At 40.9% G+C, this 144179-nt stretch overlaps 11 protein-coding genes across 14 annotated transcripts; 2 read left to right on the plus strand and 9 right to left on the minus strand.

Moving 5' to 3' along the window:
• Positions 1-4449: 4449 nt before the first annotated feature.
• On the minus strand, positions 4450-7998 carry emx2 (empty spiracles homeobox 2). The gene is made up of 3 exons (XM_083774465.1): positions 7517-7998; positions 6111-6295; positions 4450-4632 (listed from the first exon to the last, which is right to left on the minus strand). The coding sequence occupies exons 1-3, from the start codon at positions 7920-7922 to the stop codon at positions 4462-4464; spliced, it is 762 nt and encodes a 253-aa protein (XP_083630591.1). The 5' UTR covers positions 7923-7998; the 3' UTR covers positions 4450-4461.
• A 5744-nt stretch (positions 7999-13742) lies between these two features.
• On the minus strand, positions 13743-44128 carry eif3s10 (eukaryotic translation initiation factor 3, subunit 10 (theta)). 4 transcript variants are annotated; one of them, XM_083775658.1, is made up of 22 exons: positions 43972-44128; positions 42614-42804; positions 42122-42258; positions 40655-40818; positions 39723-39922; positions 35997-36205; positions 34766-34937; positions 31727-31831; positions 30265-30363; positions 29544-29660; positions 28587-28772; positions 27957-28304; positions 27564-27668; positions 26472-26585; positions 25898-26020; positions 25422-25575; positions 23894-24078; positions 21607-21725; positions 20402-20919; positions 18695-18824; positions 18033-18310; positions 13743-14307 (listed from the first exon to the last, which is right to left on the minus strand). In XM_083775658.1, exons 1-22 carry the CDS (start codon positions 44018-44020, stop codon positions 14105-14107), a joined length of 3906 nt encoding a protein of 1301 aa, XP_083631784.1. In that variant the 5' UTR covers positions 44021-44128; the 3' UTR covers positions 13743-14104. The 4 variants fall into 4 exon arrangements, with proteins under 4 accessions (XP_083631784.1, XP_083631783.1, XP_083631786.1 ...); XM_083775657.1 differs by having other exon boundaries at positions 20399-20919; XM_083775660.1 differs by lacking the exons at positions 42122-42258; positions 42614-42804; positions 43972-44128 and adding an exon at positions 41996-42048 and having other exon boundaries at positions 20399-20919.
• A 1595-nt stretch (positions 44129-45723) lies between these two features.
• On the plus strand, positions 45724-51583 carry dennd10 (DENN domain containing 10). The gene is made up of 10 exons (XM_083774528.1): positions 45724-45861; positions 45965-46019; positions 47073-47269; positions 47478-47557; positions 47735-47883; positions 49169-49280; positions 49988-50088; positions 50276-50383; positions 50494-50588; positions 50912-51583. The coding sequence occupies exons 2-10, from the start codon at positions 45974-45976 to the stop codon at positions 51077-51079; spliced, it is 1056 nt and encodes a 351-aa protein (XP_083630654.1). The 5' UTR covers positions 45724-45861; positions 45965-45973; the 3' UTR covers positions 51080-51583.
• On the minus strand, positions 51582-61664 carry sfxn4 (sideroflexin 4). Its single transcript, XM_083774529.1, has 14 exons — positions 61493-61664; positions 58801-58866; positions 58642-58698; positions 58500-58526; positions 57699-57753; positions 57513-57538; positions 57334-57387; positions 55416-55478; positions 55229-55297; positions 54980-55070; positions 54263-54378; positions 54103-54188; positions 53346-53463; positions 51582-52788 (listed from the first exon to the last, which is right to left on the minus strand). The coding sequence occupies exons 1-14, from the start codon at positions 61529-61531 to the stop codon at positions 52711-52713; spliced, it is 945 nt and encodes a 314-aa protein (XP_083630655.1). The 5' UTR covers positions 61532-61664; the 3' UTR covers positions 51582-52710.
• A 570-nt stretch (positions 61665-62234) lies between these two features.
• On the plus strand, positions 62235-65808 carry prdx3 (peroxiredoxin 3). The gene is made up of 7 exons (XM_083774802.1): positions 62235-62299; positions 62623-62704; positions 63643-63784; positions 64249-64384; positions 64685-64788; positions 64905-65070; positions 65263-65808. Exons 1-7 carry the CDS (start codon positions 62264-62266, stop codon positions 65311-65313), a joined length of 717 nt encoding a protein of 238 aa, XP_083630928.1. The 5' UTR covers positions 62235-62263; the 3' UTR covers positions 65314-65808.
• Positions 65809-66068: 260 nt separating this feature from the next.
• Positions 66069-81664, minus strand: tm9sf3 (transmembrane 9 superfamily member 3). Its single transcript, XM_083775259.1, has 15 exons — positions 81418-81664; positions 80155-80350; positions 79769-79891; positions 77193-77353; positions 76932-77009; positions 76310-76441; positions 75467-75633; positions 74248-74342; positions 73976-74106; positions 72595-72734; positions 71165-71233; positions 70526-70672; positions 68996-69079; positions 68044-68120; positions 66069-67849 (listed from the first exon to the last, which is right to left on the minus strand). The coding sequence occupies exons 1-15, from the start codon at positions 81517-81519 to the stop codon at positions 67782-67784; spliced, it is 1770 nt and encodes a 589-aa protein (XP_083631385.1). The 5' UTR covers positions 81520-81664; the 3' UTR covers positions 66069-67781.
• Positions 81665-83323: 1659 nt separating this feature from the next.
• LOC310865849 (zinc finger protein RFP-like) lies at positions 83324-85143 on the minus strand (the record flags this gene model as incomplete). Its single annotated transcript, XM_083775058.1, has 3 exons — positions 83324-84039; positions 84954-85003; positions 85118-85143. The coding sequence occupies 3 exons, from the start codon at positions 85141-85143 to the stop codon at positions 83324-83326; spliced, it is 792 nt and encodes a 263-aa protein (XP_083631184.1).
• Positions 85144-88884: 3741 nt separating this feature from the next.
• Positions 88885-97923, minus strand: LOC310865851 (uncharacterized protein; the record flags this gene model as incomplete). The annotated part of the gene is given in 3 exon segments (XM_083775060.1): positions 88885-90543; positions 96294-96753; positions 96755-97923. Coding segments are annotated over 3 exon segments (3288 nt in total).
• Positions 97924-104371: 6448 nt separating this feature from the next.
• Positions 104372-106021, minus strand: LOC310866020 (zinc finger protein RFP-like; the record flags this gene model as incomplete). Its single annotated transcript, XM_083775284.1, has 1 exon — positions 104372-106021. The coding sequence occupies one exon, from the start codon at positions 106019-106021 to the stop codon at positions 104372-104374; it is 1650 nt and encodes a 549-aa protein (XP_083631410.1).
• A 2989-nt stretch (positions 106022-109010) lies between these two features.
• LOC310865852 (uncharacterized protein) lies at positions 109011-126069 on the minus strand (the record flags this gene model as incomplete). The annotated part of the gene is given in 5 exon segments (XM_083775061.1): positions 109011-110663; positions 115574-116600; positions 116602-116635; positions 116638-117205; positions 126038-126069. Coding segments are annotated over 4 exon segments (3273 nt in total). The 5' UTR covers positions 117197-117205; positions 126038-126069.
• A 4661-nt stretch (positions 126070-130730) lies between these two features.
• LOC310865853 (uncharacterized protein) lies at positions 130731-140730 on the minus strand (the record flags this gene model as incomplete). The annotated part of the gene is made up of 2 exons (XM_083775062.1): positions 130731-132814; positions 139093-140730. 2 exons carry the CDS (start codon positions 140728-140730, stop codon positions 131162-131164), a joined length of 3291 nt encoding a protein of 1096 aa, XP_083631188.1. The 3' UTR covers positions 130731-131161.
• Positions 140731-144179: the final 3449 nt, after the last annotated feature.

The following is a 144179-nucleotide window of genomic DNA, read 5'->3' on the forward strand; positions in this document are numbered from 1 at the left end:
TACTAATTGCAGATTAGAGGTTTTGGGTCAGTGGGGTCATTTGATAGTACTCTGTTCAATGGCGGATAATCATTTCACGTTGGTAAGCAGCCGGTATGTGCTTTATATATACGGAGAAGGCGCGCATGCCCACATGGATTAAATACAGGGGGGGGGGGGGGGAGAATAAAAACATGATCGTGAACATGGCTATATCGACACTATCAGTTGGGGGAGCGGGGGGGGGGGTATTAAAAGCTATATATAGTCGATAATCAATCCAGAGACTCTGATTGACTGATGCTCTGAAACACGTGTGACCCGGCCCGGACTGCACTGGAAGGCCCATGACAGCTTATAGGTTAGATAAGCGGGTCACAAAAGGTCCTCGACGCACTCCACTGTACAACACACAGCGCCGGAGAAGAGAAGGAATCTGATATATTTGAGGCCCGTCATGCCGGATAACATAACATATAAGTATAACGCCATTAGAAGTGGAATTCAGTCCAATCCAAGTATACAATTCTCTGACATTAGGGTGTCAATTCAGCATATAGTCACGATTATATTGTAAAAGGATATTAATTAATAATAGCCTATACACTTTGTTGTTCCCCCCTTTAAGCCACCGTTATATTTTATATAGTTCCTGCATTGTTTTTTATTTCGATTAGACTGTCTATCGTAGCCAGACCTTTATGACTACATAAAAATGACTGTGATGAACACAACACTGTGCATTTAAAATAGAGTGTATTATAGTTTATAAGCCCTGTAGCCCATGTCTCAGTATAAACTACAGTATAAAATAGAATAGTTTATAAGCCCTGTAGCCCATGTCTCAGTATAAACTACAGTATGAAATAGAATAGTTTATAAGCCCTATAAGTAGCCCATGTCTCAGTATAAACTACAGTATGAAATAGAATGTAGTTTATAAACCCTATAAGTATATCTCAGGATAATCCCTGCACAGCCGGTCAAGAGAGCGACCTCAGATTTTCAATTTGACCAAAAAAAACGAGGGGAAAAAGAATGCCACAACATTATACTAATATACTGACATATGAATTGAATTTTCATGGTGAAAAATACTATTTTATTTTACATGCTGACGCTGCACGCTTATATGGAAGTGTATATTTGTGCAGTGTATATACGTCTCTAAATGTTCTGATGAATTGAAAAGGGTGGACCCTATTATTGTAAAACGAGTGTAATGCTTTATGGTCCACAGTTAATGCAGTTTTTGTGCTTGAAATGTACCTATTCCGCATATACTAATCAATCAATCAATCAACCCTTTTTAATGTAGTCGCCCATGGCTGAATAATAATAATAATAATAATTTGTATTATTATTATTATGGTGGGAGAAAAAAATCAAACTAGTGAAAAACCTCTAATAAAATGAGTCTCCGTCACCAGAGGGCTGTCCTCTCTCCTCTCTCTCTCTCCGTCCGTCCATCGGGGCACCACCACACAGAGCAAAAAGGAGAGAGTGCGCCAACATTTGTTTGCAGCGGATCAAGGCTCACCGCCTCCACGCTGCACTTTCTTTATCTTAATTCCAACTTGAAAAGATATAATTATCTAGTTTGAACAGGACTGCTATCAAATCCTTCTTTAGGCAGGGCAGGGGAAAGCTCGAGTGGATTGGCTCTGAGCCGCGTCGGTGCGGGCCGAGATAGGAGTAATGAAGTTGTGGAGTCCGGAGATACAAAGGGCATTAACCTCATTAGCATGAAACCTTTTATTCCAACTATTGTGGGACCCTTTCAGGCCTCTAATCCTCCTATTTCAAAGCTGGGTTTGTAATAAAGCTTTTAGGTTTTTTTTTCTTTTTTTCTTCTTTCCCCAAAGCTAATGGTATTCTCTAAAGATTTTTATTGCTGTTATAGTCTTATGTATGGGCCGATTAAAGAATTCCCTGTATAGTTTTGCGGGCTGCTATATGCGGGAGCCTCCTCATCCACCCCCACACTGACTGACTGACTGCATCCATTTGAAAAGATGTGAAACAATATTAAACAAACACATATACGCTGCTATTCACACCGCATCATATGTAGATATTTGTTTTCATAAATACTCACAATACAAATCTATAATTTTAACGATCTGGGGTTTTTTATTTGCCTTCTATATATAGGCCTATAAGGGTTGAGAGCTTAAGTTTAAATACATGTTTAAATATGGAGTAATTGTTTAGCAATAAATACATTAGCCTATAGGCTATATATGTAATATGTATGTCATTTTTGCCCACACTGTGCAGGGCAAAAAAAATGAATCCTGCACATGCGGTATTGTTTCTGTTCAATTAAAAACAACAGCTTGCCGAGCAGAGCAACGCAGCCTAAAAAAGACAAGATTTTTAACAAAGATCCCCGTTTTTTTTAACGGCACATTGCAACCTTCCCTTATCGCGTCGCGAGGGGTAGTCAGATTGTGCTAAATTATGTCCAGCAGAGCCCCCTTGGTTCCATGGATTAAGAGATTAAAGTGGACCACTGGGCACTGCAGCCCCCCCTTTCCCCCCTCATATTACCCGCATGATAATTGCCTAAACTGATTTGCACTTTCACAAAAGCTTCGCAGGACTCTTTGTAGCTCGGGCAGAGCTAGACGCCCCTCAAAAACAAAACTCCGTCAGATTGGAAGACCTCAATGCAATATAGAACACTGAGGGGAGAGTCAGTGTATGTTTTAATTAAATATACATTCTAGAATGCCCCAGCGCCACCACCATGACGTGACGTCCGAATAGGTATAGGTTAATATATATATATATAATGCCTAATTTATGCCCCGTCAGTATGACGGTGTCGCACAGCGAAAGATAGCCGATCTACAAGCTCACAGTGCCCTGCATCTGCAACCTTGCGACGCTCTGTAGATCGGCTATTTTCGGTAAATATAATAATGCTTAATCCGAATGATTTAGATTTTTAGTGGCAGCCAAAATGACATGCAGACACAAGGACTACAGTTGACTATATAAAAGCATAATTGTGTCAATCACGGCCTCTTAGACCGATGCCATATGTTATAAAAAATAAATAATAAAAAACCTATACTTTCACTGCGCGCAACATATTGATAAAACTTTATTGACAAAATATTGACAATTACATACTTCTTGGAAGTATACTTTGTGTTAAAATTGTAGCAAACTTAACACAAACACAAAATTATTTACATTCTGTAAAAGAGGGTTTAACAGAAACATTAAATTTTAGTATTTCTGTACATGGAATACGCATCAGTGCTTGAAGTTTTCTCGCCTCGGCTGTCAATTCTTGCAGTTAGTCCTTCGTGGCAACTTTCACGGGAGGGTCAAATCCTGACAGCATATATAGAGCCAGGATAGTGGGTTGTTATAAAGCTTTGGGTTAAAGGAATGTCCCTTTAAACTATACTCTATCTGTGGCATGATAAACTTTTATAAAGTTTATTTTTTATTTTTTTTCTTATTTCCAAAAATGTATTTTTTTGTTATCTTTTCTTTAATAAAAACACTATAACGCAGCATCGCTTTATACTTCATTGTTTTTCACAATCACTTTTACACGAGAATCAATTAATTAAAGACTGCACACTGTGTAAAAAGGAAAGAATCACAACACCTCTCAGTTTGAAAATAGAGTTAAAAGTTGTTTTGAGAAATAATTTTTTGTCAAATTAAAACAGCTAGAAGAAAAAAAGAAGAAGAAAAACTATACCATGCAATTCAAGTTTTACAAAAAAAAAACAGTTTTTGTATTTTGGTATCTTGGGTGGACATGTTTTTTTTTTCTTCCCTTTCTTACTTTTTTTTAACTGCAGAAGTGCAAATGTCCAATGTGAATTGGAGGTGGGGGGGATGTTGGCTGATGGGACGGGCGGGGAGGGAGGGAGGGAGGGAGGGGTATAGTGTAGTGGTGGTACCGTACGGTGGGTTCGGATGGTGCGTGGTGGTGGAAGGTGCTCGGATGCGTATAGGTACCGGTAGGACCGCGACACTGTCAATCACTTTATGCCAGGGAGGGCAGTTTGAAACGGACTGACAGACAGACCGACAGACAGACCGACGGACGGACGGACGGTGTGTGCAGTGTGGCACTGCCACCAACCAACCACCGGATCCCTCTCACCCTCAGCTGCCGATCTATCTCCGTAGATATTTGAAATGTGACATTGGCTTTACCCTCTCTGTGTCTCTCACTGTCCCGTTTCTCCACACACACACACACACACACACACACACACATACACACACACACACACACACACACACACACACACACACACACACACACACACACACACACACACACACACACACACACACACACACACACACACACACACACACACACACACACACACACACACACACACACATCCTTTATCCATGTCATCCTCCTCTCCACGACGCTGCTTGCTGCTTGCTGCTGTCCCCACGTTATGTATAATAGTCTTTTTTCTGTTTTTAATATTAATCGTCTGAAGTGACGTCAATTTCCTCCGGGCTCTGCGACTGTTTCGTCGCCATTCTCCACCGGTTTATGTGATGTGTCCCTTTCTTCTTGCCTTGCGACTCCGAGCCCTCCTCTTCCAACTTCTGCCGTTTGAACTTGGTTCTTCGGTTCTGAAACCACACTTTTACCTGCCGGGGGGGGGGGGGGGGGGGGAACGAACATTGAAGTCAGGAATGGATTCAAGTAAAAAATAAACAAACAAAAAACACGCCCTGCCCGCTGTGCTGTGCGCAAAGCCACGCGTAAAGATTGTATTTGGATAATGTAAATAAATACGGCATAGGTTATTGCCCTATAGAACAAAGAGAACTCAGCTAAGTATAGGCTGTAGGAAGCCCTTGTAAACAAAACAAGTAGACGCGTGTGTGTTTTTGACGCAGTGACAAATGTAGGTCAGATAATGCTACTGTGAATAACCCATTCGAGTATACACATTGATACACGCGGAAATGAATGAATGCGCTTCAGACTTAAATTACCATTTAAAATATATATATTTTTAGACACGTCCCATTGACTGACTTCACTTGGCTCCCTTTGAACAATACCAGGGGGAGTCTATTATAAGATAAACAGCCTAAATCGATAAACTGCCTTTTGCCGCTTTGTTATATACCCCGGCCTCAGCCCCTTTTATACGGGCCTGTATGGCAGCTAAGGTGCATTTAATATGCCTTCACTCATAGCTAATTGAAGTAGGTGATGGTTCATTTATCCCTCCAGCCCCTCCAAAGGCCCCCGTCCGTTCCGACAGAGAGAGAGAGAGAGAGAAAGGCCGACACTGACACGCGGGGACAAAAGACACTGGCCCGTCCACACACAGGGCTGATAGGCTCAAACACGTTCTTAAATATGGCATGCGGGGAATTCATTGAATCAGCTTTTTTTCACCCCCTCCTTTCTTTCTTTGTATCGCCCGTATCCCATAAAAAAAATGCTTAACTTGGTTAATTGCCCTCCATTTTGAATGGCAACATTCCACCCCAAAACAACCCCTCCTGGAATGAGGTTATATAGAGCCATATATATATACACAATGACGGTGGATGTGATCCTCTGCGTTGTTGTGTTCGATTGAATAAACATTCATGTATATGCGCATCGTGCTAAAAAGCACGCACTGTAGTTAATGCCCGTGTTTTTATTCACTTTACATTTATATTCATAATTCAGCACTGCTCTGTGCCGCTGTCTGCCGCCCCGCATGCACCTCCAACTAGATCTAGGCCTAGCTATTTGTGTATAATGTGTATACAAACAAGTAACAACGATGCCTTTCTTGCATCAAGAAATACACACTTAAACAACACGAGTGCTCTCAGCCATGCCTTGAACAATGTATGTAGCTATTATTATTTTTTGTTATATTGATTATTTTTTATAAATACACCGAAATGACAAATGGATTAGGGCCTATATATGCCAGACTTGACAATAATATACGGCGGCACGTTGCATTGTAGTATAGCCTACTATGACCAAAGATCTATTTCACTATGCATTAAAATGTCTAGCCTGTATATAACGTGTGTTATTTGGTGAAAAAAAATAACAAAATGTATATGAAATAATACAGAGAGAGGCCCCAATTAAGGCCGTTTCTTACCTGAGTTTCTGTGAGACTAAGGCTGTGCGCGAGCTGTTTCCGTTCGGCTCCAACCACGTAATGGTTTTTTTCGAAAGCGTGCTCGAGCCGCAGTAGTTGTGACGGTGAAAAGGCTGTCCGAATTCTTTTGGGCTTTCTGGCCAGTGCATTGTGCAAAAGGAAGCTCTCTGGACTTTGTTCATTACCTGTGAATTACCATAAAAAGTGTATATACGTTAGGACCTTATTATAATTATTGTTATGATTTAGATCAAGGTATAATAAGACAATATTTCCATTAACTGGCTGGCCTATATGATAAACACCGTGAGAGGCAGCGCAACTTTTTTTTAAAAGGCCTATTTAGATCAATAAACCTTCGCTGAAGACACATATAAAAGCAAAACAATAAACAATGTCCCCAGATAATGTGCTCTTGCTCTGCTAAATATGCTTAAAATAGGTAATAAGGTGGTTTGTTTTTTTATAGGGGCCCGATGTTGAATACCTTTGCGTAGAAAACACTGACAAAGCCACCTGGATTAAACCCATCGACGCAGCAAACAATAGTCAAGACTTCACAGGTGTATAATTAAATTAGCTCAACTGCTCAAGGATCTATTTTTATTTGATTTTAGCTCAAGGATATCCTCGATAAATGCAGTAAAAAATGTACGCAGCAAATGCAAATACAACTAGCGACTATAGGGGTTTACACAATAATTAGACCAAATGCTTATCATTGGGCTGCAGATAGCAATGGCCGTTCCTTAATTTAGCAGGGCATGTTGGCAAAACATGTCATTATTGGTGACAGAAATACAAAAAAAATGTGCAACCACAAGCAGGAAAAAAAAAAGAAAATAAACGAATGTGACTGCATTTGTTAATGAACATGTAATACTGGATATACTGCTTTGACATAATGACCCAATTAAAATATTAATTTACATTAGACCATTTGTTTAAATTGCCAGAAACGTGAGAATCAAAACAGCACCCAACAAATTTATCTTCCATCAGAACCGTTTCCAAATCTGTGTATTTATTTTAAACACCACATTCTATGGAGGGTTATATGTAAAGTGTTTTTGCTGTTGTTATTATTATTATTATTCGTTCAATAATTCGCCGGTATCACATTTTTTGTGGTTTTGTTGGTTTTAGTTTCGCCACGCATGAAATTAATCAAGTTTGATCAAGAATTAGACCAAAAAGTCTGCACAATTTTTCAATGAAATAACAAAGGTTCGTGTTGAAAAGGCCGGCCTGTCAGCAGGTCAACGGCATGCAGCCAAAAATAAGACACGGGGAAATCTATAAATATAATTCGATAGTTTCAGAGTTCTATATATAGGCCTTTTTCCTGTTTTTTTTTTTTTCATTTTTAGGAAAACATACAATGAAATCAGCACCAAACGACTCACCTTGGAATCTGTGGCCCAAGTACCTATATCTATGTATTAACCAGGGGTAGAATGTCGAGGGGTCCCTTTGCTGATGGCTCGCGAAAAGAGGGTGCGGACTGTGCGACGACGAGAGCGGATGGCCGGCCAGGGCGTGCGCGTGCTGCGGCGGCACCGAGTGCACCGGCACGCCGCCGGAGTTCGTGGGGTGGCCGGAGACCGCCTCGGCGAACACCAAGTCCGGGTTGGAGTAGACGCCCCGGCCGCCGGAGTGGAAGCCGTTCAGGAAGGGGTTCATCTGGCCGGAGTTTGCATAGCTCAGCGCCGCCGGCCGTATGGGCTCCTCGGCCCTCGACAGCGGCAGAGGATTATCCTTCGCTACCAGAGACTCTATCGTGAAACACCGCTTGGGTGTCGGCTGAAACATGGCTTGATAGTCGAGATTCCCCAGCTTAAGTTTGGGAGTGTTGCAGCAGGGCGTTCTCGCTAAAACAATACCAAAAAAAAATGTACTCCACTCCACACTACACACACACACACACACACACCCAAGAAGAAAAGTTTCTCGGCAATAAATAAGTTGCGGAAAAAAGGGCGACGGAGCTTGGAAGGAATGGAAAAACAAAACAAAATAAAGACCCCCAAAACGGCAACGAAAAATCGCGACGAAAAGTGGTCGCCTCTTTTACTCCAGACAATCCATAGATGTGATCGTTTTTCCTCGGCCGGGTTGTGCAAGCGATTTGTTAGTTCATGAGGCTAATTAGCGCCGGAGTCACATAAACAGCTTCCTCTGAAGCCTGTAATGGCATGGTGATTGGTCCACTGCTGCTCAGCCTTAAGGTTGAAGAGGGAAGAGGCTTCAAGTGCGTCAATAGGAATAGGGGAGAGAGAGAGAGAGAGAGAGAGAGAGAGAGAGAGAGAGAGAGAGAGAGAGGCGGACTCGAGCGAAAACGGAACGGATTCGTTCAGAACCCACATCATCATGTTCAGAAACAGTGAAAACACACTCAGCTGAGCCAGTAGAAAAAAAGCATGCTGAAGGTATACTTACGTTTGCATTTCTGTGTGTGTGTGTGTGTGTGTGTGTGTGTGTGTGTGTGTGTGTGTGTGTGTGCGCGCCCCGCCGGCCGCCGATGAGGCCTATACATCATGACAGACATGTTCGACTTCAACTATAGGATATAGGGGGGCATGATGTAGGCCAGGGTTATAGGACTTTAGTGGGCATTTCAAATATATAAGGTGAGGTCTAAATGGATATACATGTACCGTGTGTGTGTGTGTGTGTGTGTGTGTGTGTGTGTGTGTGTGTGTGTGTGTGTGTGTGTGTGTGTGTGTGTGTGTGTGTGTGTGTGTGTGACTGTGTGTGTGTGTGTGTGTGTGTGTGTGTGCGCGCGCGCGTGCGTGCGCGCATGTTGATTAAACATCCAATGAGCTATTTTTTAGGGACAGGCCTATAATTAGCAGATATTAATTAATGGATGCAGAAGCACGATTAGACTATTATTTGCCTTAGTTTCATTTTAACGTTTTATTTTATTGTATTATTAATATTATTTTTTACATGTACCAACCCGGCATATATACTCCGTCCAAATTTTGGCTGCATGGATATTTAGGTCGACATCGGTGCTGTGACCTGCATATAGGGTTGTTATAATAATGTCAAGTGCATGCTATAGTATATATGCAGTCAGTGAATGAATTGCCTGGTAATTGTAATAATGCACATTCGATGTGTTCATCGAATATGGGACTTTTTTTTTTTTAGCACATTCATTCATGCCAAAATGTGCAGGTGTTTGTTGGAGTGCAGGCTATAGCTTCACCTAGGCTATAATCTAGGCTACACATGGCACATATTCTCGAAGGGAGTAATGATTCAGACAACCAACACACGATGGGACTTAAGCTTTTTAGAGACCATTTATACGGTCTAGTGTAAGCCCTATCGTTTTTCACAGACCTCAGTTTAAGGCCTTTATAAATTGATATAGGTGTGGGCTAACGGGGGGGATTTCCCGTCATCAGTTAAGCTATAGGGCTACTGTTGAGAAATCAATAAAGATGTAGGCCTATAACACTAGAGAGTCTGGGATTACAGAATGATCATAGGCGATGTAATGGATTCATGTACAAATGGTGTTGAGCCCAGACCCCAGCGTTCAACTCACTGACTGAGCGATGGTTACTGTTTATAGCCTATATATCCTTAGTGGGAACGTTATATAGGCCTGGAAGATCTGTTGATGATTTCAAGAACACAACATTAATTTTCGTAGATAGCCTACTATTTATTTTAAATTATACAAATAATATATATGTATTAATGTTGTACTTTTAATGAGTATAGGTCTATAACATTAATGGTAAACATACAGGGTATTATTGATATATCGCGGGTGGATCTGTTTTAATGTAGCGAAAATAGAAGTCTAAATTCACAACATCTCCAATTTGTTCCAGTAAGCTGAAAAGCATACATGGATACATGAATGCGCTGAACTTGATACAATTCAATATTTTAGGCTAACGAATAACACTGTAATAATATCATCAAGGTTAAAGTATCTCTTCCTTATATAGGAAAAATATTAAGCTATTAAAAAAAAAATCAAACACGTGGGTCAGTGACAGTGAGTGTATTTTTCGACATAATTTTACAAATATCAAATGCCAGCGTTATAGGTTTGTCTCTTTAGTTATATCCCACCACGCAGTATAGCCTATGGGGAAAACGTCCATAGAATTATTAAAAATACAGTATAGGTCTACTGGCATTACATCTATATTTAAAAATCCGATATACAAATGATTATGACTATTTTTGGAGGCTCATGTCACCTGTCAAATGAGCCTATAATGCTTCCACAGCGCGACACCTGGGCATCATTTCACGGGGAAATGCGTTGAGCAGTTTTTTATTTTCTCCACAGCTTTGATTGATTGAAATATGTATTAACAGTTTGCAGAATTACAGTACATTTCAAGTACAACTCAATAAAAAGACTGTTAACTGTGAGTGGACGACCCAATAAAGCATTACACTTGTTTACAAGAGGGTCCACCTTGTTCAATTCATTACAAAAAAAAACTTAAAAACAAATCAACGGGTTATGCCAAACGTTAGTTAAGTTTAGAGTTAATGAGTTGAGAGGACAGATAATGGGAAGGAATCTAAGGATATTAAAACGCATTATTATGACTTTATGACCTGCTGGCGCCAAGGGCAACGTCACAACTTTCCTTCCTGGAAAGAAAGTGAAGCGCTCTGGTGATCCTGTCCTGTCAACATAGTGCTCTTACGCCATCCAGTGGGCACACGGTGAAAGTGCGATTTGAAGCACATTTAGATTTTTAGTTTTAGTCATAGTCTCTTGAATAGCTTTCATTTAGTTTTAGTCACATTTTAGTCACCTGGAATGTTTTAGTGTTAGTTTAGTTTTAGTCGACTAAATCTGCAGTTGATTTAGTCGACTAAATTTAATTTTGTCGGGCTAATTGATACTAGCAGATCTACAAGCTCACAACGCGTCGCACTGTGACGCGTTGTGAGCTTGTAGATCTGCTATTTTCAGCATGCCACCAAGTGTAAAATGACTTATACTGGATCTCTTGTCCACTAGTCCCTTCCTAACGTTTTAGTCTAGTTTCTAATCTGTTGACGAAATTGTCAGTACATTTAGTCTTAATTTTAGTCATCATAGCTTAGTTTTTTCTTTCTCTTTATATGAAGTTGTAGTCTTTAAATGTTCTGATGAATTGAAAATGGTGGGCCCTGATGTAAACAGGTCATGTGCTTTTCATGGTTTCGTCCACAGAGTAACAGTTTTTTGTATTTACTTCTTGTGCCTTCGATTGAAACGTACCCATTCTATACATACTGTGAAAAATAATAAGAAATAAATCAATACACACATATATACACACACACACACACACAACGGAAGTGGTATAGCTGTGGACGGTGGGACAGACATTTGCAAATCCGTAAGTCTACTGCATGCTGAAGGAACCTGGAGGACCACCAAGGATTACATCACCAATAAACTGAAGACTTGATCAATCAATCTCTGGACAAACTGTATCGATAAGACCTGAGGTCGATTCTAAAAAAAAAATAATCTTCTAAATCCTAAAGGTTTTCTGAAAAAAACCTATGTTTCTATGTCAGTGGTTCTCAACCTTTTTCATGTCAAGGACCCCCAGAATTATGTGTATTTGGCTCTGAAAATATGTTATTCCAGGGACCACTTTTGAATTGGAATCCTGAAAAGTATTTTCTTAATTACATTTCAAATGCATTCAGTTATATTTATGAGAGACATTTTAATACTATAGTCATTAAGCTACTAATTTGGACTGAAGTAAATGAAGCAGGTCATGTTTGCGCGTTTGGAATTGTTAACAGCTGAAATCAATAATATATCAGTGTTGCGATATGAACCTGCATCACGTGACGGTAAGGGTCTAGGTAAAGCCACACCAAAGGGTCACCATACAGAGGCAGCGGTGGCCCAACGGTTTGCGGAGCGGTCTTGATACCGGAAGGTCGCTATAGTTCGTATCCCCGGACCGGCACGTTAAAATTACCACCGCTGAAGTGCCCTTGGACAAGGCATTGAACCCCTACCATGAAATGTTCTATGAGCAGGGCCTGGCTGTAAACAAGTTCTTGAGCTTAGTCCAGTTACCCTGGGTAAACATAGTACCTTTCCTTTCCTTAGTCCAGTTACCCTGGGTAAACATAGTACCTTTCCTTTCCTTAGTCCAGTTACCCTGCAGGGTAAACATATTACCTTTCCTTTCCTTAGTCCAGTTACCCTGGGTAAACATAGTACCTTTCCTTTCCTTAGTCCAGTTACCCTGGGTAAACCTAGTACCTTTCCTTTCCTTTGCTATACAACTCCTTGGGTCCAAACGGTTGCAAGGAGTTAACGCAAAAACCGTCTCCACCCTTTGGTGTGGTTTGGGGCCGTTGAATCACTAGGGTCAACGTGGGTCAGCGTGGGTCAGCGTGCAACAGGACAGATCACACTGCAGGGACAACACTAAAACAGTCTGGACCCTTAGGTGTGGTTAGGGCTTTAACCCATTTAGGCCTGAGGGTAAATGGTAAATGGTGCATTTATATAGCGCCTTTATCCAAGGCGCTTTACAGAGATTGTGCATTACATTCACCCATTCACACACACATTCATACACCGATGGCAGCGGAAACCATGCAAGGCACCAACTAGCACATCGGGAGCAAATTAGGGGTTCAGTGTCTTGCTCAAGGACACTTCGGCAGTAACTCTGGGGGAGCCCGGGTTCGAAATGGCAACCTTACGGTTACCATCCAGGCACTCTACTCCTGAGCCACCGCCACCCCTACAAATGTCTTCTAAAATCGTGACAGTTTTCTGAAAAACCTCATGTTTCTATGGACCTCCATCTGAAAAAATGTTCTTCAGGGACTCCCCCCCCCCAGAAGCAAAGTTTTGAGTTAAAAACGTTCACTCTGAAAGAATATGTTCAAAGATTTGCGCCACATTTTCACGATCTTTAAAAAATAACAGAACTATGAGCTTGTAGTTCTGCTATTTTTAGTTTTACGCCAAAAAGGGTTCCCTTCCGAAATGGGACTGATTAATCGTTAATGTTATCAAAGTCGATTAAAAACCATAACCGAATATTATTACTCTGGACCACTTGGCAGATGTTGTGGTTAGTGTGAACGCTGCGTACCGTTCCCCGGAGCGCAAAACCCAAACCTTCCCGGGACCACATGGAGGTTCAATCGGGACCGATTGAAGTGCACTCCGGATCGATGCAATGTGAAAGCACTGAATACCAGTTGAATGAAGTGTACTCGGATACGGATCGCTGCAATGTGAAAGCATTGAATACAGTTGAATGAAGTGTACTCGGATACGGATCGATGCAATGTGAAAGCATTGAATACAGTTGAATGAAGTGTACTCGGATACGGATCGATGCAATGTGAAAGCACTGAATACAGTTGAATGAAGTGTACTCGGATACGGATCGATGCAATGTGACAGCATTGAATACAATTGAATAAAGAGTACTCGGATACGGATCGCTGCAATGTGAAAGCATTGAATACAATTGAAAGAATTGAATACAATCGTATTCAGGATTGAATCAAACGGTCTCGTGTAAATCTGCCCTAAGATAACCGTCAGTATTAAGCATCATGTTGTCTGTGAAAATATGGACATAAGAGACAAATGCAAAGTGGTGAGCAAATTTGCTTTATTAATAAAGGTCTTTATCTATACACATGCAAACTCTGTGTCATACAGTTGAATGCTGCAAGATAGACGAATGAATGATAGAGAGAAGTTGAATGAAAGAATTTGAATTAAAGATAGACGTTGAATTCAACAAGATATAAGCTGAATGAATGAAAGATAGAAGTTGAATGCTTGCAAGATATATCGCCATTAATTCACCACCGTGGATAACTTTGGTTAATTGGATTCTTTTTTCTTTTTTTTTTTAAACATGAAAGAATTTTTGCCTTTTTTCTTTAAAACCAATTAGTTACCACACAAGCCATTGGTTGGCAGAGATGGAAGATGGGGAGGATTCTAGGACTCAGCGTCGGACAGTAGTCCAGCCATCGTCGTCCACCTCTTCTTCTTTCTTGATGGCGGGATGCTCTTTTTCTTTCTCGTCGCGCCAAGAGCTCTTCTCGCCGTCGGCCTCGGGTTCGGGGTCCTTCTCCCTGGGAGGAGCTGGTCTCTCTTCTCTGTGCTCCTCGCGCTTCTCGTCACCAGCACGACGCCAAGTTGATCCTCCTGTTTGGAGACAGAGACAGGTTTGTTGTCAAGCAGAGATTCACACAACACTACTTCGGTGGACTCGATTGCGAATGGGTGGAGAAGTTGGCATCCTTCTTGCATTTTGTTTTTATTTGATTGCGATTGCGTTCACACTGCGCTGGAGCAAGGGACCGCAGCAGGGAAGCTTATCAATGTGTTCTAGGCATGTAACGATATATCGATTATCGATATATATCAATATTAATCCCGACAATAGATATATATATATTTAATACAAATTGAGGGGGGGCAATATTAAAGCTCAAATAACATGCATTTTAAAACTGCTTTTAATATTTAACATCATATTGTCAATGTCCATCAAAGTTATTTCTAATGGTTTGAGCCTCAATCACCACTCTGACATAACCAGGCCTTGTCATTTTATTTCTGGACTTTGAAAGCCGTTTTAGCTGCAATACCACAATGTCCTGAGGTGGTGGGGGTACTCATATGCAGATTATTTAACATTTGAGTCATTATAATACTGATGCTAGATAAAACCAGGCTTGTTTCCATTCCATGCCAGCTTGGAAAATCAACAATGGTGGACACTCTAAACAAAGTGGAAATGCAAAATTGGAACTGAAGTCTGAAGAAGGAGGAATTATACAAAGTAGGGTGACATTGATGACATCACGATGAGACCAAAATCAGTTGAGCTGTTCCTGAGAGCAATTAAAGCACCATTAAAGCACCTGATATGATATGAAAGCCTGATTGTTGTCTCCACCAGGCCGAAGGCATGTGGGGAGAGTATGTTTTGCACTCCGTCCGTCCGCGTGTGTGTGTGTGTGTGTGTCCGTGTGTGTGTGTGTCCGTGAACAGCTAATCTCGGCCACCGTTAACCCGGTCGATGCCATATTTTGCACACACACTCCCTGGATGCCAACCATGAACCTCTGCCCCAAACTTTCCAGAACGGCCTGTTATAGCGCCACCAGGAGGCCGCTTTGTGCAAAACAAGTTTTTCCATGCCATATTTTGCACACACACTCCCTGGATGCCAACCATGAACCTCTGCCCCAAACTTTCCAGAACGGCCTGTTATAGCACCACCAGGAGGCCGCTTTGTGCAAAACAAGTTTTTGCACAGTACACCTACAGATTTTGTCCAAACATCACGCAAATTGGTACACAGTCTCTCTAGAGCCATTCAACGAAACGGGTCTTTCAGATTTATCAGACTCCATCCTGATTGGTTAAGATTGGCTTCCAAAGTTCACAGGAGTGCTCAGTTTCAAACAAAATGCTGCAAATCATGAACACATCGCGTGATTTCCGTGAAATTGTGCACCCACATTCCCACTAGGCCGAGGACGAAATGCCACATGAACAATTTCAACTCAGCCTCAAGGTGGCGCTATAACTGGCCGAAAAGTGTTTTTACCTCTAACTGCACGGATCTGTGGATAACCTGGTGGAGACCTGTGCCCGGAAGGGCACTTTTTCTAGTTCAAAATTGGTTCTTTGTGGGGATAGAAAACACACACACATGGGAGCCCCAAAAACTAGAGCCCCAAGAAATGGAAAAAGTTGAATTTTATGTTATAGCTCCTTTAAATGTGAGCTTTAATCATATGCTATCATATTCAAGTGCTTCTGGAGAGAAATGAGACAGACTGCAGTCACTTTCAGTAGTAGAAGCCTGCAGAGGGGAGCTGTGTGTCTGTGCCTGTGCCCAGGTGATGGTCGTTGATGCTCATTAATACATCAAGGAAGGAAATTATGTTTCTGCACTGTCAAATAGGTCTACATCTATCCTAGCTCTGGTATAGAAGCATAGGAGCTATGGACCAGAGCTACATCTATCCTAAGATGTCATCAAAGAAAGATATTTTCTTTTTAACCCATTCTGAACGGGCACCCATTTTGGTGTCAGCATCATGTTATGCTTTAGCTATTTAAAAATAGCAGATCTACAAGCTCATATCGCGCCACCGAGTGGCGCGATACGAGCTTGTAGGTCTGCTATTTTTTGAAAAATCGAAGAACGACTGACATTTTTTAGAATCTGATCTCAGGTCAGAATGGGTTCATCAGACCAGTGTGTGTCCGGCGGAAACCTCGTATGAATCTGATCTCAGGTCAGAATGGGTTAACTCGAGCTAAGAAAAGAAAGCATGTTTACAGTTGTTGCACAGGAATTTGGTAGGGAAAAAAACTCTACACTGGTTTATTGATTCAACCTTTTCACTGGGATCTTCTTCAGGAATCTTGAAGAATAAGAAGATCCCAGTGATGGAAACGTTGAATCAATAAACCAGTGGAGCTGAGTTTCTTCTACCAGTGTTGCGGACTATTTCTCAACCACTCCTAAAGAAGTGGTTAAGATAAGTTTTTCAGAAAACTGTCATGATTTGTAGAATCTTGCCTCAGTCCTAAATGGGTTAAAACAGTCAAATATTGATGAACATGGACTTCTCCCTCAGCCATCATATATCTCTCCCCAGAGGCAGGCCACGTAACAACTTAAGTTTGTTTAGAATGGTTTGGTTGGAAATACCACCAAAATGTTCAAACCCTAAATATCCAGCATCCAGGCCAGTATCTTCAGAGTCTACTGAAGAGTAGACATACAAGTAAGTTACTGGTGTAGTAAGTTAGTGGTTTTATTGCAGTATCAGTATAATGTGTGATTCAGCTCTGCTCCAGTGTACAGATTTGACATGAACAAAAATAGTATCTCAGTACAACAGCACTGACAACAATTACAAGGTTATTAGTGACATCTAGTGGCTCTGAGGAGTACTCCACCTTGACCACCAATCTGGAAGGGAGCATTTCAAGACTGAGAGACACGTCTGACAAGGCAGTGGCCTATTTAAGCTTTACATACAGTAGTAACTGCCACAAAATTGTGATCTTTTTTTCAAAGATGTGATTTTAGCTCAATGCTGAAGTTGGACCGTTGAAGCCAACGGCCACACATGTCTTTACTTTGCGCTGGCTGGATCAGACAGCTCTTTCTATTAGAAGCTACAGAAGACATGGCATGACTGGAAAGATTCTTATTTTAATGATGTTTGGGAGACAAGAAACACTTTCCTGTTTCTTTTTTTTATTAATGTGGGTAATGTGTTTCTAGATATTTTAGTATTTCAAAAGTGTCCATGGGCTCCATGTCGTCATGGACACCGGGCTCACTTACTTCCTGGACTACAGTAAGACAGCCCTCCCCCTATCCACAAGGAGGAGCAGTGGACCAAAGCATTTTGGGGATTGTAGTCCATGACATCATGGAGCCCGTGGATACTTTGAAATACTGAAATATCTAAAAACACAAATTGCAGACATAAAAACCCCAGGAAAGTGTTTCTTGACTCCCAAACATCATTAAAATGAACCACAGGGGTAAAAAAAAAAAACCTAGTTTCGGTTTTGGTGGTGGGTGAGAAAGCCTTCATCCAATCAGGATAGAGGGTGCCTTCCTCCAATCAGGATCGAGTGGGGGCGGACCTTGGTGTGTGTGCTGTTGGCATGTTGCGTGTCCCCCCCCACTGTAGAGCGTGTGCACGTGCACATATTGTTACCGGGGCGGACCAGGTTTTTATCCAAATCACTGAATGCTCCTTTAAAGTCTGCAACCGACATCATGCTACATTAAACCACGTTTAACCGGCGAGCACTCGGCACGATACAAGTGCACTTCTGCACACACACACACCGCGAGTGGCAGAGAAGCAGGCTTTAATGCTTACCTTCTTCTGGCTCTTTGGGCGGCGGGGCTCTAGTAATTTCACGCTCCGCCTTCACGGCCTCACGGGGGCGCTCGGCGGGCCGTTCGGCGGGCCGCTCGGCGCGCGGGCGCTCGGGCTCCCGTTCGTCGGCGCGGGGCCGAGGGGGTGCGGCGCGCTCGCGGGGCGCCTCGCGGTCACCGTCGTCACGCTTCAGGTCTCTCCAGCCGCCGGCGTCCTCCGTGCCACCGCCGGCTACGCCTCTCCTCCACACGCTGGGCTTCTCCGCGGGGGGCTCCTCTCTGGGAACAGAGACAACACAACGTTAACACATTTAGACCACGCTGGGCTTCTCCACGGGGGGCTCCTCTCTGGGAACAGACACACAAGGTTCAACACATTTAGACCACACTCCTCCTCTCTGGAAACAGACACATAACAGTCAACACAACACAATCAGCGCCAGGATTTCTTTCAAAATAACAGCTCGGGGTGCCGCGCAGATATGGCCACTTTTACTCTGTAAAAGCGGCCATATCGACCATGTGACATAGCGACCATGTGACATGAAAAGGTTTGGGGGGGGGGGGGGGGGACCCCTGGTTTTTTTTGCACAAGCCCTCAAAGCTGGCCATAGGAAGGGGCTAATTAACACCCCTCAAAAACACAATAAAATAAATAACAACCTTGGCGGCGGGCGGCGCTCTCTGGGTCTCTCGTCGTCATTGTCGTCATCGTCGTCAGCCCCGCCCCCGCGGGGAGGACCCCAGCTCTCCTCGCGGGCCTTCTCCCTTTCACGCCAACCGCCGCCACCACCTGCAGCAGCAACGCACACACATTCACAACACGTTAGAACGCCAACGCACACACATTCACAACACGTTAGAACGCCAACGCACACACATTCACAACACGTTAGAACGCCAACGCACACATTCACAACACGTTAGAACACCAACCACACACATTCACAACACGTTAGAACGCCAACCACACACATTCACACCACGTTAGAACGCCAACCACACACATTCACAACACGTTAGAACGCCAACCACACACATTCACAACACGTTAGAACGCCAACCACACACATTCACACCACGTTAGAACGCCAACCACACACATTCACAACACGTTAGAACGCCAACCACACACATTCACAACACGTTAGAACGCCAACCACACACATTCACACCACGTTAGAACGCCAACCACACACATTCACAACACGTTAGAACGCCAACCACACACATTCACAACACGTTAGAACGCCAACCACACACATTCACAACACGTTAGAACGCCAACCACACACATTCACAACACGTTAGAACGCCAACCACACACATTCACAACACGTTAGAACGCCAACCACCACCACCACCACCTGCAGCAGTGTTGTTTTCGTCGACTAAAACTAAGACGAAAAATGACAAAAACAAATTGAAACTAAATGAAAACTAAGCTATGATGACTAAAACTAAGACTAAATATACTGACAATTTCGTTGACAAATAAAAACTAGACTAAATGTTAGGGAGGGACTAGTGGACAAGAGATCCAGTATAAGTCATTTTACACTTGTTTGCATGCTGAAAATAGCTGATCTACAAGCTCACAACGTTGTGAGCTTGTAGATCGGCTATTTTCAGCAAGTGTAAAATCATTACGACGGCATCAAGACCCGCCAAAATACATTTTAGTCGACTAAATCACCTGTAGATTTAGTCGACTAAAATCTTATGACATTTAGTCGACTAAAACTAGACTAACACTAAGACATTCCAGGTGACTAAAATGTGACTAAAACTAAATTAAGTTTCAGTCCAAAGACTGTGACTAAACTAAAATAGAAATTTGCTGCCAATTATTTGGAAAAAGAGGAACCAAACCACGGAGACAGCAAAACGTGACAATGATTAAAAGGTGCTCAGACGGATCAAACACGGGATCAAGACAAAAGAGAGAAGGATCCGGACACTCATAAAGTTAAAAACAAGGAAAGCCTGTATTGAATTAAAAAAGACAACTAACTGCCAACATGTTTCCACCAACAAGGTCTTCATCAGGGCCCCGATGAAGACCTTGTTGGTCGAAACCAAATGGACCCATACTTGCGTCAAAGATCTATAAAGGGTCCATTTGGTTACCAACTAGCTGGGGACCACCTGGAAACCCCTCAAGGACCACACTGGTGGTCCCCGGACCACCACAGAGAAGAATAACCCTAAAATGTTTTTCCTGTGGTGTTACAGATGCTACTAATTAAAGCCCTGTTCCATTTAGTGGTCCTCAAACTTAAACATTTCAAGGACCCCCATCATAACTCTGTCCAAAATGGCGTGTGAGGAGCATAGAGCCAATCGGTGGTCTTCTCATGTACATACCACCACCACCACCACCACCACCAGCAGCAGGAGCAGGTTTAGCGATCGGCTTCCAGGGCTTGGCGTCATCGGCGCCCCGACGAGGCCCATCGTCGGCTCTCTTCATCACGCGGTCGTCGTCGCCTCCGGTACCTCTCCTGGGACCCCAGGAGTCGTCGTCTGCACCCCCCCGACGAGGCCCATCGTCGGCTCTCTTCATCACGCGGTCATCGTCTCCTCCGGTACCTCTCCTGGGACCCCAGGAGTCGTCGTCGGCCCCACCCCGCCTGGCGGGGGCCGCGTCTCGACGGGGCGCCCTGTCCTCGTCGAAGCGGCGCCGGGGGGGACCGTCGTCGCCGCCGCCGAAGCCGGCGCTGCGTTTGGGACGCTCGTCGGCGTCGCCCGCTCCGCGCCACGTGGGCTTGTCGTCGTCCAGGTCGCGCCGTGGGGGCGGGGCTCTGTCCTCGCCTCCTCCCCGGCGCCTGAAGGGAGGATCTCTGTCGTCTTTGTCGTCCTCGCGGCCTTCCTGTCTCCGAGGCTCCCTGGGGGAGAGCAGCCGGACAGGGTGTTATTAGAGGCCTTTATTCTGGTTACGGAATGTACCTCACTGAATGGAGGGTGGTCAAAAAGGGGACACTTTAGAACACTTTCCTGCGGGTCTTTGTGTGTGTAATATGTGGTTTTAGTGTCTCTGATGTCATGGACACTGGGCTCACTTCCTTCCTGGACTACAGTTCCCATAATGATTTGGTGCACTGCTCCTCCTTGTGGATAGGGGGAGGGCTGTCTTACTGAGACAACATGTAGTCCAAGGACTGTCTAAAGAGGACGGGACGCGAAGACCGTAAGGGCGCCGCCATGTTTCTCACATGGTGCTCCATGGAAGGAAAGAAACATGCGCAGTTGAGACCAAGGAAGCTGAACGCGGAAGTGTTGACTGCATATAGCCCATTGCGCATGTTTCTTTCCTTCCATGTGAGCAACATGGCAGCGCCCTTACGGTCTTCGCGTCCCGTCCTCTTTAGACAGTCCTTGATGTAGTCCAGGAAGTAAGTGATCCCAGTGTCCAAGACATCAGAGACACTGTGCTCACTGCTACAATCTAAAATATCTAAAACCACATATTACACACAAAAAGACCCCCAGGAAAGCCTTCTAAATCTTCTAAACGTCATTAACATATACAAGGGTGAAGTGTCCCTTTAAGGAGAATTCCAGGAGTTCCATACCTGTCACCTCCCACAGGACGACGCCATTCTGAATCGTCATCAGTCTTCTTCCTCCATCCTCCACCTCCTCCTCCTCCTCCTCCTCCACCCTCCTCCTTCTCAGACCTGTCAGACCACTCCTGAATGGGGGAAATAAATAATGCTACAGTCTTAGAGACATTGTATGAGACCCGGGTACTCAGGAAGGGGAAAGCTATTACTAGGGACAACACACACCCGTTACACAGCCAATACCATCTTTTACCATCAGGGCAAGTATAGGACTTATGAACAAGCAGGCCCCGTCTCAGTTCCGTGCATAAAGAGCCTCTTGGAACTATGACTGGTGGCCTTCTGTTGGCACTGTTTCTTTATTGTCTATGTACTGTGTGATCCGTTTGTTTGCATATGTTTTATGTATATCCTGATGACTGCTGTACACAAAACAAATTTCCGAAAGGACAAATAAAGTATATATCCATCTATTGAGGCCCCCATGTGGCAAATTATGTCAAAGTTATTTTGATGCCCGAAAGGGTCCTGGTACAGGCTTTAGTTCCGTCATACTATTGGTCCGACTGTCATTAGACCGACAGCCTACCTCAAACCCTAACCTGACCCTAACCTACCTCAAACCCTAACCTACCTCAAACCCTAACCTGACCCTAACCTACCTCAAACCCTAACCTACCTCAAACCCTAACCTACCTCAAACCCTAACCTGACCCTAACCTACCTCAAACCCTAACCTACCTCAAACCCTAACCTACCTCAAACCCTAACCTGACCCTAACCGCCAAGCACAGGAGCAGCGCATGTTCCACCGTTGTTTCTGCATAAATGGTGCATTTATATAGTGCCTTTATCCAAGGCGCTTTACAGAGATTGTGCATTACATTCACCCATTCATACACACATTCATACACCGATGGCAGTGGAAACCATGCAAGGCACCAACCAGTACATCGGGAGCAATTAGGGGTTCAGTGTCTTGCTCAAGGACACTTCGACAGTAACTCTGGGGGAGCCCACAGGGATCGAACTGGCAACCTTACGGTTACCATCCAGGCACTCTACCCCTGAGCCACCGCCGCCCCATGCATGTCGGTCCGTTGGTGTGTCTAATTGCGTGTGCTGAAAGGCTGTCTATTTTCATGCAATTTTAAGGATTTATTTTAATAACCTGCTAAATGAACGCATTAAATATTAATTTACTTCATTATTGCTATTATTAATTATTATTAGTATTATTACATTATTAAATATAAGAGGCTAAGGTCAAGTTTCGAAATAACCTTTGACCCTCCATATCACATTTACAGTTAATTAACGGCAGAAATCCTGCAATGAAATCTTTCTATTCTGGGCATAATTCTAGAAAAGTAGGCAAGCATTTGATGAAAACAGGAGACATCAAAAGAGCTGATCTACAAGCTCAAATATTATGATATTTGTACATTTAAAAACTGTACAAAAACTATAATCTAGCATTATAGCTGATCTTGATGAGGCCTACAAAAGAAATCACACCCGTGTGAACTGAGTGGTGGAACTCTCTCTCTCTCATTAGCAGGCAACAGTGCAGCAATAAATCTCTCTCTGTTTCTCATCAACTAGTACCAACAAGGTCAACTAGTGGATTCACTAGTGGACTAGTTTACTAGTGGACTGGTTGCTTAACCCATTCTGACCGGGCACCCATTTTGGTGTTAGCATCATGTTATGCTTTATCTATTGAAAAATAGCAGATCTACAAGCTCATAGCGCGCCACCGAGTGGCGCGCTACGAGCTTGTAGGTCTGCTATTTTTGAAAAATCGAAGAACGACTGACATTTTTATAGAATCTGATCTCAGGTCGGAATGGGTTAATCAGACCAGTGTGTGTCCAGTGGAAACCCCGTATGAATCTGATCTCAGGTCAGAATGGGTTAAAGGACAACTTTAGTTTTTTTCAACCAAGGTTCATGTTTTAGGTTGTTATTAGAGAAACTAAAAGAATTTTTTTTTCCATTTGCTGCTTTCTTTTGTTTTAGGGATTTTAGCTGTTTTGTACAGGGGGGCGGGGGCATTCGAGCATGGGGCTAAATATGTATTTTTTTACAAAATATTATGGAGATTAATTTTTATTTTATTTACTATAGCCCTCGAATGCCCCCGCCCCCCTGTCAAAAACAGCTGAAATCCCTAAAACGAAAGAAAGCAGCAAATGAAAAAAAAAGAACACTCATCTTTTAGTTTCTCTAATAACAACCTAAAACATGAACCTTGGTTGAAAGTTGTCCTTTAAAGCCCCACTAACTAACGCACCGGTTTGGCTGACTTCTCCTCCGGGGCCTTCCTCTCCTGTTCGCGGCGGCTCTCTCTCTCCTCTATCTCCTGCTGCCGGGCGCGCTGCTTCCTCTCCTGTTCCTCCAGCTTGGCCAGGCGCTCCTGGTACACCTGCTCCTCGGCCTCGCGCTGCTCCTGCTCCACACGCTCCTTATCCTCTCGCTCTGCAGCGGAACAACAAGTTCATTCAACCCCATTATGTTTATTTAATCCATTACATTATAGAGCGTCGCAGTCCCTCCCCCTTTCAGAACAACGAGTGGCCCAGGAAATGAATCCCAATGCATTTTCCCCCATAGGCATTTCTTTTATTTATTTATTTAAAGACCTTTTAAGCGTTGTACGAAGCCAACTCTTGACGTGACCAATCATGACAACAAACAAAAAAATTCGGGCCAAACAAAGAATTAGAAAGTAGAAAAAAAACGGCAGGTTACAACACTTTTTTTGTTGTTTTTCTTCTTTGTAATTATTTTGTTTGGTCCAAAATATTGTGTGTGTTGTCATGATTTGTCACGACAAGAGTTGGCTTCGTACGACGCTTAAAAGGTCTTTAAATAAATAATTTAAGAAATGCCTATGGGAAAAATGCATTGGGATTCATTTCCTGGGCCACTCGTTGTTCTGAAAGGGGGAGGGACTGCGACGCTCTATAGCGCCCATTCGATTTATAAACACGGACCCCTTTTACCGACGGACCGCATGTTGTTGTGAATGTGTGTGTGTGTGTAGCAGCTAACAATAGCCACACCACTCTAGAGTCGATCGACAACAACGGGAGGTAAGAACAAATCTATCGCGACTAGCGACTGGACCGCCTAACACAGGATCTTTTTTCATAATTAGACGGGACGATTCAGATCGCGAGTTATTAATGTTTTAAGATTTTCGTTTTCATCAGCTAAAGAGGGGAGGGAGTTTTTCGATGACGTCTCACTCTTACACAACACAGAGGATTGCCCAACAGGCGCTCCTAGCTGGTGGAGCCATGCGATCCGTTCTCATATCAATAAGCTTCGTCTTTTGGACAATACTTCGTCCTGGGCGTCGAGCGTTACTAATAGAAAGGACAAAGGACTTCGTCCTGGGTGTTGGGAGTGTTAACCCATTTAGGCCTGACGTCAAAATAAAAAAAAAATCTTCTAAATCAGTTTTCTGAAATCCCCCCCGTTTCTATATCAGTGACAGTGGTGCTCAATATTTCATGTCAAGGACCCAAAAGATTATATGTAATTGGCCGCCGACCCCCATCTGAAAATATATTGTCCCAGAGACCACCTACCCAGAAGCAAAGATTTAAGTTAAAAACGTTCGCTCTGAAAGAATATATATTCAAAGATTTGTGCCACATTTTCAAGATTTTTCTAAAAGAAAATAGATCTACAAGCTCGTGGCACGGCACTTGGTGCCGCGCTACGAGTTTATAGATGTGCTATTTTTCAACAGCTAAAGTATTGTAGTAAAAACACCAAAAGGGGGTTCCCTTCCCGTCCAGAACGGGGCTAACCTTTCTTGAGCGACTCCTCGTGGATGCGCTGGGCGTCGTCCTCTTTCTGGCGGTAGTAGTTGTTACGGCGGTCCTCTTTGCGTTGCTTCTTCCGTTCCTCCAGACGCTTCTTCCTCTCCTCCACCATGCGCTCCTGGAACGTCGCCAGTTTTTCCTTTAAGACGAAAGAGAAGATCGGAAGGATGTTAAAGGGGAGTTTCGCACAAGCCGTTTTCTTACCGTATATGAAGACACGTATCGTTATCGGAAAAAACATAAAAAACATGCCCAGCGTTCCATAACGAATTAGCGGATTTACCGTCCATGTGGGTCAAACGCTAGGACTCCTATTCAATCGCACAATTGTTTTGTCATCTGTTCTAGACGATATGACAGGTTAGTCCATGCATTGTTGACACTGTACTCCTGTTCTACGTGTGCCGACGTTAGACCCCTCCTACGCTTTTCTTAAAGGACTGCCGTTAGCCTGTTATTACCTCATAGATGCAGCTCCGGGCTGCTGTTATCTTGGACACAAAGTTCTCCTTGTCCTCCATCATCCTGGACATGCGTTGCTTGTGCTCCAGGGCCTTCTCACGCTCCACCTTCATGTTGCTGATCTGGAGACAGATCAAAACGGCACAGATGATGATTCAACATGCATCTTCCCTCACCACGAGGCCATCTTTGATGTGTGACATTGTTTATTTCAAAATGTTATTTGCAGTGGTGTAAAGTCACCGTGTAGTACTGTGCTTAACCCATTTAGACGTGACACCAGATTCTACAAATGTCTTCTAAATCCTGAAAGTCTTCTGAAAAACCCATGTTTCTATGTCAGTGGTTCTCAAAAGATTCCATGTCAAGGACCCCAAAAATTATATGAAATTGGCCGCCGACCCCCATCTGAAAATATGTTGTTCCAGGAACCCCCCCCAGGAGCAAAGATTTGAGATAAAAACTGAAAGAATATATATAGTATAACATAATCCTTAAAAACACCAAAAGGGGGTTCTCGCCCCAAAATGGGTAAAAAACGCCCCCCCGTGTTGCTCCGTGGCGCTGCCTCACCCTCTCCTCCTCCTGCAGCTCCCACAGCTCCATGTCCTTGACGCGCTGCTCCTCGTAGGCCTTCTTGATGAGGGGGATCTCCTCCAGGCGCTTGGCTCGCTCAAAGTAGTCAATCTGAAAGGAATTAATAGCCACACAACGCAGACGGTCAGTCCCAAGTCTACATCTAAACCAGAGGTTCCTAAAGGCTACATCTAAACCAGAGGTTCCTAAAGGCTACATCTAAACCAGAGGTTCCTAAAGGCTACATCTAAACCAGACAGTCAGTCCCAAGGCTACATCTAAACCAGAGGTTCCTAAAGGCTACATCTAAACCAGACAGTCAGTCCCAAGGCTACATCTAAACCAGAGGTACCTAAAGGCTACATCTAAACCAGACAGTCAGTCCCAAGGCTACATCTAAACCAGAGGTTCCTAAAGGCTACATCTAAACCAGACAGTCAGTCCCAAGGCTACATCTAAACCAGAGGTACCTAAAGGCTACATCTAAACCAGACAGTCAGTCCCAAGGCTACATCTAAACCAGAGGTTCCTAAAGGCTACATCTAAACCAGACAGTCAGTCCCAAGGCTACATCTAAACCAGAGGTTCCTAAAGGCTACATCTAAACCAGACAGTCAGTCCCAAGGCTACATCTAAACCAGAGGTTCCTAAAGGCTACATCTAAACCAGACAGTCAGTCCCAAGGCTACATCTAAACCAGAGGTTCCTAAAGGCTACATCTAAACCAGACAGTCAGTCCCAAGGCTACATCTAAACCAGAGGTTCCTAAAGGCTACATCTAAACCAGACAGTCAGTCCCAAGGCTACATCTAAACCAGAGGTTCCTAAAGGCTACATCTAAACCAGACAGTCAGTCCCAAGGCTACATCTAAACCAGAGGTTCCTAAAGGCTACATCTAAACCAGAGGTTCCTAAAGGCTACATCTAAACCAGAGGTTCCTAAAGGCTACATCTAAACCAGACAGTCAGTCCCAAGGCTACATCTAAACCAGAGGTTCCTAAAACGTCTTCATGTCAAGGACCCCCACATTGACAAATCGTCAAAAATCAACACTAATCTGAACTGAGAGTAATTTGTCCGAATCATACCTTCTTCTCCTGGTTCTTGAGACGCTCTTGGAGCTCCTTCTTCTCCTTCTCCAGCTGCTCCACCTGTTTGGCCATGATGAAGTCTGGGTCCAGCTCCTCCAAGTCCTGTAGCAAAACAACACATTTAGACCCGAGAACCGTTCTACAAATGTCTTCTAAATCCTGACAGCTTTCTGGAAAAAAAAACCCATGTTTCTACGTCAGTGGTTCTCAAACATTTTCATGTCAAAGACCCCCAAAAATATATGTAATTGGCCGCCGACCCCGGACCCCCATCTGAAAATGTTGTTCCAGGGACTCCCCAGAAGCAAAGACTTGAGTTGAAAACGTTCGCTCTGAAAGAATATATATATATATTCAAAGATTCGTGCCACATCCTCCCAGCCCTTTTACCTCAATGTCGATGTCTTTGAAGGCCTTGGCTCCCAGCTCGGTCTTCTTGATCTGCTCCAGGCGCTCGCGCACCGTCTTCTTCTTGATCTGCTCGTGCTCCTGCATGATGCGCTCCTTCTCGCGCTCCTTGGCCTCCAGGCGCAGGCGGTCCTCCTCCGCCTTGCGGACCTTCTGCAGCTCGGCCTCGCGCTGCTCCAGCTCCTCCTTCTCGCGCGCGATGTTCAGGCTCTCCAGTTTCTCCTTGCGCTCCTCGATGGTCTGCCGGCGGGCCAGGATGCGCTGGTGCTCCTTGCGGCCGTTCTTCAGGTAGGCGGCGATGGCCACCTGGTGCTGCTCCTCGCGTTCTTGCTGGAAAAGCACAGGACAAACAAGGTTTGACGCATGATGAAAAAATAAATGTTTTAGGCCTACCGGCTGAAGAAATCATTTCTGAAACCATTTATGTTCCATTGCTAGTTTGATCACTTCAAATACTCTTTCATCTTAAAATAACTAATGACCAAAAAATAGCCAATCTACAAGCTCACAACATGTCTCAGCTTGTAGATGTGCTATTTTCGGATAGCACAAAAAAGTATAAAGTATCAAAAAGTATAAAAACACACATGAAAAGTAAATACTGTAACTCACCAGGATGGATGCCGGTCTGATGACCACGATGGCCTTGGCCAGAGAAGAGGACATGGCGGTTAGCTGGTTCCTGATCTGCTCCGAGGGCATGTTCTGCAGGAAGGGACCCACCGGGGAGTCCTCCTTAGCCGAGTAGTTCAGGTCCGAACCGAAGCTCAACGTACGAGAGCTGTGGTCAATTCGAACCTTCAGTGGGAAAAATAATTAAGTTTAACTAATGCATGAAAGCTCCATTATACCTAGAGAACAAAAGGAGTCTACCGACGTGCCTCAAGCCTAAAACAGCTACTTTGACAGTTTGGTCCCTATAAAAGTCGATTTTAGCAAAACAATCCTACGGCTGTACACCTTGTACCACACTATAGTCCGGTGCTTCGCAGGAACAAGGACGCTTGATGCAAAAGGAGGCGAGGACACTGCAGCAGCAGACATTTAGAGCCTTTTATTTACCGTAGGTGCTAGTCTACAAACGACTAAAAGGTCTTCATCAGAGTCATGATGACTCTGATGAAGACCTTTTAGGTCTAAACGTTAGTCGTTATTCTGTATACTAGCGCCTAAATAAAAGGCTCTAAATGTCCGTGTTGCTCCAGTGACCTCTCCTCCTTTTGCTCCATTATGCCTTGGAGCAATACCTTGCCAAAAAATAGCGGATCTACAAGTATTTTGGGTGATGCGACCAAGCTTAACCCATTCTGACCGGGCACCCATTTTGGTGTCAGCATCATGTTATGCTTTAGCTATTTAAAAATAGCAGATCTACAAGCTCATATCGCGCCACCGAGTGGCGCGATACGAGCTTGTAGGTCTGCTATTTTTGAAAAATCGAAGAGCGACTGACATTTCTAGAATCTGATCTCAGGTCAGAATGGGTTCATCAGACCAGTGTGTGTCCGGCGGAAACCTCGTATGAATCTGATCTCAGGTCAGAATGGGATAAAGCAGGGCTGGTCTTACCTGCAGATCACAGTGCCGGGCAGCGTCCACGATGGAGCGCTCCAGCTGGAAGGCGTCCACGAACGGAACCAGGGAGGCCAGGCGGCTGAACTCGATGCTCGTGTAGATCTGAGCAACCTGAGAATGGAACCACATCACATACATTTGTTAAATCCTTTTAACCCCATTTAGAACCCCCGAGGATGTCTTCTACAAAATGTCTTCTAAATCCTGACGGTTTTCTGAAGAAAAAAAAAAACATGTTTCTAATGTCAGTCGTTCTCAAAAGATTTGAGAAAATATGTTATTTCAGGGACGGAATAAAACTTTTTATTTTTATTTAACGTTTTATTTACCAACGTTTCCAAACCAAACATTGGTAAATAAAACGTTTTTTCGGGGCTACGAGTTTGTGCGACCTCCACTTTCCATTTTAAACAACTAAATGATGGCCTGGGCCGTGGCTCAGCGGTCCAGGCACCTCGGCTGGTAATCCAGTCTGGCAGTGTGCCGCGGGTTCGACTCCCGATCCCGACGGCCTTTACTGCATGTCACCCCCCCCCCCCCATTTCTTGTCAGCCTACTGTCTGTCCCTCCATAAAAAATATAAAATAAAGGCGAAAGCCACAAAAAAAAATATATTTAAAAGTGGTTAAAAGCTAAGGTCTTAGAATTATTAGCTAAGGTCTTAGAATTATTTCTTACACATATTTATCCCATTTTAAGTGAAAACAAGTCTTACCTGCTGCAGGAGCCTCAGGATGGTGTTACACTGCAGGTTGGGAACGTACTGCTGGAGGTCAGACTCCTTCTCTGCCTGGTCTCTGACCCAGTCCAACACCTGGAGGAGGAGGAGGAGGAGATGATTAGAACATTAGAACATTAGAACTCCTTCTCTGCCTGGTCTCTGACCCAGTCCAACACCTGGAGGAGGAGGAGGAGGAGATGATTAGAACATTAGAACATTAGAACTCCTTCTCTGCCTGGTCTCTGACCCAGTCCAACACCTGGAGGAGGAGGAGGAGGAGATGATTAGAACATTAGAACATTAGAACTCCTTCTCTGCCTGGTCTCTGACCCAGTCCAACACCTGGTAGGAGGAGGACGAGGAGGAGGTGATGATTAGAACATTAGAACGTACTGCTGGAGGTCAGACTCCTTCTCTGCCTGGTCTCTGACCCAGTCCAACACCTGGAGGAGGAGACGATTAGAACATTAGAACTCCTTCTCTGCCTGGTCTCTGACCCAGTCCAACACCTGGTAGGAGGAGGAGGAGACGATTAGAACATTAGAACTCCTTCTCTGCCTGGTCTCTGACCCAGTCCAACACCTGGTAGGAGGAGGAGGAGACGATTAGAACATTAGAACTCCTTCTCTGCCTGGTCTCTGACCCAGTCCAACACCTGGGAGGAGGAGGAGGAGGAGGAGATGATTAGAACATTAGAATTCCTTCTCTGCCTGGTCTCTGGCCCAGTCCAACACCTGGAGGAGGAGGAGACGATTAGAACATTAGAATTCCTTCTCTGCCTGGTCTCTGACCCAGTCCAACACCTGGAGGAGGAGGAGGAGATGATTAGAACATTAGAACTCCTTCTCTGCCTGGTCTCTGACCCAGTCCAACACCTGGGAGGAGGAGGAGGAGGAGGAGGTGACGATTAGAACACGTTGGCTGACAACAGAAAGTGTTGATTTTGTCGACTAAAAACTAAGACGAAAAATGTTCGTCGACTACCTTTTTTCGCTGACGAAAACTAAATGGAAACTAAGCTATGATGACTAAAACTAAGACTAAATATACTGACAATTGTCAACAAATAAAAACTAGACTAAAATGTTAGGTAGGGACTAGTGGACGAGAGATCCAGTATATTCTCAGCAAGTGTCAAATCTGCCATTACGACGGCATCAAGGCCCTCCAAAATAAACTTTAGTCGATCAAATCAACTGTAGATTTAGTCGACTAAAATCTTATGACATTTATTAAACTAAAACTAGACTAAACACTAAAACATTCCAGGTGAAAAATGTGACCTGGAATGTTGAAACTAAATGAAAACATGAAAACTAAATGAAAACTATTGAAGAGACTACGACTAAAACTAAAATCTAAATTTGCTGCCAAAAACAACACTGGCTCTGATTAATACTTATACTTCTGCACCGTACACAGAGTGTTCATTTGAACCCCAGAGTGCTTTGCTCACCTCGGTCACTCTCCCGCTCAGCTTCAGCGGGTGGAATTCCACCTCCAGCCAGTTGTAGAGCTCCTTCACGTCGGGTACGATGTACTGCAGCAGGTTGAATCTCACCTGGAATCGCAAAAAGGATTTCATTTGCAAATTTAAAACATATCTTCTAAATCCTGACAGTTTTCTGAAATACCCATGTTTCTGTATCAGTGGTGCTCAATATTTCCTAAGGACCCCAAAAATTATATGTATTTGGCCGCCGACCCCCCATCTGAAAATATGTTGTTCCAGGGACGCCCCCGGAAGCAAAGATTTGAGTTAAAAACATTCGCTCTGAAATATATTCAAAGATTTGCACCACATTTCCACAATCTTTCTAAAATAGCAGACCTACAAGCTCATAGTGCGGCCCTGCTATGAGCTTGTAGATCTGCTATTTTTCAATAGCTAAAGTATAACACAATGCTTAAAACACCAAAAGGGGTTCCCGTACAGAACGGGTTAACATACCATGTCATTGATGAGACTCTGGCGTGTGGGTGTAGTATGTTAACATACCATGTCATTGATCAGACTCTGGCGTGTGGCTGTAGTATGTTAACATACCATGTCATTGATCAGACTCTGGCGTGTGGCTGTAGTATGTTAACATACCATGTCATTGATCAGACTCTGGCGTGTGGGTGTAGTATGTTAACATACCATGTCATTGATCAGACTCTGGCGTGTGGGTGTAGTATGTTAACATACCATGTCATTGATCAGACTCTGGCGTGTGGGTGTAGTATGTTAACATACCATGTCATTGATGAGACTCTGGCGTGTGGGTGTAGTATGTTAACATACCATGTCATTGATCAGACTCTGGCGTGTGGGTGTAGTATGTTAACATACCATGTCATTGATCAGACTCTGGCGTGTGGCTGTAGTATGTTAACATACCATGTCATTGATCAGACTCTGGCGTGTGGGTGTAGTATGTTAACATACCATGTCATTGATCAGACTCTGGCGTGTGGGTGTAGTATGTTAACATACCATGTCATTGATCAGACTCTGGCGTGTGGCTGTAGTATGTTAACATACCATGTCATTGATCAGACTCTGGCGTGTGGCTGTAGTATGTTAACATACCATGTCATTGATGAGACTCTGGCGTGTGGCTGTAGTATGTTAACATACCATGTCATTGATCAGACTCTGGCGTGTGGCTGTAGTATGTTAACATACCATGTCATTGATCAGACTCTGGCGTGTGGCTGTAGTATGTTAACATACCATGTCATTGATCAGACTCTGGCGTGTGGGTGTAGTATGTTAACATACCATGTCATTGATCAGACTCTGGCGTGTGGCTGTAGTATGTTAACATACCATGTCATTGATCAGACTCTGGCGTGTGGGCGTAGTATGTTAACATACCATGTCATTGATCAGACTCTGGCGTGTGGGTGTAGTATGTTAACATACCATGTCATTGATCAGACTCTGGCGTGTGGCTGTAGTATGTTAACATACCATGTCATTGATCAGACTCTGGCGTGTGGGTGTAGTATGTTAACATACCATGTCATTGATCAGACTCTGGCGTGTGGCTGTAGTATGTTAACATACCATGTCATTGATCAGACTCTGGCGTGTGGGTGTAGTATGTTAACATACCATGTCATTGATCAGACTCTGGCGTGTGGCTGTAGTATGTTAACATACCATGTCATTGATGAGACTCTGGCGTGTGGCTGTAGTATGTTAACATACCATGTCATTGATCAGACTCTGGCGTGTGGCTGTAGTATGTTAACATACCATGTCATTGATCAGACTCTGGCGTGTGGCTGTAGTATGTTAACATACCATGTCATTGATGAGGCTCTGGCGTGTGGGTGTAGTATGTTAACATACCATGTCATTGATCAGACTCTGGCGTGTGGGTGTAGTATGTTAACATACCATGTCATTGATCAGACTCTGGCGTGTGGGTGTAGTATGTTAACATACCATGTCATTGATCAGACTCTGGCGTGTGGGTGTAGTATGTTAACATACCATGTCATTGATCAGACTCTGGCGTGTGGGTGTAGTATGTTAACATACCATGTCATTGATCAGACTCTGGCGTGTGGGTGTAGTATGTTAACATACCATGTCATTGATCAGACTCTGGCGTGTGGGTGTAGTATGTTAACATACCATGTCATTGATCAGACTCTGGCGTGTGGGTGTAGTATGTTAACATACCATGTCATTGATGAGACTCTGGCGTGTGGGTGTAGTATGTTAACATACCATGTCATTGATCAGACTCTGGCGTGTGGGTGTAGTATGTTAACATACCATGTCATTGATCAGACTCTGGTGTGTGGGTGTAGTATGTTAACATACCATGTCATTGATCAGACTCTGGCGTGTGGGTGTAGTATGTTAACATACCATGTCATTGATGAGACTCTGGCGTGTGGCTGTAGTATGTTAACATACCATGTCATTGATGAGACTCTGGCGTGTGGCTGTAGTATGTTAACATACCATGTCATTGATGAGACTCTGGCGTGTGGCTGTAGTATGTTAACATACCGTGTCATTGATCAGACTCTGGCGTGTGGGTGTAGTATGTTAACATACCATGTCATTGATCAGACTCTGGCGTGTGGCTGTAGTATGTTAACATACCATGTCATTGATCAGACTCTGGCGTGTGGCTGTAGTATGTTAACATACCATGTCATTGATGAGACTCTGGCGTGTGGGTGTAGTATGTTAACATACCATGTCATTGATGAGACTCTGGCGTGTGGCTGTAGTATGTTAACATACCATGTCATTGATCAGACTCTGGCGTGTGGGTGTAGTATGTTAACATACCATGTCATTGATCAGACTCTGGCGTGTGGCTGTAGTATGTTAACATACCATGTCATTGATCAGACTCTGGCGTGTGGCTGTAGTATGTTAACATACCATGTCATTGATCAGACTCTGGCGTGTGGCTGTAGTATGTTAACATACCATGTCATTGATCAGACTCTGGCGTGTGGGTGTAGTATGTTAACATACCATGTCATTGATCAGACTCTGGCGTGTGGGAGGAGACTGCAGGCCCAGCAGCGTGGCCAGCCGGCGGTGTTTCTCCACGATGATGCCGTCCATGTCGAGGAGCCGGGCGATGTCGGTGCGCTCCGGGGTGATGGGGATGGACAGCGTGGCCAGCAGGACCCGCGTGGACATCCTGGACAGTGGCACATGGAGGGGGAAGCATTGGACAGTGGCACATGGAGGGGGAAGCATTGGACAGTGGCACATGGAGGGGGAAGCATTGGACAGTGGCACATGGAGGGGGAAGCATTGGACAGTGGCACATGGAGGGGGAAGCGTTCCTTTGTTCAGCACAATGCATAGCAGGGCCGGCAACGGAGATCAGAACATTACATTCTGGACAGTGGCACATGGAGGGGGAAGCGTTCCTTTGTTCAGCACAATGCATAGCAGGGCCGGCAACGGAGCTCAGAACATTACATTCTGGCTCGTCTTAACCCATTCTGACCTGAGATCAGATTCATACGAGGTTTCCACTGGACACACACTGGTCTGATTAAACCCATTCTGACCTGAGATCAGATTCTAAAAATGTCAGTCGCTCTTCGATAAAAAAAAAAATAGCAGACCTACAAGCTCGTATCGCGCCACTCGGTGGCGCGATATGAGCTTGTAGATCTGCTATTTTTCAATAGCTAAAGCATAACATGATGCTGACACCAAAATGGGTGCCCGGTCAGAATGGGTTAAAAAAATTACCAAATTTATATAGTGTTCAATTGACCCATTAAGATCCGACACCAGATTCTACAAAAAGGTCTTCCTGACATTTTTTCTGAAAAAACTGTTATCAGTGGTGCTCAAACTTTTGCTCAAAGATTTGCACGCACTTTTGCTCAAAGATTTGCACGTGTTTGAGATGTTTAAAAAAATTGCAGATCTACAAGCTCATCGAACGGCACATCAGCTTGTAGATCCGCTATTTTTCAACAGCTTAAGTTTTAAATAACAGTTAAAAGCTATGAGGCTATGAGGATGTGTTCTTCACGTCTATATGTTTATTTATTTACTTTTTGTGGCTTTCGCCTTTTTATTTTATTTTTTGTAGAGTGATAGAATCGCAGTAGGCTGACAGGAAATGAGAAGAGAGAGATGGGGGGGGGGTGACATGCAGTAAAGGCCGTCAGGATCGGCAGTCAAACCCGCGGCACAATGCCAGACTGGACTACCAGCCAAGGTGCCTGGACCTCACCTCTGCATCTCCTCCTGGGTCAGGTTCTTGCGCATCTCCCTGGAGAGATGGTAGAGTCGGTGGAGGGTGCAGGCGTGGAAGAGAGCGTTCCCAGACTTCCAGAACACGGTGGACACCTTGTTGTAGTAGTTGGCCATCAGCTGGGGTTTGGGAGGCTTCTTGGAGAGGGCAAACAAGCCATGGATGTCCTCCACGGCCTTGAAGGCTTCCTGGAACAGATGGATTCAAAAGTTATCATCGATTCGGTGATTCTGTGAGATCAATGTCGTGCATATGACAGTGCTTTCTCTGTAGCAGCCGGACACTTATGGTGGAATGTTCTGCCTGATCAGATCAGCTGAGCTCATTGATGCTTTTTCAAACGTTCTGTTGTATATCAGACTTGGGCCTGATTTACACTGGCAGCCAAATCTAGCCTGAATGTAGCCTGAATGTAGCCTGAATGTAGCCTGAATGTAGCCTGAATCTAGCCTGAATCTAGCCTGAATGTAGCCTGAATGTAGCCTGAATGTAGCCTGAATCTAGCCTGAATGTAGCCTGAATGTAGCCTGAATGTAGCCTGAATGTAGCCTGAATGTAGCCTGAATGTAGCCTGAATGTAGCCTGAACCAGATCTGTGTCACTTCAAGATAGAAATCAGATTTGCTTAAATAAATGCAGACGGGTCACATGGTGACCATTGTTTTCAAACGTGACTCGAGTCACACATTCAGAGGTGGTTTCAAATCCGATTTAAAACCGATCTGAGGAGATCTGTCTCAGTGTGAATGCAACGACCAGATTTAGTGACCCGAGTCACATGTCAAACTATCCAAAACGTCACCCGCAGCACGACCCAAGCGCTACTGATGTGACGTCATTACAGAGCGCCAGTATTTTCATTAAAGTAAACAAACGAGAGAGAGAAAAACAACCAAACGAGAGCAAAAGAAAGAAAACAAGCGAGAGGACAGGAAAGGGAGAAAACAACAGTGCAACACACGTTTGTTTTATAGGAATAATGTCACTTCATTATGGCAGCATTACAGCGGACGCCGGACAGACGGTGAAATCTGTACCAACGTCCTGACGTCACTCCCTCATCCCCTGGGCTGGGTCGCAGAAGTTTCATTTTTAAATAGTCTCATATAAGAATTGTTGTACAAAAATAAATAAAACTGTCTCAGTGATATTGTCAGGTATCTCTGAATCGTTACAACAGTCAGTCATATTTGATACAAGGCCTAATGGTACACGGTTAATAAAAAGTCCCCAAATGGCCATCCCTAATTGACTCAACCTTAAACCTTGATCTTAAACTTGACCTTGTATGCATCAATCCATCAATCGTGCTTCAGGCAATGAACCGGGCAGAGCTAGTGAGCTACTGTACCGAGAATATTGAGAGAAATGGGGCTAAACTGGCGGATAAAAGTCGTCAATATGCTGACAATAAAACCACAACATGTTGGTTTTCATTCCCCGCTCAGAACTCGTCTCGCCCGTCATCTCCGCTTGATAACCGTCATCAACAAAACAAGACACTGCAGGATATTAGGCCTAAAAAAAAAAAACTTTGGTTTCCGATTGGCTGTCATTTTTGGGCTGAGTAGGTAGGGAATTTATTTTATTTTATTTTTTTATTTTATTTTTCGTGGGAAAGTTGGGTAGCAAGGAATTTTTTTTATTTTTTTTTATTTTTTCGTGGGAAGGATGGGTAGAGAGGATTTTTTTTAAACTTTTTTTTTTCCTACGGCAATGATGGATAGGCTTCTTTTTTAATAACTTCAATATTTGCCTGAAATACCATATTTTAAATAATGAATGGTTCAAGTACACATAACACTACGTCTACATGCCTACAGCTAAACATTTGAAAACTTTGAATAGAATGTCCACACACTGGTTGAATACTTAATACGCATGTTTCATGATAAATTATTTTTATGTGATGTATTCCCATGCTTTTTGTTCTTGCTTAATGTAAATCGCTCTGGATTAAGAGCGTCTGATAAATGCCTAAATTGTAAATTGTACTGTCTTACAGTAACTAGAAGGCTCTGACAGTAATGAAATGCACAGTCACGTCAAACTGCTGCCCCTCCTCCTGCCTGCAACTCAGTTCATTTGAACTGTGGAATCATGGCAGGTCTAAGACTACATTTGCAAGCCCCCTATTTTATTTAGTTGCGCCTGTGTTTTGGGGTGGCATGAATCTTTCATGCTTGTAAACATTGTGAAATCACGTGTACTTCATTTATTGGCCATCCAGTTTTAGGTAACGGTGGTGTCAGCAACAACCCACCTAACGTAAAACAACCTCTGCTTTCCAGCTCATGTTTTGACATAAAAAGTTAGAACGTGTTGTTGGCATCAACATAGCTATAGTGCTAGTTATTAAAAGACAAAAACATAGCTAACGTTAGCCCCATATATGATATGTGCCCTCTCCTCTCCCTACGCCCATTCATGTTTTGACATAAAAAGTTAGAACGTGTTGCTGGCATCAACATAGCTATAGTGCTAGTTATTAAAAGACAAAAACATAGCTAACGTTAGCCCCATATGTGCCCTCTCCTCTCCCTACGCTCATTCTGTAGCTCCGAGCACATATATGGGGCTAAGCTAACGTTAGCTAACGTTCTGACGGGGTAGAAGCATGAGCCGAATGGGTTTCCTCCTCCTCGCATCTCAGGGCTAGATACCGAAAGTCAAACATGCCCAGCACGCACCCAGCCTGGGCGCCTAGAGGCTCCAGGGTGGGGGGGGGAGAGTATGTCGGCTGAGATGATAGTCCATTTATCCGCTCGGTCGTGTCTCCCTTCTGCGGACTTAAACCGACACCGGCACGGTTTCACCTCCTTAATTATGTCTTCAAATGTTTTTGTACTCAATCGTATGATCTGTGGCGGTGCTTTGCACGGGCAGTGGACAGTCACAGACACCGTGCACAGGTCCATGCTGTATGTTGTCACTGTTGTGTTGTGTTGTGCGTCTCCTCGCGATGACGCATTCCAAAACATTTGCGCACGTGATATTTTAGACGAAAGAAAACTTTATTTTGACTTCGCGCGTCCCAATGGTCTCATCAAAGATAATTTTAATTTTAATAAAGACCTTTTGGGTCTTACTCGGTCGCATTCTGAGCTTCTTTTTTTTTTTTTTTTTTTTCCCACCAAATGCCAATAAAATAATATGAGTCGCGCATATTTAATAGAGTCGGTCGGCAACCGGAAACCAAAGTTTTTTTTTATTAGGCCTTACAGTCAACACCCCGATCGCCCAGGACGAAGTTCACCGTCCTTTCTGTTAGTAACACCCAGCGCCCAAGACGAGGTTTTATCCAAAAGACGAAGCTTATTGATATGAAAACGGATCGCATCGCTCCACAGCCTATAGGAGCACCTGTTGCGCAATACTCGATGTCGCGCAACAGTGAGATGTCATCGAAAATGTCCCCCGTTTAGCCGACGAGAACGAAAATCTTAAAACGTTAATAACTCGCGATCTAAATCATCCCGTCCAATACTAAGAAAAGACTGGCCCCAACTGTCCTGTCGCTAGTCGCGATAGATTTAATACCTTACCTCCCGTTGTCGATCGCATCGAGAATGTTTTGGCTACATTTAGCTGCTACAGCCACATCCGGGATAACATCCGGTCTGTTGGTAAAAGTGCTCCGTTGCTATAAATCGATTGGGCGCTATAATTTAATGGATTAAATAACCCTGTAAAAGACAGACCAACCTGCCAGAGCTCCATGGCTATGGCGCTGTCCAGCTGCACCAGGCGCGTCTCCAGGTGCATGGACTGGCTCTCGGGGTTGTTCAGGTTGATGGCGGTGCTCTGGTTGTGGTGGCGCTGGATCTGACCCAGGTGCATGCGCAGGTTGTCACACAGCTTGCGGAACTCGGCCTTGCGGGTGTACTGGAGGCAGAACTTGAACGCTGCAGAAAACCCAACAAACAGCTGTGTGTCAGGACAGTGACCAATGTATAATGCGTAGAAATGTATAATATAATATAATGAAGTAACATTGGTGTTGTATTGAAATAGTGAAGATCACCGATTGTGACAATTGTGAAAAATAATTAATGTGTGGCTTTTTATGACTTTATTGATAGGTAGACATAACCTGGATTACCGCTAGGCCAGTACAGGCCTAGCCTAGTAAATACATTTGAAATATTATCACTTCTTTTTCCAAGTTATTGTTGCAACTAATTGGCTACTCACTACTCCTGTCCTGAACATAATAGCAAACATTAATTTAACCCATTCTGGGCGGGAACCCCTTTTGGTGTTAGCATCATGTTATGCTTTAGCTATTGAAAAATAGCAGATCTACAAGCTCATAGCGCGCCACCGAGTGGCGCGCTACGAGCTTGTAGGTCTGCTATTTTTTTTAAATCAAATAACGACTGACATAGAAACATAGCTTTTTCAGAAAACTGTCAGGATGTAGAAGACATTTTTAGAATCTGATCTCAGGTCAGAATGGGTTAAACAATAATAATACAATGAATATGGATACTAGCAGTAGAAACGGTATGAAGCATTGTGTGTCCTAGCGGTAGAAACGGTATGAAGCATTGTGTGTCCTAGCGGTAGAAACGGTATGAAGCATTGTGTGTCCTAGCGGTAGAAACGGTCTGAAGCATTGCGTGTCCACTGCGCACCTTGCTGGGCGATGTCATGGTAGAGGCGCTCCACCTTGGAGTTGTTCCTCAGCAGGTCCAGACACTGGCGGTAGGACTCCCACAGGAACTTCACCCAGGGCGTGAGGAGAAGGCGGTCCGTACGGTCCTGAGTGTCCTCTCCGCTCACAGCACTCAGAAGCACACTTCAAAGGAAATGTTCAAAACGGGAAGCTTAATGTCAACGGCCCTCTTTTTTTTTCAGATCATGAGACCGAGCATCTAAGCAGCGTTGACAGCAAAATTTGATTTGTCACATTTTAGTCACCTGGAATGATTTAGTGTTGTCGACTAAATATCATAAGATTTTAGTCGACTAAATGTACAGTTGATTTAGCATAAAATAGCCGATATACAAGCTCGAATTGCGACGCGTTGTGAGCTATTTTCTGCTATCTGCTATTTTCAGCATGTAACCAAGTGCAAAATGACTTGTCTTTTACTTATATAGTCCTTATATGTCAAAGGTAGTTGACAAACATGTTCCGTCATTGTATTAGTCGACAAATTCAACACCGCATCTAGGATCTCTTCTCAAGGGCCTCCCACACCGTCTGCGAACGCCGCGCGTCAAAACAGCCGCCTCCGTTATTTACAATGAACCTATCGCACACCGGCGGCGTCCGACGCGTGTTCACGCCTTGCCTGACGCTCCGATAGAAACCGTTCTGTTTTCCAGGCGTCGCCGCGCGGCAACGCCTGTGCCGCGTCGCTGCACACCCGGTGTGTGCTGGGCTTAAGTTTGCCACACCCAGGGTCACTCAATGCCCATCTACATGATCGATTCTAAACCTACATTTAGTTAACAAGAGATGTGGAAATGTTGTCCGACATATAAAATGAACAAAAATGTTGACATCAATGGTCAATGCGGACAGTCACCTCTCTGGGGTCTGGATGTTGTCCAGATCCTCAATGTCCAGGACCATCTGCTGAGACTCTTACCTCTCTGGGGTCTGGATGTTGTCCAGATCCTCAATGTCCAGGATCATCTGCTGAGACTCTTACCTCTCTGGGGTCTGGATGTTGTCCAGATCCTCAATGTCCAGGACCATCTGCTGAGACTCTTACCTCTCTGGGGTCTGGATGTTGTCCAGATCCTCAATGTCCAGGATCATCTGCTGAGACTCTTACCTCTCTGGGGTCTGGATGTTGTCCAGATCCTCAATGTCCAGGACCATCTGCTGAGACTCTTACCTCTCTGGGGTCTGGATGTTGTCCAGATCCTCAATGTCCAGGACCATCTGCTGAGACTCTTACCTCTCTGGGGTCTGGATGTTGTCCAGATCCTCAATGTCCAGGATCATCTGCTGAGACTCTTACCTCTCTGGGGTCTGGATGTTGTCCAGATCCTCGATGTCCAGGACCATCTGCTGAGACTCTTACCTCTCTGGGGTCTGGATGTTGTCCAGATCCTCGATGTCCAGGATCATCTGCTGAGACTCTTACCTCTCTGGGGTCTGGATGTTGTCCAGATCCTCGATGTCCAGGACCATCTGCTGAGACTCTCCTTTGGCGGTCTCCGTCTTCTCCTCGGCCAGCTTCAGGTACGCCCTGACCACATCCTCAAGGGATTTGATGTTCACCTAATAATTAAGACAAAAGCTTCAAATGTAAACACTGAAAGCAAAGCGCTCTTATCATCATACACAGTGATGTAAATAGGTTTTCAATGTTATGAGTCCCGGGATGCAGGGATGGTCTTTTTTTTTATACTACAAGTAACAAACAAACAATACTACAGTTGGCATGTTGCACAGATGCCCAACATTGCTCTTATTTGCAGCCGCCCTCGTTGAAAACAATTCCATTTCCAACTCCAGCTGGTCTCAGTTCAGGGCAGGCTGCATGAATGAACAGCGCTCCGTTACTGCCCCCTCAATATCACAACTCTTCTATTAGATGGCTCTGGCGCCCCTCAAATAGAAGTCCTTTACGAACCTGCTGGCAGATGTTCTTGTACTGGTAGAGCCCCTCTTTGGCCAGGTGGCTCTTGCGCAGATCCACGCAGAGCTCCAGGTACTTGAGCATGATGGGCTCGTGGATCTTCTGCCATGTTCGATGCTTCTTGCTCTTGATGACATCGTAGAGAACGTCCAAGGCTGGCTGCTTCTTGCCAACCTCCAGGAACTCTGACCAAAACCAACATTGGACGGCGTTACTACTGATTGATTTGAAATAATGTATGAACAGTTTGCAGAATTACAGTACAAGTATTTCAAGCACAACTCACAACTCAACACCAGAGGGAGTGCAACAAACCATGTACAACCCAGATTCGGCACAAAGGGACTAAATTATTTTCGCTCCTATGCCAACAAAATGTGGAACACCCTACCAACAGTCATTAAGGCATGTGAATGCCTTGACTCCTTCAAAACCGCTCTCAAAGGGCACCTACGGACGGCTGCAATTCGAAACTGGCCCCCATAAAATCTGAATCCCCCCCACCCCCCCATTTCCCCTCACTGTATACGTTTCTTTTCCCTTTTTGCTTCCTTTATGATGAATTCCTGTTCTGTAACTATATAGAAGTGTCTATTTGTAAGTCTGTAAATGTTTTGATGAATTGAACATGGTGGACCCACTTGTAAACAAGTGTAATGCTTAATAGGGTCGTCCACTCACAGTTAACAGTCTTTGTAATGTATTGAGTTTGTGCTTGAAATGTACTGTAATTCTGAAAACTGTTAAATATTTCAATCAATCAATTCATCAAAACATTTAGAGACGTACAAAACAAATAAGACACTTCTATATAGCCAAAAGAACAGAACAGGAATATACTAACTACCATGTTATTATTATTATTATTATTAACGCATCCCCTGGTTGAACTTGAACCTGACGCCAGCCCCATTTTCACTACATTGGCCACACACACTTGTCAAGTGCATCCATCCATATGTCCAACTAATCTAGGCCCAGCACCACCACCACCACTGCCAGTACATTCACATGACATAATGACATTATCATGGCAAATAAACATCTTGTGAAGCTTCAACATCTAGCCATCAACACTTTGGACACTTGATAACCGCTTTTCCAACAACCAAAAGACTTGCTAGCGTTCTTTTAACTTTAGGACGCTGGCCCACTAACTAGCTAGCTAACATGAGACCGGCCTAGTGGCCGCAGCAGTGACTGTGTGCAACATGGCCTCCCCGCCATTCCACCGGAGCTGTAGCATTTAGCATGTTAGCAGAGGAGGTACGTCAACTGGGGTGTGGGGGGGCTTTAGTAGTGCGTCTCCATTCCCCGACATCTTGGTGAAATAGTAGACACCCTGTACTCACCGTTAGCTCGTTTGAGAGCATTCTCCGGCCGTTGAAAGTATGCCGGCATGGTGGTTTTACGGGTGTAAAGTGAATGCAGTGAATGCACTCGACCAAGCCGGGCACTGAAGGCAGCGAACACACGGTGCCGACTCTCCGAGAAAAGGATGGAGGAGAAAACCTCGTGAGAATGAGAGAGAGCGGCCCTGTCGGGGTTGCCAGGTTCAGGTTCCTAAGTAACACAGGTTCCTAACACAATAGAGGGTTATGCGAATGCATAAAATGAATGGCAGATCGAGTGGCAAATCGAGTGTCAAAGTGAGTGACAGAGTGAATATTCATGTTGTTTAAAGTCATTTAATGCAATCAAATAAGACTTTTCTGGTTGGATGTAGGGCGCCTCCATACATGGTCACGCCTCATGACATCACGCCTCGTGACAAGTCAATCATGCCTTGTGACTTCACGTGACATGGAGAGCCTTACATCTCCATATATGGATCTGACCTCGTGACATGGAGACCCTTATTCCTTAACGCCTCCATATAATGGTCACGCCTCATGACATCACGCCTTGTGACACGTCACGCCACCATATATGGCCTTCTCCATATATATGAAGATCACGACACTGACCTCACCTCATCTAACCCTGGATAACCATACATGGAGAAGTCTGGATCGTCACCTATAGATCTGCAATATACATGGAGACCCAGGGCCGGTCCTGAGCAATCTGGCGCCCTATAAAGCAGGATCTTTCGCGAAAAAATAATAATTGGGGAGGCACTGGGGGGACACTGGGGAGACAGTGGGGAGGCACTGGGGAGGCACTGGGGGGACACTGGGGAGGCACTGGGGAGGCACTGGGGAGGCACTGGGGGGACACTGGGGAGACACTGGGGAGGCACTGGGGAGGCACTGGGCAGACAGAGTTGGGACCTGGTTGGGACAGTAAAAAAAAGGGGGGCTGCTTCGTCGGCCTGTAGGAAGGGCCTGCCGGCCAGCAACTCTTGTTGATCTGACCTCATCAAACCCTGTACACTCAAGACACGCTCCATTTAATTAAGGCCATTACAGAATTAATTCCATGTTGATCTGCCAAAGCCCCAGGGCCGATTTACATTACTGACAGCTCTCTAGGAATTATCTGTTCCATTCTCCTTATATGGCTTTGGTCAGTCTGTCCCATCTTTTACTATATTTTGTTATTTTGGTTAAATCTTTCACTTAGTGACCGCCGGTTAGTGTGACAGTGTGAGACAGTGTGAGTGACAGTGTGGCACTGCCAATGAATGATTTAGTTGTTAAATAAATATATAGTCTAAATTCATATAGTAGATATAAATCATTGGTGGTGAAATCGAGGTCTCCTCTAAAGGGGATTTTCTACAAACCTGGCAGTTCTATAGGGAACAATCACACAAAAGTTCCCGTATGTGCTCTTCTGAAGGTACGTTCAAAGTCCCGTCTCAACCTGGTAATTATGTTGACTGAGATTATATATTTAAAACAAAATGTGTGGATCAAATTAATATTGGTTTTAATGTTCTCATTTTCTAGGTTTATATATTAGATTTAAATAAGCACTGTCTCTAACTGGTCACGAATACGTGGTTGTGGTGGTGACTTGGGCGAGTTTACGAGTCACAATATCAATGCACCATCACCCGTTATATCTGTACTGCGCATGTGTCGTTCCACATAACGTGAATGGTTGTGACAGTTCTTCTGACTCCGCCTTTCATTTGATTCCTCGTCAAGAAGAAGGAACTACTATGCTGTTGACAGCAGCACTATTTAATTGCTACCAGTCCCTTGGCTACATTTCTATTTACATTTAAGTTCTTTCTTTGTTTGATCTCACCACCAGGCATCGCATATTCAGGCTGGTATAGGCAGGAGTTCAAGGTAACGTTATAGCTGTATTGTTTTATGATGATGATGATGACAAGTTTTTCTTATTTATATTAAACATAGATGTGATTGTCATTGTTTTGTCAACTCTTTTCAGGGATGGAACATGGCAGCAACTGAAACACAGTTTATGCTAAGTGTCGGATTAATTGGTAAGCAAAGTTCTATTTCACAAGCTATAGTAGCTACAGCTGTTTCTTTTCTTTTTTTAAATCTTACTCTTCCACTTATTAGTGTTGTTTTCCTGTGAACTTCGTCCCAGTATCATGGACTGCTGCATCACATGATGATGATAGCAGTGTGATATGAACTACCCTGTCAGGCTGGGCTCTCTATATTACACTGGACCACTCTTGGTCAATTTAAGTAATAATATCTGCATGCTAGGAGTCTAGGACTAATATATAATTGGACAATCCCATTAAATCTAATTTAATTTAATAGGCAACAAGGATCACTTAAGGATTTGGCCTTTTTTAAGCACTGTCAGCAGTGAGCTGAGAAATCCTGAGGGTTGATTTTTAACTCTGAACGTGGTGTACACATGGTCCATTTGTAAGTAAGTAGCCTTGCCGAGCCATGAGGCAGGAGCCTATCTCCTGTTTCTGTAGCATAAGGCAGCTTGATGTACAAGTACACCCCCTGGACATGACGCTAGTATGTCGCAGGGACTTACCCCCAATCCAACCCTTGATGCTGAGTGTCAAGCAGGGAGGCACTGGGTCCCATTTTTACAGTCTTTGGTATGACCCGGCCGGGGATCAAACCCGACCTCCCAGTCTCAGGGCGGACACTCTAACCACAAGGCCACTGAGCTGGTCCATTTGTACACAGTTACAAATGTAACGAACATTAAAACTGAGGATTTTAGGGCGGCTGTGGCTCAGGAGGTAGAGCAGGTTGTCCAATGATCCCTGGGTTGGCGGTTCGAATCCTGGCTCCTCCTGTGTCCACAAGTGTCCTTGGGCAAGACACTGAACCCTACATTGCCTCCAATGAGTCGGTCGGTGTGAGCTCGCCACCATTGGTGTGTGAATGTGGGCAGTGAGGACGCTGGCGTCGACTGTTCACCGCTTCACCTCCCAATGTATGAATGAATGAACCATTGTAAAGTGCTTTGAGCTTTGAATGCTTTGAATGCTGTTTTTCTTTTAGTAGGTTCGAACCTGTGTACACAACAATGTCTTGACTCTCCCCTCCCTCAGAGAAAGATGTGAATGGAGACACCCTGTGGGTGTGGAGCTTTCCCTCCGTCAGTACAGAACTGAGAGAAGTGTTGCTGAGAAAGTGCTGTCTGACGCACGACAGCCGAGGTCTCAACACCTTTGTGTTTGGTCAGTTCTGTCGTACGTGGTTCTACATCTCCACCGTTGAAGTGCAGGAGCCCAGTGCCCTGAATAAGGTATAAGTAGTGCCTTTTAAATAGACACTCCCAATCATTTTATTTAAAATGATCTGAGCAATAATGACTCTGGCATGAGTTGCTATTTTAATGTAATTGCATGTCTATGAAGGTTGACTTCGATTGGGTAATGCTGTGATAATAGTAGACCTAAAAACAAAAAACCCTTAAATGACTTTTGTTTTTTGTATGTCATTTCATTCTGTAGGTCACACATTTTTCAATAGTTGTTACAGCAAAAGACTTCAATCCTGAGAAGTATGCTGCATTCAGTAGAGTACTATGCAGGTACAGTCTGTGTACACAATGAAATAATCCAAATAATGTTTCCAACTCTTCACTCTCGATGTGGTTGTAAAACACAATAATGTGCTATTTCAAGATCAATTATTACAGTGGGATTCAAACAGCACTTAATATTCATGTTGCTGTGGTTGTTTTGTATGTTTTATTATTATTATTCAGAATGTACAACAAACATGGCAGTCCGGTGAAGATGATGGAAGGTTACATCGCTGTCCTCACCAAAGGCATTTGCCAGAGCGATGAAAATGGCTCATTTCTCATCAAGGATTACGATGTCAGGAAGGCATATTTAGCAGGTTCTGTAAAAGGTAAAAGGTTACTGTTGCTAAGAGGCCCTGAGCCATAGCCTGTCAAACTTAATCTCGGTGCACTTGAATTAGGAGTCGACGTTTAGATTGAAACGGACATGTCCTGTGATGAATTACTGTGTGTGTGTGTAACATGTTAGGATCATAATCAGTTATTGTCTTTAGTGGCCACACCACTGGCCTACACACTGGCAATTATGTGAGACCGAAATGGCAAGCAATCTGCATGCCTGGGCCTGAAATACTAGATTTTCAAGCTAACATGTCATGTCGAAGTTCTCTTTAGCGAGTGACACAGCTGCAAGCGACAGTATAGTATACATTAGGCTTTGTTTCGCACTGCATTCAATGTGTTACTTGAGATTAATAATATGGATAGATGGAAGATACCGGTAGATACCTTTTATCATTCCGTTGGGGGAGTTAAGGCTATGTACAGTTACAACAGTATATAGCAACATAACGTTTTTGTAACTTTTGAATAAATATTTTTTTCAGAAACATTTGATCAGGATTAAAGGACAACTTTAGTTTTTTTCAACCAAGGTTCATGTTTTACGTTGTTATTAGAGAAACTAAAAGGTGAGTGTATTTTCTTTTCCATTTGCTGCTTTCTTTAGTTTTAGGGATTTTAGCTGTTTTTAACAGGGGGGCGGGAGCATTCGAGCATGGGGCTAAATAGGTATTTCTTTACAAAATTTTATAGCGATTTATTCTTTTATTATTTACTATAGTCCTACTAGACTCCAAGAAATTACATCTGGCCACAGAAGATCACAGGATCTACTGAATGTGAAGGAGGCCTACTGGGGGGAAGCCACACTGTGTGTCATAGGCTCAATATGCCAGTTTGACACATTCAGTAGATCCCGTGATCTTTTGTGGCCAAATATAATCTCTTGGTGTCTAATAAGACTATAGTAAATAATAAAAAAATAAATCGCTATAAAATTTTGTAAAGAAATACCTATTTAGCCCCATGCTCGAATGCCCCCACCCCCCTGTGAAAAACAGCTAAAATCCCTAAAACGAAAGAAAGCAAATGGAGAAAAAAAATTACACTCACCTTTTACTTTCTCTAATAACAACCTAAAACATGAACCTTGGATGAAAAAACTAAACTAAAGTTGTCCTTTAAGAAGGCGTTTTTAGAATCTGCCTCAGTCCTAAGTAATTTAGACCTTCTCACTGTAACATAATTAAAATTAGTAGAAAGATCACGACACTATTCAGATTACATCAGAGATCTAAAGAGGTCATTGCTGTGCATCATTCTCTCTTTCAGATGTTGTGTCCCAATTTGGAATGGAGACCATCATTCTATATACTGCCCTCATGCTGAAGAAAAGAATTGTTGTCCATCACCCCCGTATTGAAGCACTGCTTGAGTTTACCAGGTGAATATTGAAAGGAGAATGTAAACATCTTGGTTTACAGTTTGATAATCATTGGTAATGGATATTCAGCCATAATGCTATTTGATTGGTTATATATCTTGCGGCTGCTTCAGGTTACAGACTGACGTACTATATACTGAGTTTAAGGTTAGGGTAAGTGTCTGCAGAGGACGTCCAGAGCACATGATGCACATGATGCTCCGAACAGAACTGCAGCCTCACTCCCAATCTTCCACCGTAGTCTGAGAACCCACCTGTTCAGACTCCATCATGGCCCGTAGCACTTACCCTAGCCCCTTAGAAAGAACTTTATGTAGACTTAGATAGCATTTTATACACTTATAGCATGTGATGTAGACTGCACTAGAATTGCATTGTATGTAGTCATAGCACTTTATAGTATATATGTATAGTATAGTATAGTATAGTATAGTTTACATGTATAGTTTGTCTAGTTTCATTATATAGAGATTCCAATGTTACGTTCTTAGCTTACGCATGTTTCATGAAAACTACTTTTCATGTACAGTATGTGATGTATTGCCATGCTTAATGTAACTCTGGAGCGTCTGCTAAATGCCTAAATTGTAAACATGATGGCTTAACGGCATTTTCCTTTACCAGTGCCATGTGGACAGCTAACTATCCACGGCCGTAATCAGTTTTGCCAATCATGTTCATTGGAATTATTTTGGATTTCCTGCCAGAGTTCTACCAGCTCTGACATGGCATAGGAAAGACTGGTCAATTCTCCACCCATATGTGCACCTGACCGACATAGAACTGGATGACCTCAAGAAATGTCCAGGTGAGGAAGACTTCTGCTTCACAGACTCAACTTTATGGGTTTAGTGCTTTCCGATGTGTGCTGTGCTGTCGAAAGAGAAACATTTTTGTGAAGAGGCTCATGTTTAGCGATTAGCCAGTAGCCACCATCTGTATTGACAACCTTACAAATATGAATTCATGAATCTGTGTCTTCATTCTCCCTGTAGGATATGTGGCAGGATTTACAGACCCAGAAGTGAGCAACAAATTGGACTTGTTTGATGTGTACGTGAACCTCCCCGACAACGTCATCACAGTATCACAGAGTGCCAAAGGTGTGATTCAATTCATTGCAACATGAATATGTTTCCAATGACTCTTGGAATCAAATCATGATAAAGCAAGAGAGGGTTTATTTTTCACCGAATACCATTGTGTTTAACAGAGGCCATGGCTATGGGAAAGCTTCACAAAGACATTGGCCAATGTATTGTCCAGTCTGCAGAGGATGCCGACAGAACGGACGGTCAGGTTATCAAGGTGAGGACACACTTTGAACACCAATATGTTTATCAGTGAGACCTTTAGTAGTAATAGACGCATAGTAATATGACACTGTCTGAAACCAGGGATGCATCATGTAGAAAATGAACCGTGTAATTTATACACTGAATATTCTGATTATGAAATGAGTAGTACATATGGACACATTTTGATACATAATAAAATAAATCAGTATACAGTAAATCATTACTTTTTTCTAACACTTAAAAACCGAACAAAACATGTATTTTATATACATTTTTAGGACCATGAGTTTTTGTAATTCTGCACCTTAATGTATTTACTCATTTTGTTCACAGGACATTTCTGTAAAGACGAAAGAGATACTTGCGAACTTGGTTGCACTGGCAGACGAAGGTGAGGACTCTAAAATCACACTGGAGGGTTTAAAGCAGCGTCACTTCCCCCCAGCAACGGAGAACTTCCTGTTTCATTTGGCGGCGGCTGAGCAACTTTTAAGAATATGACGTTGACCTACTTTCACATTGCTTTACTACAGTATGTAAAAAAAATAAGTCATTAAAATGTTTGACATTATTGCTTATAGCAGCTTTAACCTCTTAACAATATTCTTTTTGTTTAAAAAAATATATATTATTTACAGCACCTTTAATGGAATAAACTAGTCACATTCATCCTTTCTTACGCTGGCTGGCACTTAAGACAGCAACAAAGTTTCTCCACTTGCGTCTGTCTTTGGCCATCTTCTCTGTTGGAGGTCCTTCTCTATCATCGTCCTACGCCATGTCATTTTAGGCCTTCCTTTCTTCCTCTTGCCTTCTGGGGTCCAGTGAAAGTCAGTGTAAGTAATGCGACTCTTGGGATTGCGTCGATGTCCATTCTGAGGACATGGCCAATGTCCATCACATTCATTCAGTCGAGATAAAAAATGAATTTCTGTGCCAGCATACAGTACGTGACAGCATGTAGCTAACATTGCCAAGAAGCGCAAGTGTGATATTAGCATGTTGTATATGTTATAAGAGTCAAATATTATATTTGAGGTGATTCAACCAGGGTTTTGGAGTATAAAAGTGTCAGCCTACAGTGCCTGACAATGCAAAGCTACACGTGTTGCTCTGGGTGGACAGAAGTCACAATTCTTATTTTTGTCTTTTGCACCAGTTCCATTCCTCCAGTGAATACAAAATAATGATTGTGCTTTGATGCCAGCTGAAATTATAAGGATGTATTCTTTACTTATAGTTTGTTTTACAATTAGTTATCAGATCATTAAAACGAACATAAAACAAAATATTTTTATTACAAATATTTTAATAAAGTTTAATATACTAACCACAGTTCCAGTCACAACTTTATAATGCAATAGATCAAGTAATTTGTCATGTTGTTTTATATACCATGCGTTCTCATTGTTCCTTTTGGCCATCTACTGGTCAAATTATCATACTGATTGAAGCCTCCCTCTGTTGAGGTCATACTTATATTGTGTACATTTCATCCACATTATGCCTGCAATATTTCAGATTGGTCACGTTTTGTAATATAATTGCTAATTTAATAGATCAAAATTAAAGTATTTTTATGAACCGATTAATATCTTTGAATTACACATGTACTCATTAAAGAAATGTAATATCACAAATGTATATATTTTTTTCAAATAAATAAGAATCTACACATTTATTGCAAGGGGGGGAAAAGAATATATGAAATTCCATGGATTTGATCATAAATTCCATTGCATGCACTAGACATGCAGTACACAAGAGTTAAGTTAACAAACAATTGCATTAATTATTTTGGTATTATGCAAATTACATTTCAACGAGTATTGCAAGTCTAAGGGCCGATTCATACTCCTATTTTACCGCTGTAACGCCGGAATTATTTCGGCTCGTCAGAAATTTTCAGTAGCACCGAAGAGCCGACTTTAGGACGGTACCCGCCCCCCCGAACCTCAAATGACGTCACATTGTAGGATCTACAGAGCCTACAATAGGAGTATGAATCGCGCCTAACACCTGGATGTAGGTTTACGCCCAGGGATTTTATAATGCCACTGTATTCCCTGGACAAGCAGACTTGTTAATGGCTCCTCACAATCCTCTATCCTTCTCCACGTTTTCCTTTTTGATCACAATCCTCTATGATAGAACAGCTGACCGTCTGCAGCCGCAGCCTGCAGATCCTTCTCCACGTTTTCCTTTTTGATCTGCAAGGTTGGATGAGGGTATACGTTGCATTGCAGTCAGATGGAATTAAAGGACAGGACAGAAAATAAACACAAATTCACTTTTAACCCATTCTGAGTGGGAACCCCTGTTGGTGTTTTAAAAGCATTACTGTATGTTCTACTTTAGCTATTGAAAAATAGCAGACCTACAAGCTCGTAAGGCTACGAGCTTGTAGATCTGCTTGTAGGTATTTTTGAAGAATCTGGGGCTCCTTTACATGAAATAGTTTGAGCACAACTGACATACTGTAGAAACATGAGGTTTTTCAGAAAACTGTCATGATTTTAGAAGACATTTTGTAGAATCGTCCTCAGGTCTAGACGGGAACCCCTTTTGGTGTTTTAACTAAGCATTATGTTTTACTTAAAGCTATTGAATAATAGCAGATCTACAAGCTCATAGCGCGCCACCGAGTGGCGCGCTACGAGCTTGTAGGTCTGCTATTTTTGAAAAATCATGATAATACGGCACAAATCTTTGAATATATATTCTTTCAGATGACTTTTTTTTCGTCTAAATGGGCAAACAGCCTTACCGTTCCCAGCTGTGGAAAGAGACTGAAGGAGACCGGGATCATCATGCCCAGGATAAGTACAGTGCTGAAGTGTCGTAGAGGCGTCATTAACATGGGGTTCTTCTGGAAAACTCTGGTCCTGTAAGGAGTGGTTGAAACCTGGGTTACTACCGAACTGTACTTCTATAACAATAAGGGTTTGTTGTGCGATAACAGCTAAAATGACATGTTTGTGCATTAGTGCTGCAGGGGTTGTGCAATAACAAGAAGTCATGTGTGTTTTGTTTTAGCTTGTATGTTGTTTTGTGATATGATGCACTGATTGGTTGGCACTTTTAATTTCGTTGTACACGTTGCAATGACAACTAAAGATCTATCTATCTTCTACCGCTTTCTTCCGTCTACACCAAATAAAAAAAACAGACGACCTATAAGCTCACAGCGTGAGTGTTCACAAGTTAACACACGTGTTGTGAACTTGTAAAGCAGCTATTTTTGGCGAATGTTCCAGCTTGAATAGGCATGCTGGGGTTCAAGTGGTTTGCACGATTGGTGTTATTCACTTAATTCCGAAGCAGGGTGGATTAATATTAATAATAGGACATTTTCAGTTGTCAACCTCTCTACTCTACAATAACATTAATTAATCATACTTAATGATTGAAATCTTCATGTAATTAAGCATCACACATAGAGTGTAATGTTGTCAACTATGCCTGGGAATAGCAATCTGTAACATTGTAGTGAATACACCGGTTGGAAACGGGTAGTTACTCACCTTTTTAAGAGGAACAGCAGGAGATTGGGAAGGGCAGCCGTCGTACCCATCAGTGTTGCTCGTGACAATGCAGTGTCCCTTACAGCCTAAACACAGGAAGGGAAATCAATCAAATGCTGTCATTTATTCATGTCAAAAATACAAATGGTTGGATCCTTACCTTCTCTCCTGCTGCTTTAGAGATACCAACAGCGTTGCCGTTAGAATCAAACACTTGGATTCCATTCAGTGACTCCTCATTTCTGACAACATACACATTGAAGGCGGCCAGAGCAGCTAGGGAGACACACTTAGATTATACCTTTGTCAATTATGAGCACTCGGATGCATACAAATTGTATAGACTGGGTACATTTTAAAAAAGCAATCTTAACTCTGAAGGCAAATTTAAATTATGTTCATTTATGGCATATGGGTTTTAGGGGTAATGAGGTTTGTATTTTCTGTACTGTATGGCCAGCTCAAAAATGGCATACTTTCAGGGAGATCACCCCATACAGTTTATTATGTATGAAAAGGTGATTCAGCCAATGCTGCAGCTGAAGGTGATTTGCATGGAATTGATCCAGTCACACAACAGCGAAAGTGTAGGAAACGTATCTGCCGTAACACTGATGATGACTGGGAATAAGTTCCACCTGTATACAATATGAAAGACAGAAAGATTTGACAGCACATTATGAAAAAAGCCAACCACTTTTGCTCTTTTTATCAAATTTAGTTTATTTCTGGTAATGTATAGATACGCATGTGTGTCTACTTTCTACACCACCTGCCCCAACACCCCTAAAACCCATAAATGAACACGATTTGCCTTCAGCACTTTAAATAAGCACATGTTCTTAAATTCGGCCAAGTTTAGTAATATTTTACTTACCAGAGAGGGGGATTGGCAATATTGACCTAAGGAAAGTATGGAAGGGTGAGCTGATAATTCCAAGTCGATTAATGACTATTTGAGGGATTGCCTGAAACACAAGGAATGGTGATGTGATGTTTGGTTAGAATTATACGTTTTATACCCTTCAACCGCTCTCAGTGTATAGTGTATATTATTTATAGGAAAAATATGAAGCAATAAAATAAACATTGTATAGCACACAATATTCACTACAGTTATACACACCCCAGCACATGTTGCATATGTAACTGATCCAACAACCAATAGAAGCTGCTTAAAAGATGTCTCCATTCCCTGCAGGTGATGTGATGTCGACACGAAAGAGAAACATTAATAAAACAAAACTGCAAAAAAACAAAAAAAAAAAATATATATATATATACACCGGTTGAAAGTGAGAAATTGATAATACCTTCTCTGCAGAAGAATTTCTGTTTGCATAGTTGAATCCAGCACTGTAACTGTGAAGCAAAAACTGCAAGACACATTTCTCCTTTATATAGAGTATAAAAGTATATACAGTATATATATATACACCGGTATATATATATACACACCATGTATTTTGTTAGTTATTTGCTGTGACAGGTTTTAGTATAAGCCACTACATCGAAACAAACCGAGAGCTGTTTTGAAAGTGAGAAACCAGTACAAGTGAGAAAAGGGGGGCGCCCGTTTTTTCCGGTGCGAGAGGCGCCATGGCCTGCCGAAACACGTCATTGGGGGCTGGGGTGGCGTTTGTGAGCCGTCGGTGGGTCAGCCTCTTGTTCACCGTCGTTTTCTTTTCATATAGCGCCTTTATCCAAGGCACTTTACATTCATTACATTCACCCATTCACACACACATTCATACACCGATGGCGGCGGAAACCATGCAAGGCACCAACCTGCACATCAGGAGCAATTAGGCGTTCAGTGTCTTGCTCAAGGACAGTTCGACACTAGCCTGAGCTAACGTGTTAGGTTTCTGGTCTAGAGGGGCGGGTCGCGGCTCAGATTTGCGCACGCCCTGATTGGATCTCATCGATCTGTCCGTCACCCCCGGCCCCTCCTCTCCCCCCTAGTGCAGCGCTACGTCATTTGGAGCGACGCCCACCCGGAAGGGTTGACTCCCACTTTTAGACCAGAGCGGCCAATGCGTTCCTCCAGGCTTTCAATTTTTGCACCAACAAAAATGAAAGCCTGGTACCGAGGCTAGTTCGACACTAACTCTGGGGGAGCCCACAGGGTTCGAGCTGGCGTCCTTGCGGTTACCATCAGGCCACTCTACCCCTGAGCCACCGCCGCCCGCTAATGCCGGGCCACTCACACACTTGCCCCTGCCTTGTTCCTTTCGGTTTGGCACGCTGACCCACCCCCCCGAACCCCCTGGGCCACGGCCCGAAACCGGGTGCTCCTCGCCCCTTTTCTCCCTTGTACTGGTTTCTTTACTTCTTTACTGTAACATATAATACTGCCTGCATTTGCCTATTTGCATTATTGTATTTATTGTAGCTGGGCAGCATTCCTTTTCGGGTTTATGATCCGGTCGGGGGTAGATGAAATCGCTACGTCATGTTGTAGTCATTGTTTTGTAGTCATCAGGATGATATCACTATGCCATGTTGTAGTCATTGTTTTGTAGTCATCAGGATGATATCGCTATGCCATGTTGTAGTCATTGTTTTGTAGTCATCAGGATGATATCGCTATGCCATGTTGTAGTCATTGTTTTGTAGTCATCAGGATGATATCGCTACGCCATGTTGCAGTCATTGTTTTGTAGTCATCAGGATGATATCGCTATGTCATGTTGTAGTCATTGTTTTGTAGTCATCAGGATGATATCGCTATGCCATGTTGTAGTCATTGTTTTGTAGTCATCAGGATGATATCGCTATGCCATGTTGTAGTCATTGTTTTGTAGTCATCAGGATGATATCGCTATGCCATGTTGTAGTCATTGTTTTGTAGTCATCAGGATGATATCGCTATGTCATGTTGTAGTCATTGTTTTAGTAGTCATCAGGATGATATCGCTATGCCATGTTGTAGTCATTGTTTTGTAGTCATCAGGCAGGAACCATCAATCTGGAACTTCCTTTTCCCTCTCTCAATAAAAGCTGCAGGCTACGAGAGCTTTTATTGTGTTATTCTTCCGGTTTGAGGGAAAGGAAGTTTCTGATGATGGTTCCTGCCTGTTGACTACAAAACAATGACTGCAACATGACGTAACGATATCATCCGCTCCAGACCGGTTCACACGGCAATTTTGTAACACAGACCAGGTGTTTCCTCCGAGGTGGAAAGCCTGGTGAATTATGTTTTCAGAAACATAATTCAAGACCTACCTGCCAAAACAATGCTGGATTGACTCCTCTATATGGAAGAAGGCTTGCAACAACCTGAAAAAACAAACAAAAAGGTCAAAACAAAAAGAAACACAGACTTTTCATTAACACATCAAATGCAATGCCCAACATTGTAAAAAGATTTACTGCTGTTATTTCTTTAATACAGTGACACTTACCAAAGGGGCTGATATTGGTAATAAAGCTAGAAAGAAGAATACACAGTAAAAAGGCATATTATCAGCTGCTGTCATTCAACCACACGGTACTATAGTGTGAAATACAATAATACTCGTCACAAAAGGTGCAAAATGTGCACAGCGCCAACATTGCTCTGCATAACATAAAAACAAAATAAACTGTACCCGGAGGACGGAACCCTATGGGGAGCACAGCACCAGAATCAGCATGTACAGAGGACTGTAGAGAAAATAATAAGAGACAATGTTTTATATAGTTTAACCCACTCTGTACGGGAATCCCTTTTGGTGTTCTAAGCATTAAGTTATGCTTTAGCTATTGAAAAATAGCAGATCTACAAGCTCATAGTGCGGCACAGAGTGCCACGCTACGAGCTCGTAGGTCTGCTATTTTTGAAGAATCGTGAAAATGTGGCGAAAATCTTTGAATATATATTATTTTGGAGCGAACGATTTAAACTCAAATATTAGCTTCTGGGGGGTCCCTGGAACAACATATCTTCAGATGGGGTTCTGCAGCCTTGACATGAAAAAGGTTGAGCACCACTGACAACATTCAGAAAACTGAGAACTTAGAATCGGCCTCAGGTCGAAATGGGTTAAATGGCATGATGATGTCTTCATGCGGGCAGATTTGCTGTAATAACTGTTGTTTGTTTTTTGAGTGGTGCAACCACTCCTACAACCAGCTTGCAATGTCCTCGTACGTGTTTGTGTGTGTGTCTGTGTGTGTGTCTGTCTCGTACTTGTTTGTGTGTCCGTGTGAGCATGAGTATGTGACTTAAAAATAGCAGTAGGGGGCGCCAGAAACAGTGAGAGGGGTAGTGACTCTAATGAGAGAGAGTGAGAGAGGTAGTGACTCTAATGAGAGAGAGAGATAGAGAGAGAGAGAGAGGGGGGGGGGGGGGGATTGCACCACTCAGTTCACACGTGTGTGATTTTTTTTTTTATTCTAGTGTTACTTACCATAGAAAGAGCCCATGCATGTTTATCCTGGAAGAGACATAGAGACACACTGGTTTTATGCATCAGGACAGACATCAAAGAAAAACAACTATAAGCTGGTAGGCTACTATAGACTATTTCTATCATTATTTAATAGGCCTACCCTTTCTCTTTGTATTTCTCCATTTATGAAGACAGCACGTGCATTCTGTATTTCAGCCTGAAGAGAACAATCATAATTGCATAGGTTTTTAAATCATAATACAGTGCTGTTGTTATTTATCATTGATACTACTGCATGCATGGAGTGGATGCTACTCACATCCGAGGAGAACAAACAACTAGGATCCAGAATATTAAGACAGATTCGTAGTCGACTGAAGAATGACTGCAATGAAAAGAACATTCATTTAAGTGTGATATCCTCATTCCTTAACCATAATCAATGGGATGGCATGATACCCATACTGTATCAACATCAATGATATAAACTTGAAAATGAATTGAAAATGGTGGGCCCTATTGTAAACAAGTGTAATGCTTTATGGTGTCGTCCATTCACAGTTGTAGAAGCCATCCTCACTGTTTAGTATGTCTATTTATTATTATTATCATCACAATTGTTGTAGTTATTATTTGGCATTATTGGGTATTGGTTTGATGGGTTATGTATTTGAAGCACTGTTTGGACACCAAGGGCACGCCTCCCCAGACCTAATTGATTGATTGAGAGAGCATATGTATGGAGCGGCATGCACCTGGTGGACAAACCAGTTTTACCAGATAGATAGACAGACAGACAGACAACACAGAAGAGACAAATGCTTGTAATGTACCATCACTGCACTTAAAAGGAAAGTAAATACAAACTACAATGACATTGAACCTGTGGACAATCTACTTCTTATATCTGCGTACATCCATAATCCCTAGGTGCATCAGTGGGTTTGTTGGCTATAAGGTTGAAATGTTTGGAACCAACAAAGAGCCACAACATAGTAAAACTGAGTCCTGTTGGATTTAGATGTGTTGGTTTTTCAAAGTAACAAGGAGGACTCGAACCAGGAATTGGAACAAACATAAGGGAATTAACTAACTGGACGCGCAGCTCAAAGCCACAAAGACTCATCAATTAGGAGCCTGGTATGTAGTGGACACTGGAAAGTGGAAACCAAATTTAAAAGCTGTATAGGAAAACGGCAATAACTATTGGAGTTATTTTATTTTCGTGTTTTTCCACTGCTTAACTTTTATTGGTGACTTGTTTGCTGGCCACTTGATGCACTGCCGACGCCGTCCGTTATTATTCTTGTTTTTGTCACTGCCGGACTTTTACTAGTGACACACCTGTTGTCTTGCACTGCCTTTATTTATTTGGGCATTTGCATTTGCGCTGCTGCACTTTCTTGGAAGTTTACACTGCACTGCACTTTTACGTGTGGCAAAAAGGAAATTACAATGTCTGACTCAGATGCCACGAGAGCAGTGAGCGAGGTTGCTCTACAACCTGCAGATGAAGAAGACTGGTGGGAAGACCCTCCAGAGCTCAGTCGAAGGGAGATTGAGATTATCGTGCAGGAGTGGATGGCACGAGAGATGGAGAGGGAGCAGAGGGAGAGCATTTTGGCCACATATGGCGTGGTGGAGGAAGACGCACCCCCGGGAGAGGATGGCAGAGAGACATGGCAGGAAGGAGAGGACAGTGTCTCCGAGCCGAAGATCCCTCAGGAGGAGAACATTCTGCAGCTGAAGGATTTCCAGCGGGAGCAGCTGACTGACCCTGCAGAAGAGGACGGAGCGGAGGACGGTGAGATGGCTGTGGAGACGGGCGGCTCCTCAGCTCTCGGCGTCACATCTGAAGCTGGAGATCACTATGGACAGATGCGTGAGGGAGATGAAAACGGCAAGCAGGATGCCATGATCAACAACGCTAGCTGGGTTGAGTCAGCTGACACAAAGAGGCTGAACAGAGTGGTGAGGGATCCACTAAGTGGAGAGAGGCATCCTTCCCCATCACGGAGGGCCAGTGGTGGAGGGGACCATGGCACCATGGACGGCATGGAGAGGGCTACATCTGACCATGACCAACAAGGTGGTAAGAAAGAGCTGCCTCTGAAGAAGGAAAGAAGCTGGCATAGGAACCGAAAGGAGGACAAAGGGCCTGTCCAGGAGAAGAGAGAGCAGAAGGAGAACGAGGAGAGTGATGTGCCGGAGGAAAGGGACAACCACCTGCTCCGCTTCCTGTGGTGGCTTGAGGGCTACATCAAGCCTTCTCCAGACCACTGAGAGCTTTAACTTTTCTTTTCTACATCTTTCCCTTTCTTTCTTTTTTTGCAGTTTCGACCAAAGAAGATTCAGTCAAGCCTAAATACAACACACATACCACATACCTTTGAATAATGTTTTTTGTGTTTGGCTTCTTTGAAATCTATTTTGTAATTGTGTCCATATACTGTGCACAATTAGGGGGGAGTGTAGAAGCCATCCTCACTGTTTAGTATGTCTATTTATTATTATTATCATCACAATTGTTGTAGTTATTATTTGGCATTATTGGGTATTGGTTTGATGGGTTATGTATTTGAAGCACTGTTTGGACACCAAGGGCACGCCTCCCCAGACCTAATTGATTGATTGAGAGAGCATATGTATGGAGCGGCATGCACCTGGTGGACAAACCAGTTTTACCAGATAGATAGACAGACAACACAGAAGAGACAAATGCTTGTAATGTACCATCACTGCACTTAAAAGGAAAGTAAATACAAACTACAATGACATTGAACCTGTGGACAATCTACTTCTTATATCTGCGTACATCCATAATCCCTAGGTGCATCAGTGGGTTTGTTGGCTATAAGGTTGAAATGTTTGGAACCAACAAAGAGCCACAACAACAGTTTTTGTATTGAGTTCAATGAGTTGTACTTGAAATGTACTGTAATTCTGCAAACTGTTAATAAATCAATCAATAAAAAAAACTAAACATAAACAATGATGCGCAGCAACGTTACCTTTCCCTCATTTTTCCAGTGCAATAAATTAGGATCCATTCGTCTGTTCTGTTATAGACTATGAACTATGGCAAAGATAAGGTGCAAGATAATATTAAATGAGCAGTTATTGATCATGCATTCATTGCATTGATTCGAGGTCATATAATATTCTATTCTTCCACTTCCGCACTGAGAATCTCACACATGGCCATTGTGGGCGTGTTTTCCAGCTTGTGCCGTAGTGGTTCTAAAAGCTGCGCAAAGTATCATTTGCGTCACTGCACTGCAACCATAGAGTATTCTTCTAGTACAGGGCTGGTGCAACTTTGACGATAGAGAGGGCCAATATATTTACACACTCACTCCAGTTCTGTACTGTATATTACTGTAGTAGCAAAAATAGCCGATCTACAAGCTCAAAACGCGTCGCAATGCGACGCGTTTTGAGCTTGTAGATCAGCTATTTTTGCTATATTTGAATGGAAAACCAGAATATCTTTTGTTGCTATTTTTGAATTGGAATCCTGAAAAGTAACCTTTTTATTGAATTTAAAATGCATTTAGTTATAGTTATGTTTGATACTAGTCATTTAGTCATGAAGTAATCAAGTAACTAAAGCGGGTTTGGAATTGTAACAGCTGAAATCAATACTATATCAGTATTCTGATATTGACGTGCGGGCCGCATTAAGTGAAGGTGGGGGCCGCATGTGGCCCCCGGGCCGCCAGTTGCCCACCCCTGAGTACGTCACAGCTCAGCTGCTCCTCGCATTCATATAATAATCCAACATGGCGACCTCCATTGGAAGACTGCTCAGGACCTCTGTGAGTGACATTATGAAGTTATATACTGTCTCTTAAAAGTGTTTATTCGATGTTTTGTAAGTAAAAGTATAGTGTTGATAAAACGGGACGTGACGTTTTAACTATAATAAATACATGTTGTCGTTCATGCATGCGTCACTGAAGTCTTGTCGCGAGCGCGTGAATCATTCATTATACTGGCGTTATGAGTTCTGTTCTGTTTTGAGTAAATAAACAATACATGGACGTTTAAATAAACGCCTTAAAGTACACGTGTATTGCTATAACAATCCCTTATCTTGACCTATATAAAACATTTACATTCTGACTCTTTATTTCTTTAGGCAAGAGTTGCTGCAGGAGGACTGAAAGTTGCATCACTCAGTCCCCTCTGTTCTACTGTCCACAGGGCCTGTCTGTCAACCAGTATGTACTGTAATTATTAACGTATTCACCTATTCTGTCAACCAGTATGTACTGTAATTATTAACATATTCACCTAGTCTGTCAACCAGTATGTACTGTAATTATTAACATATTCACCTAGTCTGTCAACCAGTATGTACTGTAATTATTAACATATTCACCTAGTCTGTCAACCAGTATGTACTGTAATTATTGATTGATAACATGTTCACCTAGTCTGTCAACCAGTATGTACTGTATTTATTGATTGATAACATGTTCACCTAGTCTGTCAACCAGTATGTACTGTATTTATTGATTGATAACATGTTCACCTAGTCTGTCAACCAGTATGTACTGTCATTATTGATTGATAACATGTTCACCTAGTCTGTCATGGGTCGAGCATGTAGAAACTGCCGGATGCTAACTTGCATAATGAGACATTTTCATAATTGGCATAATATCATGTGACCATACCATTAACAACCTATAGAAGGAAAAAGAAATGCAACATTTCATCATGCTTTATGTTGCATGTGACGTGTCAATCTAGGGGGTTTCGAGAGTGTTTTTTGTGCAAAACTAATGCATATTCACCTATTGTGAAGCACCATGTACTGTATAATAATGGCGACGATTATATTCACTTCTGTATATATTGTAATGTTAGCCACAATTTGCAACTCTAGATTTCTTTATAATGGAATGAATACCCTGATGGTGAAGTTGCAATACCCTCCATTGACTCCCCCACTCATCCAAATTGCTTTTGCGATCTGCTTGTCTTAAATTACATTTGAAATGACGAAATGACAGTTATTTATGTCAAAGATCTATTACGTTTAGATTCTACTAAATGTGTCTACATTTCACCAGGTGATAATTCAGGCCAGGGCAAATAAAAAAATATATAATGCAAGCATGCTTAATTAATACATTCTAATTGCCTCTTCCAGGTGCTCTCAGATTGGCCCCAGCTGTCACTCAGCCGGCACCGCATTTTAAAGCTACAGCTGTCCACAATGGAGAGTTCAAGGAGATGACCCTGGACGACTTTAAGGGCAAATATCTGGTCCTGTTCTTCTACCCCCTGGATTTGTGAGTCAAGTGTTCGTTCTCAAACATACACGGTATTAAGGGCCTTGCAAACACAGAGCGATTAAACGCGCCTATAGTTCATTTTCGATGAGACCTGCGTTTTTGCTCGCAAGCGTATTTACGTGAGCGCGGTCCCGTGAATTTGTTGCTCGTTTCGTGCACACGCCCCGACTCACCAGACCTGGATTCGGTTTTTTTTACGCTTGCGTTGTCGCTCCCCTCTTGAGCAGACCTGTAGCAGACCTGTCGTTGATCCAGGCAACAACATGTGCATTCCTCGCTCCCTGTTTGCAAGGCCCTTTACTGTAATATTAACACCATTGTGCTTTGAATGCATTAAAGCACTTCTCTAATTTTGTCTTTCTATCTTACCTTAAATACTTGTGCTTAGCATATTGTTTGTTTTGATCATTTTGCTAGTTTTGAGCTTTGTGAATGGCTCAATTTGTCGTTGTTTTTCGTAGCACATTTGTGTGCCCGACAGAGATCATCTCGTTCAGTGACAAGGCCAGTGAGTTTCATGACATCAACTGTGAGGTGGTGGGGGTGTCTGTGGACTCTCACTTCACCCACCTGGCATGGATTAATACACCACGCAAGGTACACTTCAATTATAAACTCATTGTGCTAAGCATGGTTCTTCTAATATCGAGGGTCTCAGACTGTGTGTGTGTGTGTGTGTGTGTGTGTGTGTGTGTGTGTGTGTGTGTGTGTGTGTGTGTGTGTGGTACACACACACAAGCTCACAGTTCATCACATCGCAACAGGTTGTGAGCTTGTACATCTGCTAGTTTTAAATTGTTTTGAAATGTTCGGCTAAAGCCCTAAGGTTAACTTGTTTCTGGTAGTGGTTGTCGTAACCACTTGACTTCTGAAACTCCTACTAATGTGTCCCGTTAGGCTGGAGGCCTGGGCCACATCAACATCCCCCTGCTAGCTGACCTCACAAAGCAGGTTTCTAAAGACTACGGGGTTCTTCTGGAAGGTCCAGGCATTGCACTGAGGTACAGTATGTTCATCACGTTGCCTAGACATAAGAATGGACATGTCAAACTTTGAGCATTGCTTTGGAGCCCAGTAATATTACATACTAAACCGTTAATTCCATTATTTCCCTCAGAGGGCTGTTTCTCATTGATCCACAAGGTGTGGTTAGGCACATGAGTGTGAATGACCTGCCAGTAGGTCGCTGTGTGGAGGAAACCCTTCGTCTGGTGAAGGCTTTCCAGTTTGTGGAGACCCATGGGGAAGTGTGTCCCGCTAGCTGGACTCCAGACTCTCCTACAGTGAGTTACTTCAGTAAATTGACAGACATAGATATTGCTTAGACTTAGACATTACCAGGACCGTGGCGATGCAAGTATTTATTTTACAGACATAATCTTATGTGTTAAAACTAAAAGCAAATATGAATTAATGCTCTTGAATACTAACATTGCATTAAATGTGCATTCAACCAATACTTTTATTTCTTTTAGATCAAGCCAACCCCTGAAGGTTCAAAGGAGTATTTTGAAACGGTCAACTAATGAAGACATCAACTCACAGCTCTTACTAAAAAAGAAAAGTGAATGTTCTGTTTTGAATGCCACCCTGTTGCTCTCTCTCGTTGAAAAGTTGCTTACCTACTTAATTCAGCATACATCGCACAATGCTGTTGCTTGCTGAAAATGTGTTCTTGTCGGCAAGCGAAATAAACTTACTTCACAGCTAGCTCTCAATATTGTCAGTCCAGATGATCCAAACTATTGCACAAAGCTCCAGCGTACTGATTTAAGCCCTAAGGTCTTTGCAGATAAAGTTAACAGGGAAAGCTGGTTTCTTTAGCTTGTTTAGTGTGTAAAATAGGTATATTCTACTGCTACTGTTTTTTGTTGTTCAGATATTGCATTGTCCAGCAACATGTTTTCTTTGATCTGGTCAATTGTTTGCATTGGTATTCCATTTCAAATACTAGTTCACAATTACAAAAAGTTGCATCTGTTCATACTCAAGTCTGTAATAAATATATTCTTTATAAATTATTTTGCTGTATGAGTTATCTGCACAATGAATGAACATGCATTCTTGAATAAAACAATTACCGATGGGTTACTCCCACTGGTGCAGTTTCAAATTTAGTTTTAATAAATTACCCAATTAGTGGTGCCACCATGTTTAATACCATTTCGAACAGCAACATTTCAATGGAGTTTATCTGAAATCCCTGCATACAGCAGTTTACCTTTGGTTATATTGAAATGTCCATATTTAATCCTCCACATGAAGTGATATTACTTCCAAGCATTTTCTTTTGTACTTTAATAGTAAAATCACATTTACATAACCCCTGTACATAAACATGTTTATTTTGTTTCTTTTTACAGCAAGTTAATATGCAGGTTCAAAATGTCTAATCAGACATTATTATTATTGGTACACAACATGAGGTGCCAAAATCAACTTCAGTGGGGAGAATTCAAATTAGAAAAACAAGGCATTGCCACTTCTCATACATGTAAGGTACATACTGTATTTACACAAAGATGGGGGGGGGGGGGGGGGAAGCATTTGAAATACTCTGTAGCACTGTTGTGGTTATGAAAACATCTAGTTAAGTGTACATAAATTTCACTTTGTACAGTATGTTTGCAGAAACAAAGCTATTGCGTCGTTCCTTCCGACATTCACGATGACGTATCAGGTTAGGCAAAGAAAATACATGAAGGGAAATGGCTTTACCAAGAGTACAGAGAGCCTTTTTAAAGCTTTAAATAATAAATGGGTGTCAAAATAACACAAGATGATCATGAAACAGCAGCTCATTTCCTGAGCGGCTCTCGCTACATGTCACCGAAATATACCTTTATACGCTTTTGAGACCCGACTCCAGATGCTCACAACGGGGGCAGCGCTAAAGTAAACGGATAGCGCCGAACAAAAGTGAATCTGATGAGCGGATGGTTTTAGTGAAAACTTCATGCAATTTCAGGCAAGATGTAACAGCGCCACCAGCCCCACCCCAAGCACCGACAACAAAAAGAGAAAAAACTAAATATAGTTTTTGTTTAGAACTTGTGATTCATTTAAAAAAAACACCCTGTAGTAAATCTGTACAACGAAAATACATTTGGGATCTACATCTAAAGGTACATTTTTTTTAAGGTTATATACACTTTTCCCCCCTATCCATATATTATCTTTACAAGTAGACTTCATTCAAACCCAAACATTAAGAAAACGTAAGACTAAACAGGGATATGGGATCACATTAAACATCCATTTTTAAAACAAACTTTTATTTATACTGTACCTCAACCATTGATCAGTCCCTCTTTTCCCATCTGTACAGTAAGGACTAAAATATTTGGATTGTGGATGGATTTATACTGTAGCAGAGAATAAAATTTGTCAAAATGGCGGGGTGAGGTCTCGAGAGATACTCGAGAGCGCGTACGATCCGTAACTGTAGCTGAAGTAAATTTCAACAATCAACTGTACTCTGATGTCACTTGTTGTAAAGTTATACGGAGACCAAAATACAATAGTAACGATATTTAGATTGACTAATACAAAATAGAATCAAGTCAGAGCACAGACACAAACCCAACTCTCCAATATTCTAATACAATAGAACAAAGGCTTTCAATATACGTAGGCCTCTTCACTGAAGAGAGCGAGACTATTCCATCAGTAAAGATCTAGGTCTAGATCTCAGGTGGGACTGGTTAGGAAACAGAAGCCATGTTATCCTTTTTAACATTTGTTCTGAAAAGCAATTGATAAAAACAGAACAAATGTTTTGATATCTTTTTTTCCCCGCAGATTTGCTCTTGTTCACTCGTGTGTTTTGCGGCGTTCAGACTCATTCAGAAAAATGGAAAACTACATTGTACAAAGTGAGATTCCACAATCTCTTTTTGCAAAAGGTGAAGGAAAAAAATGACTTGTGCCCGTCGCCTCTCATTAGGACGTGCCTGGGTCGATCCATGGATGTCCCTGTGATGTCACTTTGCACTCAGTCGATTTTCACATTTGTGTAGATCTTCCTCACAAAGGCACTTGTTCCCATGTATCCAACAGCACCTATCAAACACATTAGGAAGTGTCTTTACAGTGGGTCAATATCTGCATATGTTGTACTGCAGTACACTATTCTTCAAAGTAAATCACTGGTTTCTTGTTATTAGGGTCTTTGTTAAAAACATATTTGGTGACTTACCCTGGCATGCCCAAAATTGGGATGCCAGGTTTGAGGTGGTTAATGATGCACAACTCACCACACATGATTCCCAGGGAGGTGCTGAACACAGCCATGTAGCCGAAGTAGAAGGAGGTCTGGAACAGCCCATACATCCTTAAACACAGAGGAATGACATGAGGTCAGAGTTTCTGCATAAATTATGATCTCTTCATTTTGCATGACCTCTCACTACTGTAAAATGTATCATTTATGGCAGTGGTTCCCAAAGTGGGGTCCTCACTCTGAGAGTGAGTGTGTACATATTTGTACACTCTCAGAGTTACATTAACATTGATTTTACAATATAAATTGGGTCTCAGAGATAGAAATGCCATTAAATGGGGGCCTGTAACCTAATGCATGTCAAACTGGGGGAACTTGAAATAGAAATTCTTACGGGGGTCCCTGGCATATCTTTTCAAATTGAGGTCCGCAGGCTAATTAGTGTCAATTTGGGGGTCCTTTACTCCTTGACATGAAAAGGTTTGGGAACCCCTGATTTATTCATTCAAACCTTTATTTATTCTCGAAAGACATTGAGGTCACCCTCGTTTGCAGTGTCGTCGAGATGCACATCATACAACATTTCAAAAGCAATAAACAAAACAGAAGAGCAACACTTTGGGGTAAGTCTGCAATCAAAGATTTAAATTGACCGTATCTTATGGGAGAACAGATCATTTAAGCTGTAGGTCATTCCACGTGGTTGGGCCACTACAACAAAAGGCTGTTTTTCCCAACTCTGTGTTTACATTTGGAACCTTTAGTGTGAGCCAGTGACTGGCTATGTGTTACAGGATTCCAATACAGCAGAGCCTTAATATACAACGGTAAAGTTCTATCAATTGCTTTAAAAATAAACCGATAGCAATGTTTATTTCGCCTGTCGGCCAAGGAGGGCCAACCCACTCTGTCATATAGGATGCACTGCAGTGGTGAGTTCTGTAAGGGATGCTATATTGGTACCAGGAAGGACAGCTGAAACTCACTTGGTTTTGAAGAAGTAGTAATAAAAGGAGTACATGTAGACATAGACCGCAGTAGACGCAGCAGAGAGGAAGCTTGTCCATTGCCTGACACAGGAGAAAAACAAACAGAAAAACAACAAGTCAGACCGTTTAGAGGCAAAGAAGTATGTTCAACAACAAGGCACACAAGCAGCCAGCCTCTACTGTGCACCGTCATCACCATTAAAGACTGCATTGTGATTTGTGTGACTTTTCTCAATATTAAAAACTATTCACAAACTGCACTCACAGCAATCTACTATTGATTGGACAGCAAGGCCACACCTGCACTGTATGTGTTGTATGAGCAGCAGTACTAGTATATATTCTGGATTGGTACCAAATCCAATATTTCCAACCTATTCTGAGATTTGTAGGGTTTTCATGTCTATCCAATTTTAGTAAAGTCCACGTCTATCCTATTTTTTTGTGTGTGAGTACTTCTACTCTGCTGCCAACTAATTTATATTAGGAGACGGCCCATATTCGTCATATCGGTATCGGTGAATATGCCAGTCTAACCACCGATCCGTAACAGGGGTAAGGGGTCGACATTATGGCAGGTAAATAAAATGTTGGGGCATGTGGAGTTTGCTTTGGAGTTGCCCAAACTGCAAGTGCATGTTTGAGTGAGGAGTCTGCTATAAACACAACATGAGATATATAGCTAGATAGCTATAAACACAACATGAGATATATAGCTAGATAGCTATAAACACAACATGAGATATATAGCTAGATAGCTATAAACACAACATGAGATATATAGCTAGATAGCTATAAACACAACATGAGATATATAGTTAGATAGCTATAAACACAACATGAGATCACAACACTGGTATCGGTATTTGGTATCGGTATCGGCTAAGACAGAAATTGTGGTATCGGGATCGGAAACCAAAATATGTGTATCGGGACATCCCTAGTTGCCAGTCTATTATTCCAACCGAGAAGTGACAACGAGCACTGGGAACCATTCTGCACAAGTCCCAATGTCCCAGACATATGTGACTAAATTAGACTGAGGGAATGCCATTGGATTTTTTTTAATTTGTTCCTTTCATCCCATATGAAAGCAGGGAATCATAGCTTCAAATTGACATGTTGGTTGTTCAGTTTGACCCACCAGTTTTGGAGATATGGCTTATAGAGTAATGTCTTGCAGAAAACAGTGAGTTGAGAAAACAGACTTGAAAGGTTCACTTCTGTGGTCTCTAACATTACACCTAGCTACATGTTTAAGCATTTATTTCATATTTACGATTTCAGCTCTGACACTTATTTCAGACATGCTAGTAGTATGTGAAGAGTCTGCCTGTGCTATGAACATATTTTGGGGAAATAAAATAAAATAAAATGTTTTTCTCCTCTGGTGAAAAGCTGGAATTTGTGCGACGCTAGTCTCACAGTCAAATCTGGTCACATATGTTGCGATCATTCTGACATTCAAATTGTATATTTTGTCAGACAGAAGAATTAGAACGTTATTAGATCTTTGGTAGTCCTTACCATCTGTAGTCCTCGGCGTTGAGCAGGAAGTAGGTACATACGATGGTGACACACACGGTCACGATGCAGAGGATGACCAACACCAGCATCATGAAGCCGTACACGTAGTAAATTTTATAGGCCCAAAAAGACGTAAAGATGAAGTACCTGAAAGAGAGAAAAGAGATTTTAGTCATAGTCTCTTCAATAGTTTTCATTTAGTTTCAGTCCAGTCACCTGGAATGTTTTAGTGTTAGTCTAGTTTTAGTCGACTAAATATCATAAGATTTGAGTCATAAGATTTTAGATTTAGTCGACTAAAATGTATTTTGGTGGGCCTTGATGCCGTCGTAATGAAAATAGCCGATCTACAAGTTCACAACGTTGTGAGCTTGTAGATCTGCTATTTTCCGCATGCAAACCAAGTGTAAAATGCCTTATAGTGGATCTCTTGTCCACTAGTCCCTTCCTAACATTTTAGTCTAGTTTTTATTTGCTGACAAAATTGTCAGTATATTTAGTCTCAGTTTTAGTCGTCATGACTTAGTTTTCGTCAGTGGAAAAAGGTAGTCGACGAACATTTTTCGTCTTAGTTTTAGTCGACGAAAACAACACTGTCCTGTTGTGCTACATCTACCAGGCCAGATTTTTTTTACTTACATTTCAATGAAAATGGACCCAAAGGGAAGGATCCCTCCAAGGCAGACAATGACAGCTGGCTCCATGAACCTAGAACATCAAAGGTTTGCATCAGTATACCAACCATGAATGATTCTATGGCCTCTAGTTTGAGGTCAGCGATCTGGCACTATGCCTTTTATCAACCACCCAGCGTACCGCTGTCTCTCTCAGTTACATTCTCACAAACTCTCTTCAATAGTTTATTTACTTTCAGTCACATTTTAGTCACCTGGAATGTCTTAGTGGTAGTCTAGTTTTAGTCAACTAAATGTCACAAGATTTTAAGTCGACTAAATCTACAGTTGATTTAGTCGACTAAAATGTGTTTTGGCAGGCCTTGATGCCGACGTAATGACTGTTTTTACACCTGCTGAAAATAGCCAATCTACAAGCTTGCAGATCTACAAGCTCACAAGCTTGACGCGTTGTGAGCTTGTAGATCTGCTATTTTCAGCATGCAACCAAGTGTAAAATGACTGGATCTCTTGTCCACTAGTCCCTTCATAACATTTTAGTCTAGTTTTTATTTGTCAGTATATTTAGTCTTAGTTTTAGTCATCATAGCTTCGTTTTCATTTAGTTTGTCAGTGAAAAAAGTTAGTTGACAAACATTTTTTGTCATAGTTTTAGTCGACGAAAACACTGGTGTGGATGTGGCGATCCTGATGCCAATGGTTTCAATATTCCACAAGCAATCTAACCGGTACAGACCACATTCCACAATTAAAGCTACAGTACAGACACACCCCCCAAGCGTCCCCATTGTGTTTTGAGTGGAAAAATCATATCAATCATCTTATCATCGTACATCGTAGCATGTCGATTTGCTCAGACACATATTACGTAAATGCATCATGCATTGTCAATGGGAATTTAACAAAAGATGACGATTTGCTCAGACACATGACTACACTTTTGTTAAGGCATTTAATGTTTGTGTTAGGACAGAAATCTACACTATAGCTGAATAAATCTACACTATAGCTGAATATAGGAGGCCCTCAAAAACCCAGAAGATAGATGTCTGAAATTCAACCACGGTCTAAAAGTGACTACGGTCTAATTGGTCACAGTGAAGCATCAGCTCAGTATGGAGGTCCGCTCTCCAACGTGTGATTTAGGATTTCTCCATTCTCAGTGTCTCTAGAACCCTGTGGACTTCTGAGCTACTTCATGTCAGAATTCTACCACAGATATATAAATACTTCAATGCCAATCAATGCTCTATTTCAAGAACGTAAACTCAAATTGCAAGAGCTAAATGTATTAATAAATGTATGATTAAGTCAGAAATTAGATACATTGCTGCAAAACTGTCACAAAGACGAAGTTTCTATACTTTGTAGTCTGTTGACGACGACAATGATGAACTACAAATATGATTGTACGGTATGTGAAGTCACACATACCATTTCTTCTCTGGGATTGGCCGTGGCACAGCATTAACCCGGCAGGGAAAGTTTGGTTGGCCAGACAGATTTCTCCCCAAAATGGTTCCCACCAGATTTAGAGGCAGAATGACAAAGAAACAAATACAGCAAACAGCAACCTGTCAGGAGACACAACATAGTTTGACATACTTAAGATTTACATTTAATTTAAAAGGAAATCTCCTTCTTTTTTTTTTACTTGCACCTCTTGGTCCCTGATATCAATGTACAGTATTAATTGCATTAATTGAATATGTGTATAATTGATGTACATCTCTCACATGTTGGAACAAAAACACAAGAGTAATGGTGGGAATCCAGTTGTTTCCATACCACTTTTACACACAGCACTACTTAACACACATAGAACATGTAAAGACTCATATTTCTGGTAGTTAAGCCAGCAAGGTGCCCAATACATAATTCTCCAAATTATTTGGCATAGTACTGATATTACACTTGGTCCGGCGTAGTGTGGAAGGATTTCTTTAACGATAAATGAAACTCCAACTCAATAAAAAAAACACCTTGTTTAAATGTAGTGGTCAATGTTTCTGTATAAACACTTTTCTCAAGAGTGGAGACATTCATTCTCCATAAGAATACCCTAAAATCAATTGGTCTGTAATCTGTATACCTGCACAGTACGCCTGTACTGACACAGATTCAACTACACAGTTGTTAGAATAACTTTGTTTTTTAAATATGATGCTTTGTATGGTCTCCGTTAAAAGATTTTTAAAGCACCATCGGGTGCCATATAGTCTGGATTTTTGGTGGTGGGGTGACCACCGCTCCGGTAGTGAGCTGACCACCGGAGCTGAAATAACGTTGAGCGGTGGCGGTGGTCTGCTCTTCACCGCGGCTCGTGACGTGATGTTGTAGTTCGGTGGTCACCTCACCACCGAAAATCCAGACTATGAATGAGCCTTTAGGGGGCCATTAGCAAAAAAGAAGGTTTACAAGACTTCGTTTGTGCCAACTTCAGTGGACATTAAAAAAAAAAGAAAAAACTTTAAAAAGCTCTACCACCTAATCCCCTCAGCCCATGATCACTGTTGCTGCGTTAATGTATTTTATATAGTATTGTAATGCATTTGTGTATTTTTATTATGTAATTATGTTTTTATTGTTTTATACTGACTGCCAGTGTGCCAAAGGCTAATTTCTATTTCATGTCATACTGACCTGACGAAGATCTGTGAAGATCAAAACGTTGTCGATTCAATAAAGTAATTCTTTATTACTGTGTGGGCCCTACCTCCTTCCATGTCAAATGTAGTGGACAATAACTTTTTTTTTTCTTTATCTTTAGAACACATTAAAACGTTAAAAGTACAGTATGCTGTGCATCTCTTACCATAGTGCCGAATGGGATGGCTCTTGAGGCATGGTAGTAGATCGCAATGAAGTTGATGAAGAAGGCGGTGCCACACACCATGGCTGGGATCAGGAAGGCCCCAATGAACATCTGCTTAATCCATCTTCTGCCTGCGTTAGCAAAAAGTTAAGACAACCAGAGTATAAAAGGCAAATGGGAGTTTTACAACAACGTCCCACCTAAACGATTTAATGAATGCATCGAAGCCATAACCGTACATCCAAGGGAGTTCAGTCACAATGTTATATTACCTCCTTGTTTCGCGTACAAGCTACCTCCAAAGTAGCCGTTAACAGGAGATGTTGCAGCGTACACAAAAATGGCGGTACTGAGCATGGATCCTCTCCTACAGAGAAGAATGATACATCACTAAAGGTTAAACCCCCATAAATCACATACTCCAACACCAGCCCCAAACCCCATGGCACCCTCCCTGCGTTTCACTCACTCACCCTGCATTTACACCAAAAGCCAATGTATTGTGCATCAGTGTCACCTAGTGGCCGTCGGCAAAACCCAAAAAGCACTCACACCAAAAGCAACCTCGTCGACGCTACAGCTTTACGTTTGCCCAAGTGGAGTGTAGAGGAGCATGTGTGGAAGCAATCAATAAGAAATGTCACATTACGCATAAAGTATGGAGGCACATTACAATTTTTCTATTCCACGGTGCCAAAGTAGGCTAAATTACATGTTGACTGACTCCTATGTACATCTATGGTTCTGTCACAAATTCACATGTATGTATGAATAAACTAAATCAACTTTGGTGCTGCTGACAAAACATTTGATGGAAATGGTGACTATATGCCCTAATAAATAATCACCATGAAGAGCCGATAGCACGCATAGTGCAGACCTGTGTGGGTCTCTGGTGAATGTGAAGTGGAATGGCAGTTTTTCACTTCACTTATAAAACCAAAAATAACTTCTGATGGAGCTAGACCTTGCATTTGCTCAATATTGATTCGTGTCACATTTACAACAGCTACAGTTTAATATTTTGTCTATCCTATTTTTTAGCTCATTTGCATAACGTTAAATGCTTTCATATTGTCATTTGTCATGTCGCTGCAAACTTGTGACCAAATGTCTCGTCGCTCCAATGTAGAAATGGAAAATTAACGACTGCTGGTCGCTTTGTCGCTCGTAGTCGCGTTGGGTGTGAGTGCACTCAGTGCAGGGTCAGCCCCAAAACTGACTGAACAATAGGTTTCACCCACTCCGCCCCAAACCTCACAACACCCTGGGATTGAATGATTTTCTTCCAACGATACTGAGATACAAGGCTGTAATTTCACCATATACAGTATGTGTTTGTTGTAGTTCTTTCTCCAAAATGATAAAAATTAATCATAATGCAATAGAAACTTGACATTATATAAAAGATAATACTAACTTTTACAACATTAGACCTTGATAATCCTTTTGTTAAGTGCACTGGTTCTTACCCTTAAATATAATACTCACTCTGTGTACAGATCCTCAACCATGGCAACAATGATGACAATGAGAGACACAGAGAAGATCTGGCATCCTGAACCAATGAGCGAAGAGAAGATCATTGGATGGCTGGAAGGTCGGAACACATCTCCGTGTACCTGCTTCCAACCGTACTCGTCACCAAGGTCCCTATCCTGGAGCGATCAAAGGGGAGACGCACATCCTCAAAACCAATGTGAAATTATTAATCACTAGACTGTTGCCCATCTCCAGGTACCATACAAGTGGGGACCGATGCGAGTTGTGAATACACACCCCATCGGTTGTGACATAATCCTGTCATGCGATGTACTTCTGTTACACATTCAGTCAGTTCTACGCACATCGATTTGGGCTTTTTGCCACCGCTTCCGTTCGCTGCAGCTTCCTTCACCCATGAGCAAAGTTCTCATACTATCTGTTCCATTGTGCATTCTACATTCTACAACTTCTATTGGCAATGTGGGCACAAACATGGGTGAAAAGCTCAGGTAATCAGCTAAGTTGGCGGGCCGGGCTGGCAAATCAGGGAAGCCAGTACTCACACCTCGAACTTGGGACACACACACAACTTTGAGGCATTCATTAGAACAGTGTCCAAGAGACACACACACACACACACACAGGTTTCATGAATGAATAGAAAAATTGGACTTTATAATATGAAAGTGTGACAGATAATTAAAATGGTGCCGTAAGCCAGGGGAGCAGTTTGCGTGTCACGTGAAATAGCAAATCCAAGAAATTAGAGAAAGATCACATCGGCGAACCCAAGGGGGTTATGAAAACAGCTCACTTAAAACAATATATATACACTCTATGAAACTTTACCATGTCATCCATTTCCTCTTCTTTGCTATATCTGGCATAGTCCTTCCTCAGTGTTCTCATCAGAATCATGGACACCAGACCCACCAGGAAAATAACCATCATAAAGGAGTTGAAGATGGAGAACCAGTGAATCTGCATAACAAAATGGAAAAAAGGATTGAGTAATCAGTAATGGACCATGACACACATTTGGAGTACATTATTTAACTGATCTGAATCATTAAGCACAGTTAGTTCAATTTTCAAATTGAAGTGTCATAACCCTTTTCTGCATATTCTTAATTCTCATGTTCAAATTAAATGAATAAGTTAAATTGTGGAACATCACGCACCCACTAACTATCCGGCTTGAAAAAGGTGTGTTAACTGCTGTTAAAGAGTATGTAATGTATCTTGGCTTATACATTTAAATTGCTACCCTGGCGTTTAGATATTTTAGTGAGACAGATTATATTTCAGTTGTTTGAACAACATGCCATACAGGTTATGGTTAGCAATGCTCCACTGTAACAAGTATATGAATTGTTTCACCATCCAGAATACTTTTTTTTAGGAACAGGAATGAAGGCCTTCCACAGTGGCCGGAAAAGCCACATGTGAAGTTGTGAACCAATCAACTTACTCGATGCTGAAAAAATGATGGATCAAGGTACTTGTCAAATCTGTCTTCAAACTTCACATCAGACTTCTTCCACTTAACCTGTAGTGAGAAAGGTGTCATTGTACTGGCATTTAATGCATTTGATAGGTGATGCTTTCTAATGTACTGGCATTTAATGCATTTGATAGGTGATGCTTTCTAATGTACTGGCATTTAATGCATTTGATAGGTGATGCTTTCTAAAAATGTATTCCTTAAAGAGCACATTTGCTCAATACTCACCGAGTAAGACATTCCAATTCTTGTGTTTGGGACCAGCTTCACTTTGCCTTCGCTTGTCAAGTTCACGTCAACAATCCTGTTGCCATTGAAACCAATCTCCAGTTTTTTGTAGGTCCACAGGTAGTGATCGTCGCCATTTTCATCTGCCTCACCCACGATGCCTGGACAATTCAGACGCATGTTATTATCAGAGTTCATCTGCCTCACCCTCAAATGCCTGGACAATTCAGATGCATGTTATCAGAGTTCATGGCAGTTGTCACAAAGGCCGCCTTTACAGTATTGTGGTGCTTGTTTTTCCAAGTTAACAGGTGCTGTAGATGGTTTTTAAGTGTTCAGCAGACCTAAGCTATGAAACCGGGGTCTGCATATCTAAAAACAATGCGCCTCTGGCCTGATGGGGCCATTCCGGTGCTATTGCATGTTTAGCCAATTAATTAAGTCATGTTCTGTATACTTTACAACCACACAGAACACATTACAACCAACAATTTTCCAAAGCATACTACCTTTCAATTAGATTTAGGAATTATTATCTGATATAACTTCTTATTTTAATTTTATTCCATATTTTAGATGTTGTGATAACCTACCTTAAAACATTAAAAAGTATCTACATCTATGGATAATATTAATATTCACATTCACTAGTATGAATTAATGTTCACACGCTATTTTAGCTAGACTTTTCAATGGCACTTTCAGCTGGATATAACGTGATTAATATTCACTGTGGGATTACCCATCCCAAGCAAGTTTCACGTCTGTAAATTGATTTTTATAAGCACTGCGCGTGTCCTGAAATGAACGGAAACCAATGGAATCCTGGACGCATGCAATTATTTTTTTAACCCATTCTGACCTGAGATCAGATTCACACGAGGTTTCCACTGGACACACACTGGTCTGATTAACCCATTCTGACCTGAGATCAGATTCTAAAAATGTCAGTCGTTCTTCGATTTTTCAAAAAATAGCAGACCTACAAGCTCGTATCGCGCCACTCGGTGGCGCGATACGAGAGTGGCGCGATACGAGCTTGACCGGGCACCAAAATGGGTGCCCGGTCAGAATGGGTTAACAATCGTATACCTTGGAAATATGTTGCCAGTAATGTAAATGTGTTGCCAGTAATGTAAACGTGTTGCCAGTAATGTAAACGTGTTGCCAGTAATGTAAATGCCAGTCAGTGGGCTAAACATGCAACACCACAGATACGGTTGTTTACCGTGACCAAGTGAATACTGAGTAGACAAAAGTTTCCCGCCCTCTCAAACTGGATGAGTAGTAAGTACAGACTCTGAGGTATTTGGTAAAGCGCTGGAATTTACCCAAGGAACCGGATCTGAGGTCAAAGTCTGACTATACGTCGTTATATTTAATGAACTACGATGACATATTCAATTGTACGTGTGTGTGTGTCTTAAGGCTCAGGCCCCACCCATTGTCCACAATATCATCAGGTTACACAGCTGCTGTGCTCACACGGCTAAGGAGTGGTTCAACTGTTGTACCAGTTGCCAAGAAGTCTATTAGGTACCACACTACCTATTAGGTACACACATTGTAATAATTAGTTGTTTCCTTTTCAGATAACAAGCAAGCCCTCCAGGATGCAAAAGATAGTCCAATCCACGGTGAGGTCAACGTTAGTAGTGGTTAAAGGTAGTGTAACTGATTTACTTTTTTGTTTTTTTAAAGCTCCATATTGTGATAGTACTCGTTGCTACAGTAACAGGTGTCTCCATATGTCTCTCCAGCTTTTTATTAAACAGAAAATGCATTTTCAGAAACTGAAAACTGGGATAACAATTTTATCCAAATCAGGATAGAGAACGCAGTAAGTGATGACACAAAGAAATGAGCAGACAAAATTGGAACTGGGACACTATGAAAAAAAATGAAGGCTGAAAATGTATTTTCTGGAGAGACAGGGAGACCACTGTTACTGAACAAACACTATATCGATGATTACCATCAGAATATAACGATTTGACCTTTTAACAAAAAACTGCCTGATGTACTAGTCTTCCAAAAGGTAAAGGATTAATGGACAATGGACAATTCATTCCTCACTAGCATTATAATAATAATAATAATATGAAATATTAAAAAGCATTAATTCAATAGCCTGTTCAACAGATAATGAGTCATTACAAACTGCTCGTATTCACCGGCAGAGAGATGACACGTGCTCAGACAATGATATACAGATTTGGATGTTTGATGATAGTCTCTCAGCCAGCCATACTATTGCTGTGCATGAATTAGGTACAAATGCATGTGCGAGACGCTGTAGTATTTCTCCTCATTGAGCACTGACAGCGCATATAAATAATGATTATTCTACAGGACCAATATTTAGAGTGCATACTTATACATGAAAATGTTTTGGGAAAACACAACTGTCTCTGTAAATAAATGCACAAATGGCCATGGCTAAGATAGAAGGAAAAAATAAAATAGAATCCCTGGTGTAAATACTGAGCATCACTTACCCCAGATAGGTAGGTCGTCTATGTACATTATAATAATAAATAATAAATATTATATAATAAATACTGAGCATCACTTACCCCAGATAGGTAGGTCGTCTATGTACATTTGGTACCAGTAATGATTCTTTATAGCATAGACAAAAGCATCCCGTTTGGCTTTGTCAAGCTCAATTTCACAATATGTCGTTTGCAGCACTTCATCTGTAAGGGACACAATAACATAACTATAGTTTATTATGTTTGCTCTTTCTGTGAAGCACTTTGAACTACACTCGTGTAAATGTGCTATATAAATACAGATTGATTGAAATGCTACAGTGAGAAGCATGGATGGATAGTTATGAGCATACAACTGCAATCCATAGTAAATAATCAACACTGACTGAACTCTCACAGGCTGCTGAAAACTGATCAACTCAATCTAAATGACTAATGAGTCAATGTGTCAGTTTCAATTATAATACCTTTGAACTTGATGTCTAGGCCACTGAATTCCAGCTCCACCCCCTGCAGCGCCTCTCCGAGGGTTTCGTGGTAATGACTGATGGTCTTCTTGCTGCCCACACAGAAGGGCAAAGAGAAGTACTTGTACGTCTCCTGCCGGTTGTGGTAAGGACCCACGGTGTTCATCCATAACACCACCTCCTCGTTGTCTACGTACTGCAAAGGAAACGGAAATCGCCGTGGTAAAGTTCAAGCATTGCTGCGCCTGTTTTGCAAGTCTTTCTGGGTCCACGTCGTACATTATTGACAATGACAACCAGATACAGATTCGTCATGGTGGTGGTGGTGGTGGCAACCACATCTACAGTCGCTATAGCTAGCTAACAAGAGATTAAGTAAGGGGATGTTATTATGTCAACTATATATATTAAAATAAAATGCATGCATGTGGAAAATGGTGCACTTATTATTTGCAGACAGTACTGAAATAATACTGTACAAGTACATCCAAACCTCTCCACCACACACCATGCATCAGAAGTTGTTGGGTCGACAATTCTACATGGTTTCATTCTATTTGGTATTGGTTATACTGGGTGAGGTCTGCTGCTTATTGCTCCAATTAAAAGAAAACTGCTCAGTGATGACAGACAACAAGAACACATTGGACTGTCTGGACAGACAGACAGGATAAGGATAGGAACCAGCCAGAGCAGAGGCCCTGGACTGGACTGGACACCCGGCATCAGAGCAGGACAAAACAGCCGCAACATTGCCAAACAATAACTTAAAAATCATTCCCCTTTTGGGCCACGCTACGTTCTAAACAGCCTTGACGACATTCCACAGTTTAGTGAATGCCGCAAGACGCAGCAATAAGACCTCGGTGTTTTTTAAAAGCTTTATACACAGTTCGGTTTCAGGGGGGGCTAGCAAGTGAGCTAACGTTAGCCACAAGCTCTCTCTAGACTACAGTAGTAGTAATAAGGCCGTAGCTACTGTCTGTAGGAGTAGCCAGTCTGCTGCTGCTTCTAAGTCAATGTTTATAAACTAGCTCAAGCTAACGCCATTATTCTAACGCCGTGGCTATACGGGTGACATGTCACCACAACCAGGTCAGTGTTGTCGCCGTGGGGCAGCAGAAGCAGCTCCTTTTACAACTCTTTCCCCAACAACACGTCCCACTCCCTCCACGGCTCACACACACACAACCCGTCCATTATTATCACACTACACAGCAAGGCTTCCCCGTTCTCAATCGGCCTCAAAGCGCTCCGTCTTACCGTGTGTTCGTGTTCGTCGGCGTCGACAGGTAACAACGAGCCCGCTATGGCCAGGAGAGTCGCCGCCGCCGCCACTGCAACCTTCCACCGGGTCGACCTCATTGTTTTTTTCGGGGGGGGAGGAAGGAAAGTATGCAGACTTGCGGAGCCTGGCTCGGGGTGGATGTTAGCTTTGCTGCTGCTGTGGGGCTACTTCACTCTATCCCACCTTCTTCCTGGTTGTATGACAGAGGCAGTTTTTCTACAGAGGATGCTCCTCCGCCTCTCTCTCGTGCGTTGCGTACGCAGCACTGTGGGGGGAAACTCGCGACCGAGCTCCTCGCGCTCGCGTCCGATTGGTGCCGCCGCGTCACGTGGTCGGCCTCCTCCACTCCGGAGGCCACAGCGCTGAGTAAAAAGACAACTTGTTTTTTTTGGTTTCACATCGCCGGGGCCAGCCAGCCGCAACCTTCAAGCCACGTCATCCGACAGCCAGGAGTGTGTGTGGCGTCCGGACTACAGTACAGTACAGCGGCGTCTCGAGCTCACCTTTTTACGGAAACTTGATCACCAAGTGAAATGAGCCTATATTAGTTGCCAGTGATGGCAGATGGCATCCAGAAAGAAAGTACAGCATACAATGTGAAACAATGGATTGGTTTAATTCATTCATTCTCAGTTTTACAAATTCATTAATTCATTAATTATCAAATAAATTAATTCAAAACTGAGTGTGACAGTGTGTAGGCCCTATTGTAAACAAGTGTAATGCTTTATGGTGTCGTCCACTCACAGTTAACAGTCTTTGTATTGAGTTGTACTTGAAATGTACTGTAATTCTGCAAACTGTTAATAAATAAATCAATCAAAAAACATGGGTCTTTTGGCTACCATTTGGTTCATTCTCAGGGGGTTTTAGGCATTGATTGCTCCCACAAACTCCCAAAGTAGAGTAGCCGTTAAGACTGTAAACATCCTATCCTACGTTGTGGAAAAGTAATAATCATATTTATTTGAAGCAATATTACATTGTAGCCTACAAATGCACTGCACTGTTACAAGTTAAATACGTATTAAAATGTTTTAAGTGTCTATTTGTACGTCTCTAAATGTTTTTGATGAAGATAAAAATCACACCTGTGTGAAGTGAGGGGTGCTCTTATCATCCTGACGTAAAATAGACACTATGCCTATTTGCTCATCTATGACGTAAAATTCTCCATTCATTGTCAATGGGAATTACATTTAGTACTTTGTGTAGGACAAAAATAGACACTAAGCCAATTTGCTCAGACATGTGATGTAAATTGTCCATTCAATGTCAATTTAATGTTTGTAAATCTACACTAATAGCTGAATATAGGAGGGACTAGCACCCCTCAAAAATACTAGGGTAAGCATATCGGCCAACTACAAAATTAGTGAAATTAAATTGGTGCACAGACTGCATACAAATGTAGGCTTCATTATTACAATGGCTCATGTATTATTTCCTTCTATCTTTAATTGATAACACATCCACATAAACAATTATTAACATCATCATTACATATTTTTAATTAACAACAGTACAAGACTGACAATGAAACATTGCATTTCCTGATTAAGAATTAATTCACATTAATGAAAATATTGAGTTTACCTTAAACTTGAACGCAATCACATGAAACATAAAACAAGTCGTACGAAGAAAGGAATATAGATGTCTCACAGACAGAATACATTTTAAACTAAATATTTTGATACTCAAATTAATATTAATCTCTGGCTATACTTCAGACAATCATGTAAAATCATGTCTGTTTATGCAGTAGAATATGAACAACTCTTAAATGGCATGATTTGAACCAACAGTTGACTAAAACTGTGAATCAATCGTCCATATAAATGTTCTAAATTAAAACCCGTTCATGTTAAACTGAGATTTTTAATCAGTTTGACTGACAGGAGAGATGATCAGAGGAGCACGGTTTCTACCACTATCATGTAGTCCAGTACCGAAGTATGGACAGAGTTTCTCAGTGAAGGAGCAGCCAGTGAAAGAGTAGAGGTGAACTCTGGTCTCCACATCATAAAAGGAGACCAGACCCTCCTCATAATCCACAAACACTCCCACTTTCTGGAGCTTCTCTCTTACAGGGAGGATGACAGCAGGGCCAGCAGCAGCCCTGTACTCATTTGCATGCAACAATATAGACCAGTAACCGTTGGTGGGGTTCAGTGTGATTAGTTGCTTCCTGTCGATGGACTCTCTGGCCACTCCTAAAAACCACCCTGTCTTCCTTTTAACCTGAACCTCATAGTAAAACCTACCTGAGGAGAAGCTTTGTTTTCCTAAGACACAGACGCAAAAAGAGAATCTCTCTTTTTTGTCTGGGAGATTCCTCTTCACTTCTAAACGACTAACTTGTTTTCCATCCTCAGACAGGATGAGTTCGTTGTGTGCTGTATCAGGGTCCAGAGTTATATCCACAGCATATTTCTGGATCCTCCTCAGCTCAGCATCACACATCATCTTCTCCATCTCTTGACTGAGTGTCTTCTCCAGTGTGTCTTCACTGTCCCCAGGTGTGGAGACTGATGGACCTTGACCTTTGTCCAGTCCTTGGTGGGTCTCCACCCAGTGTTGATGGTTGTGAAGTTCTGGAGGAGGTGGAGGTGGTCTTCAGTGAGTGAAAGCTGCTTCAGCTCAGAGCTTCTCTTCTTTAACTCAGTGATTTCCTGTTGCAGTTCTTCAATGAAGCCTTCAGCCAGAATTGTAGTTCTTGAATGAAACTTCTCACAGCTCAATGGTTATAACTCGATCTGATGTTTGTTTTGGAACAGAGAAATGTTGACAGTCAGGTACATATTTATACACACTATGATAGTACATTTACTCAAGTACTGTACCTTGCTGTACTTTAGAGTATTTCCAATACTTTTAATTCTACATCTCGGATCCAAATATTATACCTTTACTTGATTATTTTTAGATTTATCATTACAAAACATACATTAAGCATACATTACATACATTAAGCCCTATATACATTTCGTCCATTTGAAAATAGATGATCTACTTGCTCACAATAGTTTGCGATGCGACACATTGTGAGTTTGTATATCTGCTATTTTCAAAAGATCTTTTTGAATACTTGGAATGGGACATTCTGTATAAATGAGTTTTGGAAGGCCTACTTTAAGTAGATTTTGATGCCAATACTTTTGTGTACAGGACTTTCTACATGGTAGTATTGATACTCTTACAATTTACAATGTAGGCATTTAGCAGACACTCTTAATCCACAGAGATTTACATTAAGTAAGAACAAAAAGCTTGGCAATACATCACATATGTAAAAAATGTAGTTATCATGAATCATACACAAGCTAAAAACAGTGGAATATCTATGAAACTATATGCATGTATAGCCTGGCCTACTTTATAGTGCTGTCTTTATTAGTCTACATAAAATGCTATCTTAAATTAGATAAATTGGGCCTTTGCAATTTGCATATGCCTGTAAATTTGTGCTACGGGCCATGATGGAGTCTGAAGAGGTGGGTTTTCAGACTATGGCGGAAGATTGGAAGAACCCTGCTCTCACAGGCGGGGTTACTAGTACTACGAATAGATAGAGATATCCACGCTTTGGGGGCAAGCTATCCACGGTTTTGGGGCGACCGTACTTCACTTTTCGCAGGGGCGAGTTGGAAAAGGGGCGAGCGTACCCGTTACCAGTACGAATAGTGCCTCGGGCCCATTCTGACTTTAACACGGGCGGACCTGTTGACAGTTACATTATTGAAACCTGTGATTTATACTGAGGATATCAAAGAATAGTATAAGGTCATGTATGGATACATTCTCTGTCAATGAATGATATTGTATTAAGTCATATTATTTGTTGTACTCACCTGTCAGTATTTATGTGAAAGATCCGTCGACTGAAGGTGTGGTAGAGAGAGTGCAGTGAGCTGTCTGCCACCCAGCTTCTGTCAGCGCTGTACTTTCAGTTTAGATTTACTGAGGAACTTCCTTGTTGCAGTTAAAGGGACACTTCACCCTTTTTGCAAAAATAATATATGTTAATGACGTTTTAGCAGATTTAGAACACTTTCCTGGGGGATAGATCCTTTATGTGTGTAATATGTGGTTTTAGGTATTTTAGATTTGAGCAGTGAGCAGATCCACTCTGCTCTCCACTCCTTCCCTCTCCATTCTCTCCTCGTTAATTTCTATGAAAGTTAGTAAATCAAGACTTTGACTGTACTATGATAGAACTCCATGTGTGATAATTGTTACTGTAAATGTGCACATAAAAATCACACCCGTGTGAAGTGAGGGGCACTCTTATCATAGTACATCATCATGACATAAAATAGACACTATGCCTATTTGCTTTTTGCTATTTTGTCAATGGGAATTTATTGTTTGTGTGGACAAAATACACTCTAAAGTGAACATACAAATAACAAAATGGACACATAATTGGTTCTAGTTGTAAAGTTTTATGAATGGATTAATTAACTCTTTTTCTTGTACATTCTCGTAAATCAAATCCCCAAAGATCATTAATATTAGATTTACAATTAACAGTTCTATAGTAATTGCATTAAAGTGCAAGACTGACAATAATACATTAGTATTCCTGATAATTATTCATGCTCTTTAATTTAAAAACAATGTCAAACTGGAAGGCAATAAAATAAAACATACAATCAAGTCTTTGTACTAACAAAGAAAATATTTCAACAGTCAGATATAGAATAGGAGCGACAGTAATCAATGGCTTGATTTGAACTGGCAGGTGAATCTGTAAATTAACCTTCCATAATTATACACCTTTATTGTCTTAAATGAAAACCTTTTAGTGAAGCTGAGGTTTAGTCTAATCTGTGTGATTGACAGGAGAGATTATCAGAGGAGCAGAGTTTATACCACCATATTTCAAATGGTGGTATAAATGAGGTGAAGAACAAACAGTTGCTGTTCCACAGCCTTTCTGACTTACGTTTGCTCTTGGACGCACACAGGTTGGAGGGTTGCAGGAGGTGGTAGAAGGTGGAGGTTTATGTTTGGGAGACAGGCAGCAGTGGTTTGGTGATCTGGGCTTTGGGAAATGAGTGCAGCTAGGCCACTTATATAGCCTCCCACACCTGTGCGTGGCCAGGGAACAACCTGCCATTCAATCAGGCCTGATTGGATTGATGAGCCTCTCCATGAGCCTTTTGACACTGGGTCTGAAGAAAGGATACAGTCTCTCAGTGAAGGAGCAGCCAGTGAAAGAGTAGAGGTGAACTCTGGACTCCACATCATAAAAGGAGACCAGACCCTCCTCATAATCCACAAACACTCCCACTTTTTGGAGGGGGAGGAGAGGAGGGTCAGCAGCAGCCATGCACAACTCAATACAAAGTTTGTATTGAGTTGTGCTTGAACTGTACTGTAATTCTGCAAACTGTTAATAAATACTTCAATCAATCAATCAAGCTATAAGTACAAAGGTCTTCAAAAAAGGCATCAAAATATACTCACAGACACTGTAGCCTACCAGCAAACCCTATAGCTGCAGAATGTCTATTGGATTGTAATTATTAATGCATTGATATTTTGTTATGTGCTTGTGCTATATAATATGTATGTGCTGCACTGCAGCACATACATACTGTATGGAATCACTATGTAAAGCAAAAGTCCTCGAAAGTACGGTAAAATTCCACCTGTTTAAGTTAACATTTGTACGCTCAGTTACATAATTATGTAATATTACGTTGCAGTAGATTATTACATTATGATCTATTGCACTAAAAAGGCCTGTTGTCTTCAATTTACTTTATACAACATTATGTCATCAAGTTGACTTGATGATGAAAAGCAATATGGATGTATTTTTGTTTTTGTAAAGTTGTCAATTTGTGTCAATGTAGGACATTGTTTATTAGGCCTACTGATGCAATAACGTGATTCGTGAAAATCAAGTTATTGCAATAGATTTGAAGGCCTTTTGATAAGGCTCTAGTAGTGAATGAATACATTATTTTCTTTCTTTCTTTTTTGGTCACGAAATGTTACATTTATTAGGACAGGAGATTGTGTCAACTTTTGTAGGCCCATTATATCAATCTAGGCATATTACTGTTAAACATATCTGTGTGTCCTGAACCATGAGAATGAACAGGAGAAATTATGTACAACAATTCAACTTATTTCATGTTCAACAGAAGAGAAAAGGTTTTCAGCTGAGAAAGACATTTCTTTATTTACCAGACATGAAGCAGAATGCACAATGTCAAAGAGTGGCCACCAGGGGTCAGATAATACTGTCTATCAGTGCCTAAAGCCCATGGAGGACGTTCCAACATTTACATAACTTTACTGAATATCTAAATCTTGTTCATATCAATACACTATTAAAAAAATGTCTTCCTCAAAAACTTCTTCAAACTAACAATTGTATGTTTGTTAGGCACAATAAAAATAAAATACATGGGGGACTAAATTAATTTAGCTTCTATATGCCACCAAAAATGTGGAACGCCCTACCAACAGTCATCAAGACATGCACATTTTGTAAACAAGTGTAATGCTTTATGGTGTCGTCCACTCACAGTTAAAAGTCTTTGTATTGAGTTGTAGGCCTACTTGAAATGTACTGTAATTCTGCAAACTGTTAATAAATATTTCAATCAATCAAAATTGTTTACTATGATGTGTGATCATTGTTACTGTACATGTGCAGATAAAAATCACACCTGTGTGAAGTGAGGGGCACTCTTATCGTACATCGAGTACAAAATGAGTGAAATTCAATTGGTGCACAGACTGCTATACAATATAGGCTACATTATTACAATGGCTCATGTATTTTTTCATTTTATCTTTAATTGACAACACATCCACATAAACAATTATTAACATCATTACATATTTTTAATTAACAATTCTGTAGTAATTGCTTTAATGTACAAGACTAACAATGAAACATTGCATTTCCTGATTAAGAATTAATTCACATTAACATTTTGTGGCATCTTTGGTCTCGGGGGGGAGGGGTGGGTGGGATTGTTTGTTTTTGTGTTCCTTGCTTTTGCTGTTATGTGTTGTTTTATATGTGTTTTGTTTTCTTTAAGTCATTCCTGTTAACGTGTATTATTGTGATTTGTCTTAAAATAAAAAACATTTGATAACAAAAAAAAAGAATTAATTCACATTAATGAAAATATTGGGTTTACCTTAAACTTGAACGCAATCACATGAAACAAACTAAGTAATTGTACGAAGAAAGGAATATAGATACATTTTAAACTAAATATTTTGATACTCAATTTATCATATTCATCTCTGGCTGTACTTCAGACAATCATGTAAAAATCATGTCTGTTTATGCAGTAGAATGTGAACAACTCTTAAATGGCATGATTTGAACCAACAGTTGACTAAAACGGTGAATCAACCGTCCATATACATTTTAAAACTAACCTGTTCATGTTAAAGTGAGATTTTTAATCAGTGTGACTGACAGGAGAGATGATCAGAGGAGCTGAGTTTTTACCATCATAATTCAAACTGGGACTGAAGTATGGATAGAGTCTCTCAGTGAAGGAGCAGCCAGTGAAAGAGTAGAGGTGAACTCTGGACTCTACATCATAAAAGGAGACCAGACCCTCCTCATAATCCACAAACACTCCCACTTTCTGGAGCTTCTCTCTTACAGGGAGGAGGACAGGAGGGCCAGCAGCAGCTATGTACTCATTTCCATTCTTCAACAATATAGACCAATAACCGTTGTTGGGGTTCAGTATGATTGGTCCCTTCCTGTTGATGGACTCTCTGGCCACTCCTAAATCCCACCATGTCTTCCCTTTAACCTGAACCTCATAGTAAAACCTTCCTGAGGAGAAGCTTTGTTTTCCTAAGACACAGACAATAGGGGAGAATCTCTCTTTGTTGTCTGGGAGATTCTTCTTCACGTCTCCATGACTCACTTGTTTTCCATCCTCAGACAGGATGAGTTCGTTGTGTGCTGTATCAGGGTCCAGAGTTACATCCACAGCATATTGCTGGACCCTCCTCAGCTCAGCATCACGCAGCTCCTTCTCTATCTCTTGACTGAGTGTCTTCTCCAGCTGAGCCACAGCTGTCTTCACTGTCCCCAGGTGTGGAGACTGATGGATGTTGACCTTTGTCCAGTCCTTGGTGGGTCTCCACCCAGTGTTGATGGATGTGAAGTTCTGGAGGAGGTGGAGGTGGTCTTCAGTGAGTGAGAGCTGCTTCAGCTCAGAGCTTCTCTTCTTTAACTCAGAGATTTCCTGTTGCAGATCTTTAATGAAGCCTTCAGCCTGTTTCTCTGTTGTTTTCTGCTTCGCTTCAATCCCACCAATGAGCTCAGCCTGGCTTCTCTCAATACAGCTGATCAGAGCAGTGAAGATCTGCACACTGCCTGCTATCTCTCTGTCTGCATCTTTCTGGCTGAGATCTACTGAGTGTTTGACCTCCTGGATCTTCACTTGTCTCTCCTGGATCATCTGCTGAACTTCAGCCTCTGTCTCTCCCAGCTCAGCCTTCTTTCCTTCATATGCCTCTTTCATAGACACAATCTGATGTAACTTGTGGTCTAACTGAGTGCAGAACTGACAAACACAGGTGTGGTCGGTCTTACAGAACATCTCCAGAGGTCTGTCATGTTTCTTACACATATAGTCTTCCAGGTTCTTCACAGGGTCGATTAGTGTGTGTCGTTTTAATCCTAAGACTCTGTGATGAGGCTCCAGGTGAGTCTCACAGTAGGAGGTCAGACACATCAGGCAGGACTTCACGGCCTTGAGCTTGTTCTCAGTACAGATGTCACAGGAGACGTCATCTGGTTCAGCAGGTTCTGGGGTTGTGGTTGAAGTTTTCTTCAGCTGCTTTGACTTCCTGAACTGATCAGCCATCTCGGAGAGGACTTTATTAACGGAGAACGCTGGTCTCTTGTAGAAGGTTTCTTTGCATAGCGGACACTGACACACATCCTTAGTGTCCCAGTAACGTGTGATGCAGGCGTTGCAGTAGTTGTGTCCACATGGAGTGGTGATTGGATCAGTGAACACATCCAGACAGATAGAACACAGTAACTGCTCTTCAGACAGGAGGCTGCTGCCGGCACACGCCATCTCTACACGCTGGAAATAAAAAGTGAAAGAAATGTAGTTCTTGAATGAAACAGTTCAATGGTTATAATAACTCGATCTGATGTTTCTTTTGGAACAGTTGTTGACAGTCAGGTACATATTTACACATAGGCAGACAGGCACATGCCTGTGTGATGATAGGCATGTGCCTATGATAGTACATTTACTTAACTACATTTACTCAAGTACTGTACCTTGCTGTACTTTACATGAGTAATTCTACTTTAGTAGAGTAATTCTACTTTACTACTACACTACGGATCAAAATATTATACTTTTACTTCATTATTTGTAGATTTATCATTACAAAACATACATTAAGCATACATTAAGCCCTATATATATTTTGTCCATTTGAAAATAGATAATCTACTTGCTCACAATAGTTTGCGATGCAACACATTGTGAGTTTGTATATCTGCTATTTTCAAAAGATCTTTTTAAATACTTGAAATTCTCTATACATGAGTTTTGGTAGGCCTACTTTAAGTATAGATTTTGATGCCAATACTTTTGTACTTTTATTCAAGTAAATTTTGTGTACAAGACTTTCTACATGGTAGTATTGATACTCTTACAATTTACAATGTAGGCATTTAGCAGACACTCTTAATCCACAGAGATTTACATTAAGCAAGAACAAGAGCATGGCAATACATCACATATGTAAAAAAAAGTAGTTCATGAATCATACATAAGCTAAGAACGTAACAGTGGAATATCTATGAAACTATATGCATGTATAGGCCTACTTTATAGTGCTGTCTTTATGAGTCTACATAAAATGCTATCTTAAGTTACATAAATTGGGCCTTTGCATATGCCTGGGTCTGAAGAGGTGGGTTTTCACTTTTCAGACTACGGCGGAAGATTGGAAGAACCCTGCTCTCACGGGCGGGGTTACTCTTTGGTTACATTATTGAAACCTGTGATTTATACTGAGGATATCAAAGAATAGTATAAGATCATGTATGGATATATACATTCTCTGTCAATTAATGATATTGTAGCTGTCCCAGCAATGGGCATTTTGTAATATTCTATTTTATTGCTTACCTTTCTGAAAATGTATAATATGTGAACATTATATGTATGTTTATTTGGGTACATATTGTATTTGCATGCTGTGTGTGGTGCCTGGTCTTTCATTACTGTTCATTATGACCTAGAAGGGCATGCAGGAGCAGAGCCCTGTGATTAGAGTGAGGCAGCATTGATTGCACCCGTGTGAGCTGAACTCAGAACAAGCTGAGTTTCAGTGGTGCAAGGAGCTCTTCCCACGTCTAAAAAGTGTCCTTAAATAAAGAATATAAGAGAAGATAACGTAATCTGCAGAAGGCGCACACGGTATGTTACATTGTTGTTTTCTTTGTTTGTAAACAGTGTTGTAATTCTGTCGTTTAATTGTTTGTGTACATCTCATTGTGTTTGTTTATATATAATACGGACATCATGATTGACTGACAACAAGGACATTCATATTTCATGTTTCATTGTGTTTAAAAGGATATCGTTATGTTTTGTGTTGCAGTTTTTCATGTTGTCTTGGGGAAATAAACAACCTTTGAGATATCAGTTGGAGCGTTTGTTATTCTGCTGGATAGGAGCGGATATATATATATATATATATATTGTATTAAGTCATATAGTTTGTTGTACTCACCTGTCTAAGTATTTCTGTGAAAGATCCGTCTGAAGGTGTGGTAGAGAGTGCAGTGAGCTGTCTGCCACCCAGCTTCTGTCAGCGCTGTACTTTCAGTTTAGATTTACTGAGAAACTTCCTTGTTGCAGTTAAAGGGACACTTCACCCTTTTTGCAAAAATAATATACGTTAATGACGTTTAGCAGATTTAGAACACTTTCCTGGGGGATAGATCCTTTATGTGTGCAATATGTGGTTTTAGGTATTTTAGATTTGAGCAGTGAGCAGATCCACTCTGCTCTCCACTCAAGACTTTGACTGTACTATCATGATAGAACTCCATGCGTGATAATTGTTACTGTAAATGTGCACATCAAAATCACACCCGTGTGAAGTGAGGGGCGCTCTTATCATAGTACATCATCATGACATAAAATAGACACTATGCCTATTTGCTTTTTGCTATTTTGTCAATGGGAATGTATTGTTTGTGTGGAAAAAATACACTCTAAAGTGTAGAAATAACAACATGGACACATAATTGGTTCCAGTTGTAAAGTTTTATGAATGGATTAATTAACTCTAAGCATTTTCTTGTACATTCTCGTAAATCAAATCCCCAAAGATCATTAATATTAGATTTACAATTAACAGTTCTATAGTAATTGCATTAAAGTGCAAGACTGACAATAATACATTAGTATTCCTGATAAACATTATTCATGCTCTTTAATTTAAAAACAATGTCAAACTGGAAGGCAATAAAATAAAACACACAATCAAGTCTTTGTACCAACAAAGAAATTAAGAAAATATTTCAACAGTCAGATATAGAATAGGAGCGACAGTAATCAATGGCTTGATTTGAACTGGCAGGTGAATCTGTAAATTAACCTTCCATAATTATACACCTTTATTGTCTTAAATGAAAACCTTTTAGTGAAGCTGAGGTTTAGTCTAATCTGTGTGATTGACAGGAGAGATTATCAGAGGAGCAGAGTTTATACCACCATATTTCAAATGGTGGTATAAATGAGGTGAAGAACAAACAGTTGCTGTTCCACAGCCTTTCTGACTTACGTTTGCTCTTGGACGCACACAGGTTGGAGGGTTGCAGGAGGTGGTAGAAGGTGGAGCTTTATGTTTGGGAGACAGGCAGCAGTGGTTTGGTGATCTGGGCTTTGGGAAATGAGTGCAGCTAGGCCACTTATATAGCCTCCCACACCTGTGCGTGGCCAGGGAACAACCTGCCATTCAATCAGGCCTGATTGGATTGATGAGCCTCTCCATGAGCCTTTTGACACTGGGACTGAAGAAAGGATACAGTTTCTCAGTGAAGGAGCAGCCAGTGAAAGAGTAGAGATGAACTCTGGACTCCACATCATAAAAGGAGACCCTCCTCATAATCCACAAACACTCCCACTTTCTGGAGCTCCTCTCTTACAGGGAGGAGGACAGGAGGGTCAGCAGCAGCCATGCACAACTCAATACAAAGTTTGTATTGAGTTGTGCTTGAACTGTACTGTAATTCTGCAAACTGTTAATAAATACTTCAATCAATCAATCAAGCTATAAGTACAAAGGTCTTCAAAAAAGGCATCAAAATATACTCACAGACACTGTAGCCTACCAGCAAACCCTATAGCTGCAGAATGTCTATTGGATTGTAATTATTAATGCATTGATATTTTGTTATGTGCTTGTGCTATATAATATGTATGTGCTGCACTGCAGCACATACATACTGTATGGAATCACTATGTAAAGCAAAAGTCCTCGAAAGTACGGTAAAATTCCACCTGTTTAAGTTAACATTTGTACGCTCAGTTACATAATTATGTAATATTACGTTGCAGTAGATTATTACATTATGATCTATTGCACTAAAAAAAAGGCCTGTTGTCTTCAATTTACTTTATACAACATTATGTCATCAAGTTGACTTGATGATGAAAAGCAATATGGATGTATTTTTGTTTTTGTAAAGTTGTCAATTTGTGTCAATGTAGGACATTGTTTATTAGGCCTACTGATGCAATACCGTGATTCGTGAAAATCAAGTTATTGCAATAGATTTGAAGGCCTTTTGATAAGGCTCTAGTGAATGAATACATTATTTTCTTTCTTTCTTTTTTGGTAACGAAATGTTACATTTATTAGGAAAGGAGATTGTGTCAACCTTTGTAGGCCCATTATATCTAGGCATATTACTGTTAAACATATCTGTGTGTCCTGAACCATGAGAATGAACAGGAGAAATTATGTACAACAATTCAACTTATTTCATGTTCAACAGAAGAGAAAAGGTTTTCAGCTGAGAAAGACATTTCTTTATTTACCAGACATGAAGCAGAATGCACAATGTCAAAGAGTGGCCACCAGGGGTCAGATAATACTGTCTATCAGTGCCTAAAGCCCATGGAGGACGTTCCAACATTTACATAACTTTACTGAATATCTAAATCTTCTTCATATCAATACACTATTAAAAAAATTGCTTCCTCAAAAACTTCTTCAAACTAACAATTGTATGTTTGTTAGGCACAATAAAAATAAAACAATACATGGGGGACTAAATTAATTTCGCTTCTATATGCCACCAAAATGTGGAACGCCCTACCAACAGTCATCAAGACATGTGAATCCCTTGACTCCTTCAAAACTGCACTAAAAAGGGCACCTACGGACGGCTGCAATTTGAAACTGGCCCCCGTAAAATCTGAATCCCCCCCCCACCCCTTTTCCCCCTCACTGTATGTGTTTCTTTTCCCCTTTTACCTCCTCTATGATGATTTCCCGTTTTGACTATATAGTTGTGTATATTCACACGTCTCTTAATGTTTTGATGAATTGAAAATGGTGGGCCCTATTGTAAACAAGTGTAATGCTTTATGGTGTCGTCCACTCACAGTTAACAGTTTTTGTATTTGGTTGTACTTGAAATGTACTGTAATTCTGCAAACTGTTAAATATTTCAATCAATCAATCAAAATTGTGTACTATGATAGAACTCCATGTGTGATCATTGTTACTGTACATGTGCAGATAAAAATCACACCTGTGTGAAGTGAGGGGCACTCTTATCATCGTACATCATCCTGACGTAAAATACACATTATGCATATTTGCTCATACTATGACGTAAAATTCTCCATTCATTGTCAATGGGAATTTAATGTTTGTGTGGACATAATGGACACTAAGCCAATTTGCTCAGACACATGATGTAAATTGTCCATTCAGTGTCAATGGGAATTTGTGTAGGACGAAAATACCGATTTGCTCAGAGACATAGATTCTCAGTTTGTTGTCAATGGGAATTTAATGTTTGTAAATCTACACCAATAGCTGATTATAGGAGGGACTAGCACCCCTAAAAATACTAGGGTAAGCATATCGGCCAACTACAAAATGAGTGAAATTCAATTGGTGCACAGACTGCTATACAATATAGGCTACATTATTACAATGGCTCATGTATTTTTTAATTTTATCTTTAATTGATAACACATCCACATAAATTATTAACATCAACATCATTAGATATTTTTAATTAACAATTCTGTAGTAATTGCTTTAATGTACAAGACTAACAATGAAACATTGCATTTCCTGATTAAGAATTAATTCACATTAACATTTTGTGGCTTCTTTGGTCTCGGGGGGGGGGGGGGGGGGAGGGGTGGGTGGGATTGTTTGTTTTTGTGTTCCTTGCTTTTGCTGTTATGTGTTTTATTTTTCTTTAAGTCATTCATGTTGTTAACGTGTATTATTGTGATTTGTCTTAAAATAAAAAAACATTTGATAACAAAAACGAAAATATTGGGTTTACCTTAAACTTGAACGCAATCACATGAAAAAAACTAAGTCATTGTACGAAGAAAGGAATATAGATGTCTCACAGACAGAATACATTTTAAACTAAATATTTTGATACTCAATTTATCATATTCATCTCTGGCTGTACTTCAGACAATCATGTAAAAATCATGTCTATTTATGCAGTAGAATGTGAATGTAAAACAGTTGACTAAAACGGTGAATCAACCGTCCATATACATTTTAAAACTAACCTGTTCATGTTAAACTGAGATTTTTAATCAGTGTGACTGACAGGAGAGATGATCAGAGGAGCTGAGTTTTTACCATCATAATTCAAACAGGGATTGAAGAATGGATAGAGTCTCTCAGTGAAGGAGCAGCCAGTGAAAGAGTAGAGGTGAACTCTGGACTCCACATCATAAAAGGAGACCAGACCCTCCTCATAATCCACAAACACTCCCACTTTCTGGAGCTCCTCTCTCACAGGGAGGACAGCAGGGTGAGCATTAGACTTATTTCCATCACTCAACAATATAGACCAGTAACCGTTGTTGGGGCTCAGTGTGATTTGTACCTTCCTGTTGATGGACTCTCTGGCCACTCCTAAAAACCACTCAGTCTTCCCTTTAACCTGAACCTCATAGTAAAACCTTCCTGAGGAGAAGCTTTGTTTTCCTAAGACAGAGACATATGAAGAGAATCTCTTTTTGTTGTCTGGGAGATTCTTCTTCACGTCTCAAACTCACTTGTTTTCCATCCTCAGACAGGATGAGTTGGCAGTGTGCTGTATCAGGGTCCAGAGTTACATCCACAGCATATTTCTGGATCCTCCTCAGCTCAGCCTCACACATCATCTTCTCCATCTCTTGACTGAGTGTCTTCTCCAGCTGAGCCACAGCTGTCTTCACTGTCCCCAGGTGTGGAGACTGATGGACGTTGACCTTTGTCCAGTCCTTGGTGGGTCTCCACCCAGTGTTGATGGATGTGAAGTTCTGGAGGAGGTGGAGGTGGTCTTCAGTGAGTGAGAGCTGCTTCAGCTCAGAGCTTCTCTTCTTTAACTCAGAGATTTCCTGTTGCAGATCTTTAATGAAGCCTTCAGCCTGTTTCTCTGTTGTTTTCTGCTTCTCTTCAATCCCACCAATGAGCTCAGCCTGGCCTCTCTCAATACAGCTGATCAGAGCAGTGAAGATCTGCACACTGCCTGCTATCTCTCTGTCTGCATCTTTCTTACTGAGATCTACTGAGTGTTGGACCTCCTGGACCTTCAGTTGTCTCTCCTGGATCATCTGCTGAACTTCAGACTCTGTCTCTCCGAGCTCCACCTTTTTCCCTTCATATGCCTCTTTCATAGACTCAATCTGATGTAACTTGTGCTCTAACTGAGTGCAGAACTGACAAACACACGTGTGGTCGGTCTTACAGAACATCTCCAGAGGTCTGTCATGTTTCTTACACATATAGTCCTCCAGGTTCTTCACGGGGTCGATTAGTGTGTGTCGTTTTAATGCTGGGACTGTGCGATGACGCTCCAGGTGAGTCTCACAGTAGGAGGTCAGACACATCAGGCAGGACTTCACGGCCTTGAGCTTGTTCTCAGTACAGACGTCACAGGAGACGTCATCTGGTTCAGCAGGTTCTGGGGTTGTGGTTTTCTTCAGCTGCTTTGACTTCCTGAACTGATCAGCCATCTCAGAGAATACTTTATTAACAGAGAACGCTGGTCTCTTGTAGAAGGTTTCTTTGCATAGCGGACACTGACACACATCCTTAGTGTCCCAGTAACGTGTGATGCAGGCGTTGCAGTAGTTGTGTCCACATGGAGTGGTGATTGGATCAGTGAACACATCCAGACAGATAGAACACAGGAACTGCTCTTCAGACAGGAGGCTGCTGCCGGCACACGCCATCTCTACACGCTGGAAATAAAAAGTGAAAGAAATGTAGTTCTTGAATGAAACGGTTCAATGGTTATAATAACTGGATCTGATGTTTCTTTTGGAACAGTTGTTGACAGTCAGGTACATATTTACACATAGGCAGACAGGCACATGCCTGTGTGATGATAGGCATGTGCCTATGATAGTACATTTACTTAACTACATTTACTCAAGTACTGTACCTTGCTGTACTTTACTTGAGTATTTCCAATTTTAAATACTTTTAATTCTACTCCACTCCATCTCGGATCCAAATATTATACCTTTACTTAATTATTTGTAGATTTATCATTACAAAACATACATTAAGCATACATTACATGCATTAAGCCCTATATATATTTTGTCCATTTGAAAATAGATGATCTACTAGCTCACAATAGTTTGCGATGCGACACATTGTGTGTTTGTATATCTGCTATTTTCAAAAGATCTTTTTAAATACTTGAAATTCTGTATAAATAAGTTTTGGTAGGCCTACTTTAAGTAGATTTTGATGCCAATACTTGTGTACAGGACTTTCTACATGGTAGTATTGATACTCTTACAATTTACAATGTAGGCATTTGGCAGACGCTCTTAATCCAGAGAGATTTACATTAAGCAAGAACAAAAAGCATGGCAATACATCACATACGTAAAAAAAATGAATCATACATAAGCTAAGAACGTAACAGTGGAAACTATATGCATGTATAGGCCTACTTTATAGTGCTGTCTTCATGAGTCTACATAAAATGCTATCTTAAGTTACATAAATTGGGCCTTTGCATATGCCTGGGTCTGAAGAGGTGGGTTTTCACTTTTCAGACTACGGCGGAAGATTGGAAGAACCCTGCTCACGGGCGGGGTTACTCTTTGGTTACATTATTGAAACCTGTGATTTATACTGAGGATATCAAAGAATAGTATAAGATCATGTATGGATATATACATTCTGTCAATTAATGATATTGTAGCTGTCCCAGCAATGGGTATTTTGTAATATTCTATTTTATTGCTTACCTTTCTGAAAATGTATAATATGTGAACATTATATGTATGTTTATTTGGGTACATATTGTATTTGCATGCTGTGTGTGGTGCCTGGTCTTTTATTGCTGTTCATTATGACCTAGAAGGGCATGCAGGAGCAGAGCCCTGTGATTAGAGTGAGGCAGCATTGATTGCACCTGTGTGAGCTGAACTCAGTCAGAACAAGCTGAGTTTCAGTGGTGCAAGGAGCTCTTCCCACGTCTAAAAAGAGTGTCCTTAAATAAAGAACATAAGAGAAGACTAGATAAAGTGCCAATCGGCACAGGTCTCCACCAGGGCAGGTCAGGTTGTGGCCTCCTGGTGGCGCTATAATAGGGCAATGTGAAAAGGGTGCCATTTCTTCTTGCCTTGGATGGCAATTGGATGCTTTGAGGCGTTTTGTTCAAAAGGGGGCAATCCTGCAAACGTTGAAAGCCAATGTTAGCCAATTAGAATGGAAAATGATATATCGGTAGGAGGCAATCGTGGCCAATCAAGATGGAATATGAGAAATCAAACAAACCTGTCTTGATCACATGACTATGGAGATCATGTGTACCGATTTGCGTGAAATTTGGATAAAATCTGAAGGAGTAATAATAGAAAATGTGTTTTACATATGTCGGCCTCCTGGTGGCGCTATAAAGAGCAGATGTGAAAAATTCCAGGCAAAGGTTTTTCCTTGGCCTCTAGGGAGTTGGCATACAAAGTTATCCACAGATCCGTGCAGTTAGAGGTAAAAACACTTTTTGGCCAGTTATAGCGCCACCTTGAGGCTGAGTTGAAATTGTTCATGTGGCATTTCGTCCTGGGCCTAGTGGGAATGTGGGTGCACAATTTCACGGAAATCACGCAATGTGTTCATGATTTGCAGCATTTTGTTTGAAATTGAGCACTCCTGTGAACTTTGGAAGGCAATCTTAACCAATCAGGATGGAGTCTGAGAAATGTGAAAGACCGGTTTCGTTGAATGGCTCTAGAGAGACTGTGTACCAATTTGCATGATGTTTGGACAAAATCTGTAGGTGTACTGTGCAAAAACTTGTTTTGCACAAAGCGGCCTCCTGGTGGCGCTATAACAGGCCGTTGTGGAAAGTTTGGGGCAGAGGTTCATCGTTGGCATCCAGGGAGTGTGTGTGCAAAATTTTGCATCGACCGGGTTAACGGTGGCCGAGATTAGCTGCTAACGGACGGACGGACGGACACACGGACGGAGTGCAAAACATACTCTCCCCCCATGCCTTCGGCCTGGTGGAGACAATAACGTAGCTCTCCTAAAATAATCTGAAGAAGGCACACACGGTATGTTACATGTTGTTGTTTTCTTTGTTTGTAAACAGTGTTGTAAAAAAAAAAGGACATTCATATTTCATGTTTCATTGTGTTTAAAAGGATATCGTTGTGTTTTGTGTTGCAGTTTTTCACATTGTCTTGGGGAAATAACCAACCTTTGAGATATCAGTTGGAGCGTTTGTTATTCTGCTGGATAGGAGCGGTTATATATATATATATATATATATAGTATTAAGTCATATATAGTTTGTTGTAGGCTACTCACCTGTCAGTGTTTCTGTGAAAGATCCGTCTGAAGGTGTGGTAGAGAGAGTGCAGTGAGCTGTCTGTCACCCAGCTTCTGTCAGCGCTGTACTTTCAGTTTAGATTTACTGAGAAACTTCCTTGTTGCAGTTAAAGGGACACTTCACCCTTTTTGCAAAAATAATATATGTTAATGACGTTTAGCAGATTTAGAACACTTTCCTGGGGGATAGATCCTTTATGTGTGTAATATGTGGTTTTAGGTATTTTAGATTTAAGCAGTGAGCAGATCCACTCCTTCCCTCTCCCAAATCTCTCCTCATCCTCTCCTCGTTAATTTCTATGAAAGTTAGTAAATCAAGACTTTGACTGTACTATGATAGAACTCCATGTGTGATAATTGTTACTGTAAATGTGCACATAAAAATCACACCCGTGTGAAGTGACATAAAATCATGACATAAAATAGACAATATGCCTATTTGCTTTTTGCTTTTTTGTCAATGATGGGAATTTATTGTTTGTGTGGACAAAATACACTCTAAAGTGTACATACAAATAACATGGTCACATAATTGGTTCCAGTTGTAAAGTTTTATGAATGGATTAATTAACTCTAAGCATTTTCTTGTACATTCTCGTAAATAAAATCCCCAAAGATCATTAATATTAGATTTACAATTAACAGTTCTATAGTAATTGCATTAAAGTACAAGACTGACAATAATACATTAGTATTCCTGATAAACATTATTCATGCTCTTTAATTTAAAAACAATGTCAAACTGGAAGGCAATAAAATAAAACATACAATCAAGTCTTTGTACTAACAAAGAAATGAAGAAAATATTTCAACAGTCAGATATAGAATAAGAGCGACAAGTAATCAATGGCTTTATTTGAACTGGCAGGTGAATCTGTAAATTAACCTTCCATAATTATACACCTTTATTGTCTTAAATGAAAACCTTTTAGTGAAGCTGAGGTTTAGTCTAATCTGTGTGATTGACAGGAGAGATTATCAGAGGAGCAGAGTTTATACCACCATATTTCAAATGGTGGTATAAACGAGGTGAAGAACAAACAGTTGCTGTTCCACAGCCTTTCTGACTTACGTTTGCTCTTGGACGCACACAGGTTGGAGGGTTGCAGGAGGTGGTAGAAGGTGGAGCTTTATGTTTGGGAGACAGGCAGCAGTGGTTTGGTGATCTGGGCTTTGGGAAATGAGTGCAGCTAGGCCACTTATATAGCCTCCCACACCTGTGCGTGGCCAGGGAACAACCTGCCATTCAATCAGGCCTGATTGGATTGATGAGCCTCTCCATGAGCCTTTTGACACTGGGACTGAAGAAAGGATACAGTCTCTCAGTGAAGGAGCAGCCAGTGAAAGAGTAGAGGTGAACTCTGGTCTCCACATCATAAAAGGAGACCAGACCCTCCTCATAATCCACAAACACTCCCACTTTCTGGAGCTCCTCTCTTACAGGGATGAGGACAGGAGGGTCAGCATCAGCCATGCATAACTCAATACAAAGTTTGTATTGAGTTGTGCTTGAACTGTACTGTAATTCTGCAAACTGTTAATAAATACTTCAATCAATCAATCAAGCTATAAGTACAAAGGTCTTCAAAAAAGGCATCAAAATATACTCACAGCCACAGTAGCCTACCAGCAAACCCTATAGCTGCAGAATGTCTATATTGGATTGTAATTATTAATGCATTGATATTTTGTTATGTGCTTGTGCTATATAATATGTATGTGCTGCACTGCAGCACATACATATTATATGGAATCACTAAGTAAAGCAAAAGTACCTCGAAAGTACGGTAAAATTCCACCTGTTTAAGTTAACATTTGTACGCTCAGTTACATAGTTATGTAATATTACGTTGCAGTAGATTATTAGATTATGATCTATTGCACAAAAAAAGGCCTGTTGTCTTCAATTTACTTTATACAACATTATGTCATCAAGTTGACTCGATGATGAAAAGCAATATGGATGTATTTTTGTTTTTGTAAAGTTGTCAATTTGTGTCAATGTAGGACATTGTTTATTAGGCCTACTGATGCAAAAACGTGATTCGTGAAAATCAAGTTATTGCAATAGATTTGAAGGCCTTTTGATAAGGGTCTAGTGAATGAATACATTATTTTCTTTCTTTTTTGGTAACGAAATGTTACATTTATTAGGACAGGAGATTGTGTCAACCTTTGTAGGCCCATTATATCTAGGCATATTACTGTTAAACATATCTGTGTGTCCTGAACCATGAGAATGAACAGGAGAAATTATGTACAACAATTCAACTTATTTCATGTTCAACAGAAGAGAAAAGGTTTTCAGCTGAGAAAGACATTTCTTTATTTACCAGACATGAAGCAGAATGCACAATGTCAAAGAGTGGCCACCAGGGGTCAGATAATACTGTCTATCAGTGCCTAAAGCCCATGGAGGACGTTCCAACATTTACATAACTTTACTGAATATCTAAATCTTGTTCATATCAATACACCATTTAAAAAATTGCTTCCTCAAAAACTTCTTCAAACTAACAATTGTATGTTTGTTGGGCACAATAAAAATAAAACAATACATGGGGGACTAAATTAATTTCGCTTCTATATGCCACCAAAATGTGGAACGCCCTACCAACAGTCATCAAGACATGCGAATCCCTTGACTCCTTCAAAACTGCACTAAAAAGGGCACCTACGGACGGCTGCAATTTGAAACTGGCCCCCGTAAAATCTGAATCCCCCCCCCCCTTTCCCCCCTCACTGTATATGTTTCTTTTCCCCTTTTACCTCCTCTATGATGATTTCCCGTTTTGACTATATAGTTGTGTATATTCACACGTCTCTTAATGTTTTGATGAATTGAAAATGGTGGGCCCTATTGTAAACAAATGTAATGCTTTATGGTGTCGTCCACTCACAGTTAACAGTTTTTGTATTTGGTTGTACTTGAAATGTACTGTAATTCTGCAAACTGTTAAATATTTCAATCAATCAAAATTGTGTACTATGATAGAACTCCATGTGTGATCATTGTTACTGTACATGTGCAGATAAAAATCACACCTGTGTGAAGTGAGGGGCACTCTTATCATCGTACATCATCCTGACGTAAAATAGACACATTATGCCTATTTGCTCATACTATGACGTAAAATTCTCCATTCAATGTCAATGGGAATTTGTGTAGAACGAAAATACCGATTTGCTCAGACACATAGATTCTCAGTTTGTTGTCAATGGGAATTTAATGTTTGTAAATCTACACTAATAGCTGAATATAGGAGGGACTAGCACCCCTAAAAATACTAGGGTAAGCATATCGGCCAACTACAAAATGAGTGAAATTCAATTGGTGCACAGACTGCATACAAATGTAGGCTACATTATTACAATGGCTCATGTATTTTTTCCTTCTATCTTTAATTGATAACACATCCACATAAACAATTAACATCAACATCATTACATATTTTTAATTAACAGTACAAGACTGACAATTAAACATTGCATTTCCTGATAAAGAATTAATTCACATTAATGAAAATATTGGGTTTACCTTAAACTTAAACGCAATCACATGAAACATAAACCAAGTCATTGTACGAAGAAAGGAATATAGATGTCTCACAGACAGAATACATTTTAAACTAAATATTTTGATACTCAAATACTCAATTTAATATTAATCTCTGGCTGTACTTCAGACAATCATGTAAATCCGTTTATGCAGTAGAATATGAACAACTCTTAAATGGCATGATTTCAACCAACAGTTGACTAAAACGGTGAATCAACCGTCCATATACATTTTAAAACTAACCTGTTCATGTTAAACTGAGATTTTTAATCAGTTTGACTGACAGGAGAGATGATCAGAGGAGCAGAGTTTATACCACCATCATGTAATCCAGTATTGAAGTATGGATAGAGTCTCTCAGTGAAGGAGCAGCCAATGAAAGAGTAGAGATGCACCCTAGCCTCCACATCATAAAAGGAGACCAGACCCTCCTCATAATCCACAAACACTCCCACTTTCTGGACCTTCTCTCTCACAGGGAGGAGGACAGGAGGGTCAGCAGCAGCCCTGTACTCATTTCCATCCCTCAACCATATAGACCAGTAACCGTTGTTGGGGGTCAGTGTGGTTGGTCCCTTCCTGTTGATGGACTCTCTGGCCACCCCTAAAAACCACCTTGTCTTCCCTTTAACCTGAACCTCATAGTAAAACCTTCCAGAGGAGAAGCTTTGTTTTCCTAAGACAGAGACATGTGAAGAGAATCTCTCTTTGTTGTCTGGGAGATTCTTCTTCACGTCTCCATCACTCACTTGTTTTCCATCCTCAGACAGGATGAGTTTGCAGTGTGCTGTATCAGGGTCCAGAGTTACATCCACAGCATATTGCTGGACCCTCCTCAGCTCATCATCACGCAGCTCCTTCTCTATCTCTTTACTGAGTGTCTTCTCCAGCTGAGCCACAGCTGTCTTCACTGTCCCCAGGTGTGGAGACTGATGGACCTTGACCTTTGTCCAGTCCTTGGTGGGTCTCCATCCAGTGTTGATGGAAGTGAAGTTCTGGAGGAGGTGGAGGTGGTCTTCAGTGAGTGAGAGCTGCTTCAGCTCAGAGCTTCTCTTCTTTAACTCAGAGATTTCCTGTTGCAGATCTTTAATGAAGCCTTCAGCCTGTTTCTCTGTTGTTTTCTGCTTCTCTTCAATCCCACCAATGAGCTCAGCCTGGCTTCTCTCAATACAGCTGATCAGAGCAGTGAAGACCTGAACACTGCCTGCTATCTCTCTGTCTGCATCTTTCTTACTGAGATCTACTGAGTGTTGGACCTCCTGGACCTTCAGTTGTCTCTCCTGGATCATCTGCTGAACTTCAGCCTCTGTCTCTCCCAGCTCAGCCTTCTTTCCTTCATATGCCTCTTTCATAGACACAATCTGATGTAACTTGTGGTCTGACTGAGTGCAGAACTGACAAACACATGTGTGGTCGGTCTTACAGAACATCTCCAAAGGTCTGTCATGTTTCTTACACATATAGTCTTCCAGGTTCTTCACAGGGTCGATTAGTGTGTGTCGTTTTAATGCTGGGACTGTGCGATGACGCTCCAGGTGAGTCTCACAGTAGGAGGTCAGACATATCAGGCAGGACTTCACGGCCTTGAGCTTGTTCTCAGTACAGACGTCACAGGAGACGTCATCTGGTTCAGCAGGTTCTGGGGTTGTGGTTGAAGTTTTCTTCAGCTGCTTTGACTTCCTGAACTGATCGGCCATCTCTGAGAGGACTTTATTAACGGAGAACGCTGGTCTCTTGTAGAAGGTTTCTTTGCATAGCGGACACTGACACACATCCTTAGTGTCCCAGTAACGTGTGATGCAGGCGTTGCAGTAGTTGTGTCCACATGGAGTGGTGATTGGATCAGTGAACACATCCAGACAGATAGAACACAGGAACTGCTCTTCAGACAGGAGGCTGCTGCCGGCACACGCCATCTCTACACGCTGGAAATAAAAAGTGAAAGAAATGTAGTTCTTGAATGAAACAGTTCAATGGTTATAATAACTCGATCTGATGTTTCTTTTGGAACAGTTGTTGACAGTCAGGTACATATTTACACATAGGCAGACGGGCACATGCCTGTGTGATGATAGGCATGTGCCTATGATAGTACATTTACTTAACTACATTTACTCAAGTACTGTACCTTGCTGTACTTTACTTGAGTATTTCCAATTTTCAATACTTTTAATTCTACTCCACGACACTACGGATCAAAATATTATACTTTTACTTCATTATTTGTAGATTTATCATTACAAAACATACATTAAGCATACATTAAGCCCTATATATTTTTTTTGTCCATTTGAAAATAGATGATCTACTTGCTCACAATAGTTTGCGATGCAACACATTGTGTGTTTGTATATCTGCTATTTTCAAAAGATCTTTTTAAATACTTGAAATTCTCTATACATGAGTTTTGGTAGGCCTACTTTAAGTATATATTTGTATACTTTTGTACTTCAAGTAAATGTTGTGTACAGGACTTTCTACATGGTAGTATTGATACTCTTACAATTTACAATGTAGGCATTTAGCAGACACTCTTAATCCAGAGAGATTTACATTAAGCAAGAACAAAAAGCATGGCAATACATCACATGTGTAAAAAATGTAGTTATCATGAATCATACATAAGCTAAGAATGTAACAGTGGAATTATATATGCATGTATAGGCCTACTTTATAGTGCTGTCTACATAAAATGCTATCTTAAGTTACATAAATTGGGCCTTTGCATATGCCTGGGTCTGAAGAGGTGGGTTTTCACTTTTCAGACTACGGCAGAAGATTGGAAGAACCCTGCTCTCACGGGCGGGGTTACTCTTTGGTTAGCCTCGATACCCAGGCTTTCATTTCGTCTGCGCGAAAGATGAAAGCCTGGAAAAAGCCGTGGGCTGAACCAGTCTAAAAGTGGGAGTCAACCCTTCCGGGTGGGCGTCGCTCTAAATTATGTGACGTAGCGCTGCACTAGGTGGGAGAGGAGGGGCCGGGGGTGACGGACAGATCGATGAGATCCAATCAGGGTGCGCGCATTTCTGAGGCGCGACCCGCCCCTCTAGACCAGAAATGTCTCTGCTTAGGTCAGGCTACTCTTTGGTTACATTATTGAAACCTGTGATTTATACTGAGGATATCAAAGAATAGTATAAGATCATGTATGGATATATACATTCTCTGTCAATTAATGATATTGTAGCTGTCCCAGCAATGGGTATTTTGTAATATTCTATTTTATTGCTTACCTTTCTGAAAATGTATAATATGTGAACATTATATGTATGTTTATTTGGGTACATATTGTATTTGCATGCCGTGTGTGGTGCCTGGTCCTTTATTGCTGTTCATTAGGACCTAGAAGGCCATGCAGGAGCAGAGCCCTGTGATTAGAGTGAGGCAGCATTGGTTGCACCTGTGTGAGCTGAACTCAGAACAAGCTGAGTTTCAGTGGTGCAAGGAGCTCTTCCCACGTCTAAAAAGAGTGTCCTTAAATAAAGAATATAAGATAAGATAACGTAGCTCTCCTAAAATAATCTGCAGAAGGTGCACACTGTATGTTACATGTTGTTTTCTTTGTTTGTAAACAGTGTTGTAATTCTGTCGTTTAATTGTTTGTGTACATCTCATTCAGGACATTCATATTTCATGTTTCATTGTGTTTAAAAGGATATCGTTGTGTTTTGTGTTGCAGTTTTTCACGTTGTCTTGGGGAAATAAACAACCTTTGAGATATCAGTTGGAGCGTTTGTTATTCTGCTGGATAGGAGCGGTTATATATATATATATATATATTGTATTAAGTCATATATAGTTTGTTGTAGGCTACTCACCTGTCTAAGTATTTCTGTGAAAGATCCGTCTGAAGGTGTGGTAGAGAGAGTGCAGTGAGCTGTCTGCCACCCAGCTTCTGTCAGCGCTGTACTTTCAGTTTAGATTTACTGAGAAACTTCCTTGTTGCAGTTAAAGGGACACTTCACCCTTTTTGCAAAAATAATATATGTTAATGACGTTTAGCAGATTTAGAACACTTTCCTGGGGGATAGATCCTTTATGTGTGTAATATGTGGTTTTAGGTATTTTAGAATTGAGCAGTGAGCAGATCCACTCTGCCCTATATTCAGCCACTAATAGCTGAATATAGGAGGGACTAGCACCCCTAAAAATATTGGGGTAAGCATATCGGCCAACTACAAAATGAGTGAAATTAAATTGGTGCACAAACTGCTATACAATATACAGTAGGCTACATTACAATGGCTCATGTATTTTTTCATTTTATCTTTAATTGATAACACATCCACATAAACAACTATTAACATCAACATCATTACATATTTTTAATTAACAATTCTGTAGTAATTGCTTTAATGTACAAGACTAACAATGAAACATTGCATTTCCTGATTAAGAATTAATTCACATTAACATTTTGTGGCATCTTTGGTCTCGGGGGGGAGGGGTGGGTGGGATTGTTTGTTTTTGTGTTCCTTGCTTTTGCTGTTATGTGTTGTTTTATATGTGTTTTGTTTTCTTTAAGTCATTCATGTTGTTAACGTGTATTATTGTGATTAGTCTTAAAATAAAAAACATTTGATAACAAATTGTTTTTATTAATTCACATTAATGAAAATATTGGGTTTACCTTAAACTTGAACGCAATCACATGAAACAAACTAAGTCATTGTACGAAGAAAGGAATATAGATGTCACAGACATACATTTTAAACTAAATATTTTTATACTCAATTTATCATATTCATCTCTGGCTGTACTTCAGACAATCATGTAAAAATCATGTCTGTTTATGCAGTAGAATATGAACAACTCTTAAATGGCATGATTTGAACCAACAGTTGACTAAAACGGTGAATAAACCGTCCATATACATTTAAAAACTAACCTGTTAAACTGAGATTTTTAATCAGTGTGACTGACAGGAGAGATGATCAGAGGAGCTGAGTTTTTACCACCATCATTAAAACAGGGATTGAAGTATGGATAGAGTCTCTCAGTGAAGGAGCAGCCAGTGAAAGAGTAGAGGTGAACTCTAGACTCCACATCATAAAAGGAGACCAGACCCTCCTCATAATCCACAAACACTCCCACTTTCTGGAGCTTCTCTCTCACAGGGAGGAGGACAGCAGGGTCAGCAGCAGCCTCGTACTTATTTCCATTCATCATCAACCCTATAGACCAGTAACCGTCGTTGGGGGTCAGTGTGATTGGTCCCTTCCTGTTGATGGACTCTCTGGCCACTCCTAACCTCCAGCTAGTCTTCCCTTTAACCTGAACCTCATAGTAAAACCTCCCTGAGGAGAAGCTTTGTTTTCCTAAGACAGAGAAATAACAGGAGAATCTCTCTTTGTTGTCTGGGAGATCCTTCTCCACGTCTCCATGACTCACTTGTTTTCCATCCTCAGACAGGATGAGTTGGCAGTGTGCTGTATCAGGGTCCAGAGTTACATCCACAGCATATTGCTGGACCCTCCTCAGCTCAGCATCACGCAGCTCCTTCTCTATCTCTTGACTGAGTGTGTTCTCCAGCTGAGCCACAGCTGTCTTCACTGTCCCCAGGTGTGGAGACTGATTTATATTGACCTTTGTCCAGTCCTTGGTGGGTCTCCACCCAGTGTTGATGGATGTGAAGTTCTGGAGGAGGTGGTCTTCAGTGAGTGAAAGCTGCTTCAGCTCAGAGCTTCTCTTCTTTAACTCAGAGATTTCCTGTTGCAGATCTTTAATGAAGCCTTCAGCCCGTTTCTCTGTTGTTTTCTGCTTCTCTTCAATCCCACCAATGAGCTCAGCCTGGCTTCTCTCAATGCAGCTGATCAGAGCAGTGAAGACCTGCACACTTCCTGCTATCTCTCTGTCTGCATCTTTCTTACTGAGATCTACTGAGTGTTGGACCTCCTGGACCTTCAGTTGTCTCTCCTGGATCATCTGCTGAACTTCAGCCTCTGTCTCTCCCAGCTCAGCCTTCTTTCCTTCATATGCCTCTTTCATAGACACAATCTGATGTAACTTGTGGTCTGACTGAGTGCAGAACTGACAAACACACGTGTGGTCGGTCTTACAGAACATCTCCAGAGGTTTGTCATGTTTCTTACACATATAGTCCTCCAGGTTCTTCACAGGGTCGATTAGTGTGTGTCGTTTTAATGCTGGGACTGTGCGATGACGCTCCAGGTGAGTCTCACAGTAGGAGGTCAGACACATCAGGCAGGACTTCACGGCCTTGAGCTTATTCTCAGTACAGACGTCACAGGAGACGTCATCTGTTTCAGCAGGTTCTGGGGTTGTGGTTGAAGTTTTCAGCTGCTTTGACTTCCTGAACTGATCAGCCATCTCGGAGAAGACTTTATTAACGGAGAACGCTGGTCTCTTGTAGAAGGTTTCTTTGCATAGCGGACACTGACACACATCCTTAGTGTCCCAGTAACGTGTGATGCAGGCGTTGCAGTAGTTGTGTCCACATGGAGTGGTGATCGGATCAGTGAACACATCCAGACAGATAGAACACAGGAACTGCTCTTCAGACAGGAGGCTGCTGCTGGCACACGCCATCTCTACACACTGGAAATAAAAAGTGAAAGAAATGTAGTTCTTGAATGAAACAGTTCAATGGTTATAATAACTCGATCTGATGTTTCTTTTGGAACAGTTGTTGACAGTCAGGTACATATTTACACATAGGCAGACAGGCACATGCCTGTGTGATGATAGTACATTTACTTAACTACATTTACTCAAGTACTGTACTTTACTTGAGTATTTCCAATACTTTAAATTCTACTCCACTACTATACTACGGATCAAAATATTATACTTTTACTTCATTATTTGTAGATTTATCAGTACAAAACATACATTACATATATTAAGCCCTATATATATTTCGTCCATTTGAAAATAGATGATCTACTAGCTCACAATAGGTTGCGATGCGACACATTGTGAGTTTGTATATCTGCTATTTTCAAAAGATCTTTGTATACATTTGAATACTTGAAATGGGACATTCTGTATAAATTAGTTTTGGTACTTTAAGTATATTTTGATGCTAAAACTTTTGTACTTTTACTCAAGTAAATGTTGTGTTTATGCACTGTCAAATAGGTCTAGGCCTACATCTATTCTAAGGTAGCATATACCTGTATAGACATATTATCCTGCTCATTACTGTGCGGAAATATACATAAATTAGTGTTTTCTTGTACATTCTCGTGAATCAAATCCCCAAAGATCATTAATATTAGATTTACAATTAACAGTTCTATAGTAATTGCATTAAAATACAAGACTGACAATACATTAGTATTCCTGATAAACATTATTCATGCTCTTTAATTTAAAAACAATGTCAAACTGGAAGGCAATAAGATAAAACACACAATCAAGTCTTTGTACCAACAAAGAAATGAAGAAAATATTTCAACAGTCAGATATAGAATAGGAGCGACAGTAATCAATGGCTTGATTTGAACTGGCAGGTGAATCTGTAAATTAACCTTCCATAATTATACACCTTTATTGTCTTAAATGAAAACCTTTTAGTGAAGCTGAGGTTTAGTCTAATCTGTGTGATTGACAGGAGAGATTATCAGAGGAGCAGAGTTTATACCACCATATTTCAAATGGTGGTATAAATGAGGTGAAGAACAAACATTTGCTGTTCCACAGCCTTTCTGACTTACGTTTGCTCTTGGACGCACACAGGTTGGAGGGTTGCAGGAGGTGGTAGAAGGTGGCGGTTTATGTTTGGGAGACAGGCAGCAGTGGTTTGGTGATCTGGGCTTTGGGAAATGAGTGCAGCTAGGCCACTTATATAGCCTCCCACACCTGTGCGTGGCCAGGGAACAACCTGCCATTCAATCAGGCCTGATTGGATTGATGAGCCTCTCCATGAGCCTTTTGACACTGGGACTGAAGAAAGGATACAGTCTCTCAGTGAAGGAGCAGCCAGTGAAAGAGTAGAGGTGAACTCTGGACTCCACATCATAAAAGGAGACCAGACCCTCCTCATAATCCACAAACACTCCCACTTTCTGGAGCTCCTCTCTTACAGGGAGGAGGACAGGAGGGGAAGCAGCAGCCATGCACAACTCAATACAAAGTTTGTATTGAGTTGTGCTTGAACTGTACTGTAATTCTGCAAAGTTCAAAGGTCTTCAAAAAAGGCATCAAAATATACTCACAGCCACTGCAGTAGCCTACCAGCAAACCCTATAGCTGCAGAATGTCTATTGGATTGTAATTATGTGCTTGTGCTATGCAGCACATACCTGTTTAAGTTAACATTTGTACGCTCAGTTACATAATTATGTAATATTACGTTGCAGTAGATTATTACATTATGATCTATTGCACTAAACAAAGGGCCTGTTGTCTTCAATTTACTTTATACAACATTATGTCATCAAGTTAACTTGATGATGAAAAGCAATATGGATGTATTTTTGTTTTTGTAAAGTTGTCAATTTGTGTCAATGTAGGACATTGTTTATTAGGCCTACTGATGCAATAACGTGATTCGTGAAAATCAAGTTATTGCAATAGATTTTAAGGCCTTTTGATAAGGCTCTAGTGAATGAATACATTATTTTCTTTCTTTTTTTGGTAACGAAAATGTTACATTTATTAGGACAGGAGATTGTGTCAACTTTTGTAGGCCCATTATATCAATCTAGGCATATTACTGTTAAACATATCTGTGTGTCCTGAACCATGAGAATGAACAGGAGAAATGATGTACAACAATTCAACTTATTTCATGTTCAACAGAAGAGAAAAGGTTTTCAGCTGAGAAAGACATTTCTTTATTTACCAGACATGAAGCAGAATGCACAATGTCAAAGAGTGGCCACCAGGGGTCAGATAATACTGTCTATCAGTGCCTAAAGCCCATGGAGGACGTTCCAACGTTTACATAACTTTACTGAATATCTAAATCTTCTTCATATCAATACACTATTTTAAGAATTGCTTCCTCAAAAACTTCTTCAAACTAACAATTGTATGTTTGTTAGGCACAATAAAAATAAAACAATACATGGGGGACTAAATTAATTTCGCTTCTATATGCCACCAAAATGTGGAACGCCCTACCAACAGTCATCAAGACATGCACATTTTGTAAACAAGTGTAATGCTTTATGGTGTCGTCCACTCACAGTTAAAAGTCTTTGTATTGAGTTGTAGGCCTACTTGAAATGTACTGTAATTCTGCAAACTGTTAATAAATCAATCAAATTAATCGATCAAAAAACATGGGTCTTTTGGCTACCATTTGGTTCATTCTCAGGGGGTTTTAGGCATTGATTGCTCCCACAAACTCCCAAAGTAGAGTAGCCGTTAAGACTGTAAACATCCTATCCTACGTCGTGGAAAAGTATAATCATATTTATTTGAAGCAATATTACATTGTAGCCTACAAATGCACTGTTACAAGTGAAATACGTATTAAAATGTTTTAAGTGTCTATTTGTATACGTCTCTAAATGACGAATGATGAATTGAACAAGGTGGACCCTCTTGTAAACAAGTGTAATGCTTTATTGGGTCGTCCACTCACAGTTAACAGTCTTTGTATTGAGTTGTGCTTGAAATGTACTGCAATTCTGCAAACTGTTAATAAATATTTCTATCAATCAATCAAAATTGTTTACTATGATGTGTGATCATTGTTACTGTACATGTGCAGATAAAAATCACACCTGTGTGAAGTGAGGGGCACTCTTATCATCGTACATCATGACGTAAAATAGACACTATTATGCTATGACGTAAAATTCTCCATTCATTGTCAATGGGAATTTAATGTTTGTGTGGACATAATGGACACTAAGGCCCAATCCCAATTCGTTTTTTAACCCTACCCCTCAGCCCTTGCCCCTTCCCCTTGTCCCTACATAATGAGTGTCAAGGGGTAGGGAGATAAATCATCCCCCTAGGAATTGGAACGTCCCTAAATATTGAACGTCCCTTGTAGATATTGATATACAACCTGTTCTCAGAAAATAGCTGATCTGCAAGCTCACTACAGGCCAGTGGTCCCCAAACCTTGATGGCATTTCTGTCTCTAGGACCCCCAATTTATATTGTAATATCAATGTTAATTAACTCTGAGAGTGTACAAACTATCATTTAGCCCATAACCCACTTTGTGTATATTCACACGTCTCTTAATGTTTTGATGAATTGAAAATGGTGGGCCCTATTGTAAACAAGTGTAATGCTTTATGGTGTCGTCCACTCACAGTTAACAGTTTTTGTATTTGGTTGTACTTGAAATGTACTGTAATTCTGCAAACTGTTAAATATTTCAATCAATCAAAATTGTGTACTATGATAGAACTCCATGTGTGATCATTGTTACTCTACATGTGCAGATAAAAATCACACCTGTGTGAAGTGAGGGGCACTCTTATCATCGTACATCATCCTGACGTAAAATAGACACATATTATGCCTATTTGCTCATACTATGACGTAAAATTCTCCATTCATTGTCAATGGGAATTTAATGTTTGTGTGGACATAATGGACACTAAGCCAATTTGCTCAGACACATGGTGTAAATTGTCCATTCAGTGTCAATGGGAATTTGTGTAGGACGAAAATACCGATTTGCTCAGACACATAGATTCTCAGTTTGTTGTCAATGGGAATTTAATGTTTGTAAATCTACACTAATAGCTGAATATAGGAGGGACTAGCGCCCCTAAAAATACTAGGGTAAGCATATCGGCCAACTACAAAATGAGTGAAATTCAATTGGTGCACAGACTGCTATACAATATAGGCTACATTATTACAATGGCTCATGCATTTTTTCATTTTATCTTTAATTGATAACACATCCACATAAACAATTATTAACATCAACATCATTACATATTTTTAATTAACAATTCTGTAGTAATTGCTTTAATGTACAAGACTAACAATGAAACATTGCATTTCCTGATTAAGAATTAATTCACATTAACATTTTGTGGCATCTTTGGTCTCGGGGGGGAGGGGTGGGTGGGATTGTATGTTTTTGTGTTCCTTGCTTTTGCTGTTATGTGTTGTTTTATATGTGTTTTGTTTTCTTTAAGTCATTCATGTTGTTAACGTGTATTATTGTGATTTGTCTTAAAATAAAAAACTTTGATAACAAAAAAAATAAAATAATTCACATTAATGAAAATATTGGGTTTACCTTAAACTTGAACGCAATCACATGAAACAAACTAAGTCATTGTACGAAGAAAGGAATATAGATGTCACAGACATACATTTTAAACTAAATATTTATCATATTCATCTCTGGCTGTACTTCAGACAATCATGTAAAAATCATGTCTGTTTATGCAGTAGAATGTGAACAACTCTTAAATGGCATGATTTGAACCAACAGTTGACTAAAACAGTGAATCAACCGTCCATATACATTTTAAAACTAACCTGTTCATGTTAAAGTGAGATTTTTAATCAGTGTGACTGACAGGAGAGATGATCATAGGAGCTGAGTTTTTACCATCATAATTCAAACAGGGATTGAAGTATGGATAGAGTCTCTCAGTGAAGGAGCAGCCACTGAAAGAGTAGAGGTGAACTCTGGACTCCACATCATAAAAGGAGACCAGACCCTCCTCATAATCCACAAACACTCCCACTTTCTGGAGCTTCTCTCTTACAGGGATGAGGACAGCAGAGTCAGCATTAGCCCAGTACTTATTTCCATTCCTCAACAATATAGACCAGTAACCGTTGTTGGGGCTAAGTGTGATTGGTCCCTTCCTGTTGATGGACTCTCTGGCCACTCCTAAAGCCCACGCTGTCTTCCCTTTAACCTGAACCTCATAGTAAAACCTTCCTGAGGAGAAGCTTTGTTTTCCTAAGACACAGGCACATAGAGAGAATCTCTCTTTGTTGTCTGGGAGATCCTTCTCCACTTCTCCATCACTCACTTGTTTTCCATCCTCAGACAGGATGAGGTAGCAGTGTGCTGTATCAGGGTCCAGAGTTACATCCACAGCATATTGCTGGACCCTCCTCAGCTCAGCATCACGCAGCTCCTTCTCTATCTCTTTACTGAGTGTCTTCTCCAGCTGAGCCACAGCTGTCTTCACTGTCCCCAGGTGTGGAGACTGATTTATATTGACCTTTGTCCAGTCCTTGGTGGGTCTCCACCCAGTGTTGATGGATGTGAAGTTCTGGAGGAGGTGGAGGTGGTCTTCAGTGAGTGAAAGCTGCTTCAGCTCAGAGCTTCTCTTCTTTAACTCAGAGATTTCCTGTTGCAGATCTTTAATGAAGCCTTCAGCCTGTTTCTCTGTTGTTTTCTGCTTCTCTTCAATCCCACCAATGAACTCAGCCTGGCTTCTCTCAATACAGCTGATCAGAGCAGTGAAGACCTGCACACTTCCTGCTATCTCTCTCTCTGCATCTTTCTTACTGAGATCTACTGAGTGTTGGACCTCCTGGATCTTCAGTTGTCTCTCCTGGATCATCTGCTGAACCTCAGCCTGTCTGTCCCAGCTCAGCCTTCTTTCCTTCATAGACACAATCTGATGTGACTTGTGCTCTAACTGAGTGCAGAACTGACAAACACAGGTGTGGTCGGTCTTACAGAACATCTCCAAAGGTCTGTCATGTTTCTTACACATATAGTCCTCCAGGTTCTTCACGGGGTCGATTAGTGTGTGTCGTTTTAATGCTGGGACTGTGCGATGACGCTCCAGGTGAGTCTCACAGTAGGAGGTCAGACACATCAGGCAGGACTTCACGGCCTTGAGCTTGTTCTCAGTACAGACGTCACAGGAGACGTCATCTGGTTCAGCAGGTTCTGGGGTTGTGGTTGAAGTTTTCTTCAGCTGCTTTGACTTCCTGAACTGATCGGCCATCTCGGAGAGGACTTTATTAACGGAGAACGCTGGTCTCTTGTAGAAGGTTTCTTTGCATAGCGGACACTGACACACATCCTTAGTGTCCCAGTAACGTGTGATGCAGGCGTTGCAGTAGTTGTGTCCACATGGAGTGGTGATCGGATCAGTGAACACATCCAGACAGATAGAACACAGGAACTGCTCTTCAGACAGGAGGCTGCTGCCGGCACACGCCATCTCTACACGCTGGAAATAAAAAGTGAAAGAAATGTAGTTCTTGAATGAAACAGTTCAATGGTTATAATAACTCGATCTGATGTTTCTTTTGGAACAGTTGTTGACAGTCAGGTACATATTTACACATAGGCAGACAGGCACATGCCTGTGTGATGATAGGCATGTGCCTATGATAGTACATTTACTTAACTACATTTACTCAAGTACTGTACCTTTCTGTACTTTACTTGAGTATTTCCAATTTTCAATACTTTTAATTCTACTCCACTACACTACTACACTACGGATCAAAATATTATACTTTTACTTGATTATTTTTAGATTTATCATTAAAAAACATACATTAAGCCCTATATACATTTTGTCCATTTGAAAATAGATGATCTACTTGCTCACAATAGGTTGCGATGCGACACATTGTGAGTTTGTATATCTGCTATTTTCAAAAGATCTTTTTGAATACTTGAAATGGGACATTCTGTATAAATTAGTTTTGGTAGGCCTACTTTAAGTAGATTTTGATGCCAATACTTTTGTACTTTTACTCAAGTAAATGTTGTGTACAGGACTTTCTACATGGTAGTATTGATACTCTTACAATTTACAATGTAGGCATTTAGCAGACACTCTAAATCCACAGAGATTTACATTAAGCAAGAACAAAAAGCATGGCAATACATCACATATGTAAAAAAAGTAGTTATCATGAATCATACATAAGCTAAGAACGTAACAGTGGAATATCTATGAAACTATATGCATGTATAGCCTGGCCTACTTTATAGTGCTGTCTTTATGAGTCTACATAAAATGCTATCTTAAGTTACATAAATTGGGCCTTTGCATATGCCTGTAAATTTGTGCTACGGGCCATGATGGAGTCTGAAGAGGTGGGTTTTCAGACTACAGCGGCAGATTGGAAGAACCCCGCTCTCACGGGCGGGGTTACTAGTACTACGAATAGATAGAGATATCCACGCTTTGGGGGCGAACTATCCACGGCTTTGGGGCGAGCCGTCTTCACTTTCCGAAATTCCGGGGCGACCGTTCTCTTTTTGCGGGGGCGAGTTGGAAAAGAGGCGAGCGTACCTGTTACCAGTACGAATAGTGCCTCAGGCCCATTCTGGCTTTAACACGGGCGGAACTGTTGACAGTTACATTATTGAAACTGAGGATATCAAAGAATAGTATAAGATCATGTATGGATATATACATTCTCTGTCAATGAATGATACATATTGTAGCTGTCCCAGCAATGGGTATTTTGTAATATTCTATTTTATTGCTTACCTTTCTGAAAATGTATAATATGTGAACATTATATGTATGTTTATTTGGGTACATATTGTATTTGCATGCTGATGGATAAATTTAAATAGGATCCATCTTTTAATAATGATAGGTTTGAAAGGACTGTATAATTTAGAAAACATTGTAAATCTATAACTTCAAATAACTCAGCATGATTACCAATTAAATACCGTGCTGTATTTACCTTGAAAATTAGTGAATAGCCCTTTAAATGACCATCACTGTACCAAAAATAGAAACATACCTTAAAAAATGATTTGGAGGCAGGATGAAATAATGTTCGGAGAGAGCTTAAAGTTTAACAATTATTTTAGTCGGTATAAAGTCAATTTACATAGAGAATGTGCTACATGGTTCAGAATATTATTTACATCAATATAATTTAGAATAATCAATTGTTGATTCCAAAAAGAACCCGAAGCTGAACTCCGGAACTGAACTGAACTGAACTGAACTTCACAGCATTTGTTCCAGGCTAAATACTGTAGATCACGTCAGATTTGTTGATAAAGTTCATTGGCTGGAGATGTTTCATGTCCGCAATGTCAGATGACAAAACCAGTGTTGGCGCTCCCTCATTAGTCCAACGCCTAGATGATGAGGATGGCGCTCATGTCCTCTGTCCCGCACATGGATGCCCATTGAAGCCTGGAGAGCGGCAGCGCCTAGGCAGGCGTTGCCAGGCAACCTGTAGATAACTTCTTTCCCTGCCAAGTTACTAGGCCAAGGTCAAACTAGGCTGATAACACAGCAGCTGCATATCAAATTAAAAACAGCGCCTACAGTATTGAAAGTTTTGTGGCTGAAGGCAGACCCCATGGAGACTGAATAAGGAGTCACACGATTTGAAATGGGACAGATGAAAACATATTTTGACCATAAACATATGAATGACATGACATTATAGATGATAAGGAGAACAACAGGCAGTAGGTTAAGAGTAATATGATGAATAAGGACAATATTAATGATCCGGCCTGGCTCATAGTTCAGGAGAATATGAGACATTGACCACTGGACATTAGTTTGTAAACACAGATAAGACCCTTTTTATCTATCACATGCTGTGTGTGGTGCCTGGTCCTTTATTGCTGTTCATTATGACCTACAGACCTAGCATGTAGGAGCAGAGCCCTGTGATTAGAGTGAGGCAGCATTGATTGCACCTGTGTGAGCTGAACTCCTAAACTCCTAAAATAATCTGCAGAAGGCGCACACGGTATGTTACATGTTGTTTTCTTTGTTTGTAAACAGTGTTGTAATTCTGTCGTTTAATTGTTTGTGTACATCTCATTGTGTTTGTTTATATATAATACGGACATCATGATTGACTGACAACAAGGACATTCATATTTCATGTTTCATTGTGTTTAAAAGGATATCGTTGTGTTTTGTGTTGCAGTTTTTCACGTTGTCTTGGGGAAATAAACAACACTTCAGGGACACTTCACCCTTTTTGCAAAAATAATATATGTTAATGACGTTTAGCAGATTTAGAACACTTTCCTGGGGGATAGATCCTTTGTGTGTAATATGTGGTTTTAGGTATTTTAGATTTGAGCAGTGAGCAGATCCACTCCTTCCCTCTCCCAAATCTCTCCTCATCCTCTCCTCGTTCATTTCTATGAAAGTTAGTAAATCAAGACTTGTGTGGTATGACTGTACTGATAGAACTCTGTGTGATCATTGTTACTGTACATGTGCAGATAAAAATCACACCCATGTGAAGTGAGGGGCACTCTTATCATCGTACATCATCATGACATAAAATAGACACTATGCCTATTTTCTATTACTATGACGTAAAATTCTCCATTCATGTCAATGATGGGAATGTAATGTTTGTGTGGACAAAATAGACACTCTAAAGTGTAGAAATAACATGGTCACATAATCGGTTCCAGTTGTAAAGTTTTATGAATGGATTAATTAACTCTTAAGCATTTTCTTGTACATTCTCGTAAATCAAATCCCCAAAGATCATTAATATTAGATTTACAATTAACAGTTCTATAGTAATTGCATTAAAGTGCAAGACTGACAATAATACATTAGTATTCCTGATAAACATTATTCATGCTCTTTAATTTAAAAACAATGTCAAACTGTAAGGCAATACAAATTATAAAACACACAATCAAGTCTTTGTACCAACAAAGAAATGAAGAAAATATTTCAACAGTCAGATATAGAATAGGAGCGACAGTAATCAATGGCTTGATTTGAACTGGCAGGTGAATCTGTAAATTAACCTTCCATAATTATACACCTTTATTGTCTTAAATGAAAACCTTTTAGTGAAGCTGAGGTTTAGTCTAATCTGTGTGATTGACAGGAGAGATTATCAGAGGAACAGAGTTTATACCACCATATTTCAAATGGTGGTATAAATGAGGTGAAGAACAAACAGTTGTACAACAATTCAACTTATTTCATGTGCAACAGAAGAGAAAAGGTTTTTTTTTTTTTTTTTTTTTTTGCGGCTTACGCCTTTTATTGATTTTTTAAGGGACAGATAGTAGGCTGACAGGAAACGGGAGAGAGATGGGGGGATGACATGCGGTAAAGGCCGTGTCGGGTTCGGGAGTCGAACCCGCGGCACACCGCGACTGGATCACCAGTCCGGTGCCCAGACCGTTACGCTACGGCCTGGGCCACATTTCTTTATTTACCAGACATGAAGCAGAATGCACAATGTCAAAGAGTGGCCACCAGGGGTCAGATAATACTGTCTATCAGTGCCTAAAGCCCATGGATGACGTTCCAACATTTACATAACTTTACTGAATATCTAAATCTTCTTCATATCAATACACTATTTAAAAATTTGCTTCCTCAAAAACTTCTTCAAACTAACAATTGTATGTTTGTTAGGCACAATAAAAATAAAACAATACATGGGGGACTAAATTAATTTAGCTTCTATATGCCACCAAAATGTGGAACGCCCTACCAACAGTCATCAAGACATGCGAATCCCTTGACTCCTTCAAAACTGCACTAAAAAGGGCACCTACGGACGGCTGCAATTCGAAACTGGCCCCCGTAAAATCTGAATCCCCCCCCCCACCCCTTTTCCCCCTCACTGTATATGTTTCTTTTCCCCTTTTACCTCCTCTATGATGATTTCCCGTTTTGACTATATAGTTGTGTATATTCACACGTCTCTTAATGTTTTGATGAATTGAAAATGGTGGGCCCTATTGTAAACAAGTGTAATGCTTTATGGTGTCGTCCACTCACAGTTAACAGTTTTTGTATTTGGTTGTACTTGAAATGTACTGTAATTCTGCAAACTGTTAATAAATCAATCAAATTAATCGATCAAAAAACATGGGTCTTTTGGCTACCATTTGGTTCATTCTCAGGGGGTTTTAGGCATTGATTGCTCCCACAAACTCCCAAAGTAGAGTAGCCGTTAAGACTGTAAACATCCTATCCTACGTCGTGGAAAAGTATAATCATATTTATTTGAAGCAATATTGCATTGTAGCCTACAAATGCACTGTTACAAGTGAAATACGTATTTAAATGTTTTAAGTGTCTATTTGTACGTCTCTAAATGTTTTTGATGAATTGAACAAGGTGGACCCCAAGTGTAATGCTTTATTGGGTCGTCCACTCACAGTTAACAGTCTTTGTATTGAGTTGTGCTTGAAATGTAGGCTACTGTAATTCTGCAAACTGTTAATAAATATTTCAATCAATCAATCAAAATTGTTTACTATGATGTGTGATCATTGTTACTGTACATGTGCAGATAAAAATCACACCTGTGTGAAGTGACGGGCGCTCTTATCATCGTACATCATGACGTAAAATAGACACTATTATGCCTATTTGCTCATCTATGACGTAAAATTCTCCATTCATTGTCAATGTTTGTGTGGACATAATGGACACTAAGGCCCAATCCCAATTCGTTTTTTAACCCTACCCCTCAGCCCTTGCCCCTTCCCCTTGTCCCTACATAATGAGTGTCAAGGGGTAGGGAGATAAATCATCCCCCTAGGAATTGCAATGTCCCTAAATATTGAACGTCCCTTGTAGATATTGATATACAACCTGTTCTCAGAAATTAGCTGATCTGCAAGCTCACTACAGACCAGTGGTCCCCAAACTTTGATGGCATTTCTGTCTCTAGGACCCCCAATTTATATTGTAATATCAATGTTAATTAACTCTGAGAGTGTACAAACTATCATTTAGCCCATAACCCACTGTGTGTATATTCACATGTCTCTTAATGTTTTGATGAATTGAAAATGGTGGGCCCTATTGTAAACAAGTGTAATGCTTTATGGTGTCGTCCACTCACAGTTAACAGTTTTTGTATTTGGTTGTACTTGAAACGTACTGTAATTCTGCAAACTGTTAAATATTTCAATCAATCAATCAAAATTGTGTACTATGATAGAACTCCATGTGTGATCATTGTTACTGTACATGTGCAGATAAAAATCACACCTGTGTGAAGTGAGGGGCACTCTTATCATCGTACATCATCCTGACGTAAAATACACATTATGCATATTTGCTCATACTATGACGTAAAATTCTCCATTCATTGTCAATGGGAAGTTAATGTTTGTGTGGACATAATGGACACTAAGCCAATTTGCTCAGACACATATGATGTAAATTGTCCAGTCAATGTCAATGGGAATTTGTGTAGGACGAAAATACCTATTTGCTCAGACACATAGATTCTCAGTTTGTTGTCAATGGGAATTTAATGTTTGTAAATCTACACTAATAGCTGAATATAGGAGGGACTAGCACCCCTAAAATACTAGGGTAAGCATATCGGCCAACTACAAAATGAGTGAAATTCAATTGGTGCACAGACTGCTATACAATATAGGCTACATTATTACAATGGCTCATGTATTTTTTCATTTTATCTTTAATTGATAACACATCCACATAAACAATTATTAACATCAACATCATTACATATTTTTAATTAACAATTCTGTAGTAATTGCTTTAATGTACAAGTACAATGAAACATTGCATTTCCTGATTAAGAATTAATTCACATTAATGAAAATATTGGGTTTACCTTAAACTTGAACGCAATCACATGAAACATAAACCAAGTCATTGTACGAAGAAAGGAATATAGATGTCTCACAGACAGAATACAATTTAAACTAAATATTTTGATACTCAATTTAATATTAATCTCTGGCTGTACTTCAGACAATCATGTAAAATCATGTCTGTTTATGCAGTAGAATATGAACAACTCTTAAATGGCATGATTTGAACCAACAGTTGACTAAAACTGTGAATCAACCGTCCATATACATTTTCTAAATAAAAACTAACCTGTTCATGTTAAACTGAGATTTTTAATCAGTGTGACTGACAGGAGAGATGATCAGAGGAACAGAGTTTATACCACCATAATTAAAACTGGGAGTGAAGAATGGATAGAGTCTCTCAGTGAAGGAGCAGCCAGTGAAAGAGTAGAGATGAACTCTGGACTCCACATCATAAAAGGAGACCAGACCCTCCTCATAATCCACAAACACTCCCACTTTCTGGAGCTCCTCTCTCACAGGGAGGAGGACAGCTGCAGGGTCAGCAGCAGCATAGTACTTATTTACATTCTGCAACACTATAGACCAGTAACCGTTGTTGGGGCTCAGTGTGATTGGTCCCCTCCTGTTGATGGACTCTCTGACCACTCCTAAAGCCAGATCAGCCATCTCTGAGAAAACTTTATTAACGGAGAACGCTGGTCTCTTAAGGTTTCTTTGCATAGCGGACACTGACACACATCCTTAGTGTCCCAGTAACGTGTGATGCAGGCGTTGCAGTAGTTGTGTCCACATGGAGTGGTGATCGGATGAGGATCAGTGAACACATCCAGACAGATAGAACACAGGAACTGCTCTTCAGACAGGAGGCTGCTGCCGGCACACGCCATCTCTACACACGTAGATTGGAACAATGTTAAGTTGACAGTCAGGAACTTATTCACGCATAGGCATATGCCTATATATAGCACATAGGCATGTGTCTATCATAGCCACGGGAGGATTATTTAACGGGCCTGTTGGGGCCAGGCTCAGGGGCCCCTGAGCTAGGAGGGCCCCTGAGCTAGGAGGGCCCCTGTGCTAGGAGGGCCCCTGAGCTAGGAGGGCCCCTGTGCTAGGAGGGACCCTGAGCTAGGAGGGCCCCTGTGCTAGGGGAGTCCTCCAAAAAAGGCGCGGTCATGCGGAGCCTCAAGCTATGCAGGGCCCGCCAAAAAGGGGTAACAGTGAATAACAGTGACCCACACGCTCCTTGTCACTGTTATTAACAGTGGGCTTATTCATTTGTGTCAATAAAATAACCTCAAAAGTCCTAAACCATCATGATACGGTACATTACTGCAAGTGTTTAAACCCTCAGTTTATCCATAAGGCTTCAAAAAAGCAAGACAACAACATACAATGTTCTAATGTCTACGCATTACAACAATGAGGCCCATATTAGATACATTGTTCTATAATGTCCACACATTACAACAATGAGGCCCATATTAGATACATTGGCGTAGATAACGTACACATAGGGCTATATCTTGCACCACCCCTTAACCCTGATCCCTAAACTTATTTGCCATTTTTTACTATTTAAAAAAACCTTTTAAAATAGTTCAAATAGCTGATCTACAAGCTCACAACGTGTAGATGTAGATCGGCTAGTTGAACTATTTTTTATTTATTTTCAAAATATAAAAAAATGGCAAATAAGTTTAGGGATAAGGGATAAGGGGTGGTGCAAGATGGAGCCCTTTAAAATGTTATGTTATGTACTCCGATTTATCTAACTGGGGCCCCCCTCATTCATACCATCATACAACTCTATGGTCCTTTAAGTATGTTAATGTTAGGCCTTATACCTGGCTGGGACAAGTGAGATTACTACATAAAAAAACAATGTGTTGTTGGCTTTAATAGCTGTAAATCCTGTCTAGTTGAAATACAGGTGCATTTACTTGGCTTTTGCGTGGCGGCGGTTCAGAGGCCTTAATTTATATATCTGGCATAGTACATTTACTCTAGTACATTTACTCAAGTGTTGTTATAGCCTAATTAAAATAAAATAAAACTTTAGTTACTAGTTACTTTGCAGATGTATTATTACAAAACACACATTAAGCACTTTAGTCCTATAATATAGGACTGAAGTGCTTAATGTATGTTTTGCGTATATACTATATATCTTATATGTATACTATCTTGGCCATTGTAAAGACAATACAAGCCTACTGGGAATTTAATCTTTTATTACATGGAATATGGTGGTTACGAGGGGGGGGGGGGGGGGGGGGGGGTGGAGATTGGGCTTTGCACATACGGCCCGCATTCTGACTTCAACACGGCCCTGTTGACAGCTACATTATTGAAACCTGTGTTGTTGTTGTTTTACTGAAGATATCAAAGAGTAAGAATAAGATCGTGTCTGGATACATTCTCTGTCAGTGAATGATATATATCTTGTATTATCTAATATATTATGTGTTGTACTCACCTGTCTTTAAGTATTCTTCTGTAAAAGTTGTGTTGAACGGAGGTTTTGTAGAGAGAGTGCAGTGAGCTGTCCGCCACCCAGCTTCTGTCAGCGTTCTATACTTTCGCTTTACTGAGAAACCCCTCCTTGTTGCAGTTAACCCTTCACATCCACTCTCCACTCCTCTCTCCCTCATCCCTTCCTTTCCTCCTCTCCTCCTTCTCTCCTCTCATCCTCTTGTTCTCTCTTGTCTACCAATAGTTTGGTGTCAGTCACAGCTGCCTATAGACCAGGGTTTCCCCAAACTGTTTCATCTTGAAACCCAACACAGCGATGTGGTGACCGCCGGGCCGGCACAGAAATAACTATGAATCACTTCAGCCCTATTTCTGAAATAGTCAAAATAGGCGATCGATCTATACGTTTACAGCGGGTCGCTATACAACTTGTTGTGAGCTTGTAGATCGGCTATTTTCACTACTTTTGAAATGTGTTTATTAAATGTCTGCAACGTTTCCATTATAGCCTATGTACTGTATATGAAAAATATACATATAAGCTGAACCATAACAAGACAGGCTGTCACTAAAACATTAGCTATCAGGCCCAGTGGAGACATCTATAGCTCTATAAGCTACTAAACATCACAATGTATTAAATAAGAACTATAAGTGATGGTGAAGGAGGTAGGGATCTACAAGCCCACAACGCCTCACGCTGCAAGGCGTTGTGAGCTTGTAGATCGGCTATATTTCCACAGTGTTTTCCTCTTTCTTATATTATTTCACTATCACTACTTGGCCAATGTTGGAGACGTTTTTATAGTATAATTTGTTGATTATTTGACCGACACAGTAATGGTCTTTTTTTCAGTCCATTTCATTGTTTAGGTATTATATCTTAAACGTCCCTTAAATTTTCACTTTACTGTCCCTGGGGAGTGAGGACCCTCCCTAAAATCATTTGACCCACAAGTTGAGAACCACTGCATTAGACACTTCTACTGTACATCCATTCAAACTGTACATCAGAACCACTGCATTAGACACTTCTACTGTACATCCATTCAAACAGTACATTAGAACCACTGCATTAGACACTTCTACTGTACATCCATTCAAACAGTACATCAGAACCACTGCATTAGACACTTCTACTGTACATCCATTCAAACAGTACATCAGAACCACTGCATTAGACACTTCTACTGTACATCCATTCATACAGTACATCAGAACCACTGCATTAGACACTTCTACTGTACATCCATTCAAACAGTACATTATAACCACTGCATTAGACACTTCTACTGTACATCCATTCAAACAGTACATCAGAACCACTGCATTAGACACTTCTACTGTACATCCATTCAAACAGTACATTATAACCACTGCATTAGACACTTCTACTGTACATCCATTCATACAGTACATTATAACCACTGCATTAGACACTTCTACTGTACATCCATTCAAACAGTACATCAGAACCACTGCATTAGACACTTCTACTGTACATCCATTCAAACAGTACATTAGAACCACTGCATTAGACACTTCTACTGTACATCCATTAAACAGTACATTAGAACCACTGCATTAGACACTTCTACTGTACATCCATTCAAACTGTACATCAGAACCACTGCATTAGACACTTCTACTGTACATCCATTCAAACAGTACATTAGAACCACTGCATTAGACACTTCTACTGTACATCCATTCAAACAGTACATTAGAACCACTGCATTAAGACACTTCTACTGTACATCCATTCAAACAGTACATTATAACCACTGCATTAGACACTTCTACTGTACATCCATTCAAACAGTACATTAGAACCACTGCATTAGACACTTCTACTGTACATCCATTCAAACAGTACATCAGAACCACTGCATTAGACACTTCTACTGTACATCCATTCAAACAGTACATTAGAACCACTGCATTAGACACTTCTACTGTACATCCATTCAAACAGTACATTATAACCACTGCATTAGACACTTCTACTGTACATCCATTCAAACAGTACATCAGAACCACTGCATTAGACACTTCTACTGTACATCCATTCAAACAGTACATTAGAACCACTGCATTAGACACTTCTACTGTACATCCATTCAAACAGTACATTAGAACCACTGCATTAGACACTTCTACTGTACATCCATTCAAACAGTACATTATAACCACTGCATTAGACACTTCTACTGTACATCCATTCAAACAGTACATTAGAACCACTGCATTAGACACTTCTACTGTACATCCATTCAAACAGTACATTAGAACCACTGCATTAGACACTTCTACTGTACATCCATTCAAACTGTACATCAGAACCACTGCATTAGACACTTCTACTGTACATCCATTCAAACAGTACATTAGAACCACTGCATTAGACACTTCTACTGTACATCCATTCAAACAGTACATCAGAACCACTGCATTAGACACTTCTACTGTACATCCATTCAAACAGTACATCAGAACCACTGCATTAGACACTTCTACTGTACATCCATTCAAACAGTACATCAGAACCACTGCATTAGACACTTCTACTGTACATCCATTCAAACAGTACATCAGAACCACTGCATTAGACACTTCTACTGTACATCCATTCAAACTGTACATCAGAACCACTGCATTAGACACTTCTACTGTACATCCATTCAAACAGTACATCAGAACCACTGCATTAGACACTTCTACTGTACATCCATTCAAACAGTACATTAGAACCACTGCATTAAGACACTTCTACTGTACATCCATTCAAACAGTACATTAGAACCACTGCATTAGACACTTCTACTGTACATCCATTCAAACAGTACATCAGAACCACTGCATTAGACACTTCTACTGTACATCCATTCAAACAGTACATCAGAACCACTGCATTAGACACTTCTACTGTACATCCATTCAAACAGTACAGTAGAACCACTGCATTAGACACTTCTACTGTACATCCATTCAAACAGTACATTAGAAACAGCATTATACACATGACATGTTCGCTTGGCCTCATGGCCTCCTGGGCAGTAACAATTAGTTACTATAGTAATATGTATTACTTTACCCAGTAATGAGTAGTGTAAGGTATTACTCTGCCAAAAACAGTAATATTATACCATATTACTGTAAATCATTTAAAAGGTCAAGAGAGATTGCTGCTTTATTTTATAGCCTTTCTGGCTGATTGGTGACTCTTATTATTATTCAATTGGATTCAGTTCTAAAAGCTGACTAAACAGATTGTACATCGCTTTTTTGCGGGTGGGGGGGGGGGGCAAAAGTAATATGTAATAATAGTACATGTAATGTGAGTAATGTAATACATTACTCTTGATTCCAAGTAATAATCAATATAATATTAATTTGTTGTTGTTAATTAGTTTTTATTGAGCATAGAAGAGGGGTATGGACAGGAGGAAATGCAGTACATAATGATGTTATGCTTCTGTTTCTGTTTGTACATACAGACACATAGCCAGAGAACAGACAGGAAACAGGACAGCTCTGATACTACATGGACAGAGTTGTTTCTGAGTCGCTTTGAGTCACAAAACTGAACCTGAAACAAAACAACAATTAGACTAAACAAAAGAAAACCAAAGACAAGACGAATAGCAACCCCCCCCCCCCCCCCCCCCCCCTCCCACTTGGAACTTTGACACCTTTTTCTTTCACTGTATACGTTGTTTATTTTATTTTATTTTAAATAGAATAAATAGTAGTAATAGCCAGCAAGGATTTCATGAGCATAAGAGAAGAGAAGAGAGATATGAGAAGTAGAAAAGAGAGAAAGATAGACGGAAGACCAATAATATTATTGCTTTTTTAAACTGTAATATGTAATAAGTAAGTACAGTAAGTAGCATATTACTCTCGAGTAGGCTAATATTTCCCAACATTGCTCCGGAGGCATTATTTGATGATGGACCAGAACATGATGATGAATGGCTCATTTAAGACGTGCGACATGTGACAGAAAGAAAGCCTTACATCCAAAGTTAGTTTCTATGAAAGTTATTAACCCATTTTGGTGTTAGCATCATGTCGTGCTTTAGCTATTGAAAAATAGCAGATCTACAAGCTCATAGCGCGCCACCGAGACGACCAAGTGGCGCGCTACGAGCTTGTAGGTCTGCTATTTTTTTTAAATCGAAGAGCGACTGACATTTTTAGAATCTGATCTCAGGTCAGAATGGGTTAAATCAGGACGTGTGTGGTATGACTGTGTACTATGATAGAACTCCATGTGTGATCATTGTTACTGTACATGTGCAGATAGAAAATACTAGTGTATGTAATCATATCGGCCAAATCCAGATCTTTTTCATTACAAAATGAGTACAGTTCATATTGGTGCAAAGACTGCACAGTGAGTGCACACACAGATACATAATTACAATGGCTGATTTATTTTTAACTCATTCTGACCTGAGATCAGATTCTAAAAATGTCTTCTACATCCTGACATTTTTCATTCTGACCTGAGATCAGATTCTAAAAATGTCTTCTATGTCAAGTCAAAAATAGCAGACCTACAAGCTCATAGCGCGCCACTCAGTGGCGCGCTATGAGCGTGTAGATCTGCTTTTCAATAGCTAAAGCACGACATGATGCTAACACCAAAACACACATAACACACATCCACATATACAAAAAAGCAAATATTAACATCAGAATCATTACATATTCTTAATTTATAATTTTGTAGTATTTGTATTAATGTCACTGACAATAACACATTTCAATCCCTGATTCTGAATTCATTCACACTAATGAAAATATTTGGTTTAACTTAAACTTGAATGCAATCAAATAAAACCATAAATCAATTCCTTGTATGAAGAAAATAATACAGATAAGATTTCAACGCCTCACAGACGGAATACATTTTAAGTGAAATACTTTATCATACTCAAATACTCAATTTATCATATTAATCTTTGGCTGTATACTTCAGACAATCATGTAAAAGCATGTCTGTTTACAAGTCATGTTTTAAAAAATGACTTGATTTGAGCAGACTGTTGACTGAAAATAAAACTGTAAATCAACATTAATTTTCTAAATGAAAACTAACCTGTTCATGTTAACCTGAGATTTAATCAGTGTGACTGACAGGAGAGATGATCAGAGGAGCTGAGTTCTTACCACCATAATTCAAACTGGGACTGAAGAAAGGATACAGTCTCTCAGTGAAGGAGCAGCCACTGAAAGAGTAGAGATGAACTCTGGACTCCACATCATAAAAGGAGACAAGACGCTCCTCATAATCCACAAACACTCCCACTTTCTGGAGCTTCTCTCTTACAGGGAGGAGGACAGCAGGGTCAGCATTAGCCTTGTACTCATTTCCATCCCTCAACAATATAGACCAGTAACCGTTGTTGGGGCTCACTGGGATTATTCCCTTCCTGTTGATGGACTCTTTGGCCACTCCTAAAGACCACCTTGTCTTCCCTTTAACCTGAACCTCATAGTAAAACCTTCCTGAGGAGAAGCTTTGTTTTCCTAAGACACAGACACATGGAGAGAATCTCTCTTTGTTGTCTGGGAGATTCTTCTTCACGTCTCCATGACTCACTTGTTTTCCATCCTCCGACAGGATGAGGTTGCAGTGTGCTGTATCAGGGTCCAGAGTTACATCCACAGCATATTGCTGGACCCTCCTCAGCTCAGCATCACGCAGCTCCTTCTCTATCTCTTTACTGAGTGTCTTCTCCAGCTGAGCCACAGCTGTCTTCACTGTCCCCAGGTGTGGAGACTGATGGACCTTGACCTTTGTCCAGTCCTTGGTGGGTCTCCACCCAGTGTTGATGGATGTGAAGTTCTGGAGGAGGTGGAGGTGGTCTTCAGTGAGTGAAAGCTGCTTCAGCTCAGAGCTTCTCTTCTTTAACTCAGAGATTTCCTGTTGCAGATCTTTAATGAAGCCTTCAGCCTGTTTCTCTGTTGTTTTCTGCTTCTCTGCAATCCCACCAATGAGCTCAGCCTGGCTTCTCTCAATGCAGCTGATCAGAGCAGTGAAGATCTGCAAACTGCCTGCTATCTCTATGTCTGCATCTTTCTTACTGAGATCTACTGAGTGTTGGACCTCCTGGACCTTCAGTTGTCTCTCCTGGATCATCTGCTGAACTTCAGCCTCTGTCTGTCCCAGCTCAGCCTTCTTTCCTTCATATGCCTCTTTCATAGACACAATCTGATGTAACTTGTGGTCTGACTGAGTGCAGAACTGACAAACACACGTGTGGTCGGTCTTACAGAACATCTCCAAAGGTCTGTCATGTTTCTCACACATATAGGCCTCCAGGTTCTTCACAGGGTCGATTAGTGTGTGTCGTTTTAATCCTAAGACTCTGTGATGAGGCTCCAGGTGAGTCTCACAGTAGGAGGTCAGACACATCAGGCAGGACTTCACGGCCTTGAGCTTGTTCTCAGTACAGACGTCACAGGAGACGTCATCTGGTTCAGCAGGTTCTGGGGTTGTGGTTTTCTTCAGCCGCTTTGACTTCCTGAACTGATCGGCCATCTCGGAGAATACTTTATTAACGGAGAACGCTGGTCTCTTGTAGAAGGTTTCTTTGCATAGCGGACACTGACACACATCCTTAGTGTCCCAGTAACGTGTGATGCAGGCGTTGCAGTAGTTGTGTCCACATGGAGTGGTGATTAGATCAGTGAACACATCCAGACAGATAGAACACAGGAACTGTTCTTCAGACAGGAGGCTGCTGCCGGCACACGCCATCTCTACACGCTGGAAATAAAAAGTGAAAGAAATGTAGTTCTTGAATGAAACAGTTCAATGGTTATAATAACTCGATCTGATGTTTCTTTTGGAACAGTTGTTGACAGTCAGGTACATATTTACACATAGGCAGACAGGCACATGCCTGTGTGATGATAGGCATGTGCCTATGATAGTACATTTACTTAACTACATTTACTCAAGTACTGTACCTTTCTGTATCACAGCTGTCACTCGATCCTGTAGGTTCACACTCTATAACATACGACGAATTAGACCATTCCTCACCCAGGAATCAGCCCAGCTCCTAATCCAGACAACAGTCTTGTCAAAACTCGACTATTGTAACTCCCTCCTTACTGGCCTACCAGCATGTGCACTTAAGCCTCTCCAGCTGATCCAAAATGCAGCAGCTCGCTTGGTCTTCAACCAGCCAAAATTCTCACATGTCTCCCCCCTGCTCCGCTCCCTCCACTGGCTCCCGGTCGCTGCCCGCACAGAATACAAAACTCTGATGCTGGCATTCAAAGCAACCAAAGGTACGGCTCCCCCATATCTTACAAGTATGATTGAACCCTACAAACCCTCCCGCGCACTCAGATCAGCCAACGCAGGGAAGCTGGAAGTACCCTCACTAAAAACGCCGGGACAACGCTCCACACGTCCCAAACTCTTCTCCCTTCTGGCTCCAAAACTGTGGAATGCACTTCCCATTGCAGTCAGAACTGCAGCATCACTCCCAATCTTCCGCCGTAGCCTGAAAACCCACCTTTTCAGACTCCATCATGGCCCATAGCACTTACCCTAACCCCTTAGATAGCATTTATGTTGGCTTAGATAGCATTTGATACAGACTTATAGCATGTTATGTAGACAGCACTATAATTGTATTGTATTTAGTCATAGCACGCCATAGTACATATGTATAGCATAGTAGTAAATATGTATAGTTTATATGTATAGTGTATGTATTGTTTCATTATATAGATATTCCACTGTTACTTTCTTAGCTTACGCATGTTTCATGATAAATACTTTTATGTGATGTATTCCCATGCTTTTGTTCTTGCTTAAATGTAAGTCGCTCTGGATTAAGAGCGTCTGCTAAATGCCTAAATTGTAAATTGTAAATTGTCTGTACTTTACTTGAGTATTTCCAATTTTCAATACTTTTAATTCTACTCTACTACGGATCAAAATATTATACTTTTACTTAATTATTTGTAGATTTATCATTACAAAACATACATTAAGCATACATTACATACATTAAGCCCTATATATATTTCGTCCATTTGAAAATAGATGATCTACTAGCTCACAATAGGTTGCGATGCGACACATTGTGGGTTTGTATATCTGCTAATTTCAAAATATATTTTTATACATTTGAATACTTGAAATGGGACATTCTGTATAAATGAGTTTTGGTACTTTAAGTATATTTTGATGCCAAAACGTTTGTACTTTTACTCAAGTAAATTTTGTGTTTATGCACTGTCAAATAGGTCTAGGCCTACATCTATTCTAAGGTAGCATATACCTGTATAGACATATTATCCTGCTCATTACTGTGCGGAAATATACATAAATTATCGTGTTTTCTTGTACATTCTCGTAAATCAAATCCCCAAAGATCATTAATATTAGATTTACAATTAACAGTTCTATAGTAATTGCATTAAAGTACAAGACTGACAATACATTAGTATTCCTGATAAACATTATTCATGCTCTTTAATTTAAAAACAATGTCAAACTGGAAGGCAATAAAATAAAACATACAATCAAGTCTTTGTACTAACAAAGAAAATATTTCAACAGTCAGATATACAATAGGAGCGACAGTAATCAATGACTTGATTTGAACTGGCAGGTGAATCTGTAAATTAACCTTCCATAATTATACACCTTTATTGTCTTAAATGAAAACCTTTTAGTGAAGCTGAGGTTTAGTCTAATCTGTGTGATTGACAGGAGAGATTATCAGAGGAGCAGAGTTTATACCACCATATTTCAAATGGTGGTATAAATGAGGTGAAGAACAAACAGTTGCTGTTCCACAGCCTTTCTGACTTACGTTTGCTCTTGGACGCACACAGGTTGGAGGGTTGCAGGAGGTGGTAGAAGGTGGAGCTTTATGTTTGGGAGACAGGCAGCAGTGGTTTGGTGATCTGGGCTTTGGGAAATGAGTGCAGCTAGGCCACTTATATAGCCTCCCACACCTGTGCGTGGCCAGGGAACAACCTGCCATTCAATCAGGCCTGATTGGATTGATGAGCCTCTCCATGAGCCTTTTGACACTGGGACTGAAGAAAGGATACAGTCTCTCAGTGAAGGAGCAGCCAGTGAAAGAGTAGAGGTGAACTCTGGACTCCACATCATAAAAGGAGACCAGACCCTCCTCATAATCCACAAACACTCCCACTTTCTGGAGCTCCTCTCTTACAGGGAGGAGGAGAGGAGGGTCAGCAGCAGCCATGCACAACTCAATACAAAGTTTGTATTGAGTTGTGCTTGAACTGTACTGTAATTCTGCAAACTGTTAATAAATACTTCAATCAATCAATCAAGCTATAAGTACAAAGGTCTTCAAAAAAGGCATCAAAATATACTCAGACACAGTAGCCTACCAGCAAACCCTATAGCTGCAGAATGTCTATTGGATTGTAATGATTAATTAATTGATATTTTGTTATGTGCTTGTGCTATAAAATATGTATGTGCTGCACTGCAGCACAGTATACATATTATATGGAATCACTAAGTAAAGCAAAAGTACCTCGAATGTAAGGTAAAATTCCACCTGTTTAAATTAACATTTGTACGCTCGGTTACATAATTATGTAATATTACGTTGCAGTAGATTATTAGATTATGATCTATTGCACTAAAAAGGCCTGTTGTCTTCAATTTACTTTATACAACATTATGTCATCAAGTTAACTTGATGATGAAAAGCAATATGGATGTATTTTTGTTTTTGTAAAGTTGTCAATTTGTGTCAATGTAGGACATCGTTTATTAGGCCTACTGATGCAATAACGTCATTCGTGAAAATCAAGTTATTGCAATAGATTTGAAGGCCTTTTGATAAGGCTCTAGTGAATGAATACATTATTTTCATTCTTTCTTTTTTGGTAACGAAATGTTACATTTATTAGGACAGGAGATTGTGTCAAACTTTGTAGGCCCATTATATCTAGGCATATTACTGTTAAAAATATCTGTGTGTCCTGAACCATGAGAATGAACAGGATAAATTATGTACAACAATTCAACTTATTTCATGTTCAACAGAAGAGAAAAGGTTTTCAGCTGAGAAAGACATTTCTTTATTTACCAGACATGAAGCAGAATGCACAATGTCAAAGAGTGGCCACCAGGGGTCAGATAATACTGTCTATCAGTGCCTAAAGCCCATGGAGGACGTTCCAACATTTACATAACTTTACTGAATATCTAAATCTTGTTCATATCAATACACTATTTTAAGAATTGCTTCCTTTTTTTCTCTTGTCTAAATGGACACTTGGTGTCTTTGGGTGTTTTGTAGTTTCACTGAGAACTACAACTCCCATGAGTTATCATTCAAATTGAAATGTTTGACATAGGTGTGATCAATCATCCAATCAAATGATGAACATATATATCTGTCCTATGTCACTTTTTGATTATGCCTGAAGAAGGTCAGTAGACCGAAAGCTTGCAAAGAAATAAACCGATTGTGCGCAGATTGAGTGTGCGGAGCTTCCCTTTATTTTCCCAAGAATTGCTTCCTCAAAAACTTCTTCAAACTAACAATTGTATGTTTGTTAGGCACAATAAAAATAAAACAATACATGGGGGACTAAATTAATTTTGCTTCTATATGCCACCAAAATGTGGAACGCCCTACAACAGTCATCAAGACATGCACATTTTGTAAACAAGTGTAATGCTTTATGGTGTCGTCCACTCAGTTAAAAGTCTTTGTATTGAGTTGTAGACCTACTTGAAATGTACTGTAATTCTGCAAACTGTTAATAAATAAATCAATCAAATTAATCAATCAAAAAACATGGTCTTTTGGCTACCATTTGGTTCATTCTCAGGGGGTTTTAGGCATTGATTGCTCCCACAAACTCCCAAAGTAGAGTAGCCGTTAAGACTGTAAACATCCTATCCTACGTCGTGGAAAAGTAATAATCATATTTATTTGAAGCAATATTACATTGTAGCCTACAAATGCACTGTTACAAGTGAAATACGTATTAAAATGTTTTAAGTGTCTATTTGTACGTCTCTAAATGTTTTTGATGAATTGAACAAGGTGGACCCCAAGTGTAATGCTTTATTGGGTCGTCCACTCAGTTAACAGTCTTTGTATTGAGTTGTGCTTGAAATGTAGGCTACTGTAATTCTGCAAACTGTTAATAAATATTTCAATCAATCAATCAAAATTGTTTACTATGTGTGATCATTGTTACTGTACATGTGCAGATAAAAATCACACCTGTGTGAAGTGAGGGGCGCTCTTATCATCGTACATCATGACGTAAAATAGACACTATTATGCCTTTTTGCTCATACTATGACGTAAAATTCTCCATTCATTGTCAATGTTTGTGTGGACATAATGGACACTAAGGCCCAATCCCAATTCGTTTTTTTAACCCTACCCCTCAGCCCTTGCCCCTTCCCCTTGTCCCTACATAATGAGTGTCAAGGGGTAGGGAGATAAATCATCCCCCTAGGAATTGGAATGTCCCTAAATATTGAACGTCCCTTGTAGATATTGATATACCTGTTCTCAGAAAATAGCTGATCTGCAAGCTCACTACAGGCCAGTGGTCCCCAAACTTTGATGGCATTTCTGTCTCTAGGACCCCCAATTTATATTGTAATATCAATGTTAATTAACTCTGAGAGTGTACAAACTATCATTTAGCCCATAACCCACTTTGTGTATATTCACACGTCTCTTAATGTTTTGATGAATTGAAAATGGTGGGCCCTATTGTAAACAAGTGTAATGCTTTATGGTGTCGTCCACTCACAGTTAACAGTTTTTGTATTTGGTTGTACTTGAAATGTAGTGTAATTCTGCAAACTGTTAAATATTTCAATCAATCAAAATTGTGTACTATGATAGAACTCCATGTGTGATCATTGTTACTGTACATGTGCAGATACAAATCACACCTGTGTGAAGTGAGGGGCACTCTTATCGTACATCATCCTGACTTAAAATAGACACATATTATGCCTATTTGCTCATACTATGACGTAAAATTCTCCATTCATTGTCAATGGGAATTTATGTGGACATAATGGACACTAAGCCAATTTGCTCAGACACATGATGTAAATTGTCCAGTCAATGTCAATGGGAATTTGTGTAGGACGAAAATACCGATTTGCTCAGACACATAGATTCTCAGTTTGTTGTCAATGGGAATTTAATGTTTGTAAATCTACACTAATAGCTGAATATAGGAGGGACTAGCACCCCTAAAAATACTAGGGTAAGCATATCGGCCAACTACAAAATGAGTGAAATTCAATTGGTGCACAGACTGCTATACAATATAGGCTACATTATTACAATGGCTCATGTATTTTTTCATTTTATCTTTAATTGATAACACATCCACAAACAATTATTAACATCATTACATATTTTTAATTAACAATTCTGTAGTAATTGCTTTAATGTACAAGACTAACAATGAAACATTGCATTTCCTGATTAAGAATTAATTCACATTAACATTTTGTGGCATCTTTGGTCTCGGGGGGGGGGGGGGGGGGGGGGAGGGGTGGGTGGGATTGTTTGTTTTTGTGTTCCTTGCTTTTGCTGTTATGTGTTGTTTTATATGTGTTTTCTTTAAGTCATTCATGTTGTTAACGTGTATTATTGTGATTTGTCTTAAAATAAAAAACATTTGATAACAAAAAAAAAGAATTAATTCACATTAATGAAAATATTGGGTTTACCTTAAACTTGAACGCAATCACATGAAACATAAACTAAGTCATTGTACGAAGAAAGGAATATAGATGTCTCACAGACAGAATACATTTTAAACTAAATATTTTGATACTCAAATACTCAATTTATCATATTCATCTCTGGCTGTACTTCAGACAATCATGTAAAAATCATGTCTGTTTATGCAGTAGAATGTGAACAACTCTTAAATGGCATGATTTGAACCAACAGTTGACTAAAACGGTGAATCAACCGTCCATATACATTTTAAAACTAACCTGTTCATGTTAAAGTGAGATTTTTAATCAGTGTGACTGACAGGAGAGATGATCAGAGGAGCTGAGTTTATACCATCATAATTCAAACAGGGATTGAAGTATGGATAGAGTCTCTCAGTGAAGGAGCAGCCAGTGAAAGAGTATAGGTGAACTCTGGACTCCACATCATAAAAGGAGACAAGACCCTCCTCATAATCCACAAACACTCCCACTTTCTGGAGCTTCTCTCTTACAGGGATGAGGACAGCAGAGTCAGCATTAGGCCAGTACTTATTTCCATTCCTCAACAATATAGACCAGTAACCGTTGTTGGGGCTAAGTGTGATTGGTCCCTTCCTGTTGATGGACTCTCTGGCCACTCCTAAATCCCACTCAGTCTTCCCTTTAACCTGAACCTCATAGTAAAACCTTCCTGAGGAGAAGCTTTGTTTTCCTAAGACACAGGGACATAGAGAGAATCTCTCTTTGTTGTCTGGGAGATCCTTCTCCACGTCTCCATCACTCACTTGTTTTCCATCCTCAGACAGGATGAGGTTGCAGTGTGCTGTATCAGGGTCCAGAGTTACATCCACAGCATATTGCTGGACCCTCCTCAGCTCAGCATCACGCAGCTCCTTCTCTATCTCTTTACTGAGTGTCTTCTCCAGCTGAGCCACAGCTGTCTTCACTGTCCCCAGGTGTGGAGACTGATTTATATTGACCTTTGTCCAGTCCTTGGTGGATCTCCACCCAGTGTTGATGGATGTGAAGTTCTGGAGGAGGTGGAGGTGGTCTTCAGTGAGTGAAAGCTGCTTCAGCTCAGAGCTTCTCTTCTTTAACTCAGAGATTTCCTGTTGCAGATCTTTAATGAAGCCTTCAGCCTGTTTCTCTGTTGTTTTCTGCTCCTCTTCAATCCCACCAATGAACTCAGCCTGGCTTCTCTCAATGCAGCTGATCAGAGCAGTGAAGACCTGCACACTTCCTGCTATCTCTCTGTCTGCATCTTTCTTACTGCGATCTACTGAGTGTTGGACCTCCTGGATCTTCAGTTGTCTCTCCTGGATCATCTGCTGAACTTCAGCCTCTGTCTGTCCCAGCTCAGCCTTCTTTCCTTCATATGCCTCTTTCATAGACACAAGCTGATGTGTCTTGTGCTCTAACTGAGTGCAGAACTGACAAACACAGGTGTGGTCGGTCTTACAGAACATCTCCAAAGGTCTGTCATGTTTCTTACACATATAGTCCTCCAGGTTCTTCACGGGGTCGATTAGTGTGTGTCGTTTTAATGCTGGGACTGTGCGATGACGCTCCAGGTGAGTCTCACAGTAGGAGGTCAGACATATCAGGCAGGACTTCACAGCCTTGAGCTTGTTCTCAGTACAGATGTCACAGGAGACATCATCTGGTTCAGCAGGTTCTGGGGTTGTGGTTGAAGTTTTCTTCAGCTGCTTTGACTTCCTGAACTGATCGGCCATCTCGGAGAGGACTTTATTAACGGAGAACGCTGGTCTCTTGTAGAAGGTTTCTTTGCATAGCGGACACTGACACACATCCTTAGTGTCCCAGTAACGTGTGATGCAGGCGTTGCAGTAGTTGTGTCCACATGGAGTGCTGATCGGATCAGTGAACACATCCAGACAGATAGAACACAGGAACTGCTCTTCAGACAGGAGGCTGCTGCCGGCACACGCCATCTCTACACGCTGGAAATAAAAAGTGAAAGAAATGTAGTTCTTGAATGAAACAGTTCAATGGTTATAATAACTCGATCTGATGTTTCTTTTGGAACAGTTGTTGACAGTCAGGTACATATTTACACATAGGCAGACAGGCACATGCCTGTGTGATGATAGGCATGTGCCTATGATAGTACATTTACTTAACTACATTTACTCAAGTACTGTACCTTTCTGTACTTTACTTGAGTATTTCCAATTTTCAATACTTTTAATTCTACTCCACTACACTACGGATCAAAATATTATACTTTTACTTCATTATTTGTAGATTTATCATTACAAAACATACATTAAGCATACATTACATGCATTAAGCCCTATATATATATCGTCCATTTGAAAATAGATGATCTACTAGCTCACAATAGGTTGCGATGCGACACATTGTGAGTTTGTATATCTGCTATTTTCAAAAGATTTTTATACATTTGAATACTTGAAATGGGACATTCTGTATAAATGAGTTTTGGTACTTTAAGTATATTTTGATGCCAAAACCTTTGTACTTTTACTCAAGTAAATTTTGTGTTTATGCACTGTCAAATAGGTCTAGGCCTACATCTATTCTAAGGTAGCATATACCTGTATAGACATATTATCCTGCTCATTACTGTGCGGAAATATACATAAAACTTTGTGTTTTCTTGTACATTCTCGTAAATAAAATCCCCAAAGATCATTAATATTAGATTTACAATTAACAGTTCTATAGTAATTGCATTAAAGTGCAAGACTGACAATACATTAGTATTCCTGATAAACATTATTGATGCTCTTTAATTTAAAAACAATGTCAAACTGGAAGGCATTACAATAAAACACACAATCAAGTCTTTGTACCAACAAAGAAATTAAGAAAATATTTCAACAGTCAGATATAGAATAGGAGCGACAGTAATCAATGACTTGATTTGAACTGGCAGGTGAATCTGTAAATTAACCTTCCATAATTATACACCTATTGTCTTAAATGAAAACCTTTTAGTGAAGCTGAGGTTTAGTCTAATCTGTGTGATTGACAGGAGAGATTATCAGAGGAGCAGAGTTTATACCACCATATTTCAAATGGTGGTATAAATGAGGTGAAGAACAAACAGTTGCTGTTCCACAGCCTTTCTGACTTACGTTTGCTCTTGGACGCACACAGGTTGGAGGGTTGCAGGAGGTGGTAGAAGGTGGAGGTTTATGTTTGGGAGACAGGCAGCAGTGGTTTGGTGATCTGGGCTTTGGGAAATGAGTGCAGCTAGGCCACTTATATAGCCTCCCACACCTGTGCGTGGCCAGGGAACAACCTGCCATTCAATCAGGCCTGATTGGATTGATGAGCCTCTCCATGCCAGGAGCAGAGTTTATACCACCATCCAGTCCAGTATCGAAGTAATATGGATAGTCTCTCAGTGAAGGAGCAGCCAGTGAAAGAGTAGAGGTGAACTCTGGACTCCACATCATAAAAGGAGACCAGACACTCCTCATAATCCACAAACACTCCCACTTTCTGGAGCTCCTCTCTTACAGGGAGGACAGGAGGGTCAATCAAGCTATAAGTACAAAGGTCTTCAAAAAAGGCATCAAAATATACTCACAGCCACAGTAGCCTACCAGCAAACCCTATAGCTGCAGAATGTCTATTGGATTGTAATTATTAATGCATTGATATTTTGTTATGTGCTTGTGCTATATAATATGTATGTGCTGCGCTGCAGCACATACATATATGGAATCACTAAGTAAAGCAAAAGTACCTCGAAAGTACGGTAAAATTCCACCTGTTTAAGTTAACATTTGTACGCTCAGTTACATAGTTATGTAATATTACGTTGCAGTAGATTATTAGATTATGATCTATTGCACAAAAAAAGGCCTGTTGTCTTCAATTTACTTTATACAACATTATGTCATCAAGTTGACTCGATGATGAAAAGCAATATGGATGTATTTTTGTTTTTGTAAAGTTGTCAATTTGTGTCAATGTAGGACATCGTTTATTAGGCCTACTGATGCAATAACGTGATTCGTGAAAATCAAGTTATTGCAATAGATTTGAAGGCCTTTTGATAAGGCTCTAGTGAATGAATACATTATTTTCTTTCTTTCTTTTTTGGTAACGAAATGTTACATTTATTAGGACAGGAGATTGTGTCAACTTTTGTAGGCCCATTATATCTAGGCATATTACTGTTAAACATATCTGTGTGTCCTGAACCATGAGAATGAACAGGATAAATTATGTACAACAATTCAACTTATTTCATGTTCAACAGAAGAGAAAAGGTTTTCAGCTGAGAAAGACATTTCTTTATTTACCAGACATGAAGCAGAATGCACAATGTCAAAGAGTGGCCACCAGGGGTCAGATAATACTGTCTATCAGTGCCTAAAGCCCATGGAGGACGTTCCAACGTTTACATAACTTTACTGAATATCTAAATCTTCTTCATATCAATGCACTATTTAAAGAATTGCTTCCTCAAAAACTTCTTCAAACTAACAATTGTATGTTTGTTAGGCACAATAAAAATAAAACAATACATGGGGGACTAAATTAATTTCGCTTCTATATGCCACCAAAATGTGGAACGCCCTACCAACAGTCATCAAGACATGCAAATCCCTTGACTCCTTCAAAACGGCACTAAAAAGGGCACCTACGGACGGCTGCAATTCGAAACTGGCCCCCGTAAGATCTGAATCCCCCCCCCCCTTTTCCCCCTCACTGTATATGTTTCTTTTCCCCTTTTACCTCCTCTATGATGATTTCCCGTTTTGACTATATAGTTGTGTATATTCACACGTCTCTTAATGTTTTGATGAATTGAAAATGGTGGGCCCTGTTGTAAACAAGTGTAATGCTTTATGGTGTCGTCCACTCACAGTTAACAGTTTTTGTATTTGGTTGTACTTGAAATGTTCTGTAATTCTGCAAACTGTTAAATATTTCAATCAATCAAAATTGTGTACTATGATAGAACTCCATGTGTGACCATTGTTACTGTACATGTGCAGATAAAAATCACACCTGTGTGAAGTGAGGGGCACTCTTATCATCGTACATCATCCTGACGTAAAATACACATATGCCTATTTGCTCATAATATGACGTAAAATTCTCCATTCATTGTCAATGGGAAGTTAATGTTTGTGTGGACATAATGGACACTAAGCCAATTTGCTCAGACACATGATGTAAATTGTCCATTCAATGTCAATGGGAATTTGTGTAGGACGAAAATACAGATTTGCTCAGACACATAGATTCTCAGTTTGTTGTCAATGGGAATTTAATGTTTGTAAATCTACACTAATAGCTGAATATAGGAGGGACTAGCACCCCTAAAAATACTAGGGTAAGCATATCGGCCAACTACAAAATGAGTGAAATTCAATTGGTGCACAGACTGCTATAC

Source organism: Protomyctophum parallelum (assembly GCF_964188405.1).
Source record: "Protomyctophum parallelum genome assembly, chromosome: 10".
In the NCBI taxonomy this organism is placed as follows: domain Eukaryota; kingdom Metazoa; phylum Chordata; class Actinopteri; order Myctophiformes; family Myctophidae; genus Protomyctophum; species Protomyctophum parallelum.

What these genes read in the sequence shown, in the direction of transcription:
- emx2 (XM_083774465.1), bottom strand. Translation starts at nt 7,922, where the DNA reads ATGTTTCAGCCGACACCCAAGCGGTGTTTCACGATAGAGTCTCTGGTA. An exon ending in CTTGGGCCACAGATTCCAAG is followed by an intron (nt 6,296 to 7,516) that starts GTGAGTCGTTTG and finishes GGTAATTCACAG; the next exon opens with GTAATGAACAAAGTCCAGAG. An exon ending in TTAGTCTCACAGAAACTCAG is followed by an intron (nt 4,633 to 6,110) that starts GTAAGAAACGGC and finishes CCCCCCCGGCAG; the next exon opens with GTAAAAGTGTGGTTTCAGAA.
- eif3s10 (XM_083775657.1), bottom strand. Translation starts at nt 44,020, where the DNA reads ATGCCGGCATACTTTCAACGGCCGGAGAATGCTCTCAAACGAGCTAAC. An exon ending in TGCTCTCAAACGAGCTAACG is followed by an intron (nt 42,805 to 43,971) that starts GTGAGTACAGGG and finishes GGTTTTGGTCAG; the next exon opens with AGTTCCTGGAGGTTGGCAAG. An exon ending in AGCTGCAGGAGGAGGAGAGG is followed by an intron (nt 26,021 to 26,471) that starts GTGAGGCAGCGC and finishes ATCTGTCTCCAG; the next exon opens with ATCAGCAACATGAAGGTGGA.
- dennd10 (XM_083774528.1), top strand. Translation starts at nt 45,974, where the DNA reads ATGGCAGCAACTGAAACACAGTTTATGCTAAGTGTCGGATTAATTG. An exon ending in AGCCCAGTGCCCTGAATAAG is followed by an intron (nt 47,270 to 47,477) that starts GTATAAGTAGTG and finishes TTCATTCTGTAG; the next exon opens with GTCACACATTTTTCAATAGT. An exon ending in TTCAGTAGAGTACTATGCAG is followed by an intron (nt 47,558 to 47,734) that starts GTACAGTCTGTG and finishes ATTATTATTCAG; the next exon opens with AATGTACAACAAACATGGCA.
- sfxn4 (XM_083774529.1), bottom strand. Translation starts at nt 61,531, where the DNA reads ATGGATCCTAATTTATTGCACTGGAAAAATGAGGGAAAG. An exon ending in GAAATTCTTCTGCAGAGAAG is followed by an intron (nt 55,298 to 55,415) that starts GTATTATCAATT and finishes CATCACCTGCAG; the next exon opens with GGAATGGAGACATCTTTTAA. An exon ending in CTGCTGTTCCTCTTAAAAAG is followed by an intron (nt 53,464 to 54,102) that starts GTGAGTAACTAC and finishes CACTCCTTACAG; the next exon opens with GACCAGAGTTTTCCAGAAGA.
- prdx3 (XM_083774802.1), top strand. Translation starts at nt 62,264, where the DNA reads ATGGCGACCTCCATTGGAAGACTGCTCAGGACCTCT. An exon ending in GAAGACTGCTCAGGACCTCT is followed by an intron (nt 62,300 to 62,622) that starts GTGAGTGACATT and finishes TTATTTCTTTAG; the next exon opens with GCAAGAGTTGCTGCAGGAGG. An exon ending in TTCTTCTACCCCCTGGATTT is followed by an intron (nt 63,785 to 64,248) that starts GTGAGTCAAGTG and finishes TGTTTTTCGTAG; the next exon opens with CACATTTGTGTGCCCGACAG.
- tm9sf3 (XM_083775259.1), bottom strand. Translation starts at nt 81,519, where the DNA reads ATGAGGTCGACCCGGTGGAAGGTTGCAGTGGCGGCGGCGGCGACTCTC. An exon ending in GAATTGGAATGTCTTACTCG is followed by an intron (nt 77,010 to 77,192) that starts GTGAGTATTGAG and finishes TTCTCACTACAG; the next exon opens with GTTAAGTGGAAGAAGTCTGA. An exon ending in AAGAGGAAATGGATGACATG is followed by an intron (nt 75,634 to 76,309) that starts GTAAAGTTTCAT and finishes TGATCGCTCCAG; the next exon opens with GATAGGGACCTTGGTGACGA.